This window comes from Eurosta solidaginis, chromosome 1 (genome assembly GCF_040869045.1).
Source record: "Eurosta solidaginis isolate ZX-2024a chromosome 1, ASM4086904v1, whole genome shotgun sequence".
Classification (NCBI taxonomy): Eukaryota; Metazoa; Arthropoda; class Insecta; order Diptera; family Tephritidae; genus Eurosta; species Eurosta solidaginis.
The window spans coordinates 380,139,417-380,283,595 of NC_090319.1; the positions used below are offsets into that span (position 1 = coordinate 380,139,417).

Below are 144,179 nucleotides of genomic sequence, written 5' to 3' on the forward strand. Positions count from 1 at the left end.
ACTTCATGAAAATCGGGTGGCGGACAATAATACCATCATCATCGATTGCGCGATCGGGTACATTAGAATGGTGTTCCCTCCTTTTTTTACTTTGCACCAACATATCTATAATGGTAATGATATATATGATGGTAGTGCGCGATGCCTCTCCAATTTTCCAAAATTTTACCAGGTTTCTATTTCTTATCTTAACCCATATATCAAGCTTCATCAATTTGTCAATCTTTGGTTATTAATAATCGCATTTTTTCCATTTTTCGAAATTTAGATATCGATTTTTTTTTAAAGTTCGGCGTGATCGCCCAATTGATTTCCCTAATTATCATAAAGTGAATCCGTAATAGTAAGGATAAAATCTCTGCCAAATTTCAACATTATATCTTAGTGGCTTAGGATTTAAGGGTTAGAATATTATCAAATTTTCTTCTTCGAAATAAAGGCGGTGCAACGCTCATTTTCCAAAACTTTATTTCTTAAAGTCTACCCACACAACAAGTTTATTAGTCTTTGGTAATGAATTATAGCATTTTTTCTATTTTTCGAAATTTTCGATATCGAAAAAATTGGCATACAGTTCTATGCTGCGCCCAGATAAGCCAATAAATATATCTGAATTTTAACTCAAATTACATGTTAACGAACGAACGGGCGGGCGAAAGGAAGTATGCTGATAATTTTGATATGTGGCAGTCAATATATATCTCGATTCCTTTATGCCTTTACGTAATATCGTTAACCTATCAAAGTTATAGTACCCTTTTGTACAACGTTGGGTATACAAAATTTTAAATTTGACATTCATAACTTCAATTGATTTTGGTGGCATTTGAAGGTGCCTAAGCCACAAACATTTTATCTTCTTCTATGTTATTATGCATTGCAAACCATAATGCACACTTAGGGCCAGATTACACATGTGTTGCAGTAACTCACATTCACAGTCACCATTACATAATACCAAAAATTTCATAAAGGCATTCAGGTTTGCAGTTACTCACTGAAGTGAATGAATGCTCTTTTATGATAGGCATTTTGGTTCTCTCTAGAAAAAATTACTCATTGCGTTATACGTAATACGCCCCTTGAACACAAAACATACAGAACTGAATCTTGCAGATAAAATACTAACAATTTTTAGAAGGCAAACAAGTAAAGATATCAAGGTCATATTACAAATTACTAAATATTACTTTCATATTATAATTACAACTACGTCCTTAACTAAAAAAAGCACACAAACAACAATTGCATGATTACATATAATTTTCACATGCAAATTTATTTTCCTGTTTAATACAAATGTGAATTTAGTAAGCAAAATAAATGTGAAAATTTTGAAATTGTATAGAATATCTTATATGTACACATATGTATATGCATATATTAAAATAAACAACAACAACAACTAAGCAACTTTATGTTAATATGTATGAGCAAATTTTTGCATAAACCCAAATAAGCAAGCAAAACGAGCATAAGCAGTTTGTCGCTTAAGTCTTTCGTTATTTGTCAACTGCGGAAGTGAGATCAAATGCTACTAGTTATGAGCCGTAAGAAAGTTTTATTTTTGTATTTTTATTTTGCTATTTTTATACCCAGCTGTACTTGTACACAGGTATTATAACTTTGATTGGATGTTGTTGTACAGTAGGCCGGGTCGATTTGTGGGGAGGCAAAAAAATCGCCCATTGCTCTGTGAAAATCATATTCTAGGGATCAAAATAAGAAACTTTGCCGAAGGAACCATACCTCTAAATCGAATTCTGATGTCCCTCCCCTTTGCGTCGTAGGGGCAAATTTTGAAAAATCCCAGTTTGAAATGCATATGTTTTTTCTTTTTGGAGTTTATTTTTCTCTTTAGAAATTTATTTAGTCAGAACATATGTAAATGAAAAAATGAATTTAACTTAGTAATAGAAAAGAAATTAAAAAAAATTATTAGAAATTAGCGTTTTTACAACCCCCTTTCAAAACCAAGGCATCACTGTGACACAATTGCAGATCGTAAAATTGCTTGTGTTGTTTTTTTAAGCCACCACAAGACACAGCAGGTAGAATTGAAATTGCCCCTACACAAAAGTTCGACCCAAAGGGGGGAACATCAGAATTCATTTTAGAGGTACGGTTCCTTCGGCAAAGTTTCTTATTTTGATCCCTAGAATACGATTTTCACAGAGGAATGAGCGATTTTTAAATCGACCCGCCCTATTGTACAGGTATAAAGGAATCGAGATAGATATAGACTTCCATATATCAAAATCATCAGTATCGAAAAAAAATTTGATTGAGCCATGTCTGTCCGTCCATCTGTCTGTTAACACGAACACTTAAGCAAATATCCTCACCAAATTTGGCACACGGGCTTAACTAGACCCAGAATAGAAAGGTATTGAAAATGAGCGAAATCGGATGATAACCACGCCAATTTTTTATATATATAACATTTTGGAAAACACAAAAAACCTGATTATTTAGTAAATAATACACCTAGACTCTTGAAATTTGACGTGTGGACTGATATTGAGACTCTTGACAAAAATTTTGAAAACAAAAATTAAAATGGTCGTGGCACCGCCCACTTGAGGTTGCCTTTACTATGAGGAATGCTTTGAAGAAAAATTAACGAATTCGGTTAAGGACCACGCCCACTTTTTTATAAACGATTTTCAAAAGGGTCGTGCACGAATAAAATAAACTATATCTGTGCAAAAAAGAGCTTTATATCAATGGTAGAAAGCTTTATCACAAGTGGATTTGTAACAATAGGAAAAATTTCAAATTTGAAAAATGGGCGTGGCACCGCCCCTTTTATGACTAAGCAATTTTCTATATTTCGGAAGTCATAACATGAAGGAAAATTAGTTCATAATAGAACCATATTGTGACAAATATTAGCAACACTAAGGGATACTATCATCAGTGACTTGTATGCAACTAAACAAATCAATCATTATGTATACACATGTGTCCATACAAGCAGCGGAGAGAAATGCACAAACACATGCATATATCTGAGATACTCCGAAAAGTATGCAATCATCGGTGGAAGTACCGCTCACATATACACGCGAATATGGCTATACGAGGAGCTATAATCGTGGACCTGTAGTTATAGCTGGTGAGCTTATAGCTGGTAAACAAGTAGTAAATTGTATAAACGCCTAGAAATATGCAAACAAGGAAACCGAAGAGTATAAAAGCAGCGCCAGCCGAGGCAGGGCAATCAGTTTGATTTAAGCACGCTATCAGTTGCGAAGTATAAGTGTTATTATGGAGTATTTTCAAAGTATGTAGTCTAATAAAGACGATTTTGCACTATTGAATATTGGAGCTTTGTTATTCAACAATTTAGCGATACGAACGTTTGTAGAAGGTACAAAATAAGTGGAGTTGCACTAAATTCGTAACAATATGTATATGTATATGTATTATTGCGCAGCTTTGTAACACTATTAAGCACATAAAACAAACAAGAACAGCATTTCAAGTGTACAATTGGGTATGTAATGTTCGGTTCCACCCGAACTTAGACTTCCTTACTTTTTTTTTTTTTTGTATGTAAAATAGGAAAAATAGTAATGATAGTATTAATTTGTGGAAACCAAAGTATTTTTAATTCAATAAAATTTCAATGTCAAAAATCACAAGGCCTATTTCATATTCGATTATATTTAAACTTCCATTATATTCTCTAATACTACTTAAACAACGTTAGCTTTGTTTAAATCATTTTTAAACAAATTTATGACCATTTTCACAATTACTTTTGTATGCCTCTTAATAATAATTTCACGCAAACCTCAATTACCTTCCAAAAAGCGGTAAAAAATTGATGTTGTTGTTGCCATTTATTCACACATATAACTTGTTAACTTAAAGCTTACTAAATATTCAATAAAATTCCTTTGATCATTCAATCAATTTTCGCTTAAACTATCATCAACACAAACAGACACATATATTTTATTGCGGTAATAAACAAAGTCATAAATTATATTTTTAGGATTCATAATTGAACGTGTTTCATTGCGTTCTAATTAATTAATATTTGCTTACATATTTTTACCATAAATAAGAGCACAGCTACTGTTTAGCTAGAATATGCTAACATGTGATTAAACTTGTAAATTATTGCGTGTATGTACATGGATGATTAAGCATTCAATTATTATTGACAATAAATGCAGCTGCATCAGAACTTGGCACCATTGAAAATATACTTCCGTATTGACTCGCGGCAATGCAGCTCAAAATTTTATTTAAAATACAAAGAATAAAATGTAGGTGGGCTAATGACTCATAAGTGCATTCTGTAAAACAACAGGAAGACAATCGAAAAGGAAATATAAGAAATTGCCTTCAAATGTGATTTACATATTTATTGCATTAGACACTGAAAGCATTAATGGTTTATTTTATCCCTAATGGCTTCACTTCAGTCGATTACATATGAATGTTATTATTTCAAATTAGAAGTACTTTCACTGAGTCATCTTGATACTGAAATTTGAGTAGTAAAATTAATTCTAGTTTTGTATTGTTTTATAAACATGAAGGACATTCATGTGCCAAGGGGGCTAAGATATCATGCGTGGTTCCAAGCTCTGGATCAGTAACTTTTATCAATCTTAGACCGCCCAAATAATGACGAACTGTCACGCGTGATTATTTATCACGTCCTGTAGGAGGTGCCCCTGCTTCTACTGATAATGGCGGATCTAGAGAGGACAACTCGATAAAACCCGCACCTCTGAGTCATTGTGCTGAGCTCAGGGGTGGGAGGACTCTGTTAGGTGTCAAGATCGGTGCACAAAGGTGACGAACTGGATTTTTAGGGCTTTTGATTAATGAATTTGATTTTTGATTTGATGACTTTGGGCTGGTAGGTGTGGTATTCTGCCACCTTAGTAGGTCGGGGTGAAACCATACCGAAATGCCTGGTAGGCTAATGCTGCACCTGCCCACTTCCCGTTTAAACCGTGGCGGGCCTTAAGGTACGTTCCGGCTCCGTCACCGTTAATTTGCTGGTGTAGGTGCGGTTGAAAATTTCCCCGCTTTGCGTGCGGTCTGGCTCTGAACGCATTACCCATAAGGTATTGCGTCAACAGTCGCGTGACCTCCCTGCGTAGCATAGATAACCACGAGACCGTTGAAGGGCGACAACACAATCGCCTCCGGATAGCGGCCTTGAAGGCGGCTTTTTAGAATGGACAAAACTAACACGAGTCCGCCAAGTGTGGGGCGTGGAAGAAGAGCAGGTTTGATGGAAATTCGTCAAATCAATCTTCAGCACTCTAAGACGGCTTCCGCAAATTTGGTGCTCTGCCTTGAAAAAGGCGGAGTGGATATAGTCCTTGTCCAGGATCCGTGGCTGAGTAGTAACGGCAGTAAGATTTCTGGATTAAGGACTGGAAAATTCAACACCTTGGTGCATCGGGAGGGGAGGCAGGTAGGCCTAGATCCTGTGTGCTTGTTAAAAAAGAGATTAAAGCTTTTATTCTCAATTGTTTTTGTTTTATCGGCCTATTGATAAAGAATTAAAGGTTTGAAATGAGCTCAAGACCAGAACAATAGTTCTTTTCAATGATTATTGTTTTTTTAATTTTTCTTTAATTGAAAAATTGTATTTTGTTTTTGGAATAGCAAGTAGAGAATTTTTCAGACAACCTGCCATATATAGTGGGTTAAGAGGAATAGAAGTAGCAATTTATCAGTCAAACCAAACACCGATGTATAGCTAAATGGTTAGCACAGCATGCCTAAAGCATACTGATGATGAAGGCTTAGTATCCTTCGAAATGGATCTATCTGCGCAGCTATGGCAGGTTGTCTGAAAAACTTTCTACTTATTATTCAAAAAACAAAATACAATTTTTCAAATATAGAAAAATTAAAAACACAATAATAATTACAAAGAATTATTGTTGTGGCCTGGAGCTCGTTTCGAACCTTGAAGCTTTTATTCTCTCTAATTTCAGCAATGCTGACGTAACCACGGTCTGCCTCGAGCGAGGCAATAATGAAATGTGGGTGGTCTCAACGTACATGCCCCACGTGGACGTAGCGGGACCACCACCTGTGATACTGGGCGAAATCACCGCTGAAGCAAGGCGGAGAGGTGTTGGCGTGATCATCGGTGCCGATGCAAATGCCCACCATAGCATCTGGGGAAGCTCGGATACCAACACTAGAGGTGAGTCTTTATTTACTTTTATTGTAGATGAAGGACTTTGTATATGTAATAAAGGGAATGACCCGACTTTTATTACTGCGCTAAGGGAGGAGGTCCTGGATCTCACCCTGGTTAGTAGAGAACTGGAAGGTGGGATATCTGGCTAGAGGGTTCTCAACGAGCACTCCTTCTCTGATCACCGAACGTGAACGAAGGACGTCCCGGTAAAATATCTTTTAGGAACCCTAAAAGTACTAACTGGGACTTGTGTTGTAGGAAGCTGGGAGAGCTATTGCCTGCGGCACCTACTGTTAGTTCGGACCTGTCCGAATCTGAGATAGACGTTCTGGTGGAAAATTACCCTCGGACTGGGAGTTCTATAAGTTGAGTCTGGGGATTTATAAATACGAAATAAGGATAGCCAAGCGAGCGAGATTCATGGCGAAGCTTCTGCGAAAACGTAGAAGGCTGCAATGAATCCAAGAGGCTTAGAAAAATACCCTCTAGGAATCCCGCCCCTCGGGCGTATCTGAGAGGTAATGGTGGGGACTGGTCGATGAGTAGGGAGGAGTCCCTAATGCTTTTACTGGACAATCATTTTCCCGATGTCCCATTTGCGCAGGGATCTTCGCCTGTCGGCGGTCGTTGGCCATGCAGAAGTGCCTGCCATTGCAATACGGGAAAGTCAAATAACCTGGGCTATAGGGTCGTTCAAGCCCTATAAGTCTCCAGGCCCGGGTGGCATCATTCCTGCGCTACTTCAAAAGTCTTTATGGATTCTCTGCTGCTGGTTGGAGAAACGGCTCTCCATTCGATTGTAAAGCAAATATAGGGGTCCCTAGAACACAAAGAGTTTGCTCTGGGTGCCTTTCTATACATAGAGGGGCTTTTAACAATGTCTTACCGGGGGCAATCGAAAGAGCTCTGGTAGGTTTAGGAGTCGAGGCGGCTCTGGTTGAATTTATTAGCAAACCTCTTTGCGGCATAGTTGTCGCAGCGGAGTGGGGATGGGCCATAATTAAGAGGAAGGTGGGCAGGGGCACGCCACAGGGGGTGTCCTTCCTCCTCTGCTCTGGGTAGTGGTAGTCAACGAGCTTCTTGTGGAGCTGGAAGCCAATGGGTGTCGAGTGGTTGCCTATGCAGATGACCTCGTCAGAAGCAAATTTCAGGGCACCCTGCGCGATGTTCTCCAGGGCTACTTGGATACTGTGGCTAGGTGGACTGAATCATGTGGATTGGCGGTCAACCCGGGAAAAACGGAATCGGTTATGTTTACAAGGAGATATAAGATGTCCGATTTCAGAACTTCCTCGATTGGAGGGGTACCGTTGGTACTTTCTGATACGGTTAATTATTTGGGGATTGTTTTGAACAAGAAACTGTCCTGGAGACCCAATGTGGGAGATAGGGCCAGGAAGGCCGCGGTTGCCTTGTACTGCTGCAGAGAGGCTATCGGAAAGAGATGGGGGCTCTCGCCAGGAGTAGTGCACTGGCTTTATGAGATGTTGGTCAAACCGATTCTGCTATATGGGGTGCTGGTCTGGTGGAAAGCACGGCGAGCACCTCCAAAATGTTAATGTCAGTACAACGGACGGCGCTGATCGGTATCAGCGGCGCTCTCAGAACAACACCTACCTTGGCACTGAACGTCATGCTGAACATATATCCAGTAGATATTGCGGGAAAGGCAGCCGCGGCAAGGTCGTTGGTCAGGCTTCGCGATATGCGCTTTGGGCTTTCTGACTTCGGACAATCTAGCTTTCATACCAGTTTCGGCTTTATCCTGGACCGAACAGGCTATTGTATGCCGATAACTGCTCCCTATACAACCTTCACCCTAGTCATTCCACCGAGAGAAGAGTGGGGAAGAGGAATTATCTGGGGCATGGGACCAGTTAACTTGTTCACGGATGGGCCAAGAGCTAAATGTAAGCGGTAAGTTTAAGTGGGCTGAGCACTGCAGGGTATTCCAAGCGGAAGTTGCTGCGATTAAGGATGCGGTGGCTGAAATGCTATCCAGTGCTACTACGGTTAGGGAATTTAACATCTGCTCTGATAGCCAAGCGGCTATCAAGGCCTTGAGCTCAACTACAGTGCGATCGGGGGTGGTCTGGGAGTACCTGACCTCGCTTGCGATTGCATCGAATTATTTTACAATTAAGATTATCGGAGCCCCGGGCTATAGTGATATCCCGGGTAACTGTCAAGCGGATCTCTTAGCCCGCATTGATACAACTAAACCGGATGGAGATGGCTGTAGGGATATCGGGATCCCGCTGGCCACCTGAGGATTGCTCCATATCTGGGCCTCGAGTCAGCGCAGCAAACGTTGGCGAACACCACATCTTGCAGGGTAGCAAGATCTTTCTGGCCGAAAGTGGATGGCAGGAGGTCTGCTGAAATAATTGGGTTCACTAAGGCTCACCTATCAATAGTCATTGGGGTTTTAACAGGGCACTGTCCCATGGGTATCCATGCGGTACGTCTCAATATACTGGAAACTCCATCCTGCTGCAGCAGAATGGAGGATGATGAGGTGGAATCACCAAATCACTTTATGCTTGATTGCCCAGCTTTTGCCAGAACTAGGCGAAAGTACTTTGGTCGCGACTCACTTGGACCTACCGAGGATTTATCCAAAGTTGAGATCGGTATCATTCGGAACTTTATCGTTGCTACCCAACGGTTCTCTAAGTAGCTAGGTCTAAGTCACCGTTATTTTTGGTGTATGTGGTATCACAACGGACCTGCGTGTTGTCCAAGTGAGCTATCCTTATCAGGGCAGCTACCACCTAACCTAACCTAACCTAAACATGTACCAATACAAAATTCAAACCTTGTCTCATATATTTTCTTCAATTGGAAAGTGACACATGGATGTTAACTTAAATCTATTTTTATAAGCTTCAGTTGTGTCTTTGTATGTATGCAACTCCTTCGTACCAAAAACTAAAATAGGACAACGTTTCAGTTTCCTACACAGTCCAAAGTAGCACTTGTTGACAAGAGTAATTGTTTGTTTAATTTATAAGTTGGCATTGTTTTTGCTGTCAATAGTGGCTGTCAGATAGGCGAAGACCTGCACTTTATCCAATTTATGTATGTCAACAATTACGTGGCATCTAAGGCGTTTATGCCTAAAGTCTTACTTTCATGACAGGACCCACATTTTTGTCTCTTTATCTAAGCTAGAGCAGGCAGAGTTTGCGACGTGCTGTAGGCTCTTGTTATAGATTGCACGGGGGATTATAAATAACTGGTAAACAAAATTTCTAAGCGGCACCCCTCCGCAGTGATTTGGCAAACGCTTCGAGTGTATTTCTGCCATGAAAAGCTTCTCAGTGAAAACTCATCTTCCTTGCAGATGCCGTAATGGCATAAAACCAATTTGTAGGAAAAAATTAAAAAGGAGCACGATGGAAGAGAAGCTCTGCCTAGATTCTCTTTGGAGGTATATCGCGCCTAGTATTTATTTATTTTTATTATTTCTGTAAGAACTTAAACAACTTTTTTCTTAATTGCTTAGCTATATATATACTAATCTCTTTAACAAAAGTAGTATTTATAAAAAGTACTAAGCTATAATAAAACAGAAAAATTGATGTTATTTTCCGAGCGAAAAATAAAACTCAGGTTATACTTTAAAAAAAGCGATTTTTATAACACAACTTATAACTGTTACCATCCTTTAACTGCGGTTTAGATCTCCATCAGTTAAAATAAATCTCACGCCAAGGAGGCGTCTTGTCTGAAGCCTTCTTTGGTTTCGAACGGGTGGTGGTATTGCTTGTCGTTATTTGGAGGGGCCTTATTAGGATTTGAAGCCGACTGGGCGATAGTGGTTTAACCGGGCTCCCTACCCGATTACCTCTGCTACAAGAGCTGATTATAGTGAGCATCAGCTACTTTTTGTTAGCAGCTTTTTGACAGCAGACTTTTCTTGAGACACTGAGTCGTTTTCGTACTGGTCCGCGTCAATATTTGCGACTCATACTTTGTGCACATCTGAGAGACTGGTTCTATGCATGTTTTCGTTTGTTTTTATGTTCTTCAACAGGGGACAGTTAAGCAGCTTGGTGTATCTTTTTATGCTGAAACTCTATGTTGCAGATGACCGTGTGGAAGGTTATAAAGTGGATGCTGATTTTTCCAGTTGTATGAGACCAAACAGCCCTTCCTTGTCCACCATGGTGTTAAAGTCATAAACTCTTTGGCAGACAGGGGCTGTAACTGTATACATTTTCTGGTTTCTCTTAGAAAGAGTCTTTATCCCTTGCATCACTGGTCCTATTTAATCCTATCCTATCCTTTTAAAGCAAAAAGCCAAAAGCGTTGCATAGAGTATCTGCATATCGTAAGGAATAATGAACTTTCCATACAGGCAGCCTAAGTGCACGCTGCAATGCCATGTGCTTTTCAGAAAGGTCATCTGTAATACTGGCCATAGACACATTGATGCCAACGAAAAGCCGTGCGAACTAGCAATAATAAGGATAAAATTTCATTTAGTGTCAGACATTTAAAAAATTATGTTTAAAGGTCATCGAATTGCTTACTCATAACTTTTAATTTTAAAATTTTCTTATTTAAATATACTTCCTTATAGTGCATATGGAGAACGTGTTTTTGACGTATTTAAATATGTAATTCCGTATTTATTTATGAATAACTCAAGTCTTAAATTAATGTAACAAGATTTTAGCTCAGCTTAATTGCAGCAGTGACAAACCGCTTATGATGATTCATTACATATTTACAATGCACGCACTGCAATATTTTTAAAATCAATATTAGCAAAACAACAGCAACACACATTGTTAAATGAACCTTAAAACAAGAAAAAGAATATATGGGGAGAGGTTCTAAAAGCGCTTGTCATGCTTGAGCTCGCACGCACATGTAAATGTGTGTATACGCACGTCAGGTGTAAAATATGAACTCAATGAAACGTACACACTTTTTAATAATTAATGATTAATATAAATTTATTATTAATAAAATACAAATGCACTCGAAAATTTTTGAAATACTCAAACGCGCAACGGTTAATCACGTAGGCATTTGCCCGCCAAACAAGGCATGGTTGCCACTTTGGTTCATTTTGACAAAAAAGGATGATTTTGATTGAGGCAAAATTGCTCTCTTTTAAACACTCTTAGCGTAAACCTGAGTCTTTAAAAAAATGTCTGGTTATAATTCTCACCAATTAGTTTAGTTCGAGCTTCATTTTAACTGAGGGAGGAAACAGGGGTAAATTTCTTTAATTCTCCATTTGAGTTTACAGACAGCCCTATATTGAAAAAAAAAAGAAATACAGTTTATTAACAAAATGTTTTAAAGTTGCAAATGTATGTTTGCTGCACAGAAAACTAAACGGCACTGCATTCTCGTATGGTGAATAATTCAAACTCCCATTTTCCCTGTTAGGTCACTGTAACGTTTTCGAGGTAAAAATGAAAGTCTTATCACAGCTGTTTAAAGTTTTTTTGGTAAAATTAAAAGAAGTCCCTTATTTTCGACTTTTAGCTAGCTTAGGTCTCTACTAAATTAGACCACAAAAAGAACTACTATACATTCAGTTCATTCGTAGAATAAAACAGAGCGGTTGATTACTTTGGTTCCTTTAGATAAAAACGCGTTTGGCTCATGAAAACTCCATATCAAACAAATCACAACATGGACCAAGTGTAATCATCCAATTGAAAATTATGTAACTTCTTGGAAATGTCCCAAATGTAAACTTGGTTTTGAAATTTCTAATGTAAACAAACGTCACATGGTAATTGAAAAGCCATAAGTCGTCCTCAAGAACGCAATCCTGAATATCAGTGAAGAGTACCACGATTTTTATCACGAGTGGTAAGGCTCATTTCCATCTCAGCGGCTACGTGACTAAGTTAATTTAATTCCGTAGAGTACTGTTCACGCTGCAGAAGTCTTAGCATAAATCTATAAGGTATCATTTCTATATTAGCTTAAAGTGCAGCGAAGCGTTTAAATGTTATTAAGTACATTTTGTAATAAATAGATGTAAATCCAAATTTTAGTTTTCGAGTTTTTATGATACTCTCAAGTATCTGCCTGGTATATAGAATATTACAAGGAAGCAAATTGACCCGCACAGTTGTCTTTGAATCTCATTTTAATCATAAGGCTGTACAAAATAATACAACTTTGTTTGCGTTGTCGCAAAAACTTTCATTTTTGAATTGCATTTCTTTACCACAAAACGTGTGGTATTTATATTATTTATTTTTTATAACGCCACCTGAATTCAAAATTATTGCACTTATTTTATTATTTTGTTCGTGACCAAAATTATTGTGAGATCATGAATAAAAATGTAGTGTGGCAACATTCATCTCAAATGACAGTCACGCAAAATGCACTCATTCACTCGAGCGCACTTAATGAGTTGCTCAGCACTCACGCTCTCAAAATATAGGAATGAGTATGTTCGCATGTGATTTTACTCAACTTCGAGAGTGAAACTTAAGTTAAGCATAGTGTTTCGTGTTTTATATAAAACCAACTAAACATATTCGTACGAATTCATTAAGTGCCTTACTTCAAGTCTCTTAATACCTCAGAAAACCCATAGTCGACTTATATGTAAATATAAACAAATAACAGTACAACTTGTACGATCAAACTTAAAGCCAGCAAGCGCCTAAGCAAACAATCCGCCCAAACGTACAACCACCCCACCATTTTTTTGTATTTGTAATTCATACAAGAATATTACAATTTTACAAAAGGAGTACAACACAAATTTAGTGATTTTTATAGATAAAAGGCAACGCGCGCGCATTAAATTTGTTATCTAAAAAAAAAAAACAAAAAGTAAAAAAGAGCGAAACCAAAAAATTACGTATCACCAAATACGCAAAGGAAACAAAAATTTTGCTACAAAAAGTGCAACTGGGCTGTGTTAAAGCAAAGTAAAAAGGCAAGAAAAAGTCGTCGAAAGTTAATAGCAAAGAAATTAGTGGTGTTATAATAAAAGTGTAACTAATTTGCATAAAAAGTGCATATAAGTATTTTGGTTGTGTTGTTGTAGCAATTGTTTTTGAGAAAATATTTTTTATTGCTATTTTCGTGATTTGTGTGCATTTTTTGTGTGCAATTACTGCCAAAAAACGCTTATAGCGACTGCAAATTTGCAAAAAAAAATTAAAGCAGCTTTAAGAGCAACAGAAAAAACAACAACTAAAATGAAATTTGTAAGTATCTATGTATGTAGCAATAAGGAAGTTTATATAAGAAGAAAGTAAATAGCTTTGCAGATGTGGGTTCATTTAGAAATGTATGGACTTATTTGCAGCAATAAATGCTTACAGTTTGACAAAGTGTGGTGAAGTCTTATGAGGATATAAAGAGGGAAGGGAAAAAATTGCAGCAAACAGCCATTAAAAAGGATTTTGTATAACAAATTTTTGTTAATATTTTTTTCTTTTCTTCTCTTTTATTGCAACCCAATAGAGTAATAGAAATCTCGAAAATTGTGTATGATTAAAGTTAGATTTATGTTTGTTTTATATTTTTTCTTTTCTTTTTTTATTATGTCGTGGACCCGATAATAAACGGTAAACTAAATTTTTGTTTTTCTGTTTTCGAGTGATTGTTTTTGTAATAAGTGTGTAAGACGTTAAATAATATTTGAGGTTGAAATTTGACCTTACATAATTTTAAAAGGGTTAACTTAGCTAAAACTTGAAAAAATGTTTTGAAACTTTCTTGTAAAAATGAAAATTTTACTAGTGTAAACGCGTAACATCTGAAATAAAAAATTGCATTCTCTTGTCTTTTGAAAAAAAAACTGTTCGTAAAAAAAAAAAATAGCAAAAAAGTTTTTTTAAATCTGCAAACATTTCTATTGAAATTTCCGGTGGAATCTGAACAGCCTAATATATATTTCAAATCAAAAGTCGCAATGAGACTACTTTAAACATTAGCTGCAGTTTTATCAAGTCTACATTGTAGATATTAAGTTAGAATTGGCCGAAAGTTTTTCTTCTTTTTCTAGCTTGCGAAAGACGTTTTTCAGAATTTTTTCATCCAACTCAAAAAAAGTTATGAATTTTAAAAAAAACCCCGTTTTTGTTTTCAAAATGCTATAACTTTTTCAAAAATTGACCGTTTGGGATCTTTTTTTTTAACTTTGTTTTTAAATGTACTTTTCGGAAAAAATACAAAAAAATAATTAAAGTATTTTTTTGTAATTTTTCAGTTGTTCGAGATTTTTCGAATTTCGCCATTTTTTTTTTTTCTCATAAAAACTTCAATCAATTCTGCAATCATCCACACTAATCCGGGAGTGGGCCGATTTTTTTTTTTATTTAATTGAAAAAAAAAACTTTAAAAATTTGTTTGTATTTTTTCCGAAAAGTACATTTAAAAACAAATTTAAGAAAAAAAAGATCCCAAACATTAAATTTTTGAAAAAGTTATAGCATTTTGAAAACAAAAACGGTGTTTTTTTAAAAATTCATAACTTTTTTTGAGTTGGATGAAACAATTTGAAAAAATTCTGAAAAACGTCTTTCGTAAGCTAGAAAAAGAAGAAAAACTTTCAGCCAAATCTAAAGGGGTCGGGTTCAAAATTGGTCGAAATGGGATGGAATACCCCATATATGTATATATTTTTTTATAAATTTACAAATTCTTATGGTGATTTTTTTAAATTTTCGAATTTTTTAATTTTTTCGAAAACGTTTTTGAAATTTATTTATATAATTTTCCTTACGAAATTCAAGGTCATAATTATTGCAAGAAATAAAACGTCAAACTGTACAAATAAATTTTAAAAACGTTTTCGAAAGTCTTCGAAAATTTGGGAATTTTATATTTAAACTTCTCGAAAACATTTTGTGTGTATACCTTTGCAATCCAGCCAAACTTTGTCGAAAAAACTACAAGTTTGAACATTAGGAAATCCGCGTGAGTTATCAATTATCTTTCTGAAAAAAAAAAACAACTCTGAAACACTCCTCGCAGAACATTGCTATAAACCGATTGAATCGAAAGACTTGAAAAATTTATAGTTTTACAATACAGCATGCTCAAAATCCTTCTGTAATTTTTAAGTATAAACTTTAAAAATTTTTCCAGATTTTTTAAAACCTCTAGGATTTTCGAAATTTTTTAAACCCATTTTTGAAGTTTGTTTATATATTTTTTGTTTAAAAACTCAAAATGTGTTTTATTTCAAACAAAACAAAAAGACAAAAACAAAGTATTTATAACAATTTGAAAAATTAAAAAGAAGATAGGAAAGTTCTAAGAAATCCGCACAAACATTTCCAAAATTTATGCAACGCAATTTTTTTGGATTCATAGCTTTGTATTTCAGTGAATTTAAGTCTAAAAAATTACACGTGCGAAGATTTTCAAAAAAAAAGAAAAAAAAAACAATTTATATATTACAAAATTACATACTAGAGACATTTTCAAAATTTCGAATTTGTTCGAACAAAATTTTTGAAACTAGCTTACATATATTTCGTGTATAACTCACGAAATTTCTTATTACTAATAAAGAAAATCAAATTATTCAAATTGTTTGCTAATGCTGATAATAATAAATAATTTTCAAAAATTAGGATCACTCACCTCAATCCTAATTAACGTTATAATTTGAGTGTTATATATTCGTTATTACTTTATGACACCTGGCAAATGCAGGTTCACTAACTCAAACAATTTTTTTTACAAACACACGAGGGCGTAAGGCAAGCAAATTAAAATGCTAATGCATTAACAAAAAAAAAATTTAATATGCAATAAAGGAAATAACGAAAAATTCTAAGGCACAGGACAATGGCAAAGCAAAGTCAAAAACGTGCAAATGCAAACGCACAACAAAATGGTTTAACATATTTTTAAGGCTAAGGTTTGTTTATTGGTAAATTATTATTTTTTTTAATAAAATTTTTGTATATTTCAATTTATGTTTCTATTTCCTTTGTTCTCTCTTCTTATCTTTGTTTTGCTTTTTCTACTCATTCACTGTTTCCTATGCTAATTTTATTATTTTGGGTCATTGCAGTTAAGTGCAACATAAATTTTTTGATATGCGACTGACGTGTATTTAACTGACATGCAGTCAATTTGTGGAAACCTTTTGAAGTGCTTATATTTGAAAACAATGAAACCAAAAATGATATGAAATAAATATGTAATTAGAATACGAATGTGTAAATCAACATAAGTTAGACATGCTATGTGATACACTTGTTGTTGTTGTTGTTGTACATATAGTTAGATATTTGGAACTTTGGCAGTGTATTTTTTACCTCATATTGGGACAAGGGAGTGGGCGTAACTGTCGTAACGTATAAGGCAATCGTAATAATAATATACATAAATAAGAAATCGTAGTGAGCTTCGGAAATGCAAAGTTTCATGTGTTGTGTTAAAATTATAAAAACTGTTTTATGCATTTACATATGTACAGCTGCGAGCGCGAAAATAGTAGTAGCAATAATTTAGACACTTTGTTAGCTATTTTTAATTTTGTTTAGTTTTATTACAATTAGAACAATGCGTAAGTGAATTCTATTAAGGAAACTCTGCAAACTTATTCAAAAACATTTGAATTACAGGATAGTTTCAGAAACATTTTGGGGCATGTAGCTTTGCAATACAATCCACTTCAGTCTAACAAAGTGGAGGTTTGAATTCTCTTAAAATTCACACTGATTTTTGAAAATTTGTTTTCCCTAAATGTATTTTGAATATAAAATGTTTGTGCCGTCCATAGCAAAAAGGCTGTAAAGTGTAAAAAATGAAATCGGAGCAAATCGAATTTTTATTCGGGAAGTTTAAGATTTTTTAAGTAAACTTCAAATTCAAGACTTTGTTTTATCTGGCACTGCGAATTTTAAATGACTATTTATTTAGTTATTGATTAAATGGTAATCGCAGAAATTTGTCGGTATTATAATTCCCAAAAGGCAGTACATGCATTTTACTGGTCTGGAAATTTACATGAAAGAGTTCACAAAACAATACCGATTAGACTAGAAATCAGTTTTTCATAAAATGTGTATGTTTTTAAATTTTATTTTTTAGAATTTGTTCGGAACAATTTTCCGCCATCCACTGTGCCCCGGTTTTGTTCTAACGAAATTGAACACTGAAGAGGGCACAACTCCGAAGTCAAATATTCTTCAAACCGAAATTGACAAGCGATGAGGGAAAATCGTTCCAAAATTGATTCTAACTCTTACCCTGTTGGGAAAATCAACTACAAAGCACATTCGTTGTTACTTTTATCATAAAAAATCTATTTTTATTCATTTTTCTATTTTTATAATAAAATACTGGTTTTAACTAATATTTTTGACTATCATAACAAACGCTTACTTTGTGATTTTTATAATAGAGGGCTACTTTTAATTAATAATTTAACTTATACAATAACAGTTAAATTTAAGTTCTTATATTTATTTTTGGAATAAGAGTCGGCATTTGAAGAGTAATCCAAAAAACCAAACGTGGTAAGCGCCAATAATAACTTTTCAGGAGAGCAAAAAAGAAAAAAGATCTGGGTCTCTTTTTTATTTGTTTAGCTTATCACAAACTAAGTTGTATGATGGAAAATATGTGCTGGTCGAACTCATATTTGAGTAAGGAAAGAGGTCAATAATAACGGTTATCTGCAGAAGTCATTGCTTGCAGGAATTAGTGCTTGCAACGTTTTTCGCGATTACCGTTCAATTGATTATTAGTTTTGGCTTACGTTTTTTTGAGTCAAAGATCGATAACAAACCGTTGAAGCACTACGTGCGATTAATCGGGTATCGATATCGATTATTTTTTACATATCTTGAACCAAGATTATTTCGCTATCTGCTTTGAGGTTAGTCAGCAAATTTGATTCTATCACAAACAAATCAGTGTTACGTTCAAATAAAAGGTTACCGATACCCGAAATCTATTATTTGTATATATCTCGAACCAAACAGCATATTAATTTTTTTTATTGCATTTTAGCTGTTAAATTTTGCTTATTGCTTTTGATGCTTTTTTATATTAACAACACTGAGTTTCCAAAATGTGAAAACTTTTGACGGATTTCCACGTATCCAAATAAATAAATTAAAAAATAATAAATAAATATACATAACTCAGAAAATAAAGGCTCTATACTTTGCTATTAACTTTTTGTACTTATTAATGAACAAAAAACAAATCATTTGTGTTAAAGAATTTCGCAACTGTCAATGGCGTTTAAAGTTGATGAGGAACATTTTTGACTGCTAAAAATTATCTCGACAATCGCATGCATTTCAAGGCATAGTTCAATACATGATCTGTGAAAGAGTTCACTAAGTTTTAACGATGCAATTTTTCGAGATTTTAGCTAACGATTTTTTGTTTATTATAACTATTGGGCTATTCACTAACTCAGTTTTAACATGGTAAACGAGGTGACCATTATTATTAGTTTGAATGATAGAACAATGAAATAAAGGCTTGTGCCGTTGAGTTATCCTCCATAATTGAGCAAAAAAAGCTGATCAAAATTTAACGAATTCCTATAAAAAGTGGTTACCAAGTACCAAAATCGTCATAATGTTCCATTTGCCAATATATCGATCACGAAATTTGTTTTAAAATTCCAATAGTGGTCGTTTTGTTATTATCGGATTTATGTATGGTTAACATAAACACATTAATAATATCATGCGTATCAAAATGTTTTGGTAAGAATTGTCATTTGCATTTAACACTTTATAACAGCCTAATTTTGTCGATGCAATCCACAATGCATAACTGAATGACCCAACATTAAAAGAATGCATAACAAATTCGAAAATTCCACATTTTATTTATAATTGGAAATTAATAAAAAAAAATGTTAAAACATAGAAAACAAATTTAATAATATTAAACTTGCACAGCTGTTAGCATTTTTACTTTCCCTAGTGGGGTATTAAATTTCTTAATGAAGAAAACAAAACAAACAAAAACTAGACAATTCAAAAAGTCTCCTATTCGCCGTATGCGGTATGCTTTGACCAAATTTTATATTGGAAACCATAGACATAACTCAAATCTTAAAATATTGCATGAATACGACACTCTTGTAAATTGCCCAAATTATTGGCCTAAGTATCTCACCAAATTTCAAAAACCAATTTATATTCGTAAACAAAGCACATTTCTGTGCAAATATTTTTGATTCAATTTCTCTATTTCATGCAGCATCTGGCGCTTCTGATTTAATCTAAGATTATACAAAAAATTTGCGTTGCTATACGAATGACATTAAAAAAATTAATATTTGTTAATAAATCGTCACTAAATTGCCATAAAAAAAATAAAATATGCACACTGTCATCTCAAATGGACGTCCAACATAATTGGCCACGGCTAAACTTTCGTTTAGTCTGACAAAAAATTTGCGAACCTAATCGAATAATAAACGCGATAACAACACCGTGAATTGCTTCACGTTAATTAAATGCGATGTCATTGAGCGTAAATGCGCATGCGCCCCTTCATGCATGGAGTTTTAAAGGTGTCAACTACAAACTTTGTTGTTAATTTCTGAAACGCTGAAGTTTACTTTAAGAAAAACATAAATTAATTAAAACAGTTTGCTTGAATGGTAGTTAGATACATACACACACATACCTTTCAACATTAGGGTGCTTCATTTAAAAGAATACCTCACTCTTACATCCGAAATTTGACTACTCAATGTAAACTAAATCAAAAGCATTAAGGCTTATTTAAAATTGTAAAAACAGCTTAAGAGTCGGAACCATAAATGAAAATGAATGTGCTGTTCCCTGGCAGGCCTGTATGTGACTTTGCTTTCACTTGCTCACTCTTAGATAGTTGCTAATGAACTGCTATTGTCGACACACATACATATGTATGGGCAAAGGAGGTATTTTTATGCTTTTGTTTAAACTTTTATTCAGCAGATCTTTGGCAAACTGCAACAAGAAAATGATACCAAGTTAGTTGCAAGAGGCGAGTGTGTGCAGTCATAGAAAACATATATGTATTGTTGTATTGTATTGTTTTAACAAAGCAGATCGTTATGGTCTACGATTATGTGGAGGTGTGAAAATTTGCCAAATTCGGATTGTAAGATAAATAAGGCTGCATATAATGAATAGACCAAATTGGGCATGATTTCACACCTACAGATTGTCATGGATAACGACGTTCCCATTAGAAGAGCAGGCAAGCGCCGTCAGCTTTGTGTTCTCTGAGATGAATATAGAGAAAAAGACAGGAAGTCTTGTGATGAAGGAAGGACAAAACGTATTACTAACTGTTATCGAGGAAAGTTAGATAAACCCAAGTGAAAATTGCATTTGCTAAAAATTGGTATTATGGGTCAGGTAAGCAATTGAAAAGTAAAGTCATCGGTGGGGTGACATGAGTTCAACAAGGAAAGGCCATAACCACGAATTTACTGAATTGAGCACAGCACAATCACAAAAAAGCTTCATAGGATGAATTAATAGTAAATATTTGCAAGGGCGAAAAAACAATAGATCATTTGACCTCGTGAAAAAGTATGGGCTGACTTTATAATCATTTCAGAAAAGCAGAATATGCATAACGCAAAAGTTGTTGTAGCTATTTGACATTTGACGTTTAAGCATTTTATATGGTATTAACTTCGATCGACCTTATGGCCATTTGAAGTGGTCTATGTCTTTCTCATGGTCATGCCATCACCACTTCCAAAGCACATAAGGTCAATTAATGTTATTGCTCTTGACCTTATGTCCAAAGTGCGCCCTCTAGGAATAAAAAGCATCTCATTCTTCTCATCATACCTGTTCTAATTTTTGGGTGGAAATCATGGGCAGTGTTGAAAGAACATGAGGTGGCCCTTGAATGAAAATGCTCCGGGCCAGAAAATATTCCTAGTGGCACTTTCACTTGAAGAAAGAGAAAAGAGAAGATCCCACTCAGTTGGGTGATAGAGGTGGATAGAATAAGACTTGGTCTCACTTGGTAATCAAAACACGGATGACTGGGTGGAACAGTTTACGAGCATATTACAACAGACAAGTTTATGTGTTCTAAACTTGTTTAGCTATGGATATGTAAGCTTATCCCAGCTCCCCTACAGCAAAGCAGATTTACAGACTATTGTGATACCACTGAGGGAGAAAGGGGGTGCACAAATGAAAGAGGAGTTCAGGTTAAACTGGATGGACTTGGGCGAACATGTAAGATAATGTTGAGTATCTCTGTCAGGGTGGAGCCAACACCACCGCCAAATATATCTCCACACTCCTTTGGACTTTTTGCAAACGTTTGGAGGTTCGTACACTTGGTAATTGGAAGCCAGCAAATCGAAATACCATTCAATAGAATCAGGTTTCTCTGTTAAAGGAAAATGCGATTGTAGTTCTTGGACGTTTTCTTAATTATTAGAAAATTCGTTACACTCCACAATAAGTTTTTTTCTAGTTTCTTCATATGAGGCACTTTTTTCTATTTAAGAAACATCTTCATTACTATTCATTGAATTTGTCAGAAAATGCAAACCGGTTGCAAAATTCACATAATACAACACATGCGCATGCTCCGCTTATGAATGAAAAATCAAAACTTCAAACGACCGCAAATAAAAACTCGAACATGTTCTTATGAATACTACATAGACAATAAATAAGCAACGCACATGCGTACCTACAAATTGCGCATGCGCTTTTATTTAATTTGGAGTGTGCTGAGCGAGTACAAAAAAGTCAAATTGAGGTGCAAGTCAATATCAATGCGCGTTGCTCGTTTCACCGCCGAGCCATATCAATTATAGACGCCCAGGTGTCTGTGGCGGCGCTGCAGTAAGCGACGGCAATTCAAAACTTAGATAGGCTTGTCCGATTTGTAACATTATTTATGTGCATGCATATGTGTGTGTGAGTGTGTGCGTGCGTACAAATGCGCCTGCAGTTATTTGCTTTTTTTAAGTCGACTTTTTTTTTTTTGCTTGCTGCACTCTTAACTGCCGCTTAACTGATTAATTCACGCAATCGACATTACCGATAGACAGTTAGTTTAGTTGTTAGTGTCTACACTTGCTGTGCCAACATCAGCAACTTTGCAACATTGGCACTTAAATAGTAATAAAATTGAAATTTGTTAACGCAACAAGATAAATGCTTTTGCGCTTATACAAAAAACGCAGAATCGGCAGAAAAAGTTGAAATACTTGATTGCATGCGTCAAATGAATTTGTCGTAGGCCTCACGCGTGCCAAGTTTATGCCATAACCTGCGTGTTTGTATGTCTGTCCACTGGTTGGGTTTGTTGTTTTGTCATTTGTCTTTGAAGACCTTCAACATGAACTTGAAAATATTTTTGCGTTGTGCGTTTAATCGGCTTTGTTAATTTTGTTTTACAAAACTTGCATTTTTGTAGTTTTTTTTTAATTGTATTGCTTTTTTGTCGTTGTGAAATTTATTTGCATTGCACTGTCAGTAAACTCGATGTTGTTTTACAAACAGGCGGCTCATTTGTTGTTCTTTTTATGTTTGCGCATTTTTTTCTTTGCTTTGCTGTCTTACCCGCCACATGTTGCGTATACGCTCTGGGGTATTTTTTGTGAGGTCGGTCATTGATTCCTGACTGTTTTGTTAGAGGCGTGCAAGTTGTGATTTTTTGGGAGTTTTCAGTTGTAGTTGTATTTTTTTTTTGCAAATTTTAAATTTACAGCTCTTTTTTTGCATTTTTTTGCAAGTATTTTATTTTTAATATTTTTAGTTGTTTATCGTTTAAGCGTTTATTGAGTTGGTATTGCACGCGTATTGGCCATGCGTAGGCAATGTGGTTCGTTGACTGCTTTGTACTGTTTGAATTTATTACTACCTGAACTAATCTAGGTAAGCAAGCTTTTTGCTACATATATTTGTATGTGTGTTTATATGTGCTTTGCTTGATTAGGAAACGTTTGCACAAATTATTATGCTGTTAGTGTAACAGTTTTTATTTCTGCACAATTAAGTTCAATGCCATGAAAAAGCCATTAGCCGAAGGAATAGTAAAGCTTACTAAGGCTTCATTAGAAGTGAGAATCGATATGTTTCATGAAGGAAAGCAGGAAAAGTAAGCTGCTTATTTTTGAATGGATATGACAGGTCAGACGGCTCAAAACAAGGGGAAAATGCTCACAGAGGAAGTTCTCTCTCCTTTGGGTAACGAACAACCTACTTCAGGATCTTGAGGGTAGGGGCTGAATAATTGAGGCTTATGCGGATAACCTGAAAATTGTTTTCAGGGGTTACATTCTGAATACAGTGAACGACGATTTACAGAGTTACCTGACGAAGATAAGGATTATTCTTGTCAGATTGCTGCCATCAAAGCTTAATGTGGTGGACTGAGGACTTGGGGAAGAACCTTAAGCCCTGTATATAATACCGCCGATATACTTGAATAGCGAGTAGCTTGCAAGTTTTACGAGTATCTCGAGATTAGAGAATCACGCGAGAAGCCAAGTTATCGTTTTCTCAAGTTATGAAATCTCGCGTCTATACGAGAAGAAATCGTAAGTTCTATTTAGTTGCAATAAAGGGTTAATTTCGGATTTATTTGCGAGTATAAAATAAAAATTAAATTTGCAACTTTCTTATTTCATGTTTATACCGAATCCAATAAACACATCTGCATGTAAACGTATTTTCTGAGAATTGGAAGACTTAGGTTTCCCTTTACGAGGTTTTTCATCATCATCATAAACTGGCGCTTAACCTGCTAGACAATTTTGGCCGTTGAGTAACAAGTCACCAAAGCTTACCTTGCTGCGCCATTATCAAAGCTAGTTTTGTTTTCAAGTTTTCTTCCACTTGTCCCTTCCAACTGGTTTCAAATTCGAGTACCGAAGCGAATAGTTTATGAGCCGTATTGTCTTCTTCCATTATCATAGGATGACCTGGCGTACAAAGCTTCGTTGTACTATACCCATGTCAGCGCAAAGCTTATACCGCTCATAATTAAGTTAACCTTCTATACCGCATTGCCATCACGAACAATGCTATTATTCCTCCGGTGATCTTTACCAGAATAGCTATTTTAGTACGATGAAAGATTTAAGGAGTGTAATTTTTTTTTAGTCAAAAGCGGACTTAACTTCTCAATTGCCTACTCAGCTCAAAGCAGCACTTTTTGGCAAGAGTTATTCTTCTTTTGATTTCTAAGCTGAAGTTGATTTCGCTGTTAATGATAATTGGCTGTTAAAAGAGCTCTCCATAGTCTTGAATTTATATCCATCAAGAGTGACTAATCAGCCAAATTGCGAAGGAGCCGAATTTTTTTGGGTGACAGCAATTACTTCGTCTTTAAGCGTAAGGTTTTTTACCGGAAGGACTTGACGAGACCCGAATACCAAAAAAATACAATTTCTGCATAATAAAAATTGAATCATCTCTTTTAAATATTTTTCTCATAGAAAACTTTGTAAAAAAAAACATGCAGATACTTGAAATCAATTAAGGAAGTAACTAAAAATTTAACTTATTTCATAATTTATAACTTCTTAAGTATAATTAAATTGAAATAAAGCTAATTAGGTTTATAATAACTAAACTTTCTACAACTGATTTTTTTTTATACTAATAAAAAGAGAGAAGTCAAAGTCTAAGGCTAAGTTTTTCAGTGCAAGCTCAAACTCCAATTAAATTTGACTGGAATTTAACCTTGCCATTTTCAGCTTAGCTTTCTTCAGAGTTGGAGTGACTGGCATATCATATTGGACTCAATTCAATGCTGGTGTACTGCATGTTTACTAGTTTTGAACTGCCCGAACTAATGACATTTCACCGAGTGGAACCAAGTTTGACATCGTATACGTTAAACAACACGCCTTTGGAGCGTATATCTGTTGTAAATAATCTAGGAGTCCTTTTTAATCCTAAACTGACTTTTAATATGCATATTTCATCAATTGTAAGCAAAGCAACGGGTATACTAGGATTCGCAAAGCGATGGGCTAAGGAGCTTAATGATCCGTATTTGACTAAGACCCTCTCTACAAATCATTGGTACAACAAATTTTAGAGTTTGTTCGTATGTCTGGTGACAAGGGTATCTAAACTTTATAAAGCATATTGAGGCGGTACCGAAGCAGTTCCTTATGCTTGCACTACGTGGCCGTAACTGGGATTCAAGTGTGCATCTGCCACCATATAGAAATAAGCTTCTCCTTATTAATCTGCCAACTTTAGAAAATCAAAAAACTTCATTCGGGTTAGTGTTCATTCATAAGCGCATTATGGGCGAGTTTGACTCCTCTGATCTTGTTTGCCGACTAAATTTTGCTGTTCCTTTTAGAAAATCCAGGCTCTTTGTGCCTTTTCATTTACCACGTTGCCGGCAAAATTTTGCCAAAAACAATCCACTGCCTAACTGGTGCTCACACTACAACAACTTGTATAATGCATCATCTTTGAATCTTCGTTTCCCGCGTTGCATAATTCAATACTCTCACGTTGGTCTGATATGATTTGAACTTTCTGTCATATGTATGGTTGAATTGAATATATACATTTTTATTTAAATATTTTTAATTGTAACATTAATTTATGTTACTAATCGACCGCTTTGTATCTGTGTGGACTTTAATCAAAATTAAAAAAGTATTAGCGAAATAACTTACTCACTCTTTCAAAAACATATATTTAAAATCCCTCTTATACATAAACTTACACATTGCGAACTTATATTCTTTTTACACCTGCATTAATACAACGAAAATAAGCTTAAAACAATAAAAGGCATCTAATTAATAATTAGTCAGTATCTCGATATAAATAATTGGCTTTTGTCACTTCACAGCTATTTGCAATCAATTGTAGCAATCTCAAATGCACTTGCAACACACTCTCATTTATTTTACAGCGTACATATACACACATACATTCCCATTCACATGGTGGCGGTAAAACGTGTGATTGTGACTTTATTGCATGGCTTTAGTGTTTAGTTTTTATGGCCATTCTATATATCTAGATGTGTAATTTCTTACGCTTTATCAGGGCCTCATTAACCCACTACGGGGCCCTAGGCAACCGTCAATTTGGGGGCCTTTTTTCACGTCCGTTCCCTTCTTTTGTCGATTAAAAAATACAAACTTATAGCTTTCGTAAAAATTGTATTATCACAATGTAATAATATCAATAAAATTACTACCTACATTTTATATATGTCGTTTTCTACATTTTTTTTTGGTAAATATATCATCAATATCAATTTTGTTCTTTTGCTCTTTTGCTCTTGACGCGTTGTAGCTTTTTCAGCAGCTTTGATTCTTTTTAATTGCGAGAAGGATCATTCGGCAGAACAATTTGTGATCATTAATGTTAAAAAAATCCGAAGAGCTATTTCTGTGTTAGGAAATACATCTTATTTGTATCTAGAGTTCACGTAACTTTGGAATTGTTTCATTTCAATGAAATATCTCTAGAATTAAAACGAACTAAGCTATTTATAACTTCATGGAGCTCTCCATCAGTTAGAGAAAAGTTGATGAGAAATGCCAATCACTCTGAAACTTGCATATGTACTTCCGCACGTCATTTGATTTCACTGTGAAAATTGTCGATGATTTCGAGGAAACCTTTGGTCCGAAAATCGTCACGATGCAAAAATTCTACTTCTGGAGCATTTCCGTCATTTGGTTGTTTTTTTCTACGACGAGTAGGTTTCACGGCTTCTGTATAACCTACACCAGGTAATAATTGTTAAGTTTTTTCCTCAGTAATCGGTTTGATTTAACCAGGCTTTTGTGAAATACGCGATATTGAAGTATAATTGTACTAGTCACAAAGTAGACTAAATAAAGACCATATTACAATACTGAATATTGGAGTTATTTATTCGACAATTAAGCGATACGAACGGTAGCAGAAGGTGCAAAATATCAGGGAATCCCCAAATTCGTTACAATGCATTCATTTATTTTTCATCCATCTTTAATCATTCACTCACTCATCATGCTAGTTGAAATTTTCGCTCCTCTGTTCCAAAAATAATCGAAATTTTCAAAATAAAAACAACGTGTACTTTTGGAGATAATTCGTTTTTATTATTCAATATACTCTCCTTTCACTTCAATACTTCTTTGCACGCTCATACAATTTGTCAAATGAGTCGGAAATGTCCTTTTCAGGAACCTTGTCTAGTTCGTCGGTCGTCGCCTTTTGAATGCGGTCAATTGAGTTTTATTTATTTTAGTAAAATTTGTTTTCAGTTCTGATTATATTTTTCTTTCACTCTCTAGAATTGTATGTTTGTAAGAAAATTTTAGAAGTATTTTTCATTTCTTGATAAGCAACTGCCTATTCTGCCTACTTATTAATCCGGCCCTGCTCTTTATATATAATACAAATATGCAAATATGGAGCTGCGTCATAAGCAAATATAACTTTGTTATGTATTACATACTAATGCATATATATATATACATATATAATAACATGGGAATAGTAACAACTTGGGAATTGACAAATTCTGCTAGACTTACAATGCTATTAGTCAGCGAAGCATATTTTTTACTCAAGCCAAAGTATATACATATTTATTTATTTAAATACACTAAATACAAAATCGCGTGTGTACTTAGAAAAAATAAACAAACTTATTGTAATTTTTACAATGCGCTTTTAGTTTATTTACGTCACTCACTTTAGTGTATTAATTAAATTTTATTTTTTTGCAAAATATTTTTGCTACTTTACATGTTTCCTGCAATTTGTTAAACTTGACCAACATTCTAAGTACGCATCGGTTCAAACATATATTCAAACATACGCATTTGTAGATGTGTATGTTATACATAAATTTACTGCTATTTGCCGTCTTTGCGTATTGGATTATTACTATTATTGTTGTTGTTGCATGTTTTGGCGCATGCAATTTGTAATAATATTATTATTGTGCTTTATTATCGCCAGATAATGTCGTTCTATATACATACTTACATAAAAAAAAAAATAAATAAATGTAAGGCGCGATAACCTCCGAAGAGATCTAAGGCCGAGCTTCTCTTCCAATTTGCGTCGTGCTCCTCTTGATTTTTCCCTACAAATTGGCCGGACGGGACCTACATGTTTTATGCCGACTCCGAACGGGATCTGCAAGGCAGATGAATTTTCACTGAGAGCTTTTCATGGCAGAAATACAATCGGAGCGCTTGCCAGACACTGCCGAGGTGCGACACCGCTTAGAAAAATTTTCTTCTAATTGAAAAATCTTATTTCTAAAATTTTGATGTTGCTTTGCCCGGGAGTTGAACCCAGGGCATACGGTGTGATAGGCGGAGCACGCTACCATCACACCACGGTGGCCGCCATACTTACATAAGAACATATATTTATGTATGTAGGGGATGTGTGGTTAGTAGCTTTAGTGTGTAAGCATTGCTTTTTGTTTGTTTTTATGTTTATCAGTAGCCTGACATGTGTGAAAAAAACAATAATAATAATGACCTCATTAGCGCTAAAGTAATAGGTTGTTATATTTGTGCATAACTAAGCAGTTTTAAGAAACTAGCGATATTTAACGCCTAAAAAACTTAAAATCTCTCAAATCAATGTTCAACATACGCAAACATAATGCACACATATGTATATGAATACTTATATATTTACCAGTCGCTCACTTTAATCAGCAGCAAGTTCGTTGCTTAAGTCTTTCATTTTGTTTGTTGTTTTTGGAAGTAGTGTAGTCAAGTTGTCATATATTTGCAGTCTGTTGTTTGTATGTAACTTACGTTAGGTATTTGATTTTTTTCATCCGCTTTTTTATCGCTGCACATGCCTTTTATATGTTTAGATTTTCAATTTATTTTTTACATATGTTCTTGCTAATAAAACATGATTTAATCAATAAAGTATTTTCCCATTCAAACACAGCTGTCAATACTCCACTTCTGTAGATAAAAAAAGACATGAGAGTTTATAAACTTTTATAATACTTTGCTACACAAATTAAAGAAAAACAAACATTTATATGAGTTTAAAATTGAAACTAATTAAAAGTTAACACAAAAAGTAACACAGTTTTGGGGGGAATGGTATTTCTTGTATTACGAACGCTATTATACCACTCGACCGGTTCCCATAGTTATTTAAAAAACACACTCCGGAGTACGAACAGTCTTTATTTTGGTCGATATATTCGCATACTGCGGCATTCATTTTACTCCCACACATCAAATAAATTGCGTTTTGTACGACCTAATAAACTGTTGAAATGTAAAAAACACATGTTTTAGAGGTGGTTCTTTCGGAGTGGGAAAAGATCATAAAAACTGTGTTTGAGCATTCCGTAAAACCTAATTTTGGTAATTTGCAGATATCTCAGCAAAACATAATCCACACATAAGGAAAGTTCTAATAAGACAAAAACAAAACTGCACAATATTCAGCAAAGCAAAATCTCGTCAAAAATAAACACCGACAAGTAAAATGCCATTGGGATACAATTTAGAAAATTTTCCGTAATAATAGTAACTAGCCGGAGCCGTGCGGATCTTGCACAACAAAATGCAAAAGTCTCATATCAAATATCAACAGAAGTCAGCTTTTCTATCAATCAATCATCTACCAATAAAAACTTACATGAGCTTGCGCTGCCATCTGGCGAATGTTTGCAACTGCCGATAATGCAGTGTTAGTTCTAATCAAATATTCACAATAGTGCCATAGTACAAATAGATTTATTTGTGTGCGCACAATCGTTTATTTTTAACCAATTATTTTAATGAAATATAGCTAAACAAAAGCACTACAACCAATAATGCCCAAAGCTCCCTAATAGCACGAATCTCCATCTTTACAGCCAAAACTTGATTTATAGATTTGGATTCTAAAAACAGCAATTAGAAATATTACATAAGATAATAGACAGGGCTTGAATTGCTTACTGAAAAATAGTAAAATTTACAAATTTTTGGCTTTACCAGCAATGAGTTTTTTGTCGGTTTGGAATTTTTGTATACAGCTTACATTTGTATTTGAAAAATATTTCAGCAACAGAAAAAAGCAAAGCAAACAATTTTTTTTTTTTTTCATTTTACTTCAGATATTACTTGAATGGATGCGAGCTTTCGTTGTCAGCTGAAAAAAAAACTTGAATGTTTTACTGTGCTTTGAAGCTATAAGTATTTCATGATGAACTATTTTTAAGTAAACATTTTTCAGTTTTTTCACAGCCGAAATTCTGGTTTTGAATTACTTACTGAAAATAAGTAAAAGTAAATTTTTTTTCAATATTTCAGCAGAACTATTTGATTTTCAAAGGGACATACAAATTTACATACAAATTGTACGATGTATTGATCGTATCTACGAGTAGGTATTTCATCTACGAGTAGGTATTTCTGGTTTTTATGTTTTTTTAACCCCCGACACACATATGTATATACGCATGGTTCTACTGAAAAAAAGACAAATACGTACGTACAAAATCTGCACCTCCACCGGTAGCTTGGTATATGTACTGGAGTCATTCGGGGATTTTTCCGGGACCAAAGCATGGCATTTCAATGTAGCACGACTCAATTTCTCGCGGATCGTTCAAAATTTGTCATCCAGTGAGTAGCTCCTTGTGGAGAGACTGTCCTTCATTCGGTCCTTGAGCCTAGCACTGCCGCGTGTACCGAAGAAATACATATTTATAAAACGGGAACATATATGTCACATGCAAAACGCGATATTTTAGGCCAACCCCTAATATTTGTTGTCGACGCGAATTCTTTAAAACAGGTATGGCTCCTTTCTATTCGCAACCAAGAGCGATTCACGCCAAGTTTAAGCGCACCTCTGTTCCTTCCTCATCTACTTGTCTGATAGCCAGACAACATTGTCGTTTGTTGCTAATTGTTGTAATGAAATTTGTCATGCCGCTACTTTCGAACACGAGTAAGGTTCCTACAAGAAGTGGCCGTAATCGGTATATAGCTACGCAGAGGTTTTATGTACATATATCAAATATATCCTGTAAATTGACTTTTTGATATTTTAATACCTAATTAAGCTATTTCCTTCAAGTCGGGAGCAATATCTTCAGATATTCCTATTCAAGGAGGAAGTGCTCAAAAAAAAAAAAAAAATACAATCAGCAGACAACTACGTCCACTTTTTTTATAAAAATACAAACATATACATATAAGATATCCCTGTAACGAAGAGCTGCAATCTTAAAAATCAAGGGGAACATCATCGTTATGATGACTTAAATAACGTATTTTACAAATTTTAAAAACTGGCGTGGCAACGGCTTATTGGGCCATGTATATACATTTATTCTGACTACCATGACACAATGTCCCTTAAAAAAATTAAAAAAATCAACATAAGGCTTGGTGAGTGATAGCATATGTAGGAAGAGCGGGTTGGAGGGGGAAACGATCGGGCACTTTCTGTGCTCCAGCTAGTAGATGAGGAAGTAACGGAGGTACGCTTAAACGTGACGTGAATCGCTCTTGGTTGTGAACAGAAAGGAGCCAAACCTGTTTTAAAGAAATCGCGTCCACAACAAATATTAGGGGTTGGCCTAAAACATCGCGTTTTGCATGTAACATATATGTGCCCGTTTTATAAATATGTATTTCTTCGGTAGACGCGGCAGTGCTAGGCTCTATGACCGATTGATGGACAGTCTCTCCACAAGGAGCTACTCGTTGGATGACAAAGTTTGAACGATCCGCGAGAAATTGAGCCATGCTACATTGAAATGCCATGCTTTGGTTCGGGAAAAATCTCCGAATAACTCCAGTACATATACCAAGCTACCGGTGGAGGTGCAGATTTTGTACGTACGTATTTGTCTTTTTTTCAGTAGAACCATGCGTATATACATATGTGTGTCGGGGGTTAAAACAACATAAAAACAAGAAATACCTACTCGTAGATGAAGGCTATTACGATCAATACATCGTACAATTTGTATGTAAATTTGTATGTCCCTTTGAAAATCAAATAGTTCTGCTGAAATAGTAAACAAAAATTTACTTTTACTTATTTTCAGCAAGTAATTCAAAACCAGAATTTCGGCTGTGAAAAAACTGAAAAATGTTTACTTAAAAATAGTTCATCATGAAATACTTATAGCTTCAAAGCACAGTAAAATATTCAAGTTTTTTTTCTGCTGACGACGAAAGCTCGCATTCATTCAAGTAATATCTAAAGTAAAATGAAAAAAAAAAATTTGTTTGCTTTGCTTTTTTCTGTTGCTGAAATATTTTCCAAATTTAAATTCAAGCAATTTTGTAATACTGAAAATTATTTCAGCATTTTCACACCCTGAGAATAGGTTATTCATAGAAGGCTGAAAAGTGGTCGGCATTCGATCATGTTTTGATTATGATTGTTGGCGTTTTAGTAATTTCTGAATAATATATTTCGCAGATAAAATTACGAAAAATAATGAACAATTTTCAATGAAATATCTTTAGTTTTGTTTGCGCTTTTGCTAGTAAATTGCGGATTCGACAGTATTTGCTTTGCTTTAATTTTGGATTCAAAAATAGCCTCTATCCCTTACTCTCTTTCTACCTTTCTCACTGGATCTCATTATTGCACTCCCTTTGCCACTACTTTCCTTCTTTCTGTCCCTTTTCCTCTCCTTACCTGTTTTACGCTCTCCCTTTTTTCTATGTATCTCTATCCCTAGCTCTCGCTATCATCTGGCAAATCAACAAACAACATTGTGAATGAAATTTAAACTAAATTTACCGTTATTGCAAAGGCTTATATATAAATAGCAAGTTGGAAAGTGTTCGTATATTTCCTGTAAACTATTTGGAACAATTGTGCACACCTCATTGGCAATTTGAAGTAATTCGTCGCAGGCATATATGATTCCATAAGCCTGCCACAGGTAAACATTTACTTGAAGACTTTTTTAATTTGCAAAGTTTTCACTTAATATTTTGATACTTCGAGTTTCGGTTACTTCCTGATTTATAGGTTCATTTCGCTGAGCTGCCAAATAAATAAAGTCAAAAGTTTTGAAACCAAAACTATTTATTCACCATAACAATGGTGGCAGAACTTCACAATTTAATACAACATGTTAAAACCAAACTGACTCTACATTCCTTAGATATCGCCATTTTTTCTCGTTTAATCTAGACTTTTCGTGAAAAGCCTTCCTGAATAGTTGCTTATTTACTTCGAATTTCCTGTATCTCATATTCGATGTGGCGATATACGTGTGTGTGTAGTTTATGTAATGTCATATACGCTCTTTTTTTGCTGCGTATATGTGTGTGTAGCTGTTTCTATTTCACAATGTATTATTGATATTGTTGTGCAGGATTTCTATACTAGCAGCATAGTAATGTGTCGAGCTTATTAGTATTTGCCACCGAACCAAAAGGTTTCCTCTGTATGTATAGCGAGACTTGCTCATATTGCTTTATACAATTTCTCTAATATCAATAACAAAAGGTTTTCCTCTATCACGCTCTCTTCTGGATGCTTCCATTTCTAAAAACGTTTCTCATTTTTTTTAAATATAATAAAATAAACCTCACTAGAGTTTTGAGGCTGGAAATGTCCAATCGTTTGCCTCGTAGTTGTAAATTTTACGGTAACGCTTTCCTAAGTATTAATGTATTTCTTTACTTTTCTTATGTCATATCTTAGATTTTCGAATTATACCCTTATTGTCCCGTCACCGCTGCCTTGTCTAGTTTAAAACCCAACGTCGCTCTTCTCTGTAATACAAAGCCTATAAACTGATTCGCATGTGGGGCATCCACACGGATCTACCTCATATGCCATTATTTGTAATCGAAGCCGCATTGCTGGAGCCCCAAGTTGGGTGCCAACAAATTTCTACGAACAACCAACAAACATTTACCTAATAAGATATTCTTTCTAACCTTTTTCGCTACCGAATTTTGGGCAGCAGCATAATTCGTTTGAAAGTCAAGGTTTTATAAATGTAAAAATTCTAAAAGTACAATGACTGTTTGTTCATATGGACAGTTTTACTCAAAGGCCAGTAAATATTTGAATTATATGTTTCTGTTTTGTATATTCTAGAATTTTGCAGCTTAAGCAACTTTTATGTTCATTGCTTTGTAAAACTTGTGAAAGCCCCGATTGTCATGTAAATTTATAAAATTAAATATTTATGCGATTTAAATTTTTAATAAGGTAACATGCCTTGTTACCAACGCGACTTTTTATCCATTTACGGCTTACGCCCCGCTCCTGTTGCAAATGTATAAGTAAGCACAGGCAAAAGTTTATAGACACATGACTTTGGCGTATTTTACCATATATTTTTGAAATACATGTGTATATAAAAATATGCATATTTCTCCATATATCTAGCGGAAATGTATATGCGTTCTGTTCCACACTTGACATACATTACTGCTGCACAAAAGCTATTAAAAATAAATATGAGCATTTTCAATAAGTAAAAAATCGCGATCAACAATCATGTAAGCTCAGTTGAAAACATGTTGTATGGGAAAAATAAATGAAAAAAAAAAAATAAGTAAAGCTCACAACTTTCAGAAACTTATAAATTTGCAACTCCCGCATAAACAGTGACGATGACGTAGGCATAGTAAAGGCGATTTCGAACTGAATTTTAGGGAAAAAATTATACAAATTTTCTTGGCATCTTCTTCGTGGGATCTTACTTAACTAAAAATGCGAATTGATTCGACTTCGATGATTGACCTACATATTATATTGACCCATAGGTTTCTTAGTACTGAAAAAAAAGGATTCCATTAAAACAATTCCGAAATGATCAGAAAATTTTCTCAAAACAATCAGGAAATAGTACAGAAATTGAGCAGAAATTGATAAAGAAGTCGGAATGATTCAAAAATAATTTCCATATTTAGGCAAAATGATCGCGATACATGAAGCCTTAAAATGATGCCAAAACAATTTTAAAATTACTTTTCGAAATAGTCCCGAAAATATACTGAAATAGTCCCAAGTCTGGAAATAATGCTGAAATATCCCCAAAATGGTCATGATCATTATTTTTAGAGATGTTCCCAAAATTATACCTAAAATAATTTTGAAAAGCTCAGAGAGCCCGAAGTTGCCCAATAATATACTTAAATAGATCCGGTATGAACAGTACTCGAAAGTTTTAAAAATGATCCCCGTAATTCTCTAAAAAAGGTCCCGAATGCTCCATCCTTGCTTATAATTATACATAACTTAATCTATATGGTCTAGGTACATAGTGCTGCTCCACGAGAAAAGGCTCCTTACAGTAATTCTGCTAATCTTACGTGGCGATGAGGTATATTGAGTCATTTGTGCTGGCTTTCGCATGATGACCCGTATGCGACACAACTACTGTCGACTTTGATTGCTAATTACCCAGAAAGTAATAAAGATATCTCTGGTTTGTAGTAAACCCTAAAAAGAAATTTTTTTCGTTTTAGCGTTCTTTTATTGCTGTGGGTTATGCATATTATTGTAACCAAATTATTTCCTTTGGGAGCCGATGGGTATTGAGAGAAGGTAAGCAGGTCAGCGAACTAACTTACTACAACAGTGACTACCGACTAGAGGCAAAATATAACCCTAGTTGATTTGTATATTAATTGAAACTAAGTATTTTATTCATATATTCAAGCAGATTTTGTTTATATAGCAATCATATTTGCGCTATTCCATATAACCCCCAAAAAGCAACACCCTGTCATCGATATCGATACTTTTTTTCATACACTTGGGTCGCTCTGTAAAGCGCCAAATACACGACACGAACATTTCCGCGAACATTCCGCAATCTTACGAACTTTTGGCCGAACATTAGTTCTCTTTCAGACAGCGATGAATACGGACAACAATTGTGCTGCAGCAATATTGCTCGCTGTGGCAATTAAGCGTAAAAAAATATCTTATATATATATATATATATAATCTTTGCTTTTTACTTGCCACAATGATGCGATACACGACAGAAAAGGTCGCAGAAACATGACATAACGGGAATGTTCGCGGAAATGTTCGTGTCGTATATTTGGCGCTTAACCAAATTAAATTGCTTGGTAAATTTCAAATATATGTTATATGAACGTACTTGGTTTTTTGTAAGGAAATACATTATTTCAGCTGTAGTTTCAAAGCAGTTTATAACTAGCTTGTTAGAAAATAAGACTGAAGCCGAAACTATACAAGTATGAACATCATATGAGATATAATATTTTGTGATAACATTTTTTCAGCCGTTAAGAAACAGTTAAAATGCACTAATGTGCTCTGGTATGCAGCATCTTCCATTATTTTACAAGTTAATGAAAATAGGAACAGTCCTACATTCATCAAATTGGTTTCGATCGTAGCTCTTAGAAAAGCAACCATTATTCCACACAAAGCACAGAATAGCACGCCAAGTATAACAACCCATTAAAAGCTCTGCATCGTAACATAAACAACATACAACTTGAGTCAGAACGCCTTCTCTTTATGTGATTACAGCACCGGCCGTTAGCTGCATAACTGCTCCACCGATCATTCGCTCGCCACGCCGTTCAGATGCACACAAAGGTTTGAACGTATTTATGTCCACTATTCAGTCGACTTTTACTGACTGTTTGGTTAATAATTGTAGTGGCACTATATCAAGCATTTAAACTGGTTGTTGTTGCTTTTGTAGTTAAAAGTGTACTTAATCATGATGTGGGTGGGTGCCTTGAGTAACAAGCAATGTAGTCTGACCAGACAAATCGATACAATACAGTTGTCTATATTAGCAAACCAGACATAAGCGATCATCTGTGTGAGCATTGACTGCGCTGATAATATGCCAAGCAATGAGCGCTGCGCCAATCTAAGCAATTTATCCCAACTTAATTGTCAGCTCAAATTGGTGCAGTATAACAATTGGCGCTGCGCGAAATGCTTCAAGACATAATCACAGCAAGCGATTTACTTCATCACTTCTAGGTAGAACTGGAAGCTGTGAAGTATGTAACAACAGCGCCACTTGCCACTTCATGCAATAAGACAGTTAATGGTAAGTAGTCGTGGGATGGAGGGGGTGGTGCGACTTTACTGATTTACTAATATGTAGTGGTGCATACGAAACAGCATGTAACCGTCCGTAGCTAAGGTCGTTTGCTGTTAAGTAATTTGCAGCGCGACAACGTCACTCAGCCAAACATAAAGAAACGTAAGCTGAGTGAGTTGCAGAGTGCCGATGACAACACGAAAAATTCTAAAAAGATTTTTGTAATATTTTACACACGTTCACATGCATACCGAGACATTTTTTTCGAACATGTGTAAGCTTTTTCGCCGATGGAACATATTTGCAGTTTGTTTTCAGTTGCGGAAAATTGTCGGACATGTTTGCATTTTTATATATTTATGCTTATATTTCTCTTAATAACGGCAAAACTAAGCTTTAATTATGAACAGTGCAGAAAATTAAATCATACTATAATCGCGTTTTGCTGAGTCAACATCTAAGAATTTTCACTTAAAAGTCACCTCCACCCAAATAATATTTCATAATTTTTGCGCACCCAAGAAAGTGGAATGTGGCAATGTATGTATATCTTGCAGTTTATGTGTACATAGTTACAATCATAAATGTTGGTATATAAAGAGCATAGTTAAAATTTATATGTATGGATTTTGCAAAAATTAAAAGCTCGAAACAAAATAAAAAACTGGAATTAAATATATGTAAAAAAGTAAATAACTCCAGGTTCGATTTGAGCTCAAGGCCAGAACAATAATTTACAAAAACAAAATACAATTTTTCAATTATAGAAAAATTACAAAAAAATTATTGTTCTGGCCTTAAGCTCGAATCGAACCTTGAATCCTTTATCAATAGGTTGTTACAAAAGAAATTATGTTAACTAGAAATGCCATAAAAATATGTTATTTTAAATAAATCAAATAAAAAATAAAGTACAATTTCTAAAAAATTATCAATTAAGACTAAAATTAAAATATACAAATCTTAAAAAAAAAAAACAGTAAGGGAGTTAAAGTTTGGATAACGTACCGTCATCGTCATTGATTGGCGCTTAACGGCTTAAGCGATTTTATATTCTCAGCTTTGAGCTTAAGTAACAGTGTTAGAGGTTTAGTCAAACTCAAATATAAATGGACCACGCCCACTTATTTTTTTTTATCAGCATTGAATTACTTATTTATCTTAGTCACTCTTTCTGCCAAATTCAAACCCAAGAACTCATTTAATCTTAGTGATATTGAACTTCAGATTTTATTGGCGCGCCTCTTTGATGCTAAAAAGATAAAGCAAAGCAAGTTCAGACCGGATTCGAATCACAGTAGAAGGTCGAATCAAAAAAGATTGACTGTTTTACTTTAATCATATGGTACAAATTTTTCTAGGAATATCGTAAGAACAAGCAATCAGATAATGACGCGACTTACCCTTGAACTGAATTCGTTGATTGGTTATAAAATAAAAATAAAATATATGATACATAAAAAAAGAAGTGAGTATCAAGTACTCGTGAAATTCGAGGTCTAAATACACAGGTGTACGGCCAGAAAACGAATTTTTTCTGTTCTACTAGAGCTCGTTCAGAGGTTGAAAGTAAATCACAGCAGAGGCAGCTTTACAGGAATAAATAATTTTTAGCTATTTTACAAAGATTCGTCGGATTTCTGTCGGTAATAACCGAGACGGGCAATTTATCTCATTTGAGCGAAAGCGAAGTTATCATCTAGCTATCCGTTTTGTAATCGGCTTCTTAGCGCTAAATCATAGGCGTTTTTTTTTATTCCTTATGGGCCTGTCATCGACGGGTTACAGATGTGTCATCAATTTTATATTGACAATTATCGGTACCTTTCGATAACTTATCCGTAGCACTCTGATAACATATTGGTAATACCTTGATAGCAAATCGATAAGTTTTTGATAACAAATCGATAACTTGTCGCTAACAAATCAACAAATTTTCGATAAAAAATAGGTAAATTTGTGACAAACAACCGATAAATAATCGATAGTATTTATATATTAATTCTTTTAATACAAAATGATAAGTTTTCGAATACAAATCTTTTGATAAAGAGCTAATTACATTTTGACAACATACCGATAACTTTTCTACAATAACTCGTCGATAACAAATCGATAACTCGTCTATACATCGTCGATAAAACACCGAAAACAAACCAATAATCTTTTCTTGACCACTCCCCCGCTCCCCTAATTGCAAGAGGAACTTGGGGCCGCCAGTATATGAATATATTATACACATATTAAGCAGGCGCGGCTCTGGAAATCACAAGCTCCTCATGGAACTAGGGGATGGGAAATGGGATGGCCTAGAAGTTGAAGGGGGGTGTCTTTATGATTAATACAACAACAACAACATACATTCACATTTGTAACAGGTATGATTGACAATTGTTTTACGAAAGCTATAATTTGCGCTTATCAACCCCTTGTATCCCCGGAACCCAAAGTCGGTTTTCGCAGAAAGTATCTCCGTATCGAATACACTAATAATGCCACCCATTAGAATAGTGTGCCCTTGTGGTACTCCTTGATGTTGCCAATTAGCGCTAGTTAACGAAACGTGGACGAAACTGGCGAGCTTTATTAAACGAAAAAATTTCAACTCGATTAAATCGATAGGTTTTTAAGAATCGAATCGAAAAAATTCCGTTTTTCAAACAGCAGTAATCAGCATCACCATTGTTCATATTCACATACAGATATTAGTGCATATGCATATAATAACTGCATACAATATATAATATATGCATTAACCTGAGTCGATTTGTATGGACGAAAGTTAACCGATATCGCGCCGTCGATTTTTCGATAGGATTTGGGCTTAGGATAAAAAAGTTCCACTACGCATACCCAAAACAATAATTTTTGAGCCTGCCAAAAAAAATGGAAAAGCGTTAATTTTTCGACCATATTTTTTTTCAAAAAACTGTTATCGCCAACGTTTCTACAGTTTTTTGAAAAAAAAAAATTTTTTTTGGGTTTTGGGAAGTGTTTTGGTCGAAAAATTGACCATTTCGCCAGTTTTTTTTGCAGGCTCGAAAATTATTTTTTTTTGGTATGCATAGTGGAACTTTTTTTTCCTGAGCCCAAATCCTATCGAAAAATCGATGACGCGATATCGGTTAATAAATCGACCCAGTCTAATAAGCATATATATATTTAGGTATTAAAAGTGATTGTCGTTCATCTCTCTTCATTTAATTTTAAGTCTTTTTATTAGACAATTTCGTCTCAAATTAATCAATCAATCAATGTGCCAATTGAACATAAATAATTTTGACAAATCAACAGCAAATCTTTTTGGTAACTACGGCAGCGCAGCGCGCATTGATTGAATTGAAAAACAATGGCATGGAAAACCCAAAAATAGTAGCAGAGCTAATGCTTAAATAATAATAATTAATGAACATTGTAAACATATAAAAGTAAAAAAAAGGTGAATAAATATGCATTTTGCAGCACGTGATTTTTACTATGCCGTTGTTCGCTCTCGAAATGGCACATTCGCTTTTATCGCCTAACAATCAGCTCAATTAAATGCCGTCGTACCATTTCAAAAGCCACTGTTTATTGGGGTTTATTTTTGTTACAATTGCATATAAATATATCCGTTTGCTTGTCTACTTTCTCGTTGTTTAGCTTATTTTATAGCCCGGCAGCGGGTACACACCTCCATGCCATACCTTACTAACAAGAGCACCCACCAACAAAAGCACAGTCGCTTTGCATTACAAATAAATATTTCAAGGTTTAACTTTCATTGCGGAAGCTCAATTTAGCGGTGTGTCAGCTAACTGCTAAGAGACTTTGAAGTTTGTAATATTTTTTGCGCTTTTGTTTTTTTGTTTATTCATTGACTACTCTTGAGGTGAACACATTGTATTTTGGCGTTGGCTTTTGTGCTTTTGTTCGTTTTCTTATGGTGGCTTGGTTTAAGTGGTGGTGATTGGCTCTGCATTACCGAAATTTATTTATCACAGGTGCAGGTGTTACACATTCGTTGAATTCTTGTGGAGTGTTGTTAGTTTTATTTATGATTTCAATGAGTTCAATTATTTGAATTAGATTCGCTCAGTAAATTTATTTAGGCACATACTATATACTTATATATGAAGCTCCTGCATAAGTATAAAAGAAAATACTGAGATACAAATAAGAATCTAAATCTCAGTATGAGTATGACAAAAACATTATTACAAATTTTTTTTTTTTTTTTTTTCAAACCACTAATTATTACTATAGTGTTGTTGTTGAAACGATAAGGACACTCCTCGAAGACTTTGATGTTAATGGTCCTTTGCAGGATATAGATCGGTTACGTTCCGGTAACAAGCACCATTAAGGTACGAGCCCGACCACATGGAACATGGAAATTCCATGCGGAACCAGAGTCTCGGCTGCTATGGAAACAGGACTCGCTCCGGGTATGTGAGGTTGACAAAATGGGTAGAAGAATCTATAAATGGCGCTGACATCCCCTTGAAAAGGTTGCACTACACAACTCCTCGAAAAAATTGGGTATTTTAGTAGCCCGTTACGTCAGGCATACCTGCTGAGGATATGCCCCCTAATCTGCAGAGTGTACTGAGTCTGAGAAGCATAATATATTGTAGAGGAGGATCACAACCTGTCCCAAAATACTCGCACTACTCGCACAAGTTTGACCGATACACTCCATACTCCTGCCCAACCTGACCAAACCTCCAAATACCCAACGTATTTCCGGATTTAGAGTAACCCTACTGCAAAAATAGACAAATGTAAATGGTAAACGCATCAATCCAATAATGATTTAAGCTTCTGCCGAGCGAATACTTTTAATTTAATTTACCGCAAAAATTACGCCTAATTATATTAAGATTAAATCTATAATATTCAACTTTATGCTTTCTTATACATGCTAAAATTACATATGTAAATTTTGGTTAACAACAAAAGAAAACGGTATATTTGATTTGGCCATAAAAACATCAGGAAAAGTTTTAAAGCAAATCATTAGGCTTTGGCCAGCGGGCAGGCTAACCGCAGAATGAAACATGATATTGCTTAAAATGCTAATGGGATTTATAAATCTGGCAATGCGTTATTTAAACCACATCTATATATGCCAAAAGCTTAAAATACCTACGTAAGATTGCTTAAGAAATGTAGAAAAGCAAACAAGTTGTCTAAAAAAAAGTAAGGAAGGCTAAGTTCGGGTGTAAACCAACACTACATACTCAGCTGCAAAATTACAGCTTGCAAAACTTTTAAATTACCTTATTTTAAAAGTGGGCGGTGCCACGCCCATTGTCTAAAATTTTACTAATTTTCTATTCTGCGTCATAAAGTGAACCCACCTATCAAGTTTCATCGCTTTATCCGTCTCGCAATTTTTCGGTTTCTCGAAATTTTCGATATCGAAAAAGGGGGCGTGGTTATAGTCCGATTTCGTTCATTTCAAATGGCGATCTGAGATGAGTGCTTACTCAAGTTATCGTATTTACGGACAGACGGACGGACGGACGGACATGGCTAAATGAATTTCTTTTTTCGCCCAGATCACTTTGATATATAGAAGTCTATATCTATCTCGATTACTTTATGCCATTACGGGGTACCGTTATGCGAACAAAATTAATATACTCTGTGAGCTCTGCTCAACTGAGTATATTAAGGTAAAAAAGACGAAGAAACCCCATATGGAAATTTAAAAATCAAGTAATAAGTATAAAATGCAAACTTGTGTGTGGGCAACAAACATGCTTTGGAGGCATGCATACATACATACATATATGAAAATCTCTGGTCAATTTTAATAGGATGCACATCTACAAATTGGTCTGCTCATTTGGAAGAGTGAGTCGAAAATGCATGAGACCCACTGTTGAGTAGCCCGATTTTATTTTATTTAAATGTATTTCAAACAAAAATTTGCATTACAAGCATTTGCCAATAGAGATATGATTTATATTAGGACGGAGCGGAAAAATAATCAGGTTTTCGGCTGAGTTTGACGCTTATAGTAAGTAGGAAAAAATAACTAATATTGTGGCAAATGTTGACATCACTAGGCTGTTAGTAAATAATCACGCAACAACAAAACTATGAAGCAGCTACCTTTATATACATGTCCAAATTAAAGTAGCAACACTTATGTAGAAGGCGACGAAGAAATATCTCTCACACACACATGTAGTCATCAGCCGAAGTAGTTACTCACACATACACACGTATATGGCTATAAACTTCAAATATACACGTACATAGATGGTAACCTAGTATGAGCTACAAGAGTTCTAGAAGGAAGACGTCTAGACCTTTGCAGAAATATGGGGACGAAGAAGCGGAGAGTATATAAGCAGAGCAAGCTGAGGAATCAGTAATCAGTTTTGATTTAAATACGCTATTGGTTGTGAAGTATAAGTGTCAAGTACTACTCCCAAAGTAATCTAAACAAATATCAGTTTGCAATAGTGAATATTGGAATGATTTATTCAACAGATTAGCTATTCAAATGTTAGCAGAAGGTTTCAAATAAGCGGAATTTCCCTAAATTCGTTACAATATGTATATCCATATACTCATGGAGAAAAATAAATTTTATTAAAAAAGGGTACGTGGCAATTTTCCTAGAAATTTTCATACTTCATGTCTTCGGAAGCAGTATGGTATTGACAATCAGCATTTGTTTTTTGTACAAACGGTTCATCTCTCATTTGTTCATAAAACAACAAAACGGAGGTTAACAGACGGTGCAACCAACACCATACAAATAGACAACACGAATCTGCAATTACCAGTGTCATCTAGATTTCCTGCGATGTAAGGCCTGGACCTGAAAGTACCCACAAAGAAAGAATTCTCGGAAAGCTCTTTGATCGAGCTTGTCATATCAAATCAACAAAGTAAAAGGTTACGCATGACATCGTCCTGCTGAAACCATACTTCACCAAGCCTACCTTTAAAAAGTTTATCAAAGTTCTGTAGCGTTCGCTAACAAAAATGGCCCGGGCTGATGTGGTAAATCAAAAGCGAATTTAATCATCATAAAAAAAAATTTACTTAATAACGATGCCACTTTAGCGAGGCGCAGACAGATACTGTCTATGCTTCGGGGCATGTTCTCAAAGTTCATGTACAACATATCCTCCGCTTACTAACCACTGCTTCTAGCCATCCCAAGTTAGCACTGTCATTTCACGATCAACTTTAACTCATTGTACCATCACTTTGAAAGGATGGGGACGATTAAACTGTTGGGATCATTATCATTATAAAGCTAAGGAACTCAAATTCTATAGATATCCTCCTTTAGGTAACGCTGCAGTCATGGACTGCCACGTCGTTCGACCTCTCGGGTACAACCGGAGTCACAGTAGTAGCACCCTTTAGCCTCTCAAAGAACGCTGTAGCCTTGACCGCATACATTCGTCCTCCCTGTTGCTGGTAATGGGCTTTATTAAATCTTCGAATAGACACGGTTCGCAGCACTATTACGGGCTAGCAGTTCTTAGCCACCGACCTCCCAACTATATTTTCGCTCCACATTAATTGTTGTTGTTCAACCCTATTAGGCTATTCGAGTATGGCACATGCCTTTGCGGTTCATTTTACTTATTCACTTATGTTTAACTGCATACTTCTGGAGTATTTGTTTACCTACCAACCAATTCTCTGATTCTACAAAAGCTACACGCAAAGAGACCACAGCAAAGTCACTTGCCGATGCAACCGCAATGATAGCGACAAACATCAAACAGAATGTTTGCTAAGAAATCACATTTAAAAAAACAGCAACGAAAGAAAAAAAATGTATTTAAAACAAGTAAGGAAGGCTAAATTCAGGTGTAACCGAACATTACATACTCAGCTGAGAGCTTTGGAGACAAAATAAGAACCATGTACGAAAATGAACTTAGGGTAACCCTGGAATGTGTTTGTATGGCATGAGTATCAAATGGAAGGTGTTAAACAGTATTTTAGAAGGGAGTGGGCTATAGTTCTATAGGTGGAGCCTTTTCGAGATATCGCCATAAAGGTGGACCAGGGGTGACTCTAAAATGTGTTTGTATGATATGGTTATCAAATTAAAGGTATTAATGAGGCTTTTAAAAGGGAGTGGCCCCTAGTTGCATATGTGAAGGCATTTTCGAGATATCGACCAAAATGTGGACCAAGGTGACCCAGAAAATCATCTGTCGGATACCACTAATTTATTTATATATGTAATACCACAAACAGTATTCCTGCCATGATTACAAGGGCTTTCGACTTGCCCTGCAGAACCCATTTTACAAAGTTTTTTCCAAAGTTATATTTTACGCCTAAAAACCAATCCAATCATCCCTTTTTTCGTATTTGCTAGAGAATTATGACATTTTTTCATTTTTCGAAATTTTCGATATCGAAAAAGTGGGCGTGGTCATAGTCGGATTTCGCCCATTTTTAATACCAGGATAAAGTGAGCTCAGATAAGTACGTGAACTAAGTTTAGTAAAGATATATAGATATTTGCTCAAGTTATCGTGCTAACGGGCGAACGGAAGGACGAACGGTCGACTGTGTATAAAAACTGGGCGTCTCTTCAACCGATTTCGCCCATTTTCACGGAAAACAGTTATCGTCCTATCTATGCCTATACCAAATTTCACAAGGATTAGTAAATTGTTGTTCGACTTATGGCATTAAAAGTATTCTAGACGAATTAAATGAAAAAGGGCGGCGCCACGCCCATTTTGAAATTTTCTTTTATTTTTGTATTTTGTTGCACCATATCATTACTGGAGTTGAATGTTGACATAATTTACTTATATACTGTAAATATATTCAATTTTTTGTTAAAATTTGACTTAAATTTTTTTTTTTTTAAAGTGCGCGTGTTCGTCATCCGATTTTGCCAAGTTTTATTTAGCGCACATATAGTAATAGGAGTAACGTTCCTGCCAAATTTCATCACGATACCTTCACCGACTGCCAAATTACAGCTTGCAAAACTTTTAAATTACCTTCTTTTAAAAGTGGGCGGTGCAACGCCCATTGTCCACAATTTTTCTAATTTTCTATTCTGCGTCATAAGGTCAACCCATCTACCAAGTTTCATCGCTTTATCCGTCTTGGGTAATGAATTATCGCACTTTTTCGGTTTTTCGAAATTTTCGATATCGAAAAAGTGGGCGTGGTTATCGTCCGATTTCTTTCATTTTAAATAGCGATCTGAGATGTGCCCAGGAACTTACATACCAAATTTCATTACTCAAGTTATCGTGTTTAAGGACGGACATGGCTAAATGAATTTCTTTTTTCGCCCACATCATTTTGATATATATAGAAGTCTATATATATCTCGATTAGTTTATGCCGTTACGGATTACCGTTGTGCGAACAAAATTAATATACTCTGTGAGCTCTGCTCAACTGAGTATAAAAATAACACAACTACATGAAGGAGCATTGAATGAGCTTTTCTTTTGCCTGATTTTTCCATAAACAATTAGTATGCAGCCAATAACAAATTTATATACAACAATTTATTATAACTTAAGTTAGCCAAATATAAATAAGCAACATTTGCTGCCTCGCTACCACTGCCAGGGATATGCGATTTCAGGCATTCAACCCATTTTTATTCTGCACAAATTTTAAGTGCAAATTGCAAAGCGACTCAGCAAATGCTTTGATTGCTTGGTTTTTGAAGAATTGTACAGCTGGTGAGTGAGCAAAACAACAGTTGGTGAATTGTATAACAAGCTTTTACAGTTGCGCTTTTCAATTTTCTGAGTGCGCTTGGCCTTTCACAAAATAAATACAATTTTAGTCATCTATGTTACTGTACATATTTCGTAGTTTTAACGCATTTTATTTGCGCGACGCCTTCAGTGCGAAAACAATTAATTGTGGATTACTCATACGACTTATTGGTGTTGAGCGATTTTTTCGTTTTTTGTTTTCACTGAAGTGAGTCGAATTGGCGCCAAAATTTGTTATGGTCATTCATTTTAAATACTTAGTTAGTTACGGTTACGCTGTTATTATATCTCTTGATATGCATTTAACTGTAAATTAGATCGATTAGCTGTTGCTGTTAGCGTTGGGCACAAGAAATTGATATGCTACTTGGCAAAGATTAGAAACGATTACTACCGCTGGTCAATTAATCTAAAGATAATAATGATAAATTAGTAGTAAAGGTAATTTTAATACTTAAAATGTGTTATTTTGACAAATTTTGTATGGGGCAATCTAACTAAAGTTAGTTATGTTTTTATTTAAAAATTTTTTTTTTATATTTTTAAGTCAGAAGTTTAGATTATAAAGTAAACTAAGTAGTTACAAATATTTATATAAAAGGAATGATTATTATTTAAAAATAATCAAACATGAAATATTTCAAAATCCAAAAACAAATCGTCATGAATTATGATAATAATTTAAGAATAATTTGTTTTAACTAAATCTTGTTAAACTTGTTTTGCATATTTTTATTGCTTTGTTAAAAAAAAATTGTTATAACATAAGATTTTGAAGTAAACTAATGATTTAGAAATATTGCCATACAGAGAAAACTACGAAAAACCTGAAATTTTCAAAATCATCCAAATCCGGTTATCGTAAGGATGGTTAAGTTGGACTCGCCAGTCAATAAGACCTTACATAGACTGAATGTGTCCATATTTTTCAAAGTATGTTATTACTATGTACAGGATTATCAATTCCAAAAAAAATCCAAAAATCATTAAGGTCGGAACATTTTTTTTTAATTGCGTATATGATTAATTCTTTAATTTTAATTACTTCTTTGATTTTATTGCATAAATTGTTATTTATTAAAATGCAGGCTTTATGTTATTTGTTACTTATAAAATTTCACTGTACACCTGGTAGCAAAGAACACAACATTAACAACCGTAACCCGGCTCGGTGCCTCGGGGCAGCTTGAGCGCCGACCATATGGCCATAGTAGTATAGCGTCATCAATCACAAGACGAACAGACTACCTGATTCCCTATCTGCGCTTCGAGGGAGATCTTAAGGCCACAATAGAGGTGGACGGTTGCCGCAAGGGTGCGCAAATGGCGGACGAGGCGATACATGTGTACACAGATGGTTCCAAAGTAGTGGAAGGAGTAGGGTCTGCGGTATACTGTGCTGATCCAGAAATAAGCAGATCCTGCAGGCTGCCGGATTACTGTAGCTTGTTCCAAGCGGAAATATTAGCCGTAACCAAAGCAGTAGAAAGCCTGGAAGAAAATAGCCCAAGCTGCAATCGTGTTAACTATTATATTGACAGTCAAGCAGCAATTAAGGCAATAATCTCGCATAGCACATCTATCTAAATGCATCTTATAGTGTAAGCAGTCTCTAGAGAGAATCGGTACAGGGAGAAGTATACATCTATATTGGGTTCCAGGGCATATGGGAATAGATGGGAATGAAAAAGCGGACGAACAAGCTAAAAAGGGCGCATCCCTTGAAGCTTACTCCGTAGACGTCCCAATTAGACTGCGCGAGATTAAGCGAAGGCGGGAGGTGCACTTGATCGACTAAGCGGGAAAGGCGTGGTTTCAAGCGCGGGGCTGTAAAGTGTCGAAAATTATGTGTATGTCTTACAACCTTAGACTAACAAAGTTGCTCCTATCATTAAAAAGAGAGGACTGTAGACTCATGAAGGGTATTCTGACTGGACACTGTCTTCTGGAGTCACATGCCTTTAAATTTGGCTTGGTCAGTGATAGCAAATGTAGGAAGTGCGGGTTGGAGGAGGAAACGATCGAGCACGTTCTATGCTCGTGCCCTGCACTTGCCAGGCTAAGACTCCAGCTATTAGGAGTGATATAGCTGTCAGATCTAGAAGCAGCAAGTGGCTTAAATCCTAGGAAGCTTCTAGTATTTGCCAAGAGGACGGAGTTATTTTATAACATAGGTTTTTGATAGGGTTTTTCAGTTTGGTCGTTAAGACAATCTTCTGGTAACACTACGGACTCAATCAGTCTAGCTGAGGTCCTCAAGGACCGGCCAGTTCAACCTAACCTAACCTATAAAATTTCATGTATAACATAATATAATATAAATATTTTAGGTTAATTTCAGATTTTTTTATAACTACATGATTGGCTTGTTAAATAATAAAAAGTGCTTGCATTCTAAAACAAACAAATTAATTAATAAACTGTTTTTTATTAATATTTTTTTATTTCTTTAACAATTTTAAATAAATGGTTAATTAAAGAATTCATTACCCCTCAAATATTTACAATTAATTGATGTCAAAAACATAATTAGTATACTATATTTTTACTAAGCGAATTATCTATTATATATTATTACTTTATATTTAATTATTTCATTTCGTATTTATATTTAAGTACTTTTAATTATTTTTAAATTCCTTGAATAAATAAAATAAATAAATATTATAATTACTGAACAAAAATAGTTTGGTAAACATGGCTGAGAAAAATTATAAAAAAAATAATTATAAATGTTTGTTGCTGCTTTTCCCGGGAAATGAACCCTGGATCTTTAGTGTGGTAGGAGGTAGGTACGTAGGTGAAATGCCTGCGACCCTGGTCGCACAAGTAGCTATTTAAAGCCGTTTTGATGCCATGTAACTCGTCTAAAAACCTACGGAATGTTACGGTCAATATATTACAACCGGCCAGAGTTGTTGATAAAATTAAGAATATTCGGGATTGCTATCACAGATAACCCTCTGAGGTCTTCTATAAACGGGGTTCCAAGGAACCTTATAGCCGGGCTCTAGCTAGAACCCGGCATTTACACATAAAGTGTTCTAATGTCTCCCTGGCATTTGGATCTTTGCAGCTTCTGCAGTAGTCGTTATACGGAATACCCATATTTTCCGCATGCGTACCTACTGCCCACTGACCGGTGCAGACTGCGTGTGTTTGCGTGTGTTAGCCCTGAGTTTGTTCAGAAGACTTCTCGTCCTCTTTGCATGATAGTTTGGCCAAATGGATTTTGATATTGCACAGGTGGTGATGTTATTCCACTTTGTTTCTGCTTTCTTCAAGTAGAAGCTTTGGATATTCCCCTTGGCTACTGCTAAGGGTTATTTCCTCGTTCATCTTCGATGAGCGCCTGCATGCCAGCTCGTCAGCTTTCTCGTTACCCTCTATCCCCCTATGACCCGGGACGCAGATAAAGCATAGTTCTAGATTGGTGGATAACTGGAATATGAGTCGCTTACAAGCCCACACTAATTGTGAGTCAATGTGTGGCGAGGAAAGCGCTTTTATCGCTGCTTGGCTATCCGACAGGGTGCAAACTTTAACAGCTATATTCAAGCCCTCCAGTGATTTGCAGGCTTGCCAAATCGCGAGGATTTCTGCTTGAAACATGCTGCAGAGCGAGGTGGAGCACGTTAAAAAAAATAAAAGTTAATAAAACTAATCGAGTATTTAGGATTTAGTGAAAATAATAAGATAGTTTCAGTCCCATTAACGAAATATTAATTTCTGCATTAACTTACGAAGTCTATATTTCACAGAAATCCACTTGTTTTTACTACATTTTTCCATTTTTATTTAACAATTTTTAATTTGTATGTATTTTAAATAAATAATTAAGCTCAATATTGCAATGTAGTCGCATGACAGCGCATTTAACTAACAAAAAATTTAATTGAGGAATTTTGCATGTTGTAAAAAATGTTGGAGTTTTGTCCAAAGTATCAAATATTTAAATTAACTAACTTAATATTGCATGTTAACAAACGATTTGCTCTAGTTAAACGATTCAATTTGAATAATATGTAAAGTAATTACTTGGTTAGTACGGTAAAGGTAGTAAAATATGTATGGAATTTATTTGCGAAATATTTATTGAAATAAATCTTAAGAAATCTGTTCCAAACCATAAAACAAAATGGCAAGGTATATTGCATATGAAGCAGATTTATATGGCAATACCGAATCGATTTGTTTGTTGTTGTGAGCCAGGCGGAGTTAAAAAATGTTGTTGTAGGCCATTGAGAGATAAGAGCCTTTGCGTGTGCATTTCTGATATACAGCACTTTCTTAAATTCCCAAAATGTTTCTATATCACGGCAACTATCAAAATAAAAAATTCGAAACATTAAAATAAGTACAACTACAAACTGGTATCATTAAAATGTTGGAAAAAGCCAACAACAAAAGTCGACAAATGTGTAACTTTAATCAGCGTTCATTTGACAAGACACGTTTAAAATTGTTGACAGTTTAAGATGTAAACAAACATAAGAAAACATGACAGAAACATGGACGATAATAACATCATCAAAAACTGTTTTAGCCAAGTATTGCAAGACGCGAAACTCTGTATTGTATACAAATAAAAAATTAAATTAAATAATGATCAAAAATATATATAAAAGTCAAAGAAGTTGAAAAAATTTGTAATGACAAGTTGAGCAGCATATGTTTTCACAAATATCAACTAATTTGTTAAACAAAGAGGACAATCTAATATACATAACACGTTTCACTTAAGAGTTAGCTATATGGAAAAAAGAAGCTAAAAAGAGTGGTGAAGATTCAGTAAGGAGACTTTATTGAAAGGAAAATCCGTTATGCAAGATATATGAAATTTCTAGAATTTGCTAACAAGATCTTAGATCTCTTAGATAAAAATAAAAATATCTTGTTTTTCTCATAACAAAAATGAAATATTAAGTGCTTCATATAAAAGTATTATAAAAGTAGATACAGCATCTGCTATTCAAACTCACAACTGTACTAACGTTCATACATACATTCATAATATAAGTAATACTTGCAGCTTTTCAAATAAATCAACCGTTAGGAAAACATTTAACTAATAATAGAAATTCAGCAACATTATTTCCGGCAACATTATCACGCGCATCTATTTGTGTTAGCAACATTATGAGCATTGTATTGTTGACTTGAAACACAGCTATGCAACATATACAACGCACATATCTATTTCTATCTACAAACATTCATAACAACAACAATGCTGCCAATGCAATAACAGTAGCTGCTAACAACGAATCGTGTTTGATGGAAGATATGTTACGATATTCATTTGTAGTGACTGTGACAATTTCGAAATGAGTAATGCAAATCTTTGTTAGACAGTTCAGTTCAAGCAAGAACAACAACAAAAGTAAATAAACATAGACAACGGATTTATTGCATTTGAGTGGGATGGTAGGCTTATTTTTGAGCAATGAATTTTTATTATAAGTTGTTTAACTACTGCGACTTGATTTTCAAACGCGAAAATAAATTTAAATCAAATGAATTTATATGAATTACATAAGTTACATAAAATTAGAAGAAAAGAGGCAAAACGATAAAGAATTAACTTTGTCTCACTAAATGTTATTTTTCCTTATAGAAGAAGAGAAGAAGAGTTTTAGGTAGTCGTTATAGTGGGGAGAGAAGCCGTAGCTAGCCAGGTCGACGGTGGTTGATGTGAGGGGAGGTGGGCGTAATATTAGGGGAATTGTGTCCTAGCTGCGGGTGAAATCGATGGACGGATGGATGTATACCTAAAAATAATCAGTGTACCGGGTATTCGGCGAGGGGCCCGCAATTTAGAAGTACTAAGACATTTTTTTTTTAATTCAAGAGAAAGGCTAAAATGTGTGTTAGTTGCTCGCCGGTGTTTGAAGAGATGCGTCGGCCGATTTTGTTCAAACGTGGACTCGGATACCCCTAGAATGGGTGGGTAATATGGATATCAAATGAAAGCTGTTGCTGAGAGCTCTAAAGTAATTTTCATTGTGATATTCGATTTAGTCGCATCAACCTGGCAAAAAAAATGTATGCAGATAGGCCAAATTTAGGGCAGAAACACGTCTGCCGGGTCTGCTAGTTAATTTATAAAGATTATTTTACGTGGTTAAAATTTGTGTTTAAATCTTAAACTTTTTGGTCTAACTATATTTCCAAGCAGACCTTAAAGCATTTCTTCTAATCGACTTTCGTCATATGTGCATCCAATTTTAAACAGTCGGAACCGCACTTGGAATCGGAAGTCTCAATCAATCGGAAGTTCCGACGGATTAAAATCGTACTCGAAGCTTTGCTACATTCCCACTTCGTGGTATGCCATATATCTTTCAATCTACAAAAAAAAATTTGTCTGTTGACATTCCTGTCAAGGGCACACACACGCATGCAAATTCTTCTACCAAGCATTGACAATTAAGTTTTCACCATTTCAATGTTATGATACCTACTACATAGTACATGAAAGAAGTACACAGAATGACAATAATCAAGAAAATGTTGCTTATCGACGCATTGTTTTTTTTTTTTTTTTCAGTGTCAGCAAGCCAAGCAATTATGTATGTGGGCACCCAGGCGTATGAGTATTTTTTTTTTATTGGCGGCGCAGTAGCAGACACGCGATACAATATTTAATTATAGTGCGGCGTTAATTACAAATTTTCAACAAAGCACTGGCTTCGCACAATAAAATGAGAAATACATATGGGCAAATCCCAAAAACTTTTACTTTTTTTGATACTCGGGTTTTATACACGGGAAAAAAACTTAAGGCCAGAAAAAGGTACAAGGACATTAAGTTTGACCTTTCGACTATCCGATCTGATGATTTTAAAAATCAAGAAAGTTGATAGCAAGTTTTTGCAGAACTTCGAAACGTAAAAACGTCGATTTTTACACTTTTTCAAGCGATATCCTTGATTTTTTTTTTAATTTTTTCGATAAAATTTTGAGGCATCGCTGAAACGCTATGGAATTTAAACTGAGTGTTGTTTTTGAGACGGAGATTCTAAAATTAAGAGCAAATCGCCGATCACCAATTAAATCGCCTTTCGCCAATTTTGGGCGAAAATTTCGTATATTTGCCCCGTGTACAAATATCAATAACTTGCCTTGCGTGAATATTCCAAGAAGAGGCAATTGATGGTATACTAATGTGGTGTAGAGAAAAAATTAAGAAACGGGTATGAAATATTTGGCGGTTACCCGGTTTCATATTGTAACGAATTTACTTGCAAATCCTCTTATTTTCAACCCTCTGCTAAGTTCGAATCACTAAACTGTTGAATAAATAACTCCAATATGTAATAATGCAAAATAGCCTTTATTAAAGTACTTCACAATAACACTCAAACTGTGCAATGAATAGCTTGCTTAATAACCAAACTGATTGGTCTGGTCACTGCCTAGCATCGGCTTAGAGATAGCAGCACCCCTTAGTTTTGCTAATATTCGTAACAATATTTTTGCCGATATCTCTAAAACCGGGTCTCGGGTATCAACAAAATTTTACCTAAATATACCCCACATAGATATGTACATCCTGATAAAATTTCAACACAATCGGTTAAGAAGTGTTTCAATAAGTAAAAAAATTTAAGGTTTTCCGTGTTTATATTTTTATCAATATCTCCAAAACCGGATCTCGTGTATTAAAACTGTTTTACCTAAACATACTTCGTTCACATATCTATATGTTTTATAGTTTCAAAAGAATCGGCAGAAAGGTGTTAAAATAAATGTGTTGCAAACTTTGCAGTCAAAAATATTTGGCGGTTATCCGGTTTTATATTTTTACCGATATCTACAAAACCGGGTCTCGTGTATCAAAAAAATTTTGCATAGATAACAGCTGCATATATCTCCATATTTTTTTTAAATTTCGATATAATCGGTACAGAAGTGTTGAAATAAATGTTTATTTAACATTGCGACCTCAATTTATATATATTTTGCTCGATCTTTTGACTACATCTTTTTGAGGCATTATGTAAGACGAGTAACCACGATGCACTATAGCTCCAATTTACCCCTCCATGTTCCTAACAAAAAGATATTTGCGTGATACCATGTTTCAAAAAAAAATTTTTTCTCCAAAAAACCCCAAAGTTTGGCGGATTTCCCCATATGCTAGTTTTCTATTTTTTCTGCCAAAGACTTTTCCGATGGCAGTGGTTCCCGCATTATGCCACAATCAAACATTATTTTGGGCATAGTTATGACAAAAGAGAAGGATGGAGACATATATACATATGAGCGATTGTTCTTAGCAAAGTTGAATGCAACAATTTTATTATTCAGACCACGGTTGCCACACCATGTTTTCATTTGGGACCAAAATTCATCGAAAAAAGGACCAAGCCTCAAAAAAACGGACGGCATTTTTGCTTTATTTTATTGGTATGCAAACAACTCGGCAATTCACAAGAGCGTCGTATTCGTTGTAAAAGATAAAATTTTAGGACTTTTCCATGGTTTTCTACATATATAAAATTTTACTAAACATAGTAAAGACTTGTTTTTAATTCAAGCTGAACAAACAAAAATAAAGTGTACTTCATGGTATTATATTTTCACATTTCTAGGATAAGTATATGACTTTCACCAACCAAACGTTGTGAACCTAGTTTTGTTCACAAAGCTCTTAGTTGTAGCATTATTTTATTGATGGCAATGAAATAAAATGTATAGAGCAGTTAGGTTTTAGTAAGAAACGGTTCAAAAATTTGCGTTCTGGTGTTGCCGAACTATGTGGAGAACTCAGTAAATTACAAACTAAACGAAGCAATTTTTTAGTGCTATTATTATAGGTGCTTAGTTTTTCTCTTAACGTTTAAACTTTATATCAAAGCCTAGATTCAGTAAGTGTTGGTTTTGATACCAGGCCTCAGGGGCTAATTTGGTTCTGCTAGCACCTATGGGGAAAATTGTACACAAAACAGTTCTTCTGAAATCAAATCTCTTTTGTATTTGCTTCAAAAGCTGAATATAAAAATCAACTTTTTTAATCACAATTCGTTGTACATTTATAAAGTTAGCGCCATCAAGAAGTATTTCTGCCTTCCAATTAAAATATTTCTTGTGCCAAGATACTTAGTTTTCAAGTACTTTGCGTGGCTAGCATGACAATAGTCCTGGAATTCCTTCAACTCATTGAGCTGGGTGCCAAACGTGAAGTAACGCATAGAAGTTTTTTGTAAAAAATTTTAAAGTGTTAGGCTCACGGCAGAGTGCTCGCTATAAGCTATGCTAGGCATAAAGCAATTTTTATTTCCATATATTTTACAAGCCTGAAACGTTTCTGCATTAACACAGTGTAACTTTTACAATTTTCCATAAAATATAAATTTTAATAGCTTTTTATCTTTATGTTATAGCATCGTTTCTCGCTTGCTTAGTTATTCCTTCACAAACTCTCAATATCTCTCAGTATGCTTGAATTAAGTAAGTGGCAATTACACTTAATATAAAAGAAATTAGTTTCATTCTTTTACTTAGGTTTCAATTCATTCAACTTGACGACCATCGTAATGGCTTCATCAGTGGCAAGCCCTGTCAAATTTCTTAGAGGCTTTTATCTCTACTAATGACAAAAATCGTTCACTAAGTGTTTGATAACCAATCGAAATATCTAGCCATTATTGTTATTATTATAAAACAATAGTTTTTTTGATAAGTCGTTTGTTTCGTGAACAAATGACGACAATATGTGTACCACACTTTTCTTTTTAATGTCTCGCCTAAATTATTTCCTATGTGAAATGTCACTATTCTCGTACATTTTTATTGACTAAGCAATTTTTTTGGTGAGAATTCCATTAAAGTAAATTCAAAATTATATGTGGGTTAACGTATATGCGGCAAATTTTTTGGGCAATATTGTGAATTTTTAACTGAGTGAAAAAGAAAGAAGTACCAAAATCGTGGCTACTGCCTAAAAAGGACCAAAATTGAAAAAAAGGAACCAGCGGACCAAATGGAGTTGGAAGGCACCATTTTTGGTCCAAATGGACCAAAGTGGCAACCGTGATAGGTGCACAAACAATTGGACATATATGCGCATACGCAATTTAATAATGTATTTCCTTTTAATAAGTATTTTTTATAGCCATTTATATGAATTTGTGGCTCTTTTTTTAAGTTCTTTTTTACACTCCACACGCAATGTCTTAAATCTAGTGTTTGTTGTCTGTCGATTTTCCTACAAATGTTATTATTATTGTTAAATTGGACTTTTATTAAACTAACAAGTTCTGCTCCTTTAATTTTGTCATTGGCATACATGTTAAGAAATCTATTTAAAATCAAATATACATTTCAGCAAATATAAGTTTATTAAATAAAAAATATCAATGATATTATATACACTGCAATTGAATGTTGCAACTGCGCCCAAGACAATACGAAATGTTCACTGTTAGTGAAATCATAAGTTTTTGCAGCGAAAACTTGTTAACGAGACAAATTCATATATACAAACCAAAACATTGGGTGACACACTGGTGCGATAAATGCACTGGTACTCCTAGGTGACACTCAAGAATAAAGAAAATAAATAAACAAAAAAATTACTACGTTTATTTCTTAGAGAACGTTGGTGAAAAACAAGTAAGGAAGGCTAAGTTTGGGTGTAACCGAACATTACATACTCAGCTGAGAGCTTTGGGGACAAAATAAGGGAAAATCACCATATACGAAAATGAACCCAGGGTAACCCTGGAATGTGTTTGTATGACATGGGTATCAAATGGAAGGTATTAAAGAGTATTTTAAAAGGGAGTGGGCGGGATATCGCAATAAAGGTGGACCAGGGGTGACTCTAGAATGTGTTTGTACGATATGGGAATCAAATGAAAGGTGTTAATGAGTATTTTAAAAGGAAGTTGGCCTTAGTTCTATAGAGGGACGCCTTTTCGAGACGTCGCCATAAAGGTGGACGAGGGGTGACTCTACAATTTGTTTGTACGATATGGGTATCAAATTAAAGGTATTAATGAAGGTTTTGAAAGGGAGTGGCCCTTAGTTGTATATTTGAAGGCGTCAATAAACCAATCCAATCACCATGTTTCATCCCTACTTTTCGTATTTGGTATAGAATTATGACATTTTTTCAATTTTTCGAAATTTTCGATATCGAAAAAGTGGACGTGGTCATAGTCGCATTTGGCCCCTTTTTAACACCAAGATAAAGCGAGTTCAAATAAGTACGTGAACTAAGTTTAGTAAAGATATATCGATTTTTGCTCAAGTTATCGTGTTAACGGCCGAGCGGAAGGTCAGACGGTCGACTGTGTATAAAAACTGCGCGTGGCTTCAACCGATTTCGCTCATTTTCACAGAAAACTGTTATCGTCATAGAGGCTTTGCCCTTACCAACTTTCATAAGGATTGGTAAATTTTTGTTCGACTTATGGCATTAAAAGTGTTCAAGACAAATTAAATGAAAAAGGGCGGAGCTACGCCCATTTTTAAAATTTCTTTTATTTTTGTATTTTGTTACACCATATCATTACTTGAGTTGAATGTTGACAAAATTTACTTATATGCTGTAAAGATATTGAATTTTTTCTTAAAATTTGACTTTAAAAAAAATTTTTTTTTTAAGTGGGCGTGCTCTTCATCCGATTGTGCCAATTTTTATTAAGCATAATTATAGTAATATGAGTAATACTCCTGTCAAATTTCATCATAATATCTTCAACGACTGTGAAATTACAGCTTGCAAAACTTTGAAATTACATTCCTTTAAAAGTCGGCGGTGCCACGCCCATTGTCCAAAATTTTACCAATTTTAGATTCTTCGTCATAAGTTCAACCAACCTACCAAGTTTCATCGCTTTATCCTACTTTGGTAATGAATTATCGCGCTTTTTCGATTCTTCGAAATTTTCGATATCGAAAAAGTGGGCGCGGTTATAGTCCGATATCATTCATTTTAAGTAGCGATCTGAGATGAGTGCCCAGGAACCTACGTACCAAATTTCATCAAGATACCTCAAAATTTACTCAAGTTATCGTGTTAACGGACAGACGGACGGACGGACCGACATGGCTTAATCAAATTTTTTTTCGGTACTGATGATTTTGATATATGGAGGTCTATATCTATCTCGATTCTTTATACCTGTACAACCAACTGTTATCCAATCAAAGTTAATATACTCTGTGAGCTCTGCTCAACTGAGTATAAAAATGTTGCATGTTTCAAATTAGAAATTAGTATGTATGCCCCGGGGTATGTTCAATTACCACCTTTATTTTGCTGATTGTTTTATTGATTTTTTATACGCGAGTTATTCCACCTACTGTGCATAATTGTGGAAGTCGTGCTAAAAAACCCACAAAATATCAACGGTTGTTAAATATATACTTACAATTGATTTGCAAATGATATATGTGAAAAAAATGTGCATACTTTACGTATGCGTGTTTATTTAGTATGTGTTTGAGAAAACCACAGCAAACAAATATATTACTAGCAATACCCAAAAGACATTGTCCAAACCGAACTTTACTTGCATAACTTAAGAAACTTTAAAGAATATTTTATTTTATTTCTCTTCTCTGCCAAGAGAGGAAGGCTCGTAGTAGAAAAACAGACAGAAAAGGAGTGGAGACGAAAGTAAAGATTAGAAATCAAAACCGAAGCTGGAACTGAAACAGGACTGCATGTTACCGATTTGTTTTCGAATGCTAACGGTTTGCTACCGATAAGTTATCGATTTGTAATGGACGTTTTATAGAAGAGCTATCAGTTTTTTTCGAAAATGTATCGGTTTGATATTGAAAATCTATAGAATATTTATCGAAAAATAACGATAAGCTACCAAAAAGTTATCGTTTGCTTATCGAAAATTTACCGATTTGTTATCGAAGAGCTATCAATTTTTTATCGATGATTGTTGTCAATTTTTTATGAAAAAGCTATCGATATGACACCAAAATTTATCGCTTTGATGTCAAAAAAATAACGATAAGCTATGGAAAAATTTTAGTTTTCATATCGAAAAGGTATCGGTTTGTTACCGGCGTGTTATGAATTTGTTATCGCAAAGTTATCAATTTGTTATCGAAAGGATATAGAATTTGTGTCCAAAAGTTGTCGGCTTTTTATCAGAGTGCAACAATTTGTTATCGGTGTGTTATCGACGACTCATCGAATTGTTATGAAACGGATAACGATATAACTTTACTAAAAAATCAGTGACACATTTGTAACCCGGCAAGTCTAAAGATGCAGATGGGTTTTAAATGAAATTTGTGCAATTACATAACTGGCCGATACGTCTTCCACATAAACAGTTGAATACGGACCAACTATATGAGCTTGAAAAATATATATTTCAATTAAGAAAATAACGCATATCAGGCCTACTTAGTAAGAGTCCAATTTTAAACTTCGAAAGCCAATGTTTTGGAGTGTAACTTCGAAGAAAGGGGTAATTATTGTTTTGTTTCAAACCCCATAAAAAATGATTTTGACGTATGGTAATGTACAATAGTGTCAATGGAAAAAATGTCAATTGAAATTATTTCTCTTTTGAAAGCGAATTTATGTCGGCGAAGTTAATTGAGATTTGGGATGAAATTCGCGCGATTTTGTATTAAAAACTGTTTCTCATGGCGTGAAAAAATTATTCTGGCATTAAATCACTTTCGTAAGCAAATGTATGTCATTGATTTTAATTCGCTTTCAAAAAAGAATTAAACTCGATTGACGTTAATTTCATTTACCTTATTTAACCTAACGTAACTCATGCAATAATTTCGGTTATATTAAATTTAAATTTATTTTTAAAATATTTATAATTCGCCATTTTCGACATTTGTGACGTTTGACATCGGCATTTCAATGCGCTTTCGCATTTTTTAAATACACTCTATTTTTTGTTTATTCTTAAAACACATGTCACTAACCCATTTGTTTTAGTTTCTTATCTTTCTAATAAAAACAATAGCACCAATGAATTGAATAAATTAAATTAATACCAACTTGCATAACTTGTAGGATGACTCTTTATCCATTGCAATTAGTTTACACTCTAAGCGTATATTTTCAAGTAAATTGCCTGAAAAACAAAAGATGGTACATACAATTTACACTTCTAACAAAAAACCAGTAACAGTAATAGAAAATGTGCTCATATGTACATGCTTACATGCACACATAGTGCATTATATGTATTTAGTTATTTATTTTTAAATGCAGAGTCGCACATTTGAGCATAAATCAATGAATGAATTAGCCACGTTTGTTACAACAAATTGGCAGCCCTTAGATAGGCACAAAAGCAAAAACAACAAAGTAATTGGCTAGGCATGTGGCAAACAGACAAACAGCCAAATGGGTATATACGGACAATATACTAATAGCAATAAAAAAATAGCAAAACGCACCAATAACAAAAAAAAATAACAATAGTTTGATTATTATTATTCAAAACAAGTAAGGAAGGTTAAGTTCTGGTGTAACCGAACATTACATACTCAGTTGAGAGCTATGGTGACAACATAAGGGAAAACAACCATGTAGGAAAATGAACCGAGGGAAACCGTGGAATGTGTTTGTATGACATGTGTATCAAATGAAAGACATTAAAGAGTATTTTATGAGGGAGTGGGCCATAGTTCTATAGGTGGACGCCATTTAGGGATATCGCCATAAAGGTGGATCAGGGTTGACTCTAGAATTTGTTTGTACAATATAGGTATCAAACGAATGGTGTTAATGAGTATTTTAAAAGGGAGTGGGCCTTAGTCCTATAGGTGGACGCCGTTTCAAAATATCGCCATAAAGGTGGACCAGGGGTGACTCTAGAATGTGTTTATACGATATGGGTATCAAATTAAAGGTATTAATGAGGGTTTTAAAAGGGAGTGGTGGTTGTTGTATAGGTGGTCGCCTTTTCGAGATATCGCCATAAAGGTGGACCAGGGGTGATCCTAGAATTTGTTTGTACAATATGGGTATCAAAAGAAAGGTGTTAAAGAGTATTTTAAAAGGGAGTAATCCTTAGTTCCATAGGTGGACGCCGTTTCGAGATATCGCCATAAAGGTGGACCAGGGGTGACCCTAGAATTTTTTTGTACAATATGGGTATCAAAAGAAAGGTGTTAATGAGTATTTTAAAAGGGAGTAATCCTTAGTTCCATAGGTGGACGCCGTTTCGAGATATTGCCATAAAGGTGGACCAGGGGTGGCCCTAGAATTTGTTTGTACAATATGGGTATCAAAAGAAAGGTGTTAATGAGTATTTTAAAAGGGAGTAATCCTTAGTTCCATATGTGGACGCCGTTTCGAGATATCGCCATAAAGGTGGACCAGGGGTGACCGTAGAATTTGTTTGTACAATATGGGTATCAAAAGAAAGGTGTTAATGAGTATTTTAAAAGGGAGTTATCCTTAGTTCCATAGGTGGACGCCGTTTCGAGATATCGCCATAAAGGTGGACCAGGGATGACCCTAGAATTTGTTTGTACAATATGGGCATCAAACGAAAGGTGTTAATGAGTATTTTAAAAGGGAGTGGACCTTAGTTCTATAGGTGGACGCCGTTTCTAAATATCGCCATAAAGGTGGACCAGGGGTGACTCTAGAATGTGTTTGTATGATATGGGTATCAAATTAAAGGTATTAATTAGGGTTTTAAAAGGGAGTGGTGGTTGTTGAATAGGTGGTCGCATTTTCGAGATATCGCCATAAAGGTGGACCAGGGGTGACCCTAGAATTTGTTTGTACAATATGGGTACCAAAAGAAAGGTGTTAATGAGTATTATAAAAGGGAGTAATTCCATAGGTGGACGCCGTTTCGAGATATCGCCATAAAGGTTGAGCAGGGGTGACCCTAGAATTTATTTGTACAATATGGGTATCAAAACAAAGATGTTAATGAGAATTTTAAAAGGGAGTAATCCTTAGTTCCATAGGTGGATGCCGTTTCGAGATACCGCCATAAAGGTGGACCAGGGGTAACTCTAGAATTCGTTTGTGCAATATGGGTATCAAACGAAAGGTGTTAATGAGTATTTTAAAAGGGAGGGGGCCTTAGTTCTATAGGTGTTCGCCTTTTCGAGATATCGCCATAAAGGTGGACCAGGGGTGACTCTAGACTTTGTTTGTACGATATGGGTATCAAATGAAAGATGTTAATGAGTATTTTTAAAAGGGAGTGGGCCTTCGTTCTATAGGTGTTCCCCTTTTCGAGATATCGCCATAAAGGTGGACCAGGGGTGACTCAAGAATGTGTTTGTACGATATGGGTATCAAATTAAAGGTATTAATGAGAGTTTTAAAAGGGAGTGGTGGTAGTTGTATATGTGAAGGCGTTTTCCAGATATCGACCAAAATTTGGACCAGGGTGACCCAGAATATCATCTGTTGGATACCGCAAATTTATTTATATATGTAATTCCTGCCACGATTTTAAGGGTTTTTTATTTCGCCCTGCAGACCTTTTTCATTTTCTTCTACTTAATATGGTAGGTGTCACAACCATTTTATAAAGTTTTTTCTAAAGTTATATTTCGCGTCAATAAACCAATCCAATTACCTCACCATGTTTCATCCCTTTTTTCGTATTTGGTATAGAATTATGGCATTTTTTTAATTTTTCGTAATTTTCTATATCGAAAAATTGGGCCTGGTCATTGTCGGATTTCGTTCATTTTTCATACCAAGATAAAGTGAGTTCAAGTAAGTACGTGAACTAAGTTCATTAAAGATATGTCGATTTTTGCTCAAGTTATCATGTTAACGGCCATGCGGAAGGACAGACGAACGACTGTGTATAAAAACTGGGCGTGGCTTCAACCGATTTCGCCCGTTTTCACAGAAAACAGTTAACATCATAAAATCTATGCCCCTACCAAACTTCAAAAGGATTGGTTAATTTTTTTCGAGTTATGGCGTTAAAAGTATCCTAGACAAATTAAATGAAAAAGGGCGGAGCCACGCCCATTTTGAAATTTTCTTTTATTTTTGTATTTTGTTGCACCATATCATTACTGGAGTTGAATGTTGACATAATTTACTTATACACTGTGAAGATATTAAATTTTTTGTTAAAATTTTACTTTAAAAAAAAATTTTTTTAAAAGTGGGCGTGGTCCTTCTCCGCTTTTGCTAATTTTTATTAGGCGTACATATAGTAATAGGAGTAATGTCCCTGCCAAATTTCATCATGATATCTTCAACGATTGACAAATTACAGCTTGCAAAACTTCTAAATTACCTTCTTTTAAAAGTGGGCGGTGCCACGCCTATTGTCCAAAATTTTACTAGTTTTTTATTCTGCGTCATAAATTCAACTCATCTACCAAGTTTCGTCGCTTTATCTGTCTTTGGTAATGAATTGTCGCACTTTTTCGGTTTTTCGAAATTTTCGATATCAAAAAAGTGGGCGTTGTTATAGTCCGATATCGTTCATTTTAAATAGCGATCTGAGATGAGTGCTCAGGAACCTACATACCAAATTTCATCAAGATACCTCAAAATTTACTCAAGTTATAGTGTTAACGGACGGACGGACGGACGGACATGGCTCAATCAAATTTTTTTTCGATCCTGATTATTTTGAGATATGGAAGTCTATATCTATCTCGATTCCTTTATATATGTACAACCAACCGTTATCCAATCAAACTTAATATACCCTGTGAGCTCTGCTCAACTGAGTATAAATATGTATTTTAAGTTCTTCGAGGGCTTTTTGTTTCTTTTGAAAATTTTCAACTTTTATTGTTGTTTAAATTTTTTAAGTAAATTTTAATATTAATTCTCAAGTATTTATAAATTTTGCAACCCTATCTAACAATTTATTTTTGTTTTTTTATTTTTAGTTTGTTTCCATTCTTGCCATCTGCATGTCATTGGCTTTGGTCGCCAGTCAACAGTTCTTCGGCTTTCCAAGTGGGTTCAGTTTTAATCCATTGGGCGCCGCGGGTCCATTATCACCAAATTCAGTTCGAGATGCTCGTAATGATAGAGGTAAAATGAAGATACTAATTTAAATTATTTTAAAATTTATATGAGATTTATTGTAAATAGCTACTTATATTCGTATCAAGCGGAGAATATTCGCCACCGTATTATTTATGCCTTAAAGGTACTACCTGTTTTTTGGTAATGCGTCTTTTGGAATTCCCTACCGGTTACTTTGCCTACTATCTTTGTCAAAATATTGTACACTTAACCCGTGCTTTGTTATTTTTTAATAATCGGTTGAAACTGTTTCATTTGCCCAAAAACGAAACCTACATATGTCCGCTAAATCGATTACAGCAGTTTCCAATTCACAAACCCGCAACTGCGTTAAAAACATTAAATTTTTCAAAATCCAAGCAGTAGTTGTTCAATGTCGTCCAATTTTTCAAAGCCGAAACTGTAATCATTTAAATAAATTTAATTTTCATATTCAAATCTGACACCGCAATGGCTTTATTTTTCGAACCTGAAATCGCAATCGAAATCTTTAAACGAAACGGTTACTTACCGTTTCACTTCTTAAAACCGACACCAAAAAGTTGATCGTTTCAAAAAGATTTGAAATATTCATCCACCCCACAACTGAAATCATTACTGGTATGTGTTTCAAAATGTGTAACGAAACCTTTACTTTTTATAGCCGTTTTATTTTACTCAAGCGATTCCAACACTGCAACCGTTTAAAGCCGGTTCATTTTTAAAAACCGACATGCACGACAAGGCTATAGCTGTTTCGATTATACCTTGTATGCCTGCCATAAAAGAGCTGGCTGAGCCCATTCCCATCTGTACAAGAACATACTGTATGTGGTTTCCGAAAGTCCTGTCTATTCTTAGGGTTAAAGTTGCGTCCTTAACTGCAATGAGTATAGACTGCTCGGGTGAATTAAAATTATGGCTCACTCCTGCAGACTCATACGTTCAGAAGATCACAAGTCCCCCATCTCCAAATATTAGCTGCCTCAAAGTAGTCTTGCCGACTCGTATGAGACTATTTCAGCCTAACGCTCGTTTAGTTCTCCACGAACTGACTGCCTGCGGCCAGTAGAATACTGTAACTCGCCCAATAAGTTCTAAGATTTTGAAATTAAAACGTTCTCCGTTATGAAGATTTTTGACTGAGTGTGTGGCCATAACACACGCAAACCGAAACGAAGCTTGGAGGTATACAAGCGGTTAGATTAGGTATGAATTTCCGCTAAATCGTAAAGAATCTTCAGGATGGATATACAACTTTTTTTTTGAATCGGTTTCGTTCTTTGGTATTAAATACAACGAGGTCAACAGTTTCTAGATTGACAAGGGACGGTTGCTTAGTATTGACTATTCTTTCTAATTTTCTTATTACTAATTAAATTTCATCTTCTTCTTTCTCTTTCTATTTATCAACTAGGTCCTGTGCTATTTCCACCATCACCACCAAATCCGCTTGATGAAAGCAGCGGCGTGATTGTTGGCGCTTCTGGATACGGTTTCGTGCCACCACAACAACAAAGTAAACCTAAATAAATTATTAGCTAGTATTTCAGTCAGCCATATAAACAAACAGTTTTCCAAACCAATTTACACCAATACCAACTGAAAAATAACACAAATTCCACCTAACACAACCCAACCGGCTAAAACCAACAAAAGCAAAGAAAAGTTTTCTTGCAAGGCAATAAGTCAATTACACAAAGAAAACAACACATAGCATTGCAAAAAAACATAAAGGACAAAGAAATCAAAAGCTTTATTAATTTAAATACTATAAGTAGCAAAATTAATGAATGGTGTTGAATTTTTTAATGATATTTCAACATGCAAAAGTATATATATTAGACAGTTGCATAAACTTGTTTTTTTTTTTCGACAGGCGCAAAAGTTTCATTAAGATTGTAAGTACATGAACCATTTTAATCTATTTCTAAAACCTTTTTTTTTTCAAAAATACCTAGACTTTCAATTAGAAAATGTTTAACGAAAAATACCGGATATTAATGAATCAGCTATTTTAATTTTTGCTTTTTAGGAATTTGTAGGACAAACTTGTGGTTCTATGTAACGTGAACAGCCCATAGCGGTTTTCAACTACTACAGACTCCAACTCTATACGATAGAAGGGATTTGGATACTTGATTTCAAAGGATATAGTAATATAACAAAGTAATCTAAGCGGAAATACCGGTATCTTGTGGCAAAAGTATGTAGATAAAATTCGTGTCCCTACTCGTGCACCAAAAGTCTTTATGTATATTTTTAAGGAACTAGCGTCTCAGCAGCGATTTTACAGACTAAAATTACAGATAAAATGATAATAGGCGATTAATTTCGAATTTGATTGATACCGCATATTTTGACTTTTCCCAATTCAAGAATGGTGTACTGTGGTTTCAAATTAGAAGCCTCATATGATAGCTTAGAATTTGTTCACCTTTTTCTTACTTATTTTAAAAGGCTGTACAGATTATTTACTTAATTTGCGCTTAACTGTTTAAACGGTTATGTCCGTCCAACAAGGTCCAATTGGTCACAACAAGGGAGTTAAAATCGTTTTCCACCTGGTCCTTCCAGCGGAGTAGGGGCCGCCCACTTCCTCTTCCAGGTTAAAACTATTGATATAGTAATTATATGTTAGTTTTGAACATAATATGGAACCTAAAAATTTTTTGAGCGTTTGAATTGAGTAAAAAGCGATAGTATTATTATTGGTTCATATTTAATGAACACTTTTGAGCATGTTTGAGGAAAACGGGTTTTCTGAAACAATCTAATGTAATTTACATACAAATATACAACAATAACTGCCAAATACATATAAAGTGATAAAAGCACTTTTCAGTAGTTATAGAAATAGGGAAAAACAAATATTACTAAACTTAGCAAAATATTGCTATAATACGAAAGAAATTGATTAAATAAATAAACGAAATTAAATTAAATTAAAAAATAAATTAAGAAAATGGCTCTGCTTCATAAATTGGTAACAAATTATTAGTCGAATAGCAAATATTCTTTGGCAAAGTAATCGGATATTATTGATCGACTAACAATAATAATCGACTAAATCAAAAATGTATTTATTCGGTTAGTCGTTTTCACTGTTTGGTACTAGCATCTGTTATAAATGACTTCCTGTTTCCTGTCCAAAAGTGGTATTATAACCCATATTTTGTATTCATACCAGAGATGCTGAAACTAGCTTGCTATTGCTATTCGATTAACAATCAAAAACCCATTTGCTAAACGACAGTCGGACTAATAAATCTTAGAACTAATTGCATACAAAATCTTGAGGTCAGAAAAAAAGACATAAGTAATGATTAAAGCGGACTAAGATTGTGCGGTTAATCAATTAGCCGATTACGCTGATTGATAGAAACTTGTCTTGTTAGTTAATCAGAATGTAATCATACCAGATGAATCAAAATAGTTAGCATCTAGATTAAAAACATTGTGGCTAATCACAGTCTTATTGTTTGGATTAATCAAAAATTTCACTTAGCACAATCTGATTAATTAAAATTTGCGCAATTGGAAAAATTGTATTATATATTTTTTTTTTTTTTTTAATTCATAATTCACTGTAAACAAACACGGAAAAACCTAAAAACGTTTTTTTTTTTTTTTTGATTTAAAATACTTATTATATTCAACAGTAATTTATCAGTTTCTGATTAATCAGTTTATTTATCTAATCAATTTTTATTTTAACGATTATTCGCATTTTCCTATATTGAACTTATCAGCTAGCCCTCTTATAGACATTAATTAACGCCACATAGTCAATCTTAATTAAGCAATATATTATAATCATTATTATTGTTGTTGTTTCCTAACAGGATTACGACGCGGTTAAGCACAAAATGCATACTTACATAAGAATCACAAAAAGTCATCGCCAAAGTATCTTAACAGTCAAAATGCCAGCAATGCAGCAACGCTTAAACGCTTTTACATATGCACAGACAACCGAGCACACACACACACACAAAAGCACATAGCAAACCTAAGTTTAAATAAAACATAAGTAAAAAAAACCAAGCAAACTAAAACTTCCAAAACAAATAAGTAGCTACTTAATTGAATGCACCTAGCGCCGCATCGTACCTGCGCTCGTACGCACATAATTTAATGGGACACACACGCACACACAAATATGTACATATAAAATTAAAATATAAATTCAAGTATTTTAATGTCGTTAGCTTTTGCTTTAGTTGGTACATATTATTTTAACGCTAATTAAGTTTAAATAAAAATATTAATGAAAACACGCCAAAAACAAGCACAATTGCAATATGTGTATGTAACAATAACAATAACAAATGTAAGCACAGCAGCTATCTAGCAAAAGTAGCAATAACAACGGACGGAATAGAATGTCAACAACAATTTTAAACAACATTCACTAGTAATAACTTGAGAAATCACGGCAACTGCATTCATTTTAATTGGTTCAATAGGAGTCCATATACAAAATTACGCACCTACAAATATGCACAGAAAACAAACTCAATGGAAACGGAAGCGGAAATTCTAGCATTTACCTCTAACTCCTAAACAAAATTTACATATATATGGTATGCATAAATAAACAGAAAACAAATGAAAATTCACGCCCAACCACTAAGCAAATAATGCGCAATCAGTCACATTTACTAAACTAATCGGTAGTCGTGAATGGAAATAAAATTGATTATTTTATATTTTGTTGCATTAGAAAAACGTTCTTAAGATTTCATTTATTTTTTTATTATGATTATTAAAAATTGTTATGCACAAGTTGATGAAAAAAAGTTATAGATTTATAAAACAATGAATAACGGATTATATGATTTTAAGCCATTTTAGTTTATAAATTATAATTAAAAAATCGAAACCTTAAGTTTGTATTTTATAAATTTAAGATAAAGATCTTTAAATTCTATTAAACAATATGTCCTCAAAACTGATTTCCTTAACAATTTTTTTTTTCATATTGATCAACAAAAAAATATTAGTTGTTTATCTACAAATATATATTAACGAGTTGGTTCAAATAATTTGTATTCTTAAATTGGTATGTTCTTTTTATTAAAAAAATGCGTAAATCTCAAATTATACATTTTTTAAATTTTTTTTATATAAATTTCGGTTCTTCAATTTTTATATATAAATTCTTATTACAAATAAACTTTTCTTAACTACTACTTTAAACTTAAAATTCTTATCTTTTTTTTTTAATTCTAACTTAAAAAAAATCCTTTGAAGCTGCAATTTTAATTTTTGTTTTATGCATACACTCTGTCTAAAAAGTTATGTTTCTAATCTTTAAATTGCAATTTTAACAATTTTTTATTATTATTTTTATTTGTTTAATCTTCTTTTTATTTTTTATGTGATATTTCTTATTAGATTTTAAATAAATAAACACAACTTTCATTCATATTTTATTATTTTTATTTTGTTTTCAATTATAAAATATTATAAAAAAAAATGTACGTTTATTTTAATAAACTTTTTCTTTGTCCATATGTTTCTTTTAATATATTATGTTTTAGCTGCAATTTTTATTTTTTGTATGTGATATTCCTTGTTATATTTTAAATAAATGTATAAACACAACCTTTATTTATGTTTATTTTGTTTTTAAATAGTACAGATTATAAAAAAATATTTTTAAGTTTATTTTAATTAAATTTTCTTTCTACAATATGTTTCTCTTAATATTTTCTGTTTTAGCTACAGCTTTTTGTTTTTATTTATTTTTTATTAATAATAACACATTATAGCGAAATTCCCTTTATATTTTCAATAAAAATATTAAAAACAAACACAACTTTTTTTGGCGTTATTTTTTGAAAATTTAAATTTTTTTCTCCATTTATTTACTAATTAGCTATGCAATATTTGTCACTGTACAAATCTATTTGCACTGCTTACCTTTGTCTTGATATAAGCAAGTAATTAGCTTCATGGTCAAAACAATTAAGGCTAAAGTACACAAACACTAGAGCGGGTCAATTTGTGCATGGGAAGACGTTCAAATCTAGCTTGCTTACTTAGACACTACGAGTCAAACGCCGATTTCGACCACGCTTCGTTTTTGTCTCATAGGGCCGGTTTCACCAACTCGACTTAACTTAGTTAAGTCATATTTTTAAATTTTTCTGTTTCACCACCAATGCTTAGCTAAAAGCCTCCTGCGATTTACAACCAGATTGACTGAACTTTTGTATGTGTGCGTGCCGGGTATTTGACGCTTGCCCTGCGACTTTCAAATAAAAAGCCATCAATCAACATTTGCATTAAGAAACCGTAGCGTTCGGTCGTGAATATGTCGTCATCGGATGATGACTACACTACAGCAATTTTATTAAATAATAAAAAAATTAATAAAAATGTTATTAAATAATAATAAAAGCTTTACATTCCATAAAGCTGGTAAACATTGATAATTTTAAATAAATTTTAATATGAATTGCTGTTCTTCCGCGCACTTGTGCATTTGGAATGTCGACACAAACTAAATACAACACTGCTGTCTTGTCAATCACCCCCGCGACTATCAAATAAGCTAGCGTCAAATAAAAAAATCAAAAATGTTAGATTTTCATCAACGGGTAGCCGACAATAAAAACATGTGTCACGAAGCCACCCGACTGCACTAACCCACACAACATTCAGTCAATCTGGTTGTAAATCGCAGGAGGCTCTAAGTCACAAATTAGCCTACCTGTCAGCTGGCTTATTCTGGACTTTGAACAGTGTTGCTGTAGTACAAATTTCGAGTCGAATTAAATGACAGTATTTATACTTATTGCATTATGCAAATATAGCAACCCCGAAACTAACAACCGTAACTGACAATATTTCAAATTCACTGGGTGGCGTGTAATAAAACCGTAGCCAAAAATACTACTATGTATAAAACTGCTGATAGGGTTTTTGTATTTCAAATGAGTTTAGTAGCAAAATTGGTGAAACTGAAAAGACACTTAGCCTCAAATCTGGGCTAACTTAAGTTGCTACTAAGTTTTAGCCTAAGTCGAGTTGGTGAAATCGGCCCATAATGTCCTTAGCAAAATTGCTAAGACTGCTTCTTAGATCAATTTTGGTTAAAAATTTATCCGCCCTAACATACACGCGTATACAGCACGAAATGGACTTCTTTGGTTTGTATGCAGAAAACACTAAATACAGTACAACAACAAAATAACTGCTGCCAATTCACTGATTTGGAAACAATACAAAAAGCACGCTACCCCTTTTACATTTACGCTAAACTCAACGTGGTATGTTTGTAAATTTTTTTTTTTTAGATCTAATACTAAGTACTAGTAACATCCCACTAATTTACAAGCTTAACTAAAGTCGGAAAAAGAAGAAAACTTTTCCCCACAAAATTATAACAAAAATAAACTTTGGTAAAATTAACAAAAATAATTATAATACACTAATCAACATAAAAAATAGAAAAGAAATGCAATATACATATGTATGAGCACTTATTTCTAGAATTTACTAGTTAGTTATCAGCTATAAATTTTTCAGCTATAACTACAGATGCACGATTTTATAGCTTCTCTCATAGCCCATTCGCGTGTATATGTGAGTGATACTTCCACTGATGATTGCCTACTTTTGGGAGTATCTCAGATATATGCATGTGTTTGTGCGTTATTCTCCGCTGCTCGTATGGACATATGGGTAGACATAAAGATTGATTTGTTGATGTGCATACGAGTCACAGCTTAGTATCGAGTATAGAGATGATAGTGTCCCTTAGTGTTGATAATATTCGTTACAATATAATTAAATACGTCTGACTATGCACAGCAATTTGGATAATATAACAGAGAAATAAAAGTCAGACCCCTCAGTCGCAGCGAATTTTATCTTTGACTATGACTGAATAGTAACAGCAGTAATGCGATTTAAATCGCAGTTACAAATCACTATTACCAGTAATAACATTCACTAATCGTCACAGTTATCGATGGCAATATGAACCAATGAATACCTGATTTGTACTGATACTGCTAGATTTCACACAGTAGTTTACAACGCAAGTCACAGATAGCTTCCTTAAATTTATTGCAGTTAATTGTACCTTTGGTTATGTGGTGGTCTGTGAGTGGCCATTTGTAAGCGTGATTGTAAACGGCAATAAAGATCCCACCACAGTCATTGAATCACGACAACATTTTCGGAGTTGTCGCTGCGATCTACTGTTACCTTTCAGTCGACGTGACAGTATCAAATATATATGAATATGGAAGAAATTGTGATTCCCTTTTAGAAAATAACTCTCAAGAACAAGGACAACTTGCTAATTAAAATTATTCGGTTTGTACTGCAATAAAACTGTTAACTAGGAAAGTTTATGAGATAAGTTTCTAACACATTTTAACGCCACTGGGCATATGAGCAACATTGAGTGCATTTTCAATTGGTTTTAAAGTAAGTAAATGATCTTATGTAGAGAAACAAAGAAATCTGATAGCTTTGAATCCAGCTCCGCTTTCAGGATAGATAGTTTTTGTATATGTGTGGTGACATATTGAGTTGCGCCATACGGTGTTAATGATAGTTTTGAGATAAAAATAAAAAAAATGTAAGGCGCGATAACCTCCGAGGAGATCTAAGGCCGAGCTTCTCTTCCAATTTGCGTCGTGCTCCTCTTGATTTTCCCTACATATTGGCCGGACGGGACATACATGCTTTATGCCGACTCCGAACGGCATCTGCAAGGCAGATGAGTTCTCACTGAGAGCTTTTCATGGCAGAAATACACCCGGAGCGCTTGCCAAACACTGCCGAGGGGCGACCCCGCTTAGAAAAATTTTCTTCTAATTTAAAAACCTTATTTCTAAAATTTTGATGTTGCTTTGCCCGGGGTGCGAACCCAGGGCATACGGTGTGGTAGGTGGAGCACGCTACCATCATACCACGGTGACCGCGATGGTTTTGAGATAATTCAGGTTTTTTCTAGATTGACTTTAATATTCTTACTTAATCGAACGCTTTTTTTTTGGAACCAGTTACGTTATTGGAGCCGGCTACTATTTTAAAATCACATCTTTTACCGGCTACCCTTTCTGGAATCAACAACTTTTTTGGCACCAATTAATACGCTGAGCCGGTTTCTTTTTTAAGCTTGTTTTATTTTTTTAGCCGAGAAGTCATATCAACCGGTGAATTATTTTAAACTACTTATAATTAATTTGTTGAGACGGTAACTTATTTTTACCGGTATATTATTTATAACGGGTTAATTGTTTGAAACCAAACACTAAGTTTTAACCAGTAAGTCATCTTAAATCATTGTTTTGAACCAGTTTTCTGCAAAATGATTTCATTTTTGCGAACAACTGTTTTTAGAAGCACTTACTTATTTGAGCTTATTGCTTTTCAAATCCGATTAATTTTTCTTTACCCAATTACTTTCTTGAAACCAATTATTTCAATTCAATTCTTTATTTTGGAGCAGGTCACTTTTGTGAAACCGGTTTTTTGGAACCGGTTCTTTTTTTCAATACTGGCACCCTTACAAAAAAGTTTTAAGCTTCAAGAGAATGATACCAAATTCTCTACATATATTCTTCATCTTCCCACATTCGTCCAAATATATACATACAAGTTACTCTTCAATAAATCAAGCTATTTTCCGTATGAATTAAATTAGAAGCGATCGAGAAACTTATAAAGGAGTTGACCACAATCCCCCCTTAGCATGATAGCTCCTGAATAAGAGCTTGTTATTATACGCCTTTGTGGAGTACAAGTGCGATAGCACAATGATCTGTGAGAAGGAAGGTATGGTCATTATGACCTTGCGATCTCACAAATCTCTCACATGCAAGCTAGCAAATTGCAACTTTTTTTTTTAGTAAATTTTGGGAAAAAAGGAACGTTTCATGAACATGCTACTCTTTAAAGTATAAAACAATGAATTAGAAATTACAATAAAGGCAGTAATGCAACTGCAACCAAATCTCTTATCCCCATATTTTAATTTTTTGGAAGATCCGGTTTTCGCACATACATAGATACAATTATTCAGTAACTTGTGAAGTTCAGCACTTTCAATATATCTGTCCTATATTGTCGTCGTATTTTGCGCTGACGCAAAACATAATCTGCTTAGTCGGATGAGTTTCTGTAAGAGGCTTATGAAGACAAAAATACACCCGTAGAGGTTGACAACGGCTGTCGGTAGTCTATCCTGTTTGCTTATTCAACTTACATGACTTTAACGATGCCTTCCCTCGGATTTGAACCAAAGACTTACGGTATGGCAGCCCAGAACACTACCCGTTATACCACTACGGCTACCAATTCTAGCAAATAAAGAAAAAAACATTACACACATATCACTAACGACAATTTGCTATTTAAGTGAAGCACAAATTCTCTTTTATGTGGCAACATTTTTGCCGCCTGTCAATTTGTAGTATTTTGCATGCATTATGTATACAAAACCACAACAACAACAAGAAAATGCGGCTGCATTGCAAAGAGTACGTCAAACTGTATACGAACCAAAAAACAATTGCAAGACTTACTGGAGTAAGTAGAGCAACCGAGTTCAATTTACTTGAGTTCTTCGTGAATACTTTGCCGCCGTTTGGCGATCAAATCGTATTTGTTTTGTTCTCTTTGCGTTATTTTTCTATTTTAAAAAAGAACTCACAGATTCCCTGCGGCGTCTCCTTGGCGGACAATGCCAATGCGGTGACTTCGCACGAAGCGCGAGTCTTGGCCAGTTAGTCAACAACTGATTGTCAGCCTCAAAACCAACTGACATACTGAACTGAATAATTGCAGGTATGGGTGCAAAATAAAAGAGCAATTGTTTCGTTGGTCGCTGGTATCGTCGGTTGCTGGTGCAGTCGGTTACTTGCAATGTTGTTACACAGCAATGCGATGCTCAGTTTGCTGGCTGTGATGGGTGAAGCTTGGAAATGCATGAAAATTAAACCAAAGTATGCACATGCGAACAGCAGCAGCAGCAGGTGTATAAATTGGTAGTGAACGCGCATGCGCAAGTAACTCGTCTAGCTTCTTGCAAATTTAGTTGTTGCAGTCTTTTTTTATACTTTGTATACAAAACATTTGAAATGCTAAACGCTTTGCACTGGATGACATAACAAAAACTCACTGATAAAATGCACAACAACCATTGCTGTAATTGTAATTGTAACATTTTACCATTGGTACCAGTGGTATGTATAGGCATTTGTATACATACATACGCTGCTATCGTAAAATATAAAGTCCAGATAGAATAGCACTTAAGTAGCTTATTACTTGAATATCTCGACCAAAGCCGAACTGGTCTGCAAAACACCAGGCTTGTGCCCAAGGCAAGTGCACACATATCATTCCTGAGAAAATCGTAGCGAATGTGCGATAAATTCCAATTCCAAGTTGTATATTGGCCCCATAAATTGACGAAAGCAGGACTGAAATAATCGCGAAAAGTCAGAGAAATGAACTCGAAATTTATTTCGAAATGCTTCCTTTGTAGTCCTTGAATTATACCAAAAGATTAGTGGCATTATCTCGACAAATTTCTCGAGAATGATCTTGAAGGAGCCCTGAAATTGTGTTCCAAATAATCCCGAAACAGCTCTGACAATGATTCAAATAATCCCAAAAACTGTTCGAAAACTAATAGTTCCAGAAATAATACCAAGTCACATGATTAAACTGAAATCGCCATAAAATAATCCCGAACCGGTACCGAAATGACATCAAATGCTCTTCAAATTATCTCAATAACAATCTCGTAATAATCAAGTCGGACATTCCGAAATAAAACTAAAACCAACTCCCAATGGATCTTAAATAATATCGAATTGGTTCTAAATTATTTCGCACATGATACCGAAAAAGATACAAAGTAGCTCGGAATTGATCCAGAAATGTTCTCAATGTGGTTCATTTATATTTTCTAAATAGTCATGAAACAATCACGGAACGCTTCCGAAATAAAAAAAAAAAAAATCCGAAATAATCACGTCCCACAGAGGTCCTGGAGTAAACTCGAGATAAACAAACTGATCTCCTAACCTAACTAACCTACAAAAATATCGCTAAAATTTAAGGGAATAATACCAAAGTCATTCCAAACATAGGTTGAGAAAGCTTCCATTGAACTTCCTTCCACTCGTAGACACTTCTTTCGATTGTTAATGGCCTCAGAGTGTGCCGAGTATGGTGTTGGTATATTCATCCAAACATATACTTACTGATTCTTATTAAATTAACCACAGGTTATCCCCATGAACTCAGTTAATCCTCTCCCCCTTTTAATTGACAGCTTTTACAGAAGAAGGTTGTTGTTGTCAGTAAAAGTTAATAACACTATGATCTGTCGGAAGGAAGCTCATTATTTTCCTTACCAATCATGACCAAATTAATTTTCTCCAATATGGTTGCTCCCGGCGACACAGAAAAGGGAGATACTAAGATGCCCTATGGACGCTAATAGGGCTCGCCGCCTACTTAGTTTATGTGGTTTTGTAATTTGGATGCAAATGCTTTTAACAAAGTCTAGCTGATGTATTGACCTCTGCGGCTCTACCATCGCATGACCCAACAGCAAAGCCTGGAAAACACTGCAAACGACTGCCACTCGGCAAGATTGTCCGACCTGCAAGTGCTTCACTTATAACCCAGCTTTAGCTTCCTTTTAATTTTTGAGCCGGCTATATATGTAACTTGTAACCTCCGAAGTTTTGTTTGGAGTTCCGAAATTCTCAATCGGAGTTTAAAAACGTAAAAATTGGGTGAGTTGCGAACCTCAATTAAAACTTTCTGTAACTGTAACTATAGCTGAATCTAGCAGGATAACGAGCAGTGTCAACTTTAGCCCTGCGTTTAAAAGAGTATTTCAGTTGGAGTACTTCTCACATGGATTCCGAAGGACAGTAACATTGAGGGAACCTATATTACAGACGGACTTGCTAGACAGGGTACGACAAAGCAGATTATTCCTGACAAGGATCCTAAGAGATCCCGTCGCGGTAACCTTATTTGAAGGCGTGCAGAAAAGCTAGGAGTGTGCTATTTTCGGTGCTGTTGGAGTTGTACAGATGATGTATGCGCAATTTTCCCGCATTTAGTGATGCCGTACAGCGCCGCTTGAGAGCCCCATTTCTATATCTTTCTCCTGATGCGGGCCTTTGTGTTTCTACACAGCAGCCACTTCAACACAGCCTAACCTTAATTGTAAGTTTCTAACTTAAATTTGAAAAAAAAGTGTAGTTATGACGGAATTTTGAGCTAGTTGATTTCATTGCGTGGTTCAGTGTGTCAAATGTGTTTATTTATAAAGGCAAGTAGTGGAAAATCGAAATATTCCAACATGAGCTTCAGATAATTTCAATAATTTGACAACTCACCCACGATTTTTTGATTTCTACTGTCAACAAAATTTTATAAGAAAGTAAATGAGTAATGAAAGCTGTAAGCAGAGTGATTGAGATGAAGTCACGCATGCGTCGCTGCACAGGCGCAGCAGGAGCGACACCAGTCCATGTGGATTGATTCGGATTTCAAATTCAACATTGAGTTAACTTGTCTTTACCACATTTTGATAAATCAAAAGTCGCTCAATTGACTTGAGTATGAGGATGCTGTCTGGTGTTTGCGTGTCCAACAAAACTGTGTTTATTGTTTTGGACTGAAAACAAAATTGGCATAATTGTAATTGATATACATAATTAATGTCAAGTAATATGTCATATTCGCAAGAAGGTCGAATGGATATGTTGTTTAACGTAAATATATGTTATATTATGTGCTAGTTTTTGTTCTTTTTTAACGCTATTATATGCTCAATATTTATGTTACATACTGACCATTGCCATGACAATGTACCCATTAAATGAAAAAAACCTCCTCGATTCTAGTTATTGCCATGACAATGTACCCATTAAATGAAAAAAACCTCCTCGATTCTAGTTATTGGCATGCAATGCACAATTATAAGAAATAGTAATAAAAACAAATATAAAAATGAGATGGAATGTACTTACATAAATATATATTTAAAATGTTTTTATACTCAGTTGAGCAGAGCTCACAGAGTATATTAAGTTTGATTGGATAACGGTTGGTTGTACATATATAAAGGAATCGAGATAGATATAGACTTCCATATATCAAAATAATCAGGATCGAAAAAAAATTTGATTGAGCCATGTCCGTCCGTCCGTCCGTCCGTTAACACGATAACTTGAGTAAATTTTGAGGTATCTTGATGAAATTTGGTATGTAGGTTCATGAGCACTCATCTCAGATCGCTATTTAAAATGAACGATATCGGACTATAACCACGCCCACTTTTTCGATATCGAAAATTTCGAAAAACCGAAAAAGTGCGATAATTCATTACAAAAGACCGATAAAGCGACGAAACTTGGTAGATGAGTTGAACTTATGACGCAAAATAGAAAATTAGTAAAATTTTGGACAATGGGCGTGGCACCGCCCACTTTTAAAAGAAGGTAATTTAAAATTTTTGCAAGCTGTAATTTGGCAGTCGTTGAAGATATCATGATGAAATTTAGCAGGAACGTTACTCTTATTACTATATGTACGCTTAATAAAAATTAGCAAAATCGGGGAAGGACCACGCCCACTTTTAAAAAAATTTTTTTTTTTAAGTAAAATTTTTACAAAAAATTTAATATCTTTACAGTATATAAGTAAATTATGTCAACATTCAACTCCAGTAATGATATGGTGCAACAAAATACAAAAATAAAAGAAAATTTCAAAATGGGCGTGGCTCCGCCCTTTTTCATTTACTTTGTCTAGGATACTTTTAACGCCATAAGTCGAACAAAAATTAACCAATCCTTTTGAAATTTGGTAGGGGAGTAGATTTTACGACGTTAACTGTTTTCTGTGAAAATGGGCGAAATCGGTTGATACCACGCCCAGTTTTTATACACAGTCGTCCGTCCGTCCGTCCGTCTGTCCGTTAACACGATAACTTGAGTAAATTTTGAGGTATCTTCATTAAATTTGGTATATATATGTTTCTGGGCACTCATCTCAGATCGCTGTTTAAAATGAACGATATCGGACAATAACCACGCCCAATTTTTCGATATCGAAAATTTCGAAAAATCAAAAAAGTGCGATAATTCATTACCAAATACGCATTAAGCGATGAAACTTGGTAGGTGAGTTGAGCTTATGACGCAGAATAGAAAACTAGTAAAATTTTGGCCATTGGGCGTGGCACCGCCCACTTTTAAATGAAGGTAATTTAGAAGTTTTGCAAGCTGTAATTTGGCAGTCGTTAAAGATATCATGATGAAATTTGGCAGGAACATTACCCTTATTACTTTATGTCTGCTTAATAAAAATTAGCAAAATCGCAGAACGACCACGCCCACTTTTTAAAAAAAAATTTTTTTTAATTCAAATTTTAAAAGAAGAGTTAATATCTTTACAGCATATAAGTAAATTATGCCAACATTCAACTCCAGTAATGATGTGCTGCAACAAATTACAAAAATAAAAGAAAATTTCAAAATGGGCGTGGCTCCGCCCTTTTTTATTTAATTTGTCTATGATGCTTTTAATTCCATAAGTCGAACAAAAATTAACCAATCCTTGTGAAATTTGGTATAGGCTTGGCTCCTAGGACGATAACTGTTTTCTGTGAAAAAGGGCGAAATCGGTTGAAGCCACGCCCAGTTTTTATACACAGTCCACCGTCTGTCCTTCCGCTCGGCCGTTAACACAATAACTTGAGCAAAAATCGATATATCTTTACTAAACTTAGCACACGTACTTATCTGAACTCACTTTATCTCGGTATAAAAAATGGCCGAAATCCGACCATAACCACGCCCACTTTATCGATATCGAAAATTACGAAAAATAAAAAAATGCCATAATTCTATACCAAATACGAAAAAAGGGATGAAACATTGTAACTGGATTGGTTTATTGACGCAAAATATAACTTTGGAAAAAACTTTGTAAAATGGGTGTGACACCTACCATATTAAGTAGGAGAAAATGAAAAAGTTCTACAAGGCGAAATCAACAGCCCTTGGAATCTTGGCAGGAATACTGTTAGTGGTATTCCATATATAAATAAATTAGCAGTACCCGACAGATGATTTTCTGGATCACCTGGTCCACATTTTGGTCGATATCCCGAGAACGCCTTCACATATACATCTAAGGGCCACTCGCTTTTAAAACCTTCATTAATACCTTTAATTTGATATCCATATCGTACAAACACATTCTAGAGTCACCCCTGGCCCACCCTAATGGCGATATCTCGAAAAGGCGTCCACCTATAGACCTAATGCCCCCTCCCTATTAAAATGCTCAGTAACACCTTTCGTTTGATACCCATATCGTACAAACATTCTAGAGTCACCCCTGGCCCACCCTATAAGCGATATCTCGAAAAGGCGTCCACCTATAGACCTAATGCCCACTCCCTATTAAAATGCTCAGTAACACCTTTCGTTTGATACCCATATCGTACAAACATTCTAGAGTCACCCCTGGCCCACCCTAATAGCGATATCTCGAAAAGGCGTCCACCTATAGACCTAATGCCCCCTCCCTATTAAAATGCTCAGTAACACTTTCGTTTGATACCCATATCGTACAAACATTCTAGAGTCACCCCTGGCCCACCCTAATGGCGGTATCTCGAAAAGGCGTCCACCTATAGACCTAATGTCCACTCCCTCTTAAAATGCTCAGTAACACCTTTCGTTTGATACCCATATCGTACAAACATTCTAGAGTCACCCCTGGCCCACCCTAATGGCGATATCTCGAAAAGGCGTCCACCTATAGACCTAATGTCCACTCCCTCTTAAAATGCTCAGTAACACCTTTCGTTTCATACCCATATCGTACAAGCATTCTAGAGTCACCCCTGGCCCACCCTAATGGCGATATCTCGAAAAGACGTCCACCTATAGACCTAATGCCCACACTCTCTTGAAATGCTCAGTAACACCTTTCGTTTGATACCCATATCGTACAAACATTCTAGAGTCACCCCTGGTCCACCTTTATGGCGATTTCTCGAAAAGGCGTCCACCTATTGAACTAAGGATTACTCCCTTTTAAAATACTCATTACCACCTTTCATTTGATACCCATATCGTACAAACACATTCTAGAGTCACTTCTGGCCAACCCTAATGGCGATATCTCGAAAAGGCGTCCACCTATAGACCTAATGCCCACTCCCTCTTAAAATGCTCAGTAACACCTTTCGTTTGATACCCATATCGTACAAACATTCTAGAGTCACCTCTGGCCCACCCTAATGGCGATATCTCGAAAAGGCGTCCACCTATAGACCTAATGCCCACTCCCTCTTAAAATGCTCAGTAACACCTTTCATTTGATTCTCATATCGTACAAACACATTCTAGAGACACCCCTGGTCCACCTTTATGGCGATATCTCGAAACGGCGTCGACCTATGGAACTAAGGATGACTCCTTTTCAAAATACTCATTAACAGCTTTCATTCGATACCCATATTGTACAAACATATTCTAGAGTCACCCCTGGTCCACCTTTATGGCGATTTCTCGAAAAGGCGTTCACCTATAGAACTAAAGCCCATTCCCTTTTAAAATACTCATTACCACCTTTGATACCCATATCGTACAAACACATTCTAGAGTCACCCCTAGTCCACCTTAATGGCGATATCTCGAAAAGGCGTCCACCGATAGACCTAATGCCCACTCCCTCTTAAAATGCTCAGTAACACTTTTCGTTTGATACCCATATCGTACAAACATTCTAGAGTCACCTCTGGCCCACCCTAATGGCGATATCTCGAAAAGGCGTCCACCTATAGACCTAATGCCCACTCCCTCTTAAAATGCTCAGTAACACCTTTCATTTGATACCCATATCGTACAAACAAATTCTAGAGTCAGCCCTGGTCCACCTTTATGGCGATATCCCTAAATGGCGTCCATCAATAGAACTCTCTCTTAAAATACTCTTTAATACCTTCCATTTGATATACATGTCATACAACCACATTCCAGGGTTACCCTAGGTCCATTTTCCTACATGGTGATTTCCCTTATTTTGTCTCCATAGCTCTCAACTGAGTATGTAATGTTCGGTTACACCCGAACTTAGCCTTCCTTACTTGTTGATTCTTATAATTATACAACGCGGTCTTTAAAAAATATAAAAAATTTATTGAAGGTACGTCCATATGTATGTTCCTATGCATGTAGGTTCATTTAAAAAAAGTCGAAGCAAACATTTTATAATTGTATGCATACAGATCAGCTGTTGTTGTCTAGAAATAACCTTGACCTAGAGTGGATTATTTATATCCATAGTTATAAGTATAACTACTTAGCAGCCCAGTCGACAATGGACATGCACAGCAAAGTAGCGCTTTCTGTGGGTAACAAACATCGATAAGAACCGGTCTACGATGAATGAAAGCTGAAATTTGCAGAAATTGGTTTCACCAATGATATTTGGAGTTAGAAGACTCAAATAAAGAGTCAATTAAGTCTTATTTATTTTTCTAAAGCTCTTTAGTTTAGTCGGAACTGATATTGAAAGAACATATTTTCAAAAGGTTTAGATCAAACAATTAATACTAAAACAAAAACAAAAGTTTTGTATGATTCACATGCGTGTTTGAAATATTTCGGCTTTATACCTTTTTGAGTCCTATATGAATCACACATGATTCATAAGACATACGGCATATCAGGTAGACTAAGAACTTTCATTATAATAATTATAGAGTCCATAATTTCAAATAATGACCTTAAGTATTCAAAAATGTTTATATCCCATGTAAAAAGTCACTCAAGCACCCATGGTCAATTTATTTTTCTAAAGCTTTTTAGTCAACTTTTTTCAAATTTAGATAAAACATTAATACCAAACATCATCTACGTACTCATTATAAATTGTATGAGTCATATGTGATGCATATGAATCACAGATGAATCAAATGATTCATAAGACATTCGACATGCCAAGTAAACTCACAACTTTCATAATAATAATTTTGGCGCCAAAATTTTCAAATATTGGTCTTGACCATGTTAGCATCTAATTGATAAAATTTTTTGCTAAAAAAATTACCTCTAACTTTTCGCAAATCTATAAAAAAAATTGTGCATGGTCTGGCGTTAACTCAGATCCTACAGGCTACCACATTACTGCAGCATTTTACAGGCGGAATTTATAGCACTGAAGAAAGCCGCATAAATTCTGGAGGAAGCGCGGTTAAGCTGCAGACGCGTCAATATATAATGATAGTCACGCGGCGATTAAGGCAACAATATCACACTGTACTTCATCAAGAAGTGTTCTGGAATGCAAAGAAACATTGGAAAAACTTCGCTTAAGCCTAACCAAACACCTCTACTGGGTTCCCGGTCATAAAGGGATAGAAGGTAACGAAAAGGCCGATGAGTTGGTGAAGTAGGGTGCAACACTCGCTGAGTCGACGATAGACATCCCAATCCGTTTGGGAGAAATCAAAATGGAAACAGAATTTGCATATGATCCCTGAAGTAGGAAAGGCGTGGACAAAAGCACGGGGCTGCAAAATTTCTAAGATCATGTTCAAAGCCTACGATATTAGACTCACAAAGTGGCTCATATCTCTGAAGAGAGAAAATTTAAGGCGAACGATGGGAATACTGACTGCACTTTGCCTTCTGGCGTCACATGCCTAAAAGTAAGCCTCGTCAGTAACAGCAAGTGCATGAAGTGTGAGCTGGAGGAAGAATGGGTTGAGCACGTTCCGTGTTCGTGCGCTCGTCAGGTCATGGCTCCAGCTATTGGGGGCGGCATAGTTGCCAGATCTCGATGAGAAAATAAGCTGGGTCTTAGAAAACTGCTAGTATTTGCAAGATGACGACGTTATTCTACAACATATGTCCTGGCTCCTGATTGGGGTTCTTCCGTTTGGTCGTTAAACAAATTCTGGTAACACTATGGACACATTCAGTCTATGTGAGGTCTTTATTGACCGGCCAATTTAACCTAACCTAACCTAGGTGGCCACCGTGGTGTGATGGTAGCGTGCTCCGCCTATCACGCCGTATGCCCTGGGTTCAACTCCCGGGCAAAGCAACATCAAAATTTTAGAAATAAGATTTTTCAATTAGAAGAAAATTTTTCTAAGCGGGGTCGCCCCTCGGCAGTGTCTGGCAAGCGCTCCGATTGTATTTCTGCCATGAAAAGCTCTCAGTGAAAACTCATCTGCCTTGCAGATGCCGTTCGGAGTCGGCATAAAACATGGAGGTCCCGTCCGGCCAATTTGTAGGGAAAAATCAAGAGGAGCACGACGCAAATTGGAAGAGAAGCTCGGCCTTAGATCTCTTCGGAGGTTATCGCGCCTTACATTTATTTATTTATAACCTAGGTTAGGCTTTTTTTGCATTTTTTGTTTCACAGTTTTTTGGGCAGGCCTATTTTCGATGTATTTCCTATGGATAATGAGCTTTCATCCTCAGTCCTATCATTTATTTTCGGCTATGTTTTCTATGCCTTCAGCGTGGACTTAATGTACGATAGCTTGATTAAGGAGAGCAAGCGCTTAGCTTACAAATGTATATTACGAAAGAAATTAATCAAATTTTCAATCGGTCAACATCTTGTTTTCTCCAGTATTCCCGGCGAAGCCTGAGAATTTTGCAGGATTAGCGCTGTTTCGGCTTCTTTATAAAAGCACCAAGTGTAGAAGTGGTTGCAGAACCTTGTTAAAGCAGCCTACCTGTCTTCTCCTCAGAATTATAGAAAAATAAGCTCCAGGTTAGCCCTCGAATTCCGCTCGCTTTGATTTTGTCACCGAGAGCTATAAAATATTTTGATATACGTCCGATGGGGCGTATTGTAAATGAATTGAAGGCCATTTAATCCTCTTGCGATTATTTTTGTTGATTTATTTGTTTTGGTCCCCACTTGAGGACGTTTTCTAAAGCGGAGAGTGCAGTGAACCTTATAGGTGCCCTGGTTATATACTCGAAATTAGGAAGGCCACGTGAAAGTTGACGCAGTGGCTCATGAAAACTGAGTTCAGAGCCAAATCAAGCGAAATCAACCCAACCTATGTACACCCCCAACTTAAAAATGATGGACTTTGAACATATCACGAAGTCTGCCGAGGTTTTCAGGAGACTTCGAAGAATAGGTCATTAAGCGGTAAGTTGTTTTCACGAGGTGTCAAGCCGTGTTCTATTATTTCCTAATGTCATACTTTCCCCCCATAACAAATGTATCCAAATAAATGGTTATAAGAAGGACCTTACTAGGATCAGTTTTAATATGCTAGCTAATATAAGTTTTCTGAATATATAAATAATAGCTAACTTTTTTCTTCCTAGATATGTATCCTTAAACGATTAGTTGCTTGTATGTATTCCCTCAAAGGAAAGCAAAACTTAGCTCAGGATTAAGAGTTCTAGGTGACATATACACGTCCCTACACTAGGGAACCGCAGAGTGCATAAGGCTTTTAGGCCATGCTCTCCTTTCCAGCCGCTCTTGGTCCTCCTAACCTCCACCTCTAACACTACCTCCAAAAGTAAGGCCGACTCAATCACCATTGCGCCTTACACTGCGTTCCCCTTCAGTATCCATCAATAATGATATAACTTTAATCAGCGAATTGCTCAACGCAGTTCAACGTTTTATATGTTTGCACATTAAGGGAACAAAATCACTCATCACAGTGATTCAACAACAAATTCTCTGTTTCCAGTGGCTCTTGCGTAATGAAATGATTAACGTAATGACAGCGTCCAAAAAGTACTTACTATTCGTAAAGCTATAAGTAAGTAGGCTGACTGCACATATTTTGGTGTGTCTATTTAGGACCCATCATTGGGTGTTTCTACAGAGCTTTCTTGATTGTTTTTTTTTTCCTCCTTTTTTCTCAAATACTAAAACAAAGGAAATTATAAAAGCAGGTTCACTACTGATTCCAAATAAATTCGAGTAAATACTCGAAATTTGTTTGGGAAGTTTATCGTTGGTGCACTCTCATATAGATCATTCAATTTCAGGGATATTACCTTTCATGAGCACATGTGCACGTTTACTTAAAAATTTACGGAATGCCATTATATTTGTATCAAATTGGCTGACTACCAGTAAACAATATTAAAGGTCTTATGAGGCAATCAGAAACCAGAAACTTGACATTTTTTTTCAAAAATCGCTGTGCAGTGTTCACCTTGTCATTTTTGCAAACTACTTTAAAATTATTTTTTTACACCTGCTGCAGTAATTTTTTTTACATAAGTAGACTTTTTTACGCCAAGAAGCAGACTATTTTGCACTACAACTTGTTGGCGTACTAGACAAATATTTACAAATAAAAAAAATATTTCAAAGGCAAAAACTAAAAAATTTGAGAAAAAAATATGCGCTTAATCACAGCTGAATGGGCGTTCTATTGAATGTGTCACTTAAAAATATATTTTTTGGCTGATTAGTGATTTCTTGATTGTTGAATGCTAACTTTGTATGTGACAACTAAAAGGACGGACAGCGTGGGCAAAATTCATGTATTTTGACACTTTTTGTTTGTGAAATTCATTTTTTTTTCGGTCGGATTGACATTCGGGTGGGTTATTTTTATACCCATCTGTGCTTGTCTAATATAACTTAATAACGATGGCTTCTAATGATGAAAAGGAATCGAGATAGATGTAGAATTTCATGTATTGAAATTTTTACTTTCGAAAAAGATTTGGTTTGGGCCGTGTTCCACCGTAAATCCGCCTGTTAAACTTCTATCCAATAGACCATCTTCCTATACGATAACTTCTGCTAAAATTTAGATATCTTCCCCATTTTGGTACACGTATTTGTTTTGTCTGATGAGCTAGCCTAGAAGAGTTTGATGCTGTAACTGAAAAAAAAAAAAAACAATCTGACTGCAAACACGCCGATTTTTTCGATATCGAAACTTTCGAAGAAGAAAAATTTTTTATAATTATTTAAAGAATACAACAGATACCCTCATAAAACATTAAAAATAACCAAAAATTCGACTATTACCACGCCCACTTTTTTGATATTGAAAACTTCGAAAAGAGAAAAATGTTACAATTCATCAAGAAATAATGATAAATTGACAAAGCGTGAACACGCGCAAACCCGGACTGTAACCATGCTCACTTTTTCGATATCGAAAATTTCGAGAAGGGGAAAACCTGGAATAATTCTAATAACTTGCAAATGTGTAAAGCCGGACTGTTCTAATACCCAACAAAGGAAAATTGAAATTTTTTTGAAGAATATGTTATTTTTAATGAATTCAAATAAACTGATGAAGCATGAAAAAATCAGACTATAACTGATCGTTACCGAAGTTTTTCGAATTTTTCGAAAACTGGAATGATTCTTTAAGGCATATCTTCAGCTATGCTAATAAACCTAAAAATGGGCTGAATCGAACTGTAACCACTCTACCATTTCGATATCCAAAATTACGAATAAAATAATTTTAAAAAAAAATTTTAAGTTAAACGGTTTTATTGAAAACAATATTTACATGAAATAATAATAATATTAAAAGCTAGAAAATAATTAGGTAGGTCCTAGGTACTACTCATCACACTCCTCATCAATCTGGGGCATTGATCTGATAATTAAATAGAAGCGTTGGGCGCGTGAAATTTCTAAAAATGTGAGGCGTAGCATAACTTTAGTAACGTTCAATTGGTCTTATATATGACTATCAATAGACATTTGACCCGTCCAACGCTTTTATTTAATTGTCTGATCAACGCCCTTGACCGATGAGGAGTGTGATGTCTAGTACCTAGGACCTACCTAATTATTTTCCAGCTTTTAATATTATTATTATTTCATGTAAGTATTGTTTTCAATAAAACCGTTTAACTTAAAATTTTTTTTAAATTATTTTATTTTCAAGTTTTTAGTCTTTATTTAATTGCCTATTATTTCTCATTCTATTTAGTTCATTTAGTGAGTCATTATTACAAGGACTCTTTCCTGACAATTTATTACAATCTAAGTCCTCAATACATAATCCTTCCAAAGACTTTACTCGAATCTGCGCCACGTATGCTTGTCCCTTCTCCAACTCCAAACTATTTTGCTGTCACTTTTACCGGACTATATGTAATATTTGTTCCAAATATGAGCCAAATCGGACATCATAGGTCGCTTTCTATTCATGTATGTATTATGTGTTCGAAATATGGAGCAAATCGGACCACAAATACGATTTTTGTGAATATCTCTATCCTTGCGCCACCTAGCAATTTTTTTCCATAGGTCGCTTTCTATTCTTGTATGTATTATGTATTCCAAATATGAGCCAAATCGGACCATAAATACGATTTATGTGAATTTCTCGATCCTTGCGCCACCTAGCCGCGCTTTTTAACTTATTATTGCATTGTCATCGGGGTTTGAATTGTATTCCAAGTTTCAAGCTTGTAGGTTATCGGGAGTTACTTAAATTTCAATTACAAAATTCGTTCACAACGGCCGTACATGCAGCCTGCCTGTCAAGTCAAGCTAAATAAAACCGTTTAAAAATGGAATTCAATGGCAAATTCTAATACTCCATCGAATCTCGGATAATGGCTTTTCTAAGACAAGTTTTTTCGATATCGAAACAGGAAAAACTGAGATAACTCTAAACTATATACTGTGTTCGTTGGACATATCGCTCATTTACTTCAATGGTTTCATAACTCAAAAAACATGACTTTTGAAATAATAACATAGAAACGTACCCAATATCATGCTCTATGTTGTATAAAAAAAATCTTTTTGATCCGTTAAAAATTTACCACGTGCTATAAAAATGAAAATATGCAATTAAATGCGCAACATATGGCAGCTAAAATCTTTGAATGGCTCTCCTAAAAAATTGTGTTTTTTGAGTTATGACACTATTGAAGTAAATGAGCGATATAAACATTTATCACAAAAATTAAGCAAATTTAAAATGTTTATTGTCAATCGCCAGTTGAGTATAAATGACGGACGCCATCCGCACTTAGACTTCCTTAATTGTTTTTTTTTTCAACTTTGATTTTCTGTGTTAGTACCAATTGTGTAATTGTGCCTTCGGCAGAATATTAAATTTTGAAGTTTTGCTTATCAACGCTAATTCATCTGCATACAAATTGAAAATGTTGTGCATTTAATTTTTTGTGATTGCGCTTGCACATATTGATCTAATGACTGACAAACGGTAAAATTAGCAACGAAAAACAAAATGTAACATAAATATACATACATGCATACATATGTATGTATGTATGAATATGTTTCTATATTGTAATTGTTGGCAGCCGAAAGTTTTATTTTAATTATATTTTGGTAATTTGCATGCGAGGACATGTGCGAGCAAAACCAAAGTGGGTGAACTAGTAACTGTCTAACAACAGTTATATTGATGTGGGTGGCTATAAACTCAAGTACATTGCACACAAAAAATGTAAATGTAACTACTAAACAAATATAAACATACAACTGTTCGAGCCAATCGTGGTGGCCAATGGCCGAATGCCGGATGCCTGCAGTGCAAAGTTAAATTTTTTTCGCTGCACATGAAATCATTAATCTAGACGTCCTGGAAAAATTTCGCCTTGCAAGATGTGAGCCATTCAAATATTTTCTATAATTTTAACAACAAGAAATGGCCTTAAGCCGTTAGAAAGGAGCAGAAAAATTCTTATTTGCTAGTAACAATAACACTAAACAAATCAAGGAATGAAACCTACTTAACATTCAGTTCTGGTTTGGATTTCACAAAGTGTTCGGTTTCTATTTTGGCTTCGTACTAGCTTTTTAAATGATTTAGATTTCGTTTCAGATCTGGTTTTTGTTTTTGAAAACTATTTTGATTTCGTTCTGATGTCGGTTTCGACTTTTTTTTCAGAATTATTTAAATTTCTTTCGCACATTATTATTTGCATTTCGTTCGCGTTCCGTTTATGCGTTTGGTTTCGTTTTTAAAACTATTAAAATTTCGTTTCGGTTTCAGCTTTGGTTTCGTTTTTGAATTTCTTTTACTTTCGCTTCGTTTTTATACTCAGCTGAGCAGAGCTCACAGAGAATATTAATTTTGTTCGCATAAAGGTACCCTGTAATGGCATAAACTAATCGAGATAGATATAGACTTCTATATATCAAAATGATCTGGGCGAAAAAAGAAATTCATTTAGCCATGTCCGTCCGTCCGTAAACACGATAATTTGAGTAAATTTTGAGGTATCTTGATGTAATTTGGTATGTAAATTCTTAGGAACTCATTTCAGCTGGCTATTTAAAATGAACAAAATCGGACTATAACCACGCCCACTTTTTCGATATCGAAAATTTCAAAAAACTGAAAAAGTGCGATAATTTATTACCAAAGACGGATAAAGCGATGAAACTTGCTAGGTGGGTTTACCATAAGACGCAGAATAGAAAATTAGCAAAAGTTTGGACCATGGGAGTGGCAAAGCCTCCTTTTAAAAGAAGGTAATTTAAAAGTGTTGCAAGCTCTAATTTGGCAGTCGATAAAGATATCACGACGAAATTTGGCGGGAACGTTACTCCTATTACTATATGTGTTCTAAATGAGGATTCGGAAAATGGCATGACGAACACGCCCACTCTTTAAAACAAAATTTTTTAAGTCAAATTTTAACAAAAAATTACTATCTTTACAGTATATAAGTAAATTATGTCAACATTAAACGCCAGTAATGATATGGTGCAACAAAATGTCCTTCCGCTCGGCCGTTAACACGATAACTTGAGAAAAAATCGATATATCTTTACTAAGCTTAGTTCACGTACTTATCTGAAGTCACTTTATCTTGGTATTCAAAATGGGCGAAATCCGACTATGACCACGCCCACTTTTTCGATATCGAAAATTTAGCAAAATTAAAAAAATGCCATAATTCTATACCAAATACGAAAAAAGGAATGAAACATCTTGATTGGATTGGTTTTTTGACGCAAAATATAACTTTAGAAAAAACTCTGTAAAATGGGTGTGCCAGCCACCATATTAAGTAGAAGACAATGAAAAAGTTCTACAGGGCGATATCAAAAACCCTTGGAATCATGGCAGGAATACAGTTTGTGGTATTACATATATAAGGAAATTAGTGGTAGCCAACAGATGATGTTCTGGGTCACCTTGGTCCACATTTGGGTCGATATTCCGAAACTGCTTTCACATATACAACTAAGGGTCACTCCCTTTTAAAACCCTCCTTAATACCTTTCATACCCATATCGTACAAACACATTATAGAGTCACCCCTGGTCCACCTTTACGGCGATATCTCGAAACCTTTAGAACTATGGCCCACTTCCTTTTAAAATACCTTTTAATACCTTCCATTTGATGCCCATGTCATACAAACACATTCCAAGGTTAGCCTAGGTTCATTTTCCTAAATGGTAATCACCATCCCATCCCTTATTTTGCCTCCAAAGCTCTCAGCATAGTATGTAATGTTCGATTACACCCGAACTTGGCCTTCCTTACTTATTTCTTTTTAAAATTGTTTAGGTTTCGTTCCGGTTTCGGTTTGGTCGCGTTTTCGTTTTTGAAAATTACTTTGATTTGGCACAGGTGTCGATCTTGATTGCATTTTTCAGGATCATATGAATTTCTTTTCGACATCGGCTTTCATTTGGTTTTCGCTTCTAAAAGTTATTAACATTCCGTTCCGCTTACGACTTTGGTTTCGTTTATAAAACTGTTTTAATTTATCTGTTTTCTTTTTAATTTTTTAAAATTATTTAGATTTCGTTCTGGTTCCAGTTACCATTTTGGGTTTCATTTTTCAAAATGATTTAAACCTCGTTACGATTTCCGCTTTTGTCTCAATTTTGATTATCAAAGTATTCAGAGCTCATTTTGGTTTACGTTTTCGTCTTTGAAAATGATTTTAATTTCATTCCGGTTTCAGTTAAGACTTTAGTTTTGGTCTCATTTTCGTTTTCAAAATTATTTAAATCTCGTCCCGATATCGGCTTTCGCTTAGTTTTCACTTATCGTAATTATTTAGATTTCGCTCCGGTTTCGTTGTTTGTTTGTTTTTCGTTTCTCAAAATTTTTTTAGATCTCATTTCGATTTCGGTTTTAGCTTCTTTTCATATTTTAATAATATTTTATTTTTGTTTATGTTCCCGCTTTCCATAAAAAAAGATTAGTGCTCTTTAAATTATTATTCAAAGAATTCCGGAACAATCTTTTAAGGCAAATGGAGATATACCCAAAACAAAATCTTAACTAATATCGAAAATATCCCCGAAGCTTTCACCAAAAAGTTTCGAAATAGTCATCATGATCGGAGGTATTCCGCATATTATCCCTAAAATATTCATGAATAAAATCGCGAACTGACCCGAAAATAGTCCTGAATTAATATCAAAATTAATCCAAGAGTAACGCTACCGAAAATTATTGTTTCAGAGACAGTCCTAAAACAATCCGTAGTTAGTACCGAAATCGTCCCTTAAGAGAGCTAACATGATGCTTAAAAATCTTGCAAAGTAATTCCAATAACAGTACGAAAATTATCACAAAATAGTCCAAATACGGAGCGATTCCCAAAATAGTCTCAAAATACACAAAACATGGTCCTTAAAATAGTTGCGAAATTATCCGAAGAATAGTCTTGAGATACTTCTTAAATCATCCCATAAAAAGCCAAAATTATTGGATATGGACGCAAAGAAGACCCTGAAATAATACAGTATGATTCCAAAAACACACTAAAGTGGCTCCGAAATGGTTTCGAAATGATACCGAAAGCAATCGCGGAGATTATTCCGACAAAATGCCGAAATGTATCCCGAATAAATTTGAAATAGTCCCAAAATGATCCGAAACTAATTTCAAAAAAGCCCGAAATAAATCTCGAATGATATATTAAAATATACGGAATTTATGCGCTATATACGATACCGTTTTTTTTCTTCGATCTAAATTACTCGGGTTAAGATACGACAAAATAAACCGGTAAAACTGTAAGCTTTGATTTCGTTCTTTCGCTAAAATACATACCAAATTTTTTTTGCTCAAAGCAACGATTTATTTTTGCTAATGTCGTCCGATTCTCATCGAGTAAAAGTCAGCATTTTTACTTTTCGCTCATTCATAACAAAATTTTTTGGTTTCATTTCAGCCTATTGGCATCGTTATGCAAACACTTCACAATTGTGTATGTAAATAAAATAAACCACCATAAAAATATAAAACAACAAGTAAGGAAGGCTAAGTTCGGGTGTAACCGAACATTACATACTCAGCTGAGAGTTTTAGAGACAAAATAAGAGAAAATTACCATTTAGCAAAATGAACCTAGGGTAACCGTGGAATGTGTTTGTATGACATGGGTATCAAATGAAAGGTGTTAATGAGCATTTTAAAAGGGAGTGGGCCTTAGGTCTATAGGTGGACGCCTTTTCGAGATATCGCCATAAGGGTGGACCAGGGGTGACCCTAGAATGTATTTGTAGGATATGGGTATCAAATGAAAGGTGTTAATGAGGGTTTTAAAAGGGAATGGCCCTTAGTTGTATATGTGAAGGCGTTTTCCAGATATCGACCAAAATGTGGACCAGGGTGACCAAGAACATCATCTGTCGGGTACCGCTAATTTATTTATATATGTAATACTACGAACAGTATTCCTGCCTAGATTCCAGGGGCTTTTGATTTCGCCCTGCAGAACATTTTCATTTTCTTCTATTTAATATGGTAGGTGTCACACCCATTTTACTAAGTTCTTTCTAAAGTTATATTTTGCGTCAATAAACCAATCCAATTCTATTTTTCACCTCTTTTTCCGCATTTGGTATAGAATTATGGCATTTTTTCATTTTTCGTAATTTTCGATATCGAAAAAGTGGGCGTGGTCATAGTCGGATTTCGGCCATTTTTTATGCCAAGATAAAGTGAGTTCAGATAAGTACTTGAACTAAGTTTAATAAAAATATATCGATTTTTGCTCAAGTTATCGTGTTAACGGCCGAGCGGAAGGACAGACGGTTGACCGTGTATAAAAACTGGGCGTGGTTTAAACCGATTCCGCCCTTTTTCACAGAAAACAGTTACCGTCATAGAATCTATGCACCTAGCAAATCTCACAACGATTGGTAAATTTTTGTTCGACTTATGGCATTAAAAGTATTCTAGATGAATTAAATGAAAAAGGGCGGAGTTATGCCCATTTTGAAATTTTCTTTTGTCTTTGTATTTTGTTGCACCATATCATTACTGGAGTTGAATGTTGACATAATTTATTTATATACTGTAAAGATATTAAATTTTTTGTTAAAATTTGAATTTAAAAATAATTTTTTTTAAATTGGACGTGTTCGTCATCCGATTTTGTTATTTTTATTAAGCATGCATTTAGTAATAGGGGTAACGTGCCTGCCAAATTTCATCATGATATCTTCAACGACTGCGAAATTACAGATTGCAAAACTTTTAAATTACCTTCTTTTAAAAGTGGGCGATGCCACGCCCATCGTCCAAAATTTTAATAATTTTCTATTTTGCGTCATGAGGTCAACGCACCTACTAAGTTTCATCGCTTTAGCCGTCTTTGGAAATGAATTATCGCACTTTTTCGGTTTTTCGAAATTTTCGATATCGAAAAAGTGGGCGTGGTTGTAGTCCGATTTCATTCATTTTAAATAGCGATCTGAGATAAGCGCCCAGGAACATACATACCCAATTTCATCAAGATACCTCAAAATTTACTCAAGTTATCATGTTTACGGACGGACGGACGGACATGGCTAAATGAATTTCTTTTTTCACCCAGATCATTTTGATATATAGAAGTCTATATCTATCTCGATTAGTTTATGCCGTTACGGATTACCGTTATGCGAACAAAGTCTATAGAAGTCTATATCTATCTCGATTAGTTTATGCCGTTACGGATTACCGTTATGCGAACAAAGTTAATTTACTCTGTTAGATCTGCTCAGCTGAGTATAAAAATGCAATTGAACAGAATGTTAAACTTGATATTAGCGACGCGTTCGTTGTATACTCATGCACAAACATACAAATTACAATAGACTTAAGCTACGAACTCGATGTAGTTCGTTGTACATTTCTAAATTAACTTACGAGCTGCTACTGCAGCAACTTTTACTATTAATAAAATGACTATTTAGTGTTGATCTTAAATTTTGACTCAACTTGGTCAGCGTTTTTATTAGCATTTTAAATGGCAGTTATCGGTTGTGGGTGTTGTTAAAACTTTTAAAGTGCCAATAAATATCTGGTAAAACATACCGTTGTTTGGTTGGAAATTGCTTACAAGAATAGTTAAGTAGTCGCATACATTATTTTAAACAATTTTGTGCTTTTAATGTGACAACCTTCTGTTCATGTAAGTAAATAATAAACCAATATTCATTTCTATGAGTAGGATTAGGTGCGGTCGGTGAGTTGTTTAAATTTTACTACGTCTGCTTGTATTTCCAACCTAAAAGGCTATCAAACTTTACTTGAGATATATGCAAAGGGATCTGCTTAGTTTATGATCATGCATGACAAGTTATGACATCCATTAACTAACCAGACAACACAATGCAGTAATATGAAAAGGTGTTAAAAAAACGACCTTGAAATATCGAAATCATGTGACTTCAGACTTCTAAGGGCGAAATATAGAAAAGAACATAAAAGATCGATATATTTATAGGCTTCTACGCGTTGGCGATGACAAGTACCAAAGAAGATTTAATGATGAGCTGTACGAGCTATGCGTACACATCAACATAGTCCAGCAAACTGATAAGCAGCGGCTACGCTTGCTGGGCCATGTTATGCGAATGAAAGATGACGCTACGGGTAAGAAAGTTTTTTTATCGGAACCCGCCTATGGAATCAGAGGAAGAGGGCGGCACCAATTCCGAAAGGAGGAGCGGGTGGAAAACGATTTAAACTCCCTTGGTGTGACCAATTGGCGCCTGTAGGCAGAGCGAAGAAATGACTGGCGCACCTTGTTGGACGGCCATAACAGTTTAAACGGTTAGGCGCCAACTATGTAAGTAGAACCGCTGGGGTGGGAAAGCCCTTTCGTTAGATTTGGTTTGAAGTAACTGTTACTTTCGACTATTCGTTTGCTTGGGTAGTATGCCATATTTGCTCTGTCTATACTCCTTTCTATATTTTGTTTCCAATTAAGACTGCTATCTTTATCCTTAAGAGTGCCGTTGAATAAGGATTACAAAAATATTTGAGGCAGACTCTAATGACTGGTCTAACTTTCGTTTAGCCGGGATTGTGACTTAATCCTATTATAGTGGTCCAACTTCCGATGAGTCTTTCTGAAATTTTGCTAAAGGAATATATCGCAGGCTGTGTCCATAACAATAAGTGGCGAACACCTCTTTAGAGTTTGCCTCCTACATAGACTGACTTTGAATTGTTTCGACGAAACCAGGCTAATCCTGTTCATGTGTCCGCACCACGTGGGACCGCCGTTAGGCATACCGTCATGGGGGCGAAAGACGATTTAGTCGCCACTACTTCGTATGCGCTCCCTTTCAGCATGCATCATTTTCGTCATTACTATAAAGGGCATCTTGCTTACAGCAGTCCAACAATATATTTGTCCGCACATTCGTGGAACTAAATTCCTAACGGAAGGCTCCTCTCCAAAACTCTGTGTACAGAGAGTCTTTCGCCGTGAAAACGAGGGCAGGGAAACATTACATGTTTTGCGCTTTCCAATTCGAAGGGACAGTGTGGACAGAAAGGATCCTCCTCTATCCCAGGCTTATGTAGATATGCCTTGAAGCCGCCGTGCCCGCTCAATATCTGTGTGAGGTGGTAATTTAGTTCGCCGTGTTTTCGCTCGTACCATTACGCTTTATTCCGGACTAGCATGAAGGTCCAGCGCCCTTTTCTCGAATATTTACTACCGTTTTTGCCACCTAACTATTGTTCGTCAGCTTGCGCTTTTCTTAGCATCTTCAGATGGTCGGCTGATTCCAATGCCATACAGATCGGCCATTTCACCCGAGAGTATATCTACTAGGATTTTCCTGGATAAAACATGGATCGCGTCGTCGGACACCGTCCATTAAGCACATGCTTTCGTATAGCAGTAATGCGGTAGGCTGCTAGTATATCTTTTGGTGGACCATTTTAGATCCCTGCCATACTGGTGCTGCATATAATATTATAGAGCTGGTTACTTTGGATAATAGCTGACGGGTAGCTTCGCCTGGGCCGCCGATGTTGGGCTTTATTCGCGTTAGGACTCCACTAACTCTAGAAAATTCCCCCCCGCCCCCCAACGCCCTGAAGTGCTCCTTAAAAGTTAGTTTTGAGTCAATGGTTACTCCTAAATATTTCAAAACCATTTATTTGATAATCTCCTATGGTTAGGAGTAACTCATCCACAGTCCGCTTTGTCCGTTATCTACCTATGAGCGAAAAACAACACTGAAGATGGTATTATGCCTAATCCAGTTTGTCACCAAAAGTCATTTTTTAAAGATGCATCTCATTGCATAATTTATGTCCCACCGTGAGCCCTCAAACATTAGTAAAAGAGTCAAGAAGTTCTACGTCCCTTTATTTTTTCAAGGCTATATTGGAAAATATAGATTTTAAAAATGACAATAAAATTATCACAAGCTTAACGTAATTGCTTGAAAAAGGCGTTCAAACAGTCAATCATGAATGCTTATTAGTAATTAATTGCCACACCATGTGATGCATTAATAGTTTTATAAGAAATTAACTTGAATTCTTTTATGGTCACAAAACCGGGTTTAAAAAAAGATAATCGCCCTTTTCCTAATACAACACACATACACCACTACACATACCTAACCATATCGTTATACCCAGTTTTAGTGTGAGTTACTTTTTATAGTCAAAGATGACAGCATTTCACACATAAATATATAATTACAGGTTACAATGGTGAAACAGTAAGTAATAAAGTATTTGCTAATTAATGACAAGCTTTTATTTATTGTAAAAAAAAATGTGGTTTTTAATTACTTTCTCTCCAAGAGAAAAAATCTGTAACGAACGTTACACCCACTCTGACCACAAACGATCAAACATCTCTGCCGCATTTCTGCACCTGTCGTTAAGGTAAAAAGTTTAAGTGGATTAAAAAACCGAGAACGGGGAGATAGTTAAAGTAAACGTGAAGATGAATATAGCACATGTAATACACAAACAAAGGCATAGCATGCATTTTTATGCACATAACATACATACTCATTCATAATTTCTCACCAAAAAAATAGTCAGCTGTGTAAAGGCTTATTTATTTTGAGCGCTGACAACATAAGTTCAAAAATTCCTTAGAAGCTTAGATTAGGCATAGTTTCTCATTTTTTTCATGTACGAACAAGTAATGAAGGCTAAGTTCGGGTGTAACCGAACATTACATACTCAGCTGAGAGCTTTGGAGATAAAATCAGGGAAAATCACCATTTAGCAAAATGAACCTAGGGTAACCCTGGAATGTGTTTGTATGACATGGGTATCAAATGGAAGGTATTATAGAGTATTTTAAAAGCGCGTGGGCGGGATATCGCTATAAAAGTGGACCAGGGGTGACTCTAGAATGTGTGTTGTACGCTATGGGTATCAAATTAAAGGTGTTAATGAGGGTTTTTAAAGGGAGTGAGCTGTAGTTCTATGGGTGGACGCCTTTTCGAGATACCGCCATAAAAGTGGACCAGGGGTGATTCTAGAATGTGTTTGTACGATATGGGTATCAAATTAAAGGTGTTAGTGAGGTTTTTAAAAGGGAGTAGTCCTTAGTTGTATATGTGAAGGCGTTTTTGAGATATCGACCAAAATGTTGATCAGGTTGATCCAGAACATCATTTGTCGGGTACCGCTAATTTATTTATACATGTAATGTCACGAACGGTATTCCTGCCAAGATTCCAAGTGCTTTTGGTTTCGCCCTCCAGAACTTTTTCATTTTCTTCCACTTAATATGGTAAGTGTCACACCCATTGTAGTTCCAATATTGATATAAATAAAGGAACTATTTTAATGTGAAAATTAAAAAGTAAAATAAATGTAAGGCGCGATAACCTCCGAAGATATCTAAGGCCGAGCTTCTCTTCCAATTTGCGTCGTGCTCCTCTTGATTTTCCCTACAAATTGGCCGGACGGGACCTACATGTTTTATGCCGACTCCGAACGGCATCTGCAAGGCAGATGAGTTTTCACTGAGAGCTTTTCATGGCAGAAATACACCCGGAGCGCTTGCCAAACACTGCCAAGGGGCGACCCCGCTTAGAAAAATTTTCTTCTAATTGAAAAACCTTATTTCTAAAATTTTGATGTTGCTTTGCCCGGGAGTTGAACCCAGGGCATACGGTGTGATAGGCGGAGCACGCTACCATCACACCACGGTGGCCGCGTGTGAAAATTAATATATTTTATTAACGCTTAAAAATCGTTTGTACATTAATCGAATTTTCACAAGAATGAAAATTTTTGAAGTAAACAAAATTCAAAATTGAAAATTAAAAATACATGAATCCATTTAAAAAATAACAAAATTACAAAGTAAAATATTGTAAAGTTAAAATTATAAACAAAACCTACAATGCTCCCCCTTCAAGAAAAATCAACAAATCAAACAAAATTAAAAGTAACTCTCTTTTTAAGTGTATTGTTAGTGTTGTTTGTATCTGTTGTTTCAATTATTGCTGGTTTTAATCTGTAAATTGGAATAGTTTTAATAGTATCATTGATTTCCAATTTAAAATTTTTTTGTTCTTTTTCCACAATTTTCTAAGGTCCCTCATATGGTTGCTGTAATGAGCATTTATCTATAACTCGAACAAATGCAAATTTACAAGTTTGAAGATCTTTTGGAACATAAATTCCTGTATCACAATTTCTATGATGACTTAAATTTGATTTAATATTCCAAAAATGTTCACGTAAACTACTTAAAATTTCAGTTGATGAACTATTCTCAGTTGATGGAGCAACAAGTTCCCCCGGTAAACGTACATTTTGACCAAAAACCATTTCCGCCGGTGTAGCTGAAATATCCTCTTTGTAAATGGATCGCAACCCAAGTAGTATGACAGGTAACTCATCATACCAATTGTTTGGTCCATCTGTAGTCCTTATAGTAAATTTTAGCTGCCTATGAAACCTTTCAACCATACCATTTCCTTGAGGATGATAAGCCGAAGTAGTAATATGATGACTACCGAGTAATTTGGTTAACTCTAAAAAAATTTTGATGTGAATTGGCTACCTTGGTCGGTGATTATTTTCAATGGAACTCCAAAACGAGATACATATTCTTTGAAAAATTTGTTCGCAATTGTTGACGCTGAAATATCTTTTAGAGCATATGCCTCTGGCCAACGAGTAAATCTATCAATTATTGTTAAAATAAAACGATGTCCTTTCGAAATAGGTAACGGTCTAACTATATCTAGATGTATATGCTCAAATCTATTCTTAGGAATGGGAATTTTGACAACAGTAGACTTTGTGTGACGATAAACTTTGGATTTTTGACAGTTTAGACACTCTTTTGACCAACTATTAATATCTTAGTCATGTTAGGCCAAAAATATTTTTTAATTATGAGTCGTCGTGTAGCTCTTGTACCAGGATATGCAATTCCATGCAGCATATCAAATACCGTCTTCCGTAATTTACTCGGTACAAATGGTCTAGGTGTATCTCCAGAAACTTCACACAAAATATTAAAATTTAAAATAGGTATATTAATTAACTTCAAATTTAAAAATTGTATTTTAGATATTAGTTCGTTTAAATCACTGTCATTTTGTTGTTCGCTTTGTAAAATTTTGAAATTCAGCTCTGTATTGTGTATTGCATTAACCTCGAAAGCTCTAGATAGCGTATCTGCTACAACATTGGATTCTCCTTTAATGTATTGTATGTCATCAGAAAATTGTGCCATAAACTCCAAATGTCTCGTTTGTCTGGGACTCCGTTCTGTTTTTGAATTTAAAGCTGTAGTTAAAGGTTTGTGGTCCGTAAAAACTGTAATTTGTCGTCCTTCCAAAAGATATCGAAAATTTTTTATATTTAAATAAATTGCCAATAATTCCCTATCAAATGCGCTGTACTTAATTTCGGTTGGAGAAAGTTTTTTAGAAAAGAATGCAAGAGGTTCATTTTTGTTATTATACGTTTGATGTATAACACCACCAATAGCCGTATTAGATGCATCTACTGTTAAAGATAATTTGGCATCTTTGTTAAAATGATTTAACAATATCGTAGATGCAAATTTATCCTTAATGCATTCAAAAGCTTCTCTCGATATATCGTCCCGTATTAAAGTTTTGTCACGTTTCTTACTTGTTCTGATAATTAGATCATAACTTTTGTTCGTAAATTCTGCTAATTTTGGAATATATCTATGGTAATAGTTTACCATGCCTATAAATTTTTGGGCTTGCTTAACTGATTTCGGACGTTCGAAATTGCGAATAGCTGCTACATTTTCGTCAGAAGGTCGAATACCTGTACCAGAAATATTATGTCCTAAAAAGTCTATATTTGATACGCCAAAAGTACATTTACTTGGTTTAATGTTTAAACCGTACTCTGAAAGGCGTTGAAAAAGTATTCGCAAATGTTTTAAATGTTGTTCTTCGTCTTTACTTGCAATAAGTAAGTCGTCGATATAATAATATACAAAATCTAAGTTACTGACTATTTCGTTAATGAATCTTTGGAAAGTTTGTGCAGAATTTCTAAGTCCGAGGGGCATTCGCATGAATTCAAACATACCGAAAGGAGTTGTAATCGCAGTTTTATAAATGTCTTCCTCAGCCATAGGAATTTGGTGATATGCTCTAAGTCTAATTTCGAAAATATATTTTTATTACGAAGATTCATTTTAAAATCTTGTATGGGTGGTAAAGGATAACGATCCGGCACAGTTACAATATTTAATCTCCTAAAATCACCGCAAGGACGCCAATCATTCAACTCTTTTTTAGGTACTAAGTGAAGTGGAGATGCTACTGAAGAATTTGAAGGCCGACAAATGCCTGTTTTAACTAAAAAATCAAATTCCGTTTTAGCAACTTTGTATTTTATCGGATCTAAGCGCCTGGGTCTAGAAAATGGAAGACTACCTTCCGTTACAAGTCGATGTACTGTTGTATGTTTAACAGGTTTCGTATAATCTGGTTCTGCAATAAGTGACGGAAACTCTCTTAATAATTTCGTAAATTTATTATCAACCGCAAATAACTTTGGTAAAGGAATGTCACAAAAAGAAGAAAAGGTATTGACCGAAAGATTGGTTAAGGGATCTACTAAGCGCATATGTTTCATATCAATAAGGAGACCATATTTACAAAGAAAGTCTGCTCCAATTATTGGCTTAGATATATCTGCTATCAAAAATGTAAAGGGAAATTCACGTCTTAAACCTAAATTTACGTTTAAAAGCCTTTTCCCGTATGTGGAAATTGTTGAACCATTAGCTGCTGTAAGAATTATATCTGTACGTTTCGTATGTGGAAATTTACATAATGGTAACACTGAAATTTCTGCTCCACTATCGATCAAAAAATGAAGTTTATTATCTTTATCAAAAATGAACAAGCGACGAGTTGAAAATTCCAATTTACCGTTGTTCGTCGATGCAACAACGGTTGAATTTAATTTGTTGAATCATTATTTTTATTATAAGAACACGGTTGTTCACAATTTCGGGCATTACTTCCAAACTTGTAGTGAAATCTACACAGCCAATTTGGATTATTACGCGAATTGGAACGACGTCTAAATGAATTTCTAAAATAATTTCTGGAATTCGACCGTGATCTAGATTGATTTTGATAAACTTGAGTTTTTATTTCACCTAGGTCTGAAATAAAGTTGAAGCCTTGGAGCAGCCAGCGTTGGTTAAAACCATCCGCCTTAAAAATAAGCTTGGGAGAAAGTGCGCTCAATATTCGTCCAATACGAGGTTTCGTAATCGGTATAGAGGCTTATGTAAAAAGTTAAGGAAAGAAGTCCGTTTTGAACGCGACAGTTTCTATAGAAATGAGTTCAGAGCATCGTATGGGAACCCAAAGAAGGAATGGAAGGTAATGTTTTTAATCGGGGTTCTAAATCAGTCGACTCATCAATTATTTTATTACAAAGTGGTGTAAACATTTCTGATCCCAAAATTGTAGCAAATCTCTTTAACTGTCACTTTTCTTCAGTCGGTCTAACTCACACAATTGCATGCACATGCGAAACTTCGATGATTAACCCTATATTTTCGACCTCAGGCAGCAGTTTTTACTTTGTACCTTTTACCGGCGCTGAAATATTAAAGGCAGTTAATTCTTTAGATAACTCCAGATCGTGTGGCTCTGATGGAATTTCCAATCAGGTTTTGAAAAATGTCGCTTTAAATTTAGTCGATATTTTAGTTTATTTGTTTAACAAGAGCATCTTTTCTGGAATTTTTGCTACTGACTTGAAATGTGCTGTAGTCATTCCCTTATTTAAAAAGGGTGACAAAAAGGATATAAACAATTACCGACCAATTTCTTTGCTCTCTTCCATCTCGAAAACTTTTGAAAAGCTTGTTAAACGTAGAATTCTTGAATTTCTTAACAACAAAAATTTTTTCAGCCCGATGCAATTTGGTTTTCGATGTGGACGTTCCACCGAAGATGCCCTCTTGAACTTTTGTTCCTTTATATATAGCGAGTTAGACAAAAAAAAAGAACTGTGCTGGCCTATTCGTAGATATCACGAAAGCATTTGATATGGTAGATCACCAAATCTTGTTAAATAAATTACATTGCGTGGGCTTTCGTGGCTTTATGTATAACTGGTTGAAATCTTACTTATCAGGAAGAGCGCAAAAAGTTAAGTTTGGCAGTTGTTTCAGTGTTTCTGTTACTATTGACCTGGGAGTACCCCAAGGTTCTGTCTTAGGTCCGACATTGTTCTTAGTTTATTTCAATTCCTTATTTTCCTTGCCCTTTTTTGGGAAGGTTACCGCGTTTGCAGATGACCTTGCTATAGCCTATAGTTCAACGAACTATCTAGATTTGGAGCAGGTGTCAACTATGATGTTCATCTGTTGAGAGTGTGGTTTGCTACACATAAAATGATTGTTAGCAGGAAAACACAGATGATGTATTTCGATTTACATCGATATTGATATTATATTCCACGCCACTGACTGCGAACATTTTGCTCTAAACAATTTGTTGTGCTCTGGAACGTGGTATAATTCTGAAACAACTTGTAGCGACAAGTGTTTTCCAATTGAAAGAGTTAAAGTCTTCCAATATCTGGGAATTTCTGTGGACCAATCCTTAAGTTGGTCAACACATATTTCTCGCCTGAAGTCCTACATGCGATCCACGGTTCGCTATTTTTATAGTCTGAGGAAGATATGTTCAAACGCAACGCTTAGAACAATCTACTACGCGTTGGTTCACTCAAGGCTTCAATATGGCATATGCTGTGGGGGGAGGGGGGGGGGGGGGGGGGGGGGGGGGGGGGGGTGCTTCTCACAATAATATCCAGCAACTTTTTATTACTAAAAAATTTTTCATAAGGAAGATATGCAACGTTAACCGTTTTCACCACAGCATGGACTTATTCAGGGAAATGAAAATTCTTCCGGTAAAGCACATGTACTATTATAAAACGTTAAAAATATTTTTTATTCGCTGTGGGTATTTACACAGCCTCGTCTCTGATAATTATAACTTAAGGCAAAACTCACTGGGACTTGTTGTTGTTCCCACTTCTCGTACTACTCACTTTAATAACTTCTTTACTATCGTTTCTTGTAAAGTCTTCATTAAGATACCTGTGACTATGCGTGTCATTAGGAATTTGCGAGAATTTTTAAAAAATGTTAAATCATTTTTATTAGAGCTGTCACACGACGAGATCAAAACTTTGCTGAACCCTGTCACTTAGTGAATTGAAACCAAAATTGTTATTTTTAATGCTTTATTATTTTCATTATTTAACTCATTGAACTTATGGATTATCTTTACCTTCACCCCACACATATCGTACATGTTCATTATTCTTAATTTGTGACGGCATTCAACACTAAAATTGCATACTATTTTACTGAATGCCTTAACTTTCTTTCATTTATTAATAATTTTTTAAGTTAAGTTCCTATTGTATACATATATGTGTAAAAAACTTATTGAAAGAATGAATAAATCTAATCTAAATCTAATCTAATCTAATTGTAAAGAAAGTTTTTGAAAATTTTCAAACATCAAAGAAGTAGTTTTTACCAAATTTTCAACAACAGAATTTTGCGCTACTGAATTCGAAACCGCGTTAACCGAATATACTTCATTTTTATTTATGACTTCCCAAATATTATCAGCGAGATTTGTCAATTCATTTATATTAGTTGAATTGGAACTAGCTAAAATCGCACTTAAATTTTTGGGAAGTTTTCTTATCCAAATCTTTTTAAGAATATTTTCACTGAAATTTGAACCGGCAAGTAAAATCAATGATCGATAAAATTCTGAGGGTTTACGATCTCCCATGTCAGAATCACTAAAAATGTTATCTAGCTTCGAACTTTCACTTAATGAATGCCTTCCTATTAAGATTTTCTTAAGTTCAGAAACTTATTAACTTGGGGGGGGGGGGGGGGGGGGGGGGGGGGGGATTTTGAATAAAATCTAAAACCGTTAAAATTACTTCCTGTGGAAGTGCGGTAATAATATGTTCATATTTTGTGTTTTCTTGCGTTATATTTTTAGTAATAAATTGTGTTTCTGCATGGATAAACCAAGCTTCTGGACAACTAGTCCAAAATTGTGGAAGTTTAATTGATGTTGTGGAAATTTCATTTAATCTTATATTTTCGTAAGGATTCGAAATATGATCAGAAAAATTCTCATTCGGTAAATCAATTAGTGAGTCATTTAAATTGTTTGTGAGTGTAGTTTGTATGTTGTGTGTATTGTTGTGTGGGGAGTGAAACATATTAACCGTTTTGAAAAAGAAAGTTAGAGAATAAAATAGCAAATTTGACAAGGGATGACAAAAAGTCGTTCCCTGTTAGAAAATCAATAAAACAAAATTAATCTAAATCAGTAAAATAGTTATATAATTTATATTAAATAAATACTATACTGAATTGAAAGAAGAGTTCACAATTTAAAATTTTTCAATTTTGCTACTACCTTATGGAATGTAAATAGTCCTATATAATTACCAATTGAATGTAAATAAATTGACTTAATTACTCGAGATTTAGTATCTTAACCAGAAAAGGACAATTCAAAAATAACAAGATTCGAAACCAAACACAAAAATAGTATATTTAATAGTTAAACAAATATATATGTAAATATAAAGAATTGATCTCACCAATATGAAATTGTTTTTGAGATGCAGGAAGATGAAATTGTTGCTAGTAGTGTATCAGAAGTATCATTTACGTTGTGTTATTCTTACTTTATTAACAATAACGGTAGCGAAAGTGACGGAAGTGTTATTGATAACATCAGAGGTTGTTAAGGTTGATATAATCAATGGTCGTTATTGCTATGAAACCAGCTCTATCTCAATTCTAGGCGCAGCAACATAGACGGTATGTACGAAGACGCACACAGCTAATAGCGTTGAGAACAATAATCGTAGTGACCAATTGTGAATGAAATGTTTGTATATCGTCATAAAATTTGTTGTAATATAAGCTTCTCAATGTATCTGCAACTGCATCTAGAATTTTGCTGTAATATTAGCTCTTCTATGTATCTGCAACTGCATCTGTTGTAATATTAGTCGTATGTTAAACCGTTATAATGCCAAGAAATTATATACGATGACCGATATGGATACGACTATTATTAATCTAATTTTCACAAGAACGACAATTTTTGAAGTAAACAAAATTGAAAATTGAAAATTAAAAATACATGAATACATTTAAAAAATAATAAAATTACAAAGTTAAAAATTGTAAAGTTAAAATTATAAACAAACTCTACACCCATTTTACAAAGTTTTTTCTAAAGTTATATTTTGCGTCAATAAACCAATTCAATTTACCTTTTTCATCTCTTTTTTCATACAGAATTATGGCATCTTTTTCATTTTTCGTAATTTTCGAAAAAGTGTGCGTGGTCATAGTCGGATTTCGGCTATTTTTTATAACAAAATAAAGTGATTTCAGATAAGGACGTGAACTAAGTTTAGTAAAGATAGATCGATTTTTGCTCAAGTTATCGTGTTAACGGCCGAGCGGAAGGACAGACGGACGACTGTAAATAAAAACTGGGCGTGGATTCAACCGATTTCGCCCATTTTCACAGAAAACAGTTATCGTCATAGAATCTATACACCTATCAAATCCCACAAGGATTGGTAAAATTTTGATCGACTTATGGCATTAAAAGTATTCTAGACGAAGCCACGCCCATTTTGAAATTTTCTTTTATTTTTGTATTTTGTTGCACCATATCATTACTGGAGTTGAATGTTGACATAATTTACTTTTATGCTGTAAAGACATTAAATTTTTTGTTAAAATTTGAATTTAAAAAAATTTTTTTTTAAAAGTGGGCGTGTTGGTCATCCGATTTTGCTAATTTTTATTTAGCATACATATAGTAATAGGAGTAACGTGGCTGCCAAATATTATCATTATATCTTCAACGACTGCTAAATTACAACTTGCAAAACTTTTAAATTACCTTCTTTTAAAAGTGCAAGATGCCACGCCCATTGTCCAAAATTTTACTAATTTTCTATTTTGCGTCATACGGTCAACGCACCTACCAAGTTTCATCGCTTTATCCGTCTTTGGTAAAGAATTATCGCACTTTTTCGGTTTTTCGAAATTTTCGATATCGAAAAAGTGGGCGTGGTTGTAATCCGATTTCATTCGTTTTAAATAGCGATCTGAGATGAGCACCCAGGAACCTACATACCAAATTTCATCAGGATACCTCAAAATCTACTCAAGTTATCGTGTTTACGGACGAACGGACAGACGGACGGACGGACGGACATGGCTAAATGAATTTCTCTTTTCGCCCAGATCATTTTGATATATAGAAGTCTATATCTATCTCGATTAGTTTATGCCGTTACGGATTACCGTTATGCGAACAAAATTAATATACTCTGTGAGCTCTGCTCAGCTGAGTATGAAAACAGCCTTATGACGTCCATACGGAACCTCCCACTCGTGGTTTACCTTCTCATGTGTAGTTCAGTCCCGAACTACGTGCCAAATTTCATCCAATTCCATATCGTCGCCTTCTAGCCATAAACAAGAATTTGCAAAATTCAAAATTTGGGAAATCAAGTTTTAAAGCTACTTTTTTTCAAAAAAAGTTTACTCGGGATTTTAATATAATGTAACGAATCTTAGGAAATTCTTGATTATCCTGCACCTTCTGTTATAGTTTGAATTAACAACTCAAATATTCAGTATAGCAAAACGTTCTTTTTTCACAACACTACTGTTGTAGAAGTACTCCACAACTAAGTTACTCAATTATGGCGCGCTAAAATCAAACTGATTCATTATTCATCAGTTTGCGCTGCTTTTATACTCTCAGTTGCCTCGTTGGCCTATTTCTGCTAGGGTCTAGATTTTTTACGAACAGCTGCTTATTTATTTTTAATTTCTGTATCTGATCTTCACGTTTGTCTTATAGTTATATGCGTCTATATGTGTGAGTAATAACTTCTGACCTTAAATGACGATTACATGATATGTGACTGTTTCTCTTTCTTCTTCGCTCTTCGCTTTGTTAATTACATGTGTGTGTGTGCTTGCTTGCTTTTCTGTTGTTGTGCATTATGCTAATTATAGCCATACGGCCGCGGTGTTGTGGTTATAGCCTGTTCCACCTACCACAAAATCTTTAAACAAGTTTTTTTTCAATTAGTCTCTCTAGGCGGGGTCGCCCCACGGCAGTGATTTAGAAAATATTCCGAATGTATTTCTGGCTGAAAACTTCTCAGTGAAAACTCATCCGCCTTGCAGATACCGTTCGTGGTCAGCTTAAAACACGTAGAACCCGTCCATGGAATAAAAACAGATTCCGAGAGCAGAACACGTCAAGTGACGCAGAATTGAAGTTTAAGGATACCAGGCGGTTTTTATTATCAGAGACGGACGGAGTGGTAAGGTGAGATGATCGGTGCTCGGCACCTACTAAGAAACCAGGGAACAACTCAGGGCACTAAAGGGTCGCAGTTATTAGTAGGAAAGTAATAAAAAAGTTTGGGGCTACAACCGCTGCTCGAAGACGAGGCGACTGAGGGCGTCTCAGTAACAGATTCGTAGGGAGAGGACTAGTTGCCCAAATATAAGTTCCACAGAAATTCGTGTTTGCAGCATCATTCCGCAACTGTAGAATCGGTTCATAGCTGAATTAGGAGCTAAGGAGGAATGTTGTCCGGATACTAGATAACCTCAAGCAACTGAAAGCGTCTTACTTATCAAGTGGAGGATTTTAAGTCCCAGACCAGTTCTCCCCTTCACTCATCTGGACATGTGGAAAAAAAGAGTTCCTCAAAGAATAACAGTGGAATTCATATTGTAGCGCTATTGCCACTCCCTCCCTCTTCGACTTCCATCTTTACGTTCTTTAACCTTTTTCTTCTCTTCTTCCTGCTCTGCCTTTTCCGTTCCCTTTCTATATCCTTTTTCTTCTTCTTTTGTTCTACATTTCTTATTAATCTTCCTGTTATTGTGTTCCTATTTCTTTTACTCCTTTTCCTCTTCTTGCTACCTTTCTTTCCTTTTTATACTCTTTAAGAATTGTTTCTGGAGAGGTATCGAATTTGGAATTTTTTCTCTCTTTCTCTTCATATTCTTTTTGCTGTTTCCCTTCTTTTCTTCTTGCAATTAATATTCAATTGTGCACACTCAATTCACAACCTATTCTTTTTCTCTTTAGTTTAGTTGTCCCTGAGCATTTGGCGCAGTAACGTCGATTGTGTGTGTCGCTCGCAATGTTGACGAATGTTGTCCATATGTATATTAGGTTTACATATTTTGTAAACCAAAATATGTATTAGGAGGTGTTTATTGTGCAAAAAACTGTATCTTAGGATAAACCTTTATTTTACCGAGTGTGGCAAAAACTAAAAAAAATCATAACAAACGATTTTATCTTATTGCTTGCTGATAAGCGAATAAACAACACAAAACGATGCATCAAGTGATGTGCGCGATCATCGCGCTCTCACTAACACATCTGCATTTTCATTTTGCCGACGTCTGCTCTAACTGATTACCTTGCTTAGTGATTCTCTCGTAATTTTAACTCTTGCTTTTCTCCATTTATTTACTCTTGCTTCTCGCCCAGCTGCTCACCATCTGCCTCTCTCTTTCACTCTCCCTCTACACCCGGGGTGGGTCCTATACCCTTTGTTTTATTTCAATTTCCCACGCCGTTTTCCTTTCCTTTTCTGTTTCCTATACTATTCCTTTTCCTTACCTTTTCTCCTTACAAAAATCTTTCGGTTATTGGTGCCAATTTAGCGATTTCTCTTTTTTTACAGCACTCAACAAAATTTTTTGCTGGGTTAGAAGCACCTAATACGTGCTGGTATGTATGTATGTAGTACTCGTTGTATAGGCACGTGTTTGCTGTTGTAATTACCATTTAATGTTGTTAACTGTTACCAGTTTGCTTGGTAATACCCACTCACAACCACTCAACTTTTAACACAATAAAATGCATAAAATAATTATTGACTTATCCGTATTGTATGTGACTACACTTTTGCTGGGATGAATTGATTATGCATTGTCTCGGCAATATTTAAGATTAAGCTGATTGTTTAAGATTTATGGCGATTTACGAAAACTTTTACAACAACAAACTATTTTTTTTCTTTTGCATGTTATATTACGCTTATGACTAATGAATAATTAACTTTTTTTTCCTCCTTTATTATCTTTCATTTAAGGTCCGCCTGCGGCGTATTACAGCACTAGCAGCAGTACCGGATTCCATATACCAACCGATTATACGGCGTTCAATTACTTTAGAAGTCCGTACGCACATCAATTTACTTTGCTTTGATTGCGCCACGAATCAGTCATAGTTATTTAAACATATTTACAATAATAATATTCTAAAAGTGTTTTAAATACTAACTTAGTTAAAGGAATGTTAATGCAAAAAACGAAATGTAGACGAATTAAAAACTGTTACAATTAAACGAAAAAAATTGGTTATTCTTTTTTATAATGATAACGTTTCCGAAATTACCTCGGAATAGTTTAAGAGATCATTGGAACTACATCGTAATAGTCTATAAGAAGATGGCTGTATAATTTCGGGTCCATTTGGAAACTGTCTCCAGATCATTTCGCGAATGCTCCTGAAACTATAGCGGGACAACTGGTTGTTTTTTTGAAACAGTTATTTTTTTAAACAGTTTTTATTGTTATAACCCTGAATCTTTTCGACCTAGACTTATATGGAGGAATTCCAAATGTAAACGTGGCGTAAGTGCAGGCATGCTTAACCAACGAACCGATATCATTTCGTTACGATAATTAACGTTAATAAATGAAACAAAGTCATTTCGTTTCGTTTATTAACGTTAAGAACGTGAAATTAACGAAATGATTTCGTTTCGTTTTCTGCCGTATCAAAACGGAATCAAATCGTTTATGTTGATTATTAATTTCAAACTATGCTGGCAAAGCGGATTGATGGCGGAGTCATTAAAGGTGAAAGCATTAGCCAAGCTGATTGCAACTTTTCTCATGAATTTTGACAGTACGAACATTTCTCAGAGTGTTTTTGACATTACCACCAACGAATTACACAAACAAATTATATGGAATTTGTGTGTGTATGTGCGCTCGTTGTTACCACCTTACGGCTTCACCATGGCTATAGCATTGCCAGCACTATTCAAACATAAAGTATCACGTTTTTGTTAACGTTTTTAACGTTAACGAAAGCTTTTCGTTTCGGTTAAAAACGAGATACAATTTATCTTGATAATTTCTTTATCGATAATATTTCGAAGTGTTTCAACGGAAACGGTGGAAATTTTTTGATAAACGATTAGCTTAACGTTAAGGTGCATCCCTGCGTAAGTGTAAGCGTAATAGAAGTATTAGCGAGCTACTAAGGATCAGTTATCGGGTTATGGGCGCATTATCGCTATCCCATCAACGAGTTATTGCTTTGTAAAAAGTAGGTAGGGACTAGTTATCGATTTGTTATCGAGATGTTATAAGTTTTTTATCGATAACAAAGGTTATCTACGAAATATCGTTTTCTTATCAATGAGTTATCGGCTCTTTATCGAAAATGTATCGCGTTTCTAACGCATATTTGTCGATTTTTTATAAAAATGTTACTGATATGTTATAAAAAGTTATGGAATTGTTTATGAAAAGTGTCGGACTTGCATTCTAAAAGTTATCGAGTCGTTGTGAAAGTGATACCATTTTGTTATCGACGTGTTATCGAAAAGTGGTTGGTTTTAATCGATATGATATGGGTTAGTTATTTGTTAACTGCGTTCTATCGACAACTCATCGGTTAATTATGATAAAGATACCACCAAATCTTCAATATAAACTAGATGACACCTATGTAATTCGTCGATAACAAAACGATAAGAAACCTATAAGAAACCGATGAGTTGGTGATAACAAGCTGATAAGTAAATGATGACTAGCAGATATCAAGCCAATAACTCGGTGATTACTCGCTACCCACAATAAGCCAATAAGACCTAGTTTACCATAACCAGATTATCTTCATTTTCGTACTTAACTTCTAATCAGTAATTAAATAACTAGATTTTCCATATAACTGTTTCGTTTCGATTATAGCCAATTATGAACAAATTTAGAGCTGGCGACTTTTTTCCTAGTCCTAGAGCCATCTCTAGGGTGTTATCTGTAATTGAAAGCATTAGATAAAAGAGACACCACCTCAAGCAGAAGAAATTGTTCGTTTCTGGTAAAGGTACATGTGCAGTGCCAAAAGAGACAGTATTCCCAATCCACCAGCTTGCGGGAGCAGTTCTTATTATAATAGAAAAAAAAAACATAGTGTGCTTTTTCTCCCTATAAAATGGCATACAATCATATAGCCCTTATCATGCTGATTCTGATATTCTTAAAAACATAATTTGGAAACTCTAATTAATCCAATTTGCGACAAGCCTGAAGCTAAGCAGCAAACACCATAATTTCTCAAAGTAATACACACACATACATATATATACATACAAATGTAGATATTTGACAAGCAACTGGGTGAAGGTAAATAAAGCTGCTTAGTGAAATAAAGGCGCTACGAAAATTTTGTGGGCTGCTCATTACTTAATATACTGAAAGCATTTATACCACTTTGCAAGGTCACAGAATCAGCCCGTTTAGTTTTATTTTTTTCGACTACTGATTTTTAACTTTCAATTTTTTTTATTTTTTTTTTTAGATTTTCATAATTGCTTATTTTCTAGCATACTTTGTCACTTATTATTCCCATTGAGTTTAATATATGTACTCAACATAAGGTTGCAACAACATTTGACACTCTTTGCTATTGTTTACAGCGCATAAATCTCATATTATTCTTATTTTGTGTATTTATTTAAAATAATTCACACGTACTGCAATGCATACAAGAATTGCATGTGGTGTTGTCGGAAAACGCAAAAATTTCACAGAATACATTTTTTTTTTTTTCGTTTTGATTTTCTGTTTTTCTAGCACATTTTTTTTTTACCAGGGATTGCAAATAACCGTCTGCATAAAGCACACCAACATGCTGGAATGGCCAACCCAAAGCAAAAATAAAATAAAACAATTAATTTTTTATTTATTTCTATATAATACTAGCAGACCCGGCAGACGTTGTTCTGTCCTAACTTTAGTCTATCTGCATAGCTTTTAGGAATTTTTAACCTCTTACTCTCCCTTCCCCTCTCTGCCCGTTTTCTCTTTTAGACACTCATTTTCACGCCTTTCTCTCTTTCTGCGTCTCTTTCTCCCTCTTCGTCTTTTCCTCAAGACCCTAGCCACCTAGCGAGATAAAAGTGTGCCTAAAGACTTCCGTGGGGGAAACTACATAAGCATACGCATTTTTACATTATTCCGTTGTGTCTTATCAATTATTTAAGCTATATATGTCGTCAAAAATGAATCGATATATTACCGAAAATAAGCTGGTTTGTGATCTAAAATTATAGATTTACTATCGATTATATATCGAAAATTTACCGATTTAGTATCAGAAAGTTGTCGATTTGTTGTCAAAAAGCTATAAATAATTTAAATAAAAACTATTGATATTTAACTAAAAAGTCATCGATTTGCTATCGAAAGGTTATCGATGTAACACTAAAATTTATTAGTTAAGCAATCGATATGTTATCAAAAATGTATCATATCATGTGTCATTGATTGGTTATCTACAAGTGATCGATTTATAATCGAAAATGTATCGATAATTTATAGAAAAGTTATCGATTTGTTATCAAAAAGTTATCGACATATTTTTGATTAGATATGGATTTGTTATCAATATGTCATTAAATATATATCGAAAAGTTATTGATACGTTATCAAAAACTGATCGATATGTTATAAAAAGGCTAGTGATTTGATATCGAGAAGCTATCAATTTGTTATCGACTACTCATCGGTTTGAAAAAGTAGATGACGCATCTGCAACTCATCGATAACAAGCCGATTAGCAACCAGTAAAAGGGCAACAAAAACGGATAACTCGACGATAGTAAAACAATGACTTGTCGGTATTGCTTGTGAAAAAACACGAAACTATTTGTTTCAGATAAAGTTACCTCCGTTGTTGTTTAACTTCAACCAATGTACGAGTTTTATTCGACTTAAACACTAGTATCCTGGACATGTACTGGCATGTTTACATATCGGTATTCACGAATACTTGGTACTTGCGCCTTTTTAAAAATAAAAGTTTCTGAGCAAGAACTGATAATTTCCAAACAAAATAAAAATTTCGAAAAATAACTGTTATTTTGCTAGCGAATTAAGAAGCTTGTAAAAACAACTGTTTTAGCTTGAAGTCAAATTAAAATCTCGCAAAGGCTTTAAAAAGCAATTTTTTAGCTAAACGTAAAACTATTAGTATCCCTGGTTGTAAGCTTGGGCATTATTTTTTTTTTACTTATTTTGCAATTGCCATCTTTGTTTGCTCTTCATTATCATGCAGTGCAGCTGCAATGTGATATCGACATGACAACACTCGCTACGCGCACTGGCGCTTCACATGCCGAACAATCAACAAGTTTGTTAGGGAGTATATTTGAGTGCTTCTGAGTGATATATTGTTGCTGTAAATGCGCTACTGCGTCACATAAAATTTTTTTTGCCTAGTCAAGCGCAATGTACTTAAGCTCTTACCTCTTGAAGTACTCCACACAACTTCAGCTCACTAAGGCATGCAAGTGATATGAAGGGGAGTCTGTCTCTTAACCCCGCCACTATTTCTTATAGCATCGTACTTTGGTAACACATGCACATGACCATCGTGCGTTCATTACACTCGTAACTTCATAATCGAACAGCTGTTAAGTGTTCACTTTCAATAAGTGCCAGCCACTTTCGGTGTCTCGATGTTGGAAATGTGCAATTTCATGCAATTTTAATGCGGTTAGTGTGAAATTTGTTGTTGTTTTACTTTTTATGCTTATGGCTTTTATTTATCGCTGTTGTATGCATAGTTGTATATGCGTGTTTTGGCCTATAAATTTTTGATAGTTATAACTATCCACAGTGCAATTTGTTGACCATTTAGGGAGATTGCACTTATTTATTTGCATTTTCAAATTTGGTTTGATGGCGCGAATAATTGATTGGTGCGGGTGAATTGGTGTAATAAAGTTGAGTAAATTTATTTGATACCAAAATAAACGTCTTTCGGTTCTTCGCTTAACTATGTGCAATTGTTATGATCTCATAACGTGTGTCTAAATAAACAAAACGAGTTCGTTTCTTTAGTCTTTTCTTTTCAACATGTGGTCTGTGGTAAATGTATAGCACGATAACCTGGGAAGAGATGTAGGTCTACCACTATGCTACAACTGCATCTTTTTGTATGCTTCTTAATTTAGGTTTTCCAGTTATTGTTGTTGTATATTTATTTCGTAATTTTTGCTCGATGCAAAGTTAAGGCCGTGTTCTTGCGTCGTAAAATAGCAAACCTTTGCTAAACTTAGAGTGGTAATATCCCCCTGCCTTGGGGCGGCTGAAACAACGCCAACATAATTTCAGTCCGGAAGGCCTGTATGCCGCCTATCAGTGTACTGCAAAAGCTTTTTCGTTTACATTTCAAAGCGGTTTGATAAATACCGGAAAACTTCTCTTGGTGCAACTGCATGGAGCATTAAGGGGGGCAATATTCGACATGATGCATGTTTGACTGTCAAGCTTTTCCAAACTGAGGCGAAAGTACATCGCTGCTACGCAATAATGCTCTAAGTAGCCATAGTGTAAGTCACAGTTATCTTATGTGGTAATACAACGGATCTTCATATTTTACATGTCAGCTTCCCCCTGTCGGAGTGGCATATTTAATCTAACCTAATCTGAATTAAGTCTAACACTAATATATTTCCCAAGTAATCGAAGCCATTCCACAATACCTTTCTTTGCCGCTTTAACTGCTCCTTCAGTTTCATTCTTCCCTAAGCCCCCTTCCCCTCATCTCTTTCTTCACCTTGCCTTTGGACTTTCACTTTCCTTCATCCCTCCCGTTTTCAATATTCTCTTCCTTTTTGACTCCTATTACACTCTTTCGTTCTATTCTTCTCAGTATCCTTATCGCTCTCTCTCACAATATCAATCTTCCTGCTATTCCATAAACGTTACACTTACTGTTCTAGTTTTTCTCTCGCCCTTTCTATCTGCCTTTCGTTAGCGTTTCTTTCTCGTTTACCCCAGGTTTTTCCCACATATTCTCCGTTCCCTCTTTTACTTCCTCTCCTACTCGTCGTCCCCATATATATGATTACTATACCAAGTATTGGATAAATACATTAAACATTTTCCCAGATTTACACTTTTCATTCAAGGGGGCGTGGCACTAATATTTTTTTCGAAATTGTATACTACTTCATTTCCACGATAAATTATCTAGTTATATCTGTACACTGGGTTTATATTTGAAATAGTTTCCCTTTCCTTTTAACTCTCTTTCATCTTTTTCATTTTCTTCCCGCCTCAACCCCCCTTCCACTTCTTTTCCATTCTTCCATATTTATATGTCCCCCTACCTCACGCATGCATTATCCTCACCATTAATTTGTGATTAGACGCCCAAGCTAATTTGGCCGTTCGCGATAACTGACTCCGGTATAAATTACCTACCCAGAGAAGCCTTTACCCTATCTTCATATTTGCGTAAAACTCATCATTATAACTCTTTCGATTCTGGCGCAGCACGGACAGAACCATAAGCCTTTTGGGTAAGTTTCTTCTCAAACGCTCGTAGAACCGCATCCCATACTTCACCCCTCCTATGTGTCAGTTTCCAATAATCTATCTTATATTTGATACTATGTTTTTAAAAGACTAACAATTATTTTAACCAACTTGGAAATTCTCCATTCAGTCACCCCCTCCCCCTATTTTTTCCAAACTACATATTATTCAATGTCGAAAATACATATATTTAAAAATATTTCCTCTTTTCGCTTCCATCATTCCCTTAAAAATTATCTTCCCATCTTAGGTACATATATATATTGTGACATGAGATTTTATATATACGTATAGATTGTCAATTCTAGTTATACATTATCTTGAAAGAAGTCGTTTATTTCATTACGAGCGTGAAATTGTCGTCCTACCGCAAAAATCTCCAGCACAGTTAAAACCTGTTTCTAACTTAACACAAATTTCAATAAATAAGCGATTGGTATTCGCACTCTAAGTGTCAGCATCTTTTACTTAAATGACCATTTGACGTGGGAGACAAAATATTGCACTCAAAATTCTAATTGTTAGAAATAAATTTGTGTTGAACGGATTTACAAGAAAAATAATCATAAGTTCTTAACAGCAGCCGAGGGGATTAGAGTTACAGTAGCAACGTGAGGTAATAATAAAAATTATTGCTGAACCGTGTTATCTAAAAAAGTGATTTATGATGCATTGGGTGTTCGAATCTGTGTATGATTGATCACTGCAACTACAACAAAAGCTTATGATTTTACAGTTGCAATTTAAGAAAACTTATCCGAGGGCGATTACGTGCGCAAAAGTATTGCCAGTGGCCAAAGAAAAAAAAACGGTATCTATGCTAACTGCAATAAAAATATACAATAAGCTGAACTAATATTGCCGACAGAACTATTTAATGAATGAACAGTTTAGACACTTTTAATATGCGAAGGAGGTCGTGATGCCGTTGTATGTCCAAAATAAGTACTTTACCAATTTGTTTTTGTTTAATGGTGTTATAAATTAATAAAATCAGTGGAAATAAAATAATTTGGAACTAAGTCCCACCAAATTTTTCAGAGAATTTAAAAAGAGTGCTGCATCTCTAATATAATTTCATTATAGGGTAAGTCATCGACATCAGCCAGTATCTGTTCGAAAAATCAGTACCGGCATCATCACCGTATTTTTTCGGATTCTTTAAACTTTCAATTAAGCGTGCTTCTTTAAGGTGATGATCTACAAATCATATGATTTTTTCCAGTCTTATGTTGTTGTTGTTGTGCTATAAGGACACTCCCCGAAGGCCTTGGGGAGTGTTATCGATGTTGATGGTCCTTTTGGCGTATGCAGATCCGGTAAGTTCCGGTACCAAGCCCGACCATCTCGGGAACGATTTGGTATGATCACATGCGACCTTCAAGGCCATACGGCCCTCCCACCCCCTAGATCCGTGAAGATTTTGGGGTCGCCAGAACCTCGGATGTTAATGAAACAGGAATCGCCACTGATAGCTGAGCTTGACAATATATATTGCGCTGGCAACCCTTTGAAAAGGTTGCTCTATACAGCCCTTTGCAGGTATTTGTTATTTTAGTCGCCTCTTACGACAGGCATACCTACCGTCCATTCAAACGGTAACTCCTATGTCAAAAATACGATTGGATAGGTTTACTATATATCACTCTTTAGTTTTTGAGTCTGCATAGAAAAATTTAAACTTTGTTGCCTGTGGCAACTCCTTAACCGTCTCCTATCGAGCCCAAAACTTATGTGTGATATCTTCACCACCTGAAGGAGTAAGACTGGAAAAATCGTTTATTTGCTTTACGAGGACCACCTTGGTGCTTCTTACATTATTCAGTGTTATTCTTAAACTATTTTTCTCCTTCTCTATTAAGTAGGACTGGCTCCAGTGTATGTGATATGTCTATAGTGATTTCTTCTCGTTACAATTTTTCTTCCAAGCCAACCACCCTAAAAGAGTGGAGTAAAGTAGTCGGCTTCATTGGATAAATGTGCCTTTCTGCTGGTGGGAGCCGAAAATATCTAGTTTTTTTCTTGCAATGGTATCATATTTCTGCTCTGCAGTCTCATCTGCGCTACTTTCTTTACAGAAATTAATTTTAGTTTTATACCGTTTTGTAACCCCCAACAATGTATCCTGCAACGCTCGGTCTAGAATCTAATATTGGATTCTTAGTATTCCTTTTCGGACCTAGCCGAATGATATTGCTAGCGGCTGGATGTCTCAGTTTTCCCCACATTCTAGGATCACACAAAATCGCTTTGAACCTGTCTATAGTTCAATATCACGATGGTGATTTTTTTTTTTGGGAAAGGGAAAATGATTGTCTTTATAGAATTGATCTTTAATCCAACCTTAATGACGCAATGCCTATGATGTCGTCCTGGTATCTCTGGCTTTGGCTTATATTGTACAATGACACTAACAAAAGCTGGTCTATTACTATCTCAAAAGCCAATCTTTTGTGGTTTTAATTTATATCGTTCCGTCTCCAATTTCACTTATCTTCGTACGAAGTAAAGCGTCTATCCTCATTCTAATAGATCGCTGAAATTCTACACTATACAACAATCACTGATACGAGCTGGGTTGTCAGAGGCTCCCGCTATGTCCAAGGAGGCACAAATCCCTATCGAGTTTATCCATTGCTTTCAGAAGAAATGATATTAAGCTCATTTGTTTAAAGGACTTCGTCAGGAAATGGTCCTTCGTAATGTTTATAAGGTGCTAGATTAGTTCCTGCCCATACTGCAGAAGATACCGTCTACTCCCAATAAAGAGAAATGGGATACCATCAGGTACTCATAAAATATTTGAAGTGGGGTTTGTCAAATACTTGTCACCTTTCGCCATCCTTATAGAAGAAAAATCTTTGGTGCAGGCCCATAAACCACTCAGCCATATAGGCGGCTCCCATGGAGTTCGGCTAAGCGTTCAACCGTTGACAAAGTGCCTGTTCGTAATAGCATTATATAACTTTACTTTACTCACCAATAGGGTGGTTTAATATGGAGCAAAGTTATCTTTACATATCGATTTATATTAATACAAATTTACATCAGCGAACAGTAAAATAGCAGCAACAATTGTTATCAAATTTTACTAGTTAAATCTCTTATTTTATTTTCGATATTTTAAGAAAGAACTACCATGAATTTTTTAGCTAAAACTATGCAAATCAATCACAAAAACGTTTTCGCAAAAACTCAAGAACATGTTTTATGCCGACTCCGAACGGCATCTGCAAAGCAGATGAGTTTTCACTGAGAGCTTTTCATGGCAGAAATACACCCGGAGTGCTTGCCAAACAGTGCCGAGGGGCGACCCCGCTTAGAAAAATTTTCTTCTAATTGAAAAATCTTATTTCTAAAATTTTGATGTTGCTTTGCCCGGGAGTTGAACCCAAGGCATACGGTGTAATAGGCGGAGCACGCTACCATCACACCACGAACTTTCGAGTTTTTCTGAAAAAGTTTTTAAGGTTGGCTTACATTTTTTTCTTAAAATATCAAAAATAAAAAAATTTAAATTTAGTTGATGAAATTTGTTCACTACTATTTTCTTGTAAGTACTTTGCCTCCAATATTTCAGCCCAAATTGTGTAATAATTGTTATCGTTCCATGTCATTTTTATCGTTGTTGTCTTAAGTATTTTGACTGTAATTCATTTGGAAAAATTTCGCATTGTTTATTATTGTTGTATTTCGTTAAAATTTTTCTTTGTCTCGCATACAAATTCAAATTAAAACAAATTATGGCATAGTCTGCAATAATAAAAAAAAATTTATTCGTTCAATGCAATTGTTGCATGATCAGTGTCAACTACTTAAATTGTGTAGATATTTGTTTACTCTTATTATGCGACGCTTGTGCAATGTCATTGTTGGCATCGTTGTATTTTATTTGGTTACTTCGTTCTTGTAAATGTCTACATTACATTATTAAATTTCACACAGATTGTGAATTGCATAATACAAGAGAATAAGCTGTGGTCTTGTTGCATTCTTTTTAGAAGCGTAGTTGTTGTTTTCTATTGTTGCTATTTTTATATCTAGCCCTTCACATTTAAAAATGTAACCCGAAACCGACGTAGTCGAAATTGGTAGTTTTTTAATGGGTAATGGGTATTTATTTATATTATGACCTTAAAGCAGGATAAGCTTTCACACTTATTTATTCATAATTTTACTTCCTTTATAGTAGGTCGGTTGAATGTTTGTCCGCTTTTCATACAAATCTTGCAATCGATTTTTAAGAAACTTCTCATTGAGCTACAAACGTGAAACTTTACACATGGGTTAGAACACCGTGACAATGCAACAAAAGGAAAAAAAATCCGGATCGAAATAATTAGATAAGAATTTGAAAATTTTCAAACCAGCTTTTAAGTAACTTCTCCATGAGCTAGAGGCTTGAAATTTCAAACTGAATTCAGAGGTCGATGACAGCCGATGACACGATACAAAAAGATTCGCTAGGGGGCGCACGGTATGAGATATTTAGAAAAATCGTACGAAACGGAGGGAATTTTGTGATTGATTTTTATGTAAGTTATCATTGAGCTACAACTGTAAAACTTCACAGATAGGATAAGACGCCGAGAAAATTTAAGAAAAGGAGAACACAATTCTGTTAGATGGCGAACGGATCGAAATGCTTAGATAAGAATTTGGAAATTTGGTGTTTTGAGATCGATTTCGAAGTAACTTATCATTGAGCTACAAACATGAAACCTCAGAGACAGGTTAAAGCACCGCGAAAAAGGAACAAAAGGAGAAAAAAAAAACCGTTAGTATGTAAGTTATCATTGAGCTACAACTGTAAAACTTCACAGATAGGATAAGACGCCGAGGAATTTTAAGAAAAGGAGAACACAATTCTGTTAGATGGCGAACGGATCGAAATGCTTAGATAAGAATTTGGAAATTTGGTGTTTTGAGATCGATTTCGAAGTAACTTATCATTGAGCTACAAACATGAAACCTCAGAGACAGGTTAAAGCACCGCGAAAAAGGAACAAAAGGAGAAAAAAAAATCCGTTAGGTGGCGCACGGATCGAAAAAATTAGATAATAATTTGGAAATTTGAAACCAGGTTTTAAGTAGCTTCTCCATGAGCTAGAGACTTGAAATTTCAAACTTAATTCAGAGGTCGATGACAGCCGATGACACGATACAAAAAGATTCGCTAGGGGGCGCACGGGATGAGATATTTAGAAAAATCCTACGAAACGGAGGGAATTTGGGATCGATTTTAAAGTAACTTATCATTGAGCTACAAACATGAAACCTCAGAGGCAGGATTTTAAAGTAACTTATCATTGAGCTGCAATCATGAAGCCTCAGAGAGAGGTTAAGACACCGTGACAAAGGAACAAAAGGAGAAAAAAAATTCCGTTAGGTGGCGCACGGATCGAAAAAATTAGATAATAAATGTCTCCTTATATAAAGACATATTCTTGCTAAACTTTGATTTTTAAATTTTGACATAGAAATTGCAAAAATATTTATGAGAAGTAAAAAATATAAAGGGCGCAATTGAATGACTGATAATATCTCCTTTCCTACCAACTTTCCAATCCAAGTAATGTGCGCTCCACTTTTATATTTTTACTTCTCATAAACATTTTTGCAATTTCTATGTCAAAACTTAAAAATCAAAGCTTAGCAAGTATAAGTCTTTATATAAGGAGATATTTTTCGCTGATTTTTGTCCATTTATATAAAGGAAGTGCTTAAAATTTTTTTATTTTATTTTTTGTAGCTTAAATTTTATTGACTGCGTATGTTGAAATATTTTACTGTTACATAGTTGTTTTTTACGGCTGTGCTCAAATACTTCTTTGAATGGTTTAGCGCCTTCTTTTTATCTTTACTATTACCGGGTAGCATTGACCTTGAAATTTCAAATTTTAACACTTTTGAGCGGACAAAACCGCATAAAAACAATAAAAGATTTAACAAATAAAAATATCTAAACGAAATCAAAAGTTCAGACAAATAATTCCGGTTCAATTCATTTGCAGTTAAATGAGTGATTTGCGTGCAACTCAGAGATCGAAATGGTTACAAATTTTATTTTAAGAAATCACTTTTTGATAGCGTGAAAATGAAATAGTATATTAAATTTGGCATGAATATCAAAATTGTTAATCGGTTGTCTTCCAAATGCGCCCGTTTTCAATGTCGATCTTTTTCGGATGTAGATAAAACTGTACCAAATTTCAGAAAGATATCTCATTTTTTCTCAAGTTATCGTTGGACGTACTTGGCTCACTCAAAATTGTTTTCAATGCTGAAGATTGGAATATAAATGAACCACCTATATCCGATTAAAATTATAATATCCTAGTTGAAATAATTATGATTTCAGTCCCTGTTTGAATCCAATATGAGCTGTTAGGTTATGAATGTCTCTGCTTTTGTATGCAAGAGCTCCTGCTGCCAGTTCAGAGACCTGCGCTTTGTAATGAACCAAACTGCTCTAATTTATGCAAGACGAAAAAACCCACCAAGGGGACGGTTAAACAGACAACAGACCAAAATTATATTTATTGAATTCATTGAACTATCAAAATACCGGAAAGCGGGTTATAAAAGCAAACAAAACGGATTAAAAATAGTAGCAGGTTATACAGATTATAACACAAAATGCGACATTCGATGGCAAATATTTTCTGCCGATTTATATGTTAATTACTATTAAAAAGCTTCGATATTTGGTAAACTTAAAAAGCAATTCGCTAGCTACATACATAAGTTAGACTAAGCATACTTTTTAATTGAGGTCGTAAACATGCAATAAGACCATTGTGGAGATTGAAACCACGTTTTTACTAGGGTTGTGAACAGCATCCGGATTTTTCCACTATCCGGATTAACCGGATATTCGAATAACTGGATAGCTAAGCAAAAAAGCCGGCTATCCGCTGTTCGGCTATCCAGATATGTAAACGGAAAATCCGGATATCCGTATGTCCGGATACTGGAATATAAATGTTGAATATCTGCATATCAGAATTGAACGAAGCAAACATCGAAAAATTATTCAAAAAATATGTTTGTAGATTATTAAATTAACGTCAAATATAAAAAAGCTACAATTTTACAAACAAGTGAAATTAAGAACAGTGCCATTTGTTTATATTGTGAAAAAACGCTGTTAGTTGATTTAAATGCGCCACGAATTTATTGTTATTAATGCTAAATAAACATATATGGTACATCAATTTTTTGCTTTCACTGGATATCCAAAAATATTAACCGGATCTTCATAAATCCGAATATCCGGATAGTTTCACAAACGAATATTAACCGGATATCCATTACGTCCGGATTTATCCGTGTCAACGGATATCCGTATGGATATCCGGATATTCGAATATGCGGATAATCCCAGCCCTAATTTTTACATATATTTATATAGAAACTTGTTATTAGTTAAAAATACGCCTTAATATACATATGTATGCGTGTACATTATTTGAAAATTTCCAACCCGAATGAAAATTTTTGATTATCGAAAAATCAAAATATAAAAATTTTTAAAATATGTATATCAAATCAAAAAAAAATTAAAATTAAATTATTGAAGAAACTAATGAAATTACAAAGTCTATAAAGTTAAAGTAAAATTTATAGTGTATTAAAAGAAACCATACAACCATATGTAAGCCTAGTAAGATACTTAACAAAATGGCGTAAGTAAGAATAATGCTTAATTATAATTACTTATATATTAAAATGTGATATTTCATTGAAATTATACATAATTGATTTTATTGCCATAAAACTGTATACTTATAATAATAAGAGTAATATTCTTGACATACTTTTTCACCTAGCCATAGCTGCTCGGTATTTCAAGAGTTTTGGGCAAACGAAGGAATAATTTAGCAACTCTACTAGAAGCAAAAAAAAAACTGGGTTACTCCCCTTACAAAAAAAACAGGCGTGAGTATCAAGTACTGTTGAAGTTCGATGTGTAAACATACTGGTGTACGCCTGGTGTTAAATTTAACTAGAATTGTACGTTAACAAGAGCTCGCCCAGGGGTTGAACGACAGAGATAACTTTACCAGAAACAAATAGTTTCAGACTTTTTGTGCAGAGCTTCGTCGGTTTCTTACCGGGAACAAACGACACCAGCAACTTTCGAGATTTCGATTTGTTATTAGCTTGTTATCGATTTGCTGTCAACATGCCAATATCTTCTAATTGGCTTCTTAACGTCTTGCTATTGGGGGGTTATAAGTTTGTAATCGATTTTATATTGAAGAAGGTATGTGTTTTATAAAAAACCTATGAGTCAACGTTCTTAACGCAGATACATTTTTGATTTAAAAAATCGATAACACGCCGATAACAAATCTACAAAATTCCGAAAACAAGTTGACATCCTTTCGATAACAAGCAGATGGCTCGTCGATTAAAAATCGATTAAACTAAATTAAATTTCATTTAATTTACCTCAATTTTATTTAATTAGATTTACTTTTATTTTACAACGTTTTCCTTGATTTCAGTTAATTTTGTTTTATGTTATGTTTTGGTTTTACTGGTCTGTAAAAAATTAATTATTATATTAATTTGTTGTCGTGAAGACCAAGTTTATTATTTCTGTAAAATACATGGCCCCTGCGCAAGTATGACACATAAAATCGCGAACCGTTCCACATTTTTCGGTCTATGAACTTTGTTTTTTTTTTCTAATTTACTCGTTTTCTATGTATAATAATTTAATATAATATAACTTGTAAAATATGCCTTTTACAAAAATATTAAATTTGGCCTTGAAAACAACAAATTAAAATAATATTTTTTTTTTTACTTTACCTTATTTTGTATTTCTCTATTTTATTTTATTCTACTATATTTTCTTTTCTTTTATTTAATTCTTTTTTATTTTATTTTTAATTTAATTTATTTTGTTTTCTTCTATTTTATTTTATTTAAATTTATTTTATTCTATTTTACTTTATTTCATTTTATATATTTTTTTATTTTTTACCCTTTTTTGTTTTTTTTTTTTATTTTATTTTACTTTATTTTATGTATTTTTTTATTTTTTATCTTATTTTATTTAATTCAATTTTTTTATTTATTTATTTTATTTTACTTTATCTTATTTAATATATATTTTACCTTACTTAATTTTTTTTCATTTAATTTTATTAAATTTTTTTATTTTGTTACCATATTTTATTTTATTTTACTTCGCTGTATTTTATTTAATTTTTCTTGTTTTTTTTTTTTTTTGTTATTTGATTTTATTTTATTTAATTTAATGTTTTCTTATTTTATTTTATTTTCTTTCTTTTATTTTACTTTATTTTAATTTTTTTTACTATATTATATTTTATTTTACCTTTTTTCCCCCTTTAATATCACTATATTTTATTTTATGTTATATTTTTTATTTTCTTTCTTTCTTTGTGCAATTTTTATTTCATATAAATCCAACCAAATTTGGTATAAACAACAAAGCCCTAGCCACCAGCAGTGTATGTTCAGAGACTTTAATAATATGTATGTAGTTGCTCAACTGTACCACGCACATTGCTTCGACATTACGGTAGAGTGTAGTGACTAGCCACAGTACTTATATTCTCATTCTCTATTACTCCCCACAGCATACCAATACCACACACCTCGCCTACACGTATACACTCTTAAGCATTCCACACAGTTACGCATATACTTATATATCCTACATATAGGGGGATATAGCATTCCACTTACAAATATTACGCTTACACTTACATCCTACATTCAGGATTCTCCCCATACCTTGGGCTAAGATGTTTACACATCAAAAACAAAAATAACAAAGGCCGCCCATAAATATAAATCTTATGTTGGGATGGTGTCGAAAAATAATATTTATTATTTAAAATCTTTGTTTATACCGTCGAAATTTTTTTTAATAACTAGGCGACGATCGATTTTTTAGATATAAAAATTTGGTCTTGAGAAATTTGTGTTAATCAAATGGTCTTTCTTAGTTTTATACGACGAGAAGCATTCTTTGCTGATCAAACTTCTATTAAAAAAATGTCACAACTGAAAAGAACATAAAAAAAATAAAGGATCTCGCAGGACTAAAATAATGACAAACGAATATTTAAATTGAATACACTCAGAATGTTTCGAGACATATATTTCAAATCAATGGTGTAACACCTTGGTGCTCAATTATTTGGGTCCAATTTATACTTAAACTTTCATTGTTCATCTTCGTCTGTTCGGTTTGTTGGTGTAGGGATTATTTGCTATATGTTGCTACCCGAAGTATTTTAGAGCTAAATTTCTGAAACCCGTCGAACACTGTTTCACTGTAAGCGTAAACTCACGCAGATGTAAAATCAACAAAGTATTTCGAATTAAGGTATAGACATCATCCCATTCGTGGTTATTTGTCATTCTTAAGTAGAGCTTATTGCCTATAGAGAGTACAGGAATACCGTAGTCGACAGGTCTATGTCAGGTGGGAAGTTCTAGTCTATAACCCCTACAATCGTAAGCCCACCTTCTATTGGATCAACTTATAACGCGTTCAAAAGGTCTGCATAGAGGGGTAATTGCCATTTTGTAGAACATCACAATGTTAAAAGTGTCGGTTGAAAGCACTGCAAGTCGACAGAGTAAAAACTAGTAACGTCACCTAATGCGATAGTCTTCCGCGAGCTCGGAATTATTGCGACCCGTTGTATAATTATTAAAATTAACTTATTGTATTAAAATTAACTTGCTCTCCTCCAAGTTTCATAGTGGAGCAGATAAAATACCTCCTTGGAGGATGCTTTTAGATTCGTACTATATTATAGAGACTCCTAACCGATTGATCTACACCGCGAATTTTAAGGAGTCAGGGATTATATGTCACATCGACCATATAAGCATATTGATAATCCGTAGAGTTTCAATTAACTGAGGGTCGGCAGCTATTGGTGATCCTTCTTTGTTATCACTCACGTGCTGCCAAAATATACTTAAATACAAACTGACACCACTTGTAAACAAGAAATTCTGCTTTGTACAAATGATTGAAAATAGTACTAGCTACATCGAATACGAGGTAAGGAGGAACCGTCAGTAGGTAAGATGAGGATACTAGAATAAGATTTGAGAACAATCCAGAGACGGGTGTCAGCGTTCACACCGAAGGGTGATCGTTAATATTTACCATAAGAAAGCTACTTTGACATCGAATTATAAAATTTGACTACTAATATTGGTGTATTTTATTTAAAAAATCAGTGAAACGATTTGATAACAATAATTGAGTTTTATTTTACGTACATATACATATGCGCTCAAATTCTGTTTATACCGCTAGGCGCACAACTTTATCTGCACTTATGAAATAGTTGTGCATAAAATTAAAGTATGCATTTTACTCATTCACAACTCATACTTAAGGCGTTAATGGTGAATAACGCCTAAAAGTACATACACCCACATCAGCATTGGTGAATAGTGGAGACATACCATACAGTCAGTTCAACTTAAGATAACCCTTTTGTGGTCGCAAACCCAGATTTATATGCACATACAAAAAACTAGTCTAACATATCGAGAAATCACATGAATAATTTTATAATGTTCAAAGATTAGTTTTGAAAATGACACCAAAATTCAAATTTCGTACAACAGCTCTTGAACCACAGATAACACTTCAACAACTCATAATTTCACCAACAACACAAAGAGTTGTATGTTTATGAAAATCGGGTTTTGGCTTCAACAGAAATGTTCGACTTTAACTTCTAGAAATTGTAAATAAAACGCACAAACATACATGTCGGTAAATGAGTACTTAACTTTACATACATAGATACATTTTTTTACTATCCAATAATTGCATTTGAGTCCATGGCGGTGAGATAGCTCAAGATCTCTCACGGCTTCGAAGCGGTCACGTAGACCAAGCAATTCAACCAACTACTTATCTCAAGAAAACATCACTGAACACTTGACTGACTGAACTACTCAACGACTGTTGGTCGTTGTGGTTGTGTTGAGCGGGAAGCTTGCAAAAAAGTTGTTATAAGCTCTAACGCTCCATTATCCAATTCAATAACACTGATACTGGCATGCTCGTAATTGTGGTTGTTATGCACGTGGAACGTGGATAAAAGAATTCGAAATTAGACTTTGGTGTGTTCGTATGTATGTAATATATATCTAAGTGGACTGTTAAATGTAAATTGTAATACTGGAATTAATTGCTAATAATTGAATTTCAGTCGTAAGGTTAACACTGGGTCTAAGTAGTTGTTATGTAGTTTATGTATGGTATTAAATATTTATGTTATAAGTGAAGACAGAATTAATTTAAAAGTTGTATATGCAAATATGCTGTTCAAAAGAAATAAATTCTAATGAAGTTGTTAGCAAGGAGACGAGGGGATCATAACATAAAATATCCTTCGAGGAGGAATGAGTTGAATGCCTAGTCAGTGCATTACAATCTACACAGGCGGCTCGAAAATTAAAGAGAGGACCTAAACTGGAATGCACTAAAAGCATCTGCGGGTTCATCAGTCATACGGACTTTCTGACATATGCTGTGTCTTCCAGATAGAGGCATATGCCATAGAGGAGAGCATTCTGACTGCTCCAGCACGGTCTAAGGCATTAATGCAACGATCTTTGCCGACAGTGAGGTCGCCTTAGAGGCATTAGAAATCAAATCCGAATATCATGCGTAGCCTCTCTGGCCTTCATTAGGCATCTCAATTTCACCCTTTGCTAGGTCCCTGAGCGAACACAGCGATATTTATGAAACTGCAGATAAGATGGTCAGATAGAGTTCGGACATAGCCATAAGCGAGATTATATGTTGAGCAAAATCGAAGAATATGAGATAAGAGCAACGGACTTGCTGTGGACTAACCGCTTATCAACTGGATAGCTATGCCCATTAACACGCCAGGTGATTCTTGATGTGCCCTCTCTGCTTTTTAGAGTGGCAGATATAGATGAGCTTCATAAGAAGGGCCGTTGGAATATTAGGCATATATAAGGATGGCCACGAATTCGGACTGTTTGAGCTAGCCAAGGAATACTTGTACCAAAAACGTTCCAGTTAGACTCGTTTATATAAAAAGGAGTCAATAATTCCACATGATCATAAAAGTAGGAAAGATTTGGAACAAATCTTACGACATCATGCACATGTTGAGCATATTTCCACTGCCTGGAGTCAATGTGAAGTCACATTTTTGAATAAGTTGTTGGAGAAAATGATTGAGCATGTTTTGTGTTGTGCCCTTCGCTTGCTATTGTTAAAGGCAATACAATTTTCCGATCTAAAATCAGCATGTAGAAAGAAAGTTTCCAGGATTTTACAAGACAACGGATTTTTTTTTTTATAACATAGGCTCGAGTTTTTGGTGGGGTATTTCGGTTTGATGATCGTCGGGCAAACTTCTGGTACCAGTATTAACATATCCATTGTATGACGGGTCCATCAACCCACCCTAGCTCTTGTGTGAAGTTGGTTAAGTACGTTGGCTGCCATAATAAATCACAACTCGGCGTTACCCGAACTTCGACATCTTACTTCGTTGTTTGTTGGTTTTATTTGGTTGCTGAATATTCTTTTATTTACATGGTGCTATTTGGGTATTTAACTATACCAGATGTGCATACATATGGTGTTTTCTATTATAGTAATTTTTATGTGTACTTACATAGATAATTTTAAACAATTTTATTTTATGGTTTAATAACATAAAGTCATTGCCAAGGTAAATCAAGGTAAAGACATGCTTGGTTGCTGTAAATCCATTTTGTATAATTTGCCCACAAATAAAAAAGATTGTATGATGAATTAACTAAACGGCGTTGAACTTATGATTACCTATAAGTACTTATGTTTGTTGGTGTGGTACTTGGCTACGTACATACATACATACATACATCTATATATATATACAAATGAAATGGTGTTCGTTCCTGTCCATGTTTTGCTGCCGATACGAGGCCAATTTTATTCGTTCTTTTTTCATAGTATAGGGATCAAATAGGGGAAGGTTTTTAGCAAAAAAAATTTTTTTTAAATATCTACCCTAGAGATATAGGTCAAAACGTGGACCCGGATAACCCTAAGATGTGTTTGTATAATATTGGTATCAAATGGAAGCTTCTGATAAATACTTTAATATGGGGTACTTTTCGTAGCCCTAGGTGACTAGTGTCTCCAGTTATAGGCCAAATTGTTGACCCGGGTACCCCTAGAATGTGTTTTTACAATATGGATATCAAATGAAAGCTGTTGATGAGTTCTTTAGCGGAGGGTAATTTTCATACATCTGGGTGACAAGGGTCTCGAGATATTGCCAAAAACGTGGATCAGAATAACCTTAGGATACGTTTTTACATTATGGGTACAATCCGGCATATAGTTGTCGATCCACTGATGACAATATTAACGTGGAATACTGTAATTCCGTTAAATCAATAAAATACATTTGCAAATATGTAAATAAAGGAAGCGATATGGCTGCATTCGGTGCAGTCCAAAATGGCAACGACGAGATTTAAAAATATCAAATGGGGCGTTATATAAGCAGTAACGAAGCGATATGGCGAATTTTTTCATTCCCAATACACGAAAGACATCCAACAGTCGTCCATTTCGCGGTTCAGCTTGAAAATGGCCAACGCGTTTATTTTACTCCTGAAAATGAAGCGCTTAGAGCAACAAGTTCACCGTCTACAACTTTGACTGCCTTTGTTCATTTATGTCAATCCGAAGATTTTTCAAGAACATTGCTATATGCAGAAGTGCCACAATATTTCACATGGGATAAATCTAGGAAAACATTTCAAAGGCCAAAACAAGGAAAACCAGTTCAAGATCATCCTAATGTGTTCTCAACAGATGCATTAGGACGCATTTATGCAGTTGATCGAAATAATGCTGAGTGTTTTTTCTTGCGCGTGTTGTTAATTAATGTTCGTGGCCCACCATCATTCCAAGCTTTAAGAACAATTAATGGCGAGGAGGATGATAAGCATTGGGAAGATAAGCTTGCCGTTTCAGCTGTAATAGCCAGTCCACATCAAATACGAACATTATTTTCGATAATAATTACAATGTGCTCCCCATATAATCCATTGGAATTATGGAATAATTTCAAAGATTATATGACAGATGATATTTTAAACCAAATGCGTCGAAATACTGCAAATTATGATTTGGAATGCTCATTGGAAATTTACAATGAAGCATTGATAAGGATTGACGACATTTGTTTGTCGATGTCAAACAAACCGTTAGTACAATTGGCCATGCCAGCAGCAAATCGTCCAATGCGTGGTATATTCAATAGAGAACTGGAGCGTGAATACCATTATGATTGTGATGAACTAAACACTTTTGTAACATCAAATTCAACGAAATTGAATGACCAGCAGCAACATGTTTATGATACAATCATGAATAATGTTAGCCATGGAACTGGTGGATTGTTTTTCTTTGGTGCTCCTGGGGGAACAGGCAAGACCTTTTGATTTCATTGATATTAGCAACATTTCGATCAGATAATAACGTTGCATTGGCACTCGCTTCTTCCGGAATTGCGGCTACATTACTGGAAGACGGTCGCACAGCACATTCTGCATTAAAATTGCCTTAAATATGCAGGTAAATGAAACACCAACATGTAATATTTAGAAACTGCCAGGACCGGTGCTGCAATGACATACAATGTGGCCTGTGTTACCGCACTTGAAACACTTCATAACTCCGTCATTTTTCTGCTGTGATACCTTCAGCGCCTCCAATATTGTGTTCACCCAGTCTGGCCTTTCCACTTCCACACGGCGTGTTTTGAAAACTGGCTTACACAGAAGCGACGCTGCTTCCTGAATCAGAGCATGCGAAACCGTTTCAGCAATAGTTAGTTTTGGATTCGCATATGTGGCTCGCTTCGTTTTGACGTCCCGTATGCCATTTATAAAGCTCTGAACCTTTACCCTTTCAGTGTATTCCACGGGTGCGTCCGCATTTGCCAAATGAGCCAACCTTTCAACATCTGACGCAAAGTCCTGCAAAGTCGCATTAGCTTTTTGGTAGCGGTTTTGCGACCCTATTTGGTATATCTGCTTCCTGTGTTCGCTTCCGTATCGGCTCTCTAGAGCGCTTATCAATGTTTCATAGTTGTTCCGTTCGTACTCTGGAATCGTCTGCAAGATTTCAGCTGTAGGCCTTTCCATACCACGAACAGTGCAGCAGCTTTATCTCCAGAATTCTAGTTGTTCACTGTTGCAGTCTTCTCAAACTGAAGCTTAAACACCTGGAAAGGAACAGAACCGTCAAAGGATGGTGCTTTTACCTTTGAATTACTTGCTGAAACTGCTGGGCCATTTAGTTGCAACTCCTGTATACGACCTCTCAATGTTTCAATCTCGGCATCGATTTTGTCCTCGAGTTGTAAAATTTTTGTATCCTGCGCCTCCAATTTCAAGGAAATACGTCATTCTTGATCCTCCAGTTGCGCAGAGATCTGCGATAATATCTGTGCTGAAATTTGCGTCGACATTTCGGATATTCATGCCTCTTGTGGTTCAATCTTTGACGTTATGCGTGTCTCCAGCGATTCCAGTTTCGACGCCATATATGTCTTCTGTTCGGTCAGTTGATATGTTATATTTGTCTTTTGTTCTTCCAGTTGAGATGACATATATGTCTTTTGGGATTCCAGTTGAGATGACATTTCGGTTGATATTTGTGACGACATTTGCTTCAACTAGCAGTGTCGCGTTAGTGTCAACACTTGCCAATGGATTCGGAGTCTCTATCTTCTCCTCCATTTTAGTCGCTGGCTCTTGCACATCAGGATAAAAGACATACTCGTCCACATTAATTCCTCCCAACTCCAATACCTCTCGTAGCCGTGCTTGAAGTTCGATCTTATTGCCAGTTGTATTCAATCCACGGTTCTCCAACTCCTTTTTTAGTTGCTGGATCCTTAATTCACTTAACTTTGCCATGTCCAAGTTGTGTTCTGGAATTTATTCAACAATTCCTCTTCTGACACCAATTGTAACAAATTTAGGGAAATTTCGCTTATTTGCAACCTTCTACTAACGTTCGAATCACTAAACTGTTGAATAAATAACTCCACTATTCAATAATGCAAAATGGCCTTTATTAAAGTACTTCATAATAACACTTCTACTTCTCAACAAATAGCGTGCCTAATTCAAACTGATTTCCATGCCTCAGCTGGTGTTGCTTTTATACTCTTAGGTTTCCTCGTTTGCATATTTCTAGGCGTTTCTGGAATTTACTATTTGTTTACCAGCTATAAACTCACCAGCTATAACTACGGATGCACTATTATAGCTTCTCGCATAGCCATATGCGCGTGTATATGTGAGTGATACTTCCACTGATGATTGCCTACTTTTGGGAGTATCTCAGATATATGCATGTGTTTGTGTGTTTTTCCGCTGCTTGTATGGACATATGTGTAGACATTATGATTAATTTGTTTACGTACATACAAGTGTGGCAGCTTGCTTTATTGTTGTCGTGGCTTTATTTACTTAGTTTCAGATTAGTGATGTGAGTATCACTTATTGTCACTAATATTCGTCACACTATATATAACAGCTTTAACACTATGACAATACGGCCTCAATGAAAGTTGCCCCAAGGCCTTGAGTCTTATTCCAGCTGTTAACATTATGTTCTGGGTCTATTGATGCCATTTAAGTCTGTTGTCGAGGTGGTCCGCAAGACTTCCGTTATGCTTATCATTGACAATCTGCATACAACTCTTAATTTTTAAAAGTAACTTCTCTTTTTTGCCTGTCCATCAAACAAAAGCCCCGTAATAAAGTATGGGCTGTTATTGGTAGGAAGACGACGCAAGCCATCCTCTAAGAGAGAGACATATGGTTAAGATTATCCTCAGCCATTCTACGATCGTTTTACCTGATTTTTGTAGCAGTAGTATTGTATTCTAAATTTTTCGCACCTTATTCCGATGGAAAGACTCGCCTTGAACGATTACGTAACCTCTACGAAATACTATGTAACCTCTCCGTTCTCTTTTTAACGATCCGTATACTATTTGTTCCTTGTTTGTTGCCTTGTTGTTTCTTTAAGGGCGAATTAATGGTGACTTATAACCATAAAGCCATAACCATATAAATCAGCTGATCGAACCTACCTTATGGAAAGGAATGTAATCGATTAATGGTGCCATACCATAACGCTAACGCCATAGCCATTCAATTGGTTTTTGGTTTCTCGCCATATCCATAACCTAAAAATATTTGAGTTGGTGAATTTAATAATTTTTTTAGATTTTCTTCATTGTTTTGGATACGTTATGACTAAGATACTTATTTTTTGTGGAATATGTTTGTAATTTTTTCCGTTTTCATAATTTTTATGAAATTTTCACGATTTTTAGGTTAAGGCACCATTAATCGATCACATTGAGATGGTTATGGATATGGGTATGGTTACGACTATGGCGTTAGGGTTAAGGAAGTTTAATTTGGCTTTTAGCCTTGTTTATTTCATGTTTATAAGTCGTCAAGAGATCCATATACTCGACACAGTTTGCAACGCTTCTCTTTAGTTTTGTTGACATAAACAGCTACAACACTACTATGGGAGTTTGGTTGTACCCTGGATCTACTTAGAAAACATGCTGTTTTGTAAGAGTTTATTAACATCTGGGTAAGATCCAAGATGTCATAGGAGTCCGAATTTCTAAAGTTCCGGAATATGATTCAATCCGTTGTCCTAGGTTTTCTTAGCACCTTGCCTTTGCTGCGTTCTTAAGGAATGTAATTAAGTTTAAGAGTGCAACCGCTGCGTCTACAGTGCTCAAACTAGACATTTGTTGCGTTCCTATGAAGCGTGATCCAGATTCAGATAGAAATTTAACATGCAAAGGCAACAACAAATTGATCCATATGGATCACATTGTTGTTGTATTTGCATGTTAAATCTCTATCCGTATCTAGATCACGCTTCATTGGAACGCGAGAATTATCAAAGAGTATTTACAGGTATTTCTTTGTAACAATTTATGCGTTCACCCTGCCGTCTAATCGAAAAATTTAGTGCATATACCTTCCTCAAAATGAGAGCCATTGGTCCTAGATCAGTGCCACATCAAATGAACCCTCCTCAACAGTTGGGAGGAGTTCGGTTGACGCCGCATTACTGTGTTAAAGTTTTATTTTTAGGACACTCAGCATCATTGATCTCTTTTTCCCCGTCGGAGTCCTCCGTTGTTGTTGTTGCATTAACAGTGCTTCGCTCCTTCAATGGGCGCGACTACTCACAAATTGTCATCAAAGTCCTCTTACAGGAGTCCAAGGAACAGGCCCGACGAGAGGGGAGCGGAACCCCGGGGTTTCTCAGGGGGCCCGCGATTTAGAGGTACTAAGACATTTTTTTTTTTAATTCAGGAGAGTCTTTAGTTGTTCCATGTGCAAATTTTAATCCGAATTTCAAAAGCAACGAATATTGATAATGATTTTTTGCCTGGGCCTTCGAACAGGGAGGAGACAATAAAAACATCAAACAAAAAAGTATGTTTACATGAATCGGAAATCGTAAATTTTTCCTGGTGACACTTATGAAGGTTCATCTTCAAAAAGTCTTCCAACAATAAAACCAACTCTGTATCAAAGTTCAGATTATTTAAACGACTTTGATATAGGTACCGTGAATAATGAAAGAGGCCTAGCTTTCAAAGGCGAAAGTACATATCTTGGTGAACGAAACAATGGACATTTTTTGGGCATCTAAGGTCTCATAAGCCATTATGATCCGATACTTAGAGATCATTTGGAGAAAGTTAGGATTTCACAACAGCAGCACAAACGTTTACAATTTCACTATCTTTCCCCAGACATTCAGAAAGTGTTTATAGAAATTTGTGCAAAACACGTGAGGGACACAATATTAGATCTACGCAAGAAGGCCAAGAATTTTGCCAATTTCGTTGATACTATGCCTGCTGCTTGTCACATTGACTACGTTCATTTTGCGCTAACTCCATTTCAATTCGAAAGCAACTAGTTTTACAATTCAAGAACGGTTTTTTGGCTTTCGTGAATTGTAACCACGAAATCGCTATTAAATTTGCCATACTCTAGATAAACATGAAATCCCATTAAAAGATTGTCAAGCACAAGGGTACGATAACAGCGCCAATATGAAAGGAGCTTACAACGGAGCACATCGTCACATTCTCGACAAAAACTCGAATTTTGATTACTCGCCTTGTGCAACCCACAGTCTGAATTTATGTGGACTTGATGCTGCAGAATGGTGTACGGCTGCAATTACTTTCTTCGGAGTTGTATAAAACTGTTTTACTGTTTTCAGCAGCATTCCACAACGATAGGACATCCTTAAAAAAAATGTACCAAGCTCTCTTCTTAGTCTTTCATACAAAAGCCAAATTTGACTGCGTAAGCATACGGAGATGTTACCGGCATTCTCAAGTACATCAACAAGTTCGAATATATCTTGCTGTCCTCAGTTTGGTTCAAAATTCTGACTACCATTAATGAAAGAAACGTGGTCCTCCAAGCTAGAGACGCCACCATAGATGTTGAGGTCCGACATCTAGATGCCTTCATCAGGAACCAATGGGAAACAACTTTAAACGAATGCAAAACAGTTTTATTCAATTGAACATCTCGCCAAAGTTTCCGGACCTTCGAAAGAGGAAACCCAAAAGACGTTCTGAAGATAATTTAAATGAGATGATTACGGATGATTCAGAGTCTGATTTTAACAAGTAAACGTGTCTAAGTTCTAGTGTAACCAAACATTATATACTCAGCGTGAGCTTCAATTGCACATTTCATTTCAGATAAATTAGTTTTCTACATAACACGTCCGCCCGTATAAAAAAAATATCTCCCCATTTCCTCTTACAATAAAACTTTATAGTGACATATCATTGATTCAGAACTATATTTGCTAAGTTATGGGTTATTATTCTAGTCTACGACGCTTTTAAACCTTTTAAACTTGTTTTATATCTAAGTTGCTGTAGTCTTTAACCGATCGCATCCATTTTTACTAGAAATATTTTCTGCTATAAGGAAAATATGTGTACCCAATTTCATTACGATATGTAAATTTTTCTTCGAGTTATGGCTCCCGAAACATAGAAAATTGCTTAGTCATAATAGGGGCGGTGCCACGCCCATTTTTTTAAATTTGAAGTTTTCTTATTTATCGTTATAAATCCACTTGGGAAATGAAATACCATTGATATAAAGGTCTTTTTTGCAAATATATAGCTTATTTTATTCGTCCACGACCCTTTTAAAAATCTTTTATATAAAAGTGGGCGGGCTCCTTACCCAATTTCGTTAATTTTTCTTCAAAGCATTCCTTATAGTAAAAGCAACCTCTCTGCTAAATTTTGTTACGATAGGTTTAACAATTTTTGATTTATGATTAAAAATATTTGTAAAATTGATTTTATCACAAGTGGGAGGTGCCACGCCCATTTTAAAATTTTTTTTCAAATTTTTATCAAGAGTCTCAATATCAGTCCACATGTCAAATTTCAGCATTCTAGGTGTATTATTTATTATTTATTTATTTATTATTTACTAAATAATCAGGTTTTTTGTGTTTTCCAAAATGTTATATATATAAAAAGTGGGCGTGGTTATCTTCCGATTTCGCTCATTTTCAATACAAATCTATTCTGGGTCCAGATAAACTCGTTTGCCAAATTTGGTGAAATATCTCAATAGTTACTCAAGTTATCGTGTTAACGGACAGACGGACAGATGGACGGACGGACGGACGGACATGGCTCAATCAAATTTTTTTCGATACTGATGATTTTGATATATGGAAGTCTATCTCGATTCCTTTATACCTGTACAACCAACCGTTATCCAATCAAAGTTAATAATCGCCAATGATTTTACAACAGTTTTTTGAAACAAAAAAAATGTTTTTTGGGTTTTGGGGAGTGTTTTTGTCGAAAAATTTACCCTTTCGCCATTTTATTTTCGTAGGCTCGAAAATAATTTTTTGGGTATGCGTAGTGGAACTTTTTTTCCTGAGCCCAAATCCTATCGAAAAATCGATGGCGCGATATCGGTTAATAAATCGACCCGGTCTTATCTACATAGATATGTTCAAAATCTGTATATAATTTTCCCCAACATTTGTGTTATTTTACGTATCTTTTGCCCAGTCACTGTAGCTAGTGCAGAACGTTCCTTCGGCGTCCTTTCAAGGATCAAAAACTTTCATCGATCGTGTTCATCTCAAATGCGAGTTTCAGGACTTGCCACGCTTTGTTTTGAATCCGTTTTGGAAAGCCAGTTAAATCTTAAAAGAGAATATTCTATTTCTACGTTACAATAAAACAGTATAAATAGTAAATATTCTGTGTTAATTTTATTTTCAGCTCATAGTCCAAAAATCATTTAGCTGATGTGGGAAACATTTTTTTTATGTAATCCATCAATAATGATTCATGAATGAGACATCATTAATTCAAATTAATCAAATGTATTAGTGGATTTTTTATAGGGGGCCCGTTAATTGTTTAGTCCCGGACCCGGATTTTCTCTCTACAGCCCTGCCAAAGAAACTGGCGGACCATAGGGATATAGGTGTTAACCTCCGTCATTACGTCTCCCTCTTCTACATGAACCCCGGCGTACGTTGAACGTCCGAGATCGAATTAATGTTGCATTATTTTTTCTGTTTTGTTTGTTGATAATTTAGTTTATTGTTCTGTAAATTGAATTGAATTTTTTACGCATATTTGGTGAAATTTTCGTTTAGAACATTTTATTATTGTATCTTATTGTAATGCATGTGGGTACACAATATTTTTGGTTTTTTCGTTCGGTGCAAAGATAAACAAATTTGTTGGCGTTCCAACTCTAGAGCAAACAACACATAGCTGGCCATGGTAAAAGCACGGACTCTCTAAATTTAATCCTGCAACATTAAGCGATTGTCTTTGTGCTTTGTTGATTATAATTGCAAAAGCAAGGCGTACAGGAAACTGTAAGCGCTTAAAATTGAATGGAAAATCTGTAGGAATCATTGGGATCCGTGGTATGAGCACATCTTCACCTTTGCTTTTACCGCTGATGATTGTTGCTTCGATTACATTAGGCATTCATTTCTACAGGCAAAGTCTGGTTCCATTGCACAATTTTGGTGGGCCTAAATTCCGAAGAAGCACGATTTGTGAGCGAATTTTCAAAGTTAAGATATGCGCAGACACTCCAGGTGGTTCTAAAAACTTTCGAAATTCAATTAGATAATTCACAATTTGTTCTTCATCTGTAACTATGTCGATCGATTTATATTTCGTCACTTCAAAAGGAATTTGGTTTTGAATGCGATCATTAATTTTGTTACCATGATCATTTTTGGGAGCTAAGATTGCTCGTTCGCATAGCCAAATGTGGTGATGATTGAGGTGTGATAAATACGTTTCCATAGGGAACACACACACAGAATTTAATTTTTAAAGAAGATGTAGATAGACTGAAGCTTATAAATTTTTTTAACGGCAGCAGTTTTTAAACGTCCAAAAGGAATTACATTACAGCCAAACTTAACAATGCACTCAAACTTTAGGTGTTAAAATAACATAACTTTGTACGGCAGCCATAGTTCTAAAAAATTCCATTTGTAGGGAAGGTGCCAGCCCCTTTTTCCCCAATTCCACATTTAACTGGAGGTGCTAGGACTAACGTCATATAGCTCTTTACCAATTTTCATTATCCTACCATATCCAGAGATATGCAGTATAATATATTCCATTTGTATGGGAGCTGCCACGCCCCCTTTTCCCCAATTCCACATTTTCTTGGTGGTGTTAGCGATTGACCTCATATAACTCCTTACTGAATTTCATTGTTCAGAGTTATATATAGCCAAAATTTGGTGATGATTGAAATGCGGGAAATACGTTTCCATAGCGAACACACACACACAATTTGATTTTTATACTCAGTTGAGCAGAGCTCACAGAGTATAATGACTTTGATTGGATAACGGTTGGTTTTACAGGTATAAATGAATCGAGATAGATATAGACTTCCATATATCAAAATCATCAGTATCGAAAAAAATTTGATTGAGCCATGTCCGTCCGTCCGTTAACACGATAACTTGAGTAAATTTTGAGGTATCTTGATGAAGTTTGGTATATAGGTTCCTGGGCACTCATCTTAGATCGCTATTTAAAATGAACGAAATCGGACTATAACCACGCCCACTTTTTCGATATCGAAAATTTCGAAAAACCCAAAAATTGCGATAATTCATTACCAAAGACGGATAAAGCGATGAAACTTGGTAGGTGAGTTGAGCTTATGACGCAGAATAGAAAATTTGTAAAATTTTGGACAATGGGCATGGCACCGCCCACTTTTAAAAGAAGGTAATTTAAAAGTTTTGCAAGCTGTAATTTGGCAGACGTTGAAGATATCGTGATAAAATTTGGCAGAAACGTTACTCCTATTACTATATGTGTGCTAAATAGGACTTAGCAAAGTCGGATGACGACCACGCCCACTTTTTAAAAAAAAATTTTTAAGTCAAAAAATTTAATATCTTTACAGTATATAAGTAAATTATGTCAACATTCAACTCCAGTAATGATATGGTGCAACAAAATAAAAAAATAAAAGAAAATTTCAAAACGGGGCGTGGCTCCGCCCTTTTTCATTTAATTTGTCTAGGATCCTTTTAATGCCATAAGTCGAACAAAAATTTACCAATCCTTGTTAAATTTGGTAGGGGCTTAGATTCAAGGACGATAACTGTTATTTGTGAAAAGGGGCGAAATCGGTTGAAGCCCAGTTTTTATACACAGTCGGCGTCTGTCCTTCCCCTCGGCCGTTAACACGATAACTTGAGCAAAAATCGATATATCTTTACTAAGCTCAGTTCACGTACTTATCTGAACTCACTTTGTATTGGTATAAAAAATAGCCAAAATCCCACTATGACCACGCCCACATTTTCCATTTCGAAAATTACGAAAAATGAAAAAAATGCCATAATTCTATACCAAATACGAAAAAAGGGATGAAACATGGTAATTGGATTGGTTTATTGACGCAAAATATAACTTTAGAAAAAAACTTTATGAAATGGGTGTGACACCTACCATATTAAGTAGAAGAAAATGAAAAAGCTCTGCAGGGCGAAATCAAAAGCCCTTGGAATCATGGCAGGAATACTGTTCGTGGTATTACATATATAAATAAATTAGCGGGACCCGACAGATGATGTTTTGGGTCACCCTGGGCCACATTTTGTTCGATATCTCGAAAACGCCTTCACATATACAACTAAGGGCCACTCCCTTTTAAAACCCTCATTAATACCTTTAATTTGATACCCATATCGTAAAAACATATTATAGAGTCACCCCTGGTCCACCTTAATGGTGATATCTGGAAAAGGCGTCCACCTATAGAACTAAGGCCCACTCCCTTTTAAAATACTCATTAACACCTTTCATTGGATACCCATATCATACAAACATATTCTAGAGTCACCCCTGGTCCACCTTTATGGCGATATCTCGAAAAGGCGTCCACCTATAGAACTAAGGTCCACGCGCTTTTAAAATACTCATTAACACCTTTCATTTGATACCCATATCGTACAAACATATTCTAGAGTCAACCCTAGTCCACCTTTATGGTGATATCTCGAAGAGGCGTCCACCTATAGAACTAAGGCCCACGCGCTTTTAAAATACTCATTAACCACTTTCATTTGATACCCATATCGTACAAACATATTC

General features: G+C 35.0%; 1 protein-coding gene across 3 annotated transcripts; it reads left to right on the plus strand.

Annotated features, from left to right (window-relative positions):
* Positions 1 to 12,714: 12,714 nt before the first annotated feature.
* LOC137238353 (uncharacterized) lies at positions 12,715 to 112,109 on the plus strand. 3 transcript variants are annotated; one of them, XM_067763220.1, is made up of 4 exons: positions 12,715 to 13,395; positions 64,744 to 64,891; positions 66,282 to 66,383; positions 111,846 to 112,109. In XM_067763220.1, exons 1-4 carry the CDS (start codon positions 13,387 to 13,389, stop codon positions 111,959 to 111,961), a joined length of 375 nt encoding a protein of 124 aa, XP_067619321.1. In that variant the 5' UTR covers positions 12,715 to 13,386; the 3' UTR covers positions 111,962 to 112,109. The 3 variants fall into 3 exon arrangements, with proteins under 3 accessions (XP_067619321.1, XP_067619324.1, XP_067619322.1); XM_067763223.1 differs by lacking the exon at positions 111,846 to 112,109 and adding an exon at positions 68,710 to 70,688 and having other exon boundaries at positions 12,716 to 13,395; XM_067763221.1 differs by lacking the exon at positions 12,715 to 13,395 and adding an exon at positions 22,930 to 23,040.
* Positions 112,110 to 144,179: the final 32,070 nt, after the last annotated feature.

Excerpts from the sequence above, each read along its gene's own strand:
- LOC137238353 (XM_067763220.1), top strand. Across the intron at positions 64,892-66,281 it reads AGATGCTCGTAATGATAGAG|GTCCTGTGCTATTTCCACCA; the intron begins GTAAAATGAAGA and ends TTTATCAACTAG. Across the intron at positions 66,384-111,845 it reads CGTGCCACCACAACAACAAA|GTCCGCCTGCGGCGTATTAC; the intron begins GTAAACCTAAAT and ends CTTTCATTTAAG.